The sequence below is a fragment of the Mytilus edulis genome, chromosome 4 (assembly GCF_963676685.1).
Source record: "Mytilus edulis chromosome 4, xbMytEdul2.2, whole genome shotgun sequence".
Classification (NCBI taxonomy): Eukaryota; Metazoa; Mollusca; class Bivalvia; order Mytilida; family Mytilidae; genus Mytilus; species Mytilus edulis.
In genome coordinates this window covers 43,405,230-43,549,408 of record NC_092347.1, presented here as the reverse complement: position 1 = coordinate 43,549,408, position 144,179 = coordinate 43,405,230, and the positions used below count along the sequence as shown (strand labels likewise).

At 31.4% G+C, this 144,179-nt stretch overlaps 6 protein-coding genes and 1 long non-coding RNA gene across 8 annotated transcripts; 3 read left to right on the top strand and 4 right to left on the bottom strand.

Moving 5' to 3' along the window:
* Positions 1-13,154: 13,154 nt before the first annotated feature.
* Positions 13,155-15,914, bottom strand: LOC139518447 (uncharacterized). Its single transcript, XR_011663346.1, has 2 exons — positions 15,486-15,914; positions 13,155-13,987 (listed from the first exon to the last, which is right to left on the bottom strand). It is a non-coding gene; the product is annotated as an uncharacterized lncRNA (long non-coding RNA).
* Positions 15,915-35,168: 19,254 nt separating this feature from the next.
* On the top strand, positions 35,169-40,391 carry LOC139521400 (uncharacterized). Its single transcript, XM_071314878.1, has one exon. It carries the CDS (start codon positions 35,169-35,171, stop codon positions 40,389-40,391), a length of 5,223 nt encoding a protein of 1,740 aa, XP_071170979.1.
* Positions 40,392-63,448: 23,057 nt separating this feature from the next.
* Positions 63,449-75,346, bottom strand: LOC139519737 (cell growth-regulating nucleolar protein-like). Of its 2 annotated transcripts, none has more exons than XM_071311982.1 (8): positions 75,244-75,346; positions 72,948-73,080; positions 72,186-72,306; positions 71,579-71,686; positions 70,727-70,810; positions 65,018-65,369; positions 64,361-64,503; positions 63,449-63,601 (listed from the first exon to the last, which is right to left on the bottom strand). In XM_071311982.1, exons 2-8 carry the CDS (start codon positions 73,070-73,072, stop codon positions 63,464-63,466), a joined length of 1,071 nt encoding a protein of 356 aa, XP_071168083.1. In that variant the 5' UTR covers positions 73,073-73,080; positions 75,244-75,346; the 3' UTR covers positions 63,449-63,463. The 2 variants fall into 2 exon arrangements, with proteins under 2 accessions (XP_071168083.1, XP_071168082.1); XM_071311981.1 differs by having other exon boundaries at positions 75,239-75,337.
* Positions 75,347-75,487: 141 nt separating this feature from the next.
* LOC139519736 (protein-lysine N-trimethyltransferase SMYD5-like) lies at positions 75,488-117,887 on the top strand. The gene is made up of 12 exons (XM_071311979.1): positions 75,488-75,618; positions 78,341-78,589; positions 79,787-79,914; positions 80,441-80,510; positions 83,822-83,926; positions 86,500-86,562; positions 87,455-87,525; positions 108,087-108,193; positions 112,573-112,629; positions 112,926-113,020; positions 116,691-116,761; positions 117,759-117,887. Exons 1-12 carry the CDS (start codon positions 75,562-75,564, stop codon positions 117,865-117,867), a joined length of 1,182 nt encoding a protein of 393 aa, XP_071168080.1. The 5' UTR covers positions 75,488-75,561; the 3' UTR covers positions 117,868-117,887.
* LOC139519735 (uncharacterized) lies at positions 97,716-103,475 on the bottom strand. Its single transcript, XM_071311978.1, has 2 exons — positions 103,377-103,475; positions 97,716-99,993 (listed from the first exon to the last, which is right to left on the bottom strand). Exon 2 carries the CDS (start codon positions 99,971-99,973, stop codon positions 98,012-98,014), a length of 1,962 nt encoding a protein of 653 aa, XP_071168079.1. The 5' UTR covers positions 99,974-99,993; positions 103,377-103,475; the 3' UTR covers positions 97,716-98,011.
* Positions 117,888-121,157: 3,270 nt separating the features above from the next.
* LOC139519719 (golgin subfamily A member 7-like) lies at positions 121,158-131,489 on the bottom strand. Its single transcript, XM_071311947.1, has 5 exons — positions 131,332-131,489; positions 126,632-126,753; positions 125,947-126,099; positions 124,987-125,088; positions 121,158-124,463 (listed from the first exon to the last, which is right to left on the bottom strand). Exons 2-5 carry the CDS (start codon positions 126,749-126,751, stop codon positions 124,425-124,427), a joined length of 414 nt encoding a protein of 137 aa, XP_071168048.1. The 5' UTR covers positions 126,752-126,753; positions 131,332-131,489; the 3' UTR covers positions 121,158-124,424.
* A 257-nt stretch (positions 131,490-131,746) lies between these two features.
* LOC139519718 (ras-related protein Rab-28-like) lies at positions 131,747-142,619 on the top strand. The gene is made up of 6 exons (XM_071311945.1): positions 131,747-131,944; positions 135,234-135,330; positions 136,851-136,939; positions 137,583-137,712; positions 138,197-138,300; positions 138,863-142,619. Exons 1-6 carry the CDS (start codon positions 131,870-131,872, stop codon positions 139,037-139,039), a joined length of 672 nt encoding a protein of 223 aa, XP_071168046.1. The 5' UTR covers positions 131,747-131,869; the 3' UTR covers positions 139,040-142,619.
* The last annotated feature ends 1,560 nt before the right edge of the window (positions 142,620-144,179 follow it).

Sequence of the window (144,179 nt, the reverse complement as noted above, 5' to 3'; positions counted from 1 at the left end):
CCAAGCCGGGCTTACACGAGTATTTTTTAGTATTCATAAAACTCATTACATAGGGGCAATTTGGTGTGCACTTATGAAAAAAATTGTAATAATTCAATGAAAATAAGTAACTTTTGATAATATGTACATTAAGTTGGAACTAGTAATATAAACTTGCATGATTTTGTTGCATTAAAAATTTATAATTTTGTAAATAACTCTCTATCTTTTAAAACTACTTGCTAATTTTTAATGACTGGTATCAGTAATAAAACATTAACATTTCTGAATCATCACTATGAAAAGTTTATTCATGTTTTAAAAAGAAACAATTAACTGTATGACAGATGGTATAGACATGTTGACATGTCAATGCCCCTTATGGTCTAAGTATGTTGTTGTGTTGCTGTCTCATATTAATGATTAACAACACTTTGTTTAAACCGATTTTGCAATAATTAGCTCTAATACCAATTGATTATGAAAATTGGATAAACAATTAAGAAAACTCTACCAGGAAAACACAAGACTGAACAACTGGAAACACATCCAGACCTCGGGCGCTCAAGTAGGGAGTTGAGTCTAGCTGCTCCACTAGATTAACCAATTATATTACCCAGTAACACTCTGGTGATAAGTCACATTCAGTATATCACAACAACAAAAAAGCGAAAAAGGGTTTGCAGCTACCACAAGTGCTACATTCCGTAGACATCTGTGATACATATATTGTACAACACTTAATAATATTCATACATTTTTCATCTTTCAAAATAGATCTTTGTTTATCTTTACATCCCACACATTTGTCAAGATATATCTCTTAGCAGAAACAAAAAAGATAGTAGATACTCTTCCAAGATAATCTCTTTTTTAACATTTGTAAAAAAAAATGAAGAAAAAATGCATTCAATAACTTGTGTTGTTCTACTTTTGATCAATTCTGTATCGGTAGCGATGACAGGAAGTGTCTCCTGAAAGATTAATGACAAGAAAATAAGTAAGTTCGTGTCTTTTTATTGCTTCACACTTTCACTTTTCAGTCCCGAGAACAATAACAAATGTATACCGACGGACTCACTCAACGCAGCACAAATTTTTTCTGATTTTTGTTACCAAATCATTATTGATCATCATAGAACTACTATGCATGCTTACCATACTTATTTCGTTTAGATCCATGACAAAAATGTTTCCCACATACTGTAATTCCAAAGAATCGTCTGCAGAAAACATTTAAAGCTCTAAAGTTTTAACCGCTAAATTGCCAATAAACTCATCATAGATACCAGGATTAAATTTTGTATTTACACCAGACTAGCGTTTCGTCTACAAAAGACTCATCAGTGACGATCGAATCCAAAAAAGTAAAAAAAGACCAAATAAAGTACAAAGTTGAAGAGCATTTAGGACAGAAAATACTAAAAAATTTGCCAAATACAGTTAATGTAAGTCTATTCCGAAGGTAGAAAAGCCTTACTATTTCGAAAATTCAAAAGTTTAGTAAACAGTTAATTTATAAATATGACCATATCAATGATAATTCATGTCAGCACAAGAGTGCTGACTACTGGGCTGGTGATAGCCTCGGGGAATTAAAAGTCCACCAGCAGTGGCATCGACCCAGTGGTTGTAAATAATCTCATCATAGATACCAGGATTAAATTTTGTATTTACGCCAGACGCGCGTTTCGTCTACAACAGACTCATCAGTGACGCTCGAATCCAAATAAAGTACGAAGTTGAAGAGCATTGAGGACCAAAATTCCCAAAAGTTTTGCCAAATACAGCAAAGGTCATCTATTCCTGAGGTAGAAAAGCCTTAGTATTTCAAAAATTCAAAAGTTTAGTAAACAGTTAATCAATAAAGATGACCATATCAATGATAATTCAAAACACACTGTAATGCATATGACAGAGGAAAAAGCACAAGGTACAAAACAGAACTTAAAGCATGCTCAACCACATGATTTATAACATTAGAAATTACGTCATCAATTCAATTTTCGATCTGCAAACTTTTATTTAGACAATAAAGAAATGAATAAAATTGATGTTTATACATTTATTTTACAAAATCCATCAGCATTTATATGACATATGATTCTAATTTCTAATGAAAATTACGTATTAAAATTTTTAATGTTCCATCTTATTTCTTTCCTCTTTATTTCAAAAACATATTTTCAGCAATTAATCAAAATTTAGAAGAAATACAAATATATAAAAATGAAGTATTCACTTTATTTCGAGATGAAAATACATTTCATACATATTTTCATATCTCAAATTTCTTTGACCTAAGTGTTTAACAGCTTTATGTCCATTTCAAAGTTATGAGTTTAGGATAGTTATCAAAGGTACCAGGATTATAATTTAGTACGCCAGACGCGCGTTTCGTCTTTATAATATTCATCAGTGACGCTCATATCAAATATTTATAAAGCCAAACAAGTAAAAAGATGAAGAGCATTGAGGATCCAAAATTCATAATATATTTAGGAAATTAAATATTTGTGATTATTTGTACTACATGAGAATTGGGTAATAAAAGTGCCAGTATATTACGCATTCAATATTATTCAGTTATGCAAATACATTAAAACATATATGTATCAGTGGTCATGATTTAAGGGTCTTTCGATTTTTCTGTCATTTGTCATGCTAATTTAACTGTGGGAATTATATCCAATTTTAGAGCAAGCAAAAACCCTGCACAGTTGCTTTTTTGCGATCATCTATAGTATTTTAATTAAATGCACAAAAAAAAACATTTAAAAAGAAATATTTCGTTCATCAAATTTGCATGGAGTATGATAAAAAGGAAAATGTTTGTGAGTCTTCAATTTGTCAGCAACCTAATGACAAAAATAACTTAAATATATTTTGATACAATTATTATTGGCATTTTTCCAGAACGGACAAAAATGCGAGCTTAATTGTTGCAATTTCGAACAAATGTGCATACATGTCTATGTTTCACTTAGCAGAATATGAGTTCTTATTATTGCGATACTCACCCAGTCGCATTATTCGAATTAATAAAAACCTAGCAATAATATCTGAATTTACAGTATTTGGTCTGTTTAAATATAGTAACTGAAGTCCATTAAGACCATTTAACATCAGGTTCTTTGATTCTCTGCTTTGACACGTACCATCCATTGGTCGCAATATGGAAATACCGCGGGTAATTCTTATCAACAGCATGTATAGTTAATGGGATTATGTATATTCATAGGCGTGTAAGCGATATAATCTGTCAGTAAACAGGAAGCAGTTGAAAATTAGTAATGTACTTAATTGATATAAAATAGTTTATACAAGAAAAGCACTCCGATGAACGAAATGCATTAAGTGTTTGTTACACTCATTATGTATTCAAAATGAATCTGTTGCGTATTACTTAGAAGCATTCTAACTTTTAATTTTTAAACTAGTTTTGAGCAGTTTTCCAAAGAAAATACAATTGTAATGCAGATTCATATCGGTCTCTAGAGGCGATTTAAATAATTAATTTGAAAATAGATTCTTTAAAAATGCCTATAGAGTGGCACCCAATAGCTTTTATAAATTGCGTAAAAAATGACTTGTCTACTAATTTGTTAACCGACTTGAAGCTATCAATAGCTTAAAAGCTATAGAAAAAAACACATAGAAAATAATTTGGAAATGACCCGAACTCAACTCTTCACATAAATGTAAGTTTAATGGGGAAAAAAGGAGAAAAAATGGATATTAAAGATGATTTGTAGTGCCATTTTTTATATTTTATCTTCTACCTTCTAGATACGTAAATTGTGCAAGCATAATAAATTGCAAACTCCGTTTATAAATCATATATTTGAATATATCAAGGAAATATTTTATGCCTATTAAAAATTATGTTAAATTTGAAGATTATTTTATTTTTTCTAGAAAAGGAAGACAGTAAGGTTATATATTTTTTTCTTATCTTAGTTCTATATTTTTCTCAGATAATTATCTAAACTAAACAAAATACTAAAATATGCGATTTTAAACATTGTAAAATACAACGAATTCAAGTGAATTATCTTGATTAATCTCTGCACAGTTAAGGTTGATTGATTGCTGCTTGCTAAGCGCCAAAATAGTAGTATGTCATGCATATATTTAGAACGATAACAAATTAATATCAATATACAAAGGTTAGGCTCTACAAGATGTGTCTGTTGAGATTATTGCTTGGAAAGTAGAACTTATTGGGAAACTGGCCACCCGCAGAGACTGAGCTATAATAGTTATCAAAGGTACCAGGATTATAATTTAGTACGCCAATCGCGCGTTTCGTCTACATAAGACTCATCAGTGACGCTCATATCAAAATATTTATAAAGCCAAACTAGTACAAAGTTGAAGAGCATTTAGGATCCAAAATTCCAAAAAGTTGTGCCAAATACGGCTAAGGTAATCTATGCCTGGGATATGAAAATCCTTAGTTTTTCGAAAATTCAAAGTTTTGTAAACAGGAAATTTTTAAAAATGACCACATTATTGATATTCATGTCAACACCGAAGTGTTGACTACTGGGCTGGTGATACCCTCGGGGACGAAACGTCCACCAGCAGTGGCATCGACCCAGTGGTGTAAATAGTCATCAAAGGTACCAGGATTATAATTTAGTACGCCAAACGCGCGTTTCGTCTACATAAGACTCATCAGTGACGCTCATATCAAAATATTTATAAAGCCAAACTAGTACAAAGTTGAAGAGCATTTAGGATCCAAAATTCCAAAAAGTTGTGCCAAATACGGCTAAGGTAATCTATGCCTGGGATAAGAAAATCCTTAGTTTTTCGAAAATTCAAAGTTTTGTAAACAGGTAATTTATAAAAATGACCACATTATTGATATTCATGTCAACAGTATAACATTGTGAGTACGTGACAATCAACCTACATTAGATTACGCCCCTAACTCAACACGACGTGGCTTCGTATTTACACATTCCACACATCGAAACATACGCCCCATGTATGCAATTGTTTTACCATCGTGTAGGACATGTCCTGGTATGACCATAGTTTGTTTATCCCAGTAGAAATCCTTGGGGTTTCTAATGTACCTTAAAAGGTTGAAATACAAAACAGATAACTGGCTACAAATGTCAAACAGCTTACATTGAAAGTAAAAACCATAAAGAATATTAAAGTCAACACATCTTTAGATGACAGCATGTTGTCCTTTGTGTGATAATTATATTGGTTTAAGGTCGGAAATCAATTTTTGATTTTTTTTACGTTGTATACTGATGTACTATCTTAATATACGTTTGATAGAAGAAAAACTTAATTGAAAGTTAGCTAACAACACCAACTTTAAACATTGCTTAGTAGTTTTCCATTTGGTTACTAACAACTGTGTTCTTGCGTATGGTTTACTGAGTGTTATATACTAAGAATGAAATGTTCTTCTTCGTGGCTTGGATGATTGTTTAATACGATGCAACAATCTCAAAACATTTTGATAAAAATGTATAATTTTGAGAAAGCGTATAATTCCAATAACCATTGCGAACAAAAAATAAACATTTGTGGTTCAACCATTAGGACCTATAAATAATATTTCGGATCAATCATGTTTGTGATGCAAAACTAGTTTATGAAAATCTGTAGAAGTTGAAGGAACTCGATGGTTAAGCGGCTTACAAGTATAGTTCGTCTAAAGTGATCAATAGCCATTCGACACTGGAGTTGTGGCTTCCAAGAGTGTTCGACTTCGATCTCTATTGACTAGGACAGCCAGTTTTGAAGGCTTTAGTTGGTTGTCTCCATCGGGTTCAACGGCTCCCTCAATCACTACAAATTGATCCCCATGAGAAGGTCTAGAGGTACTTCAGTGGAATTTATCACCTACAAACGAACACATATCCAGGTAGATAATAAAAAGGCAAGTAAGCTCTGAAATCACAGACAAAGTCTACATGAGAATTGAATAATAATATGGAAAGTGTTTTGGGCGCACAAAAAATACAAACTGTTATTTTCATTTGGCATATCTTATATTTCCCAACAAAAAGAATTGTATAAAACTGGCAATAAAGCATATTTTAATATAGTTTTCATGTGACGATGTTTCTTTATAGTTCATAGAATAGAACGAAGAACTCTTGTCCTTCCTACCCACTAGAAAAGAATGATTTTTGGATTTAAACGCCACATTCGTTAAAATTGATAAGTTCAGATTTTAACAATTGCAAGTTGTTGAATCTTGTCAATGTGAATAGAGTATAAAGTGTTAAACAAACATATGACATTACCGATAGAAGGAATGCAAAACAGCTTCAATGTCTACACATCATTTTAAGATTTAAATACAGAGCCACGTCAAATGAATATAACCAAACAAAGACTAAATAGTAAAGGTGATATTCAAAAGACAAATAAAAGAATACTATATCATGTAATAAAAATGATAAACACCTTAAATCTTTACTTCAATACCATCAAATGTTATTTGTGAGGTTGATACGGATTATTTATCAACAAGGTCTCTGTACCTTCCAATGAAATTTTAGAAAAAAGGACAAATCGTACGTTCTATGTCCCCTGGTTCATCAACTTTCTACTCAGTCACTGGTGACGTTTTACAAAGTCTGAGTAGCAGCTGGAAGTTCTTGAATACCAAATAAGTCAGGAAATGTATATCCCATCTGCAGGTGAAGTTTAAATCTTTCTACTAAGGTGTGGAAACAGAATATTTCAAAATTAAAATCGTCTCGTTTGTCATATATTCTGGTACAGAGATGACCATGTATGTCAAATTCGAGGCATACGTCTAACAAGCTGTGAAGTTGTTTCTTTAATTTCTATTTCTGGGGGATTTATTCATGGAACCATGTACATCAAAGTATATCATCAATGGATTTTTTTTTTATTTATTAGTAAGTGACTGTTTGACCTTCAGAAATTTTGCGTTGAAAACAAATTATATAGTTTTTGCTCTGTTTAGTTTAATAACTTATTGACTGGAGATAATTAGTAATAGGACGAATGGTATATAAATGTAAAGGATCGTATGTTGACGTCTAAGTATTTTTTGTGTAGTTGTCCCATATGCTTTATTTTTTTCCATAAGTTAAGTGATTGTGAGGTTTTTTTTATTAAACGGTTTTGAATAATGAAAAAATTCTGTTGGTAATTTTAGTAAAAATCATATGTAAAACCAAATGAATGGACTACTTATTTAGTTTGAAAGCTTATTAACATGGTTGTATCATGAAGTTTCGAAAAAGAGGTACACATATGAACGAACCAAACAAACCACAAGAAGAAAAACAGCCAACACTAATACCAAAACAACAAAAAAAGATCAACTTAACAACAATTCAAAATATTCTTACAGAAATTTTAAGAATAAGCATTTCGAACCCAATCCAGAAACAAAGAGACAACGGATACTGTTTCAAGCTAAACTTGAAAAAACGATGAAATATTGCATTCAATAACTTATGCTATGCCAGTTTTGTTTAGTTCTATATTGGCAACAATGACAGGAATACTTGATTAAAATTATGTTTCCAGAAAAACTAAAAATTATACATTAAACTTTGTAATGTTCTATTTTACTTCCTTTTCTTCTCATTTTAACAGATTTTCTGCAGTTGATTACATCTTTAAAACGAATGCATAAATGAAAATGATGTTTGTACTTTATTGCAAGAAAAAAAATACAACAAAACAATTTTTTCTTGACATGCATTTCTTTGACTCGAGCATTTTAATCAATGTATGTTATTTCAACTGTTTGGACTTTATAAACTCTCAGTTTTAGGGAAATAGAAATGATCTATCCGACATGAAATCTAAAGTTACTGCTATTAGATCTGAAAACAATAAAGTGGCCGAAAACATGCAAAAGGTACAGAATAATCTTGATGAACTACAAGAAAAACACCTAGATCTTCAGATTCGTTCGATGCGTGAAAACCTAGTCTTCACAGGAATTTCTATGACGACAGAAAATGAAGAAAGCAATACAACGGAAGGAATTTTGAAATTATTCATGAAAGAAGACATGAAAATGGAAACAGAGATTGATTTCCACAGAGCTCACCGATTCGGACAGCTGAATGAGAGAAAAAATCGAGCCGGAACAACATTTAAAACTAAACCAATTGTATGCAGATTCAAGAGCTTTCAGGACAAAGAAATAGTACGGAAGTCTGCAACTAATCTTAAGGGGACGACCTTTGGTGTTTCAGAACAATTCCCTAAAGAAATCAACGAAAGAAGAAAATTATTGTGGCCTTATTATAAGGAAGCTCGAAAACAAAACAAAAAAGCTCTTATCAAACGAGACAGACTTTTTATCGATGGAAAAGAAATTAAGCCTCTACCATCAGATATAGCCGAAAATACTACACGACGGGAATTTCAATCACAAGGAGCACGTCCAAAAACTAGACGACGAAACAGACGAGATGATATCACTTCGGATGAAACCGCAAGTAACGGAAGATAGGTGAACCATGGAGGGCAAACAAACTCAGTGAACAGTGACAATTCTAACGATTCGGATGACCTTCACGGATCAACTGGCCATACTGTGAACAAGAACTCAGAAATTAAAATATTATCTCTAAATGTATGCGGAGTCAAGCATCGATTATTTTATGCTGAATTCCAATGTTTAATAAATAAATTTGATATTGTTTGTTTTTAAGAAACAAAGCTTGATGATATAGACATTATTGATTGTGAAAACTTTATTTTCAAGTATAAAAATAGAAAGAAAATTTCAAACTACAAATCTGGTGGTATTGCTATAGGTTACAAAAAATATTTAGAACATTACATTACTGTAATAGAATCAGAATGCCCTTTTGTTTTCTGGTTTTCTGTTAAAAAAGAAATTTTTGATTTCCAAGAAAATGTTATATTTGGTATAACTTATATACCCCCAGAAAATACAAATTATGCGTCAGATGAAGCCTTTTCGGAAATTGAATCTGAGTTTCAAAATTTTAGTAAGAATAATGATTACATGTGTTTACTTGGCGATTTCAATAGTCGAACTGCAACACTAAAAGATTTCCATGAAATAGAAGATACTGATGATACTCAATTTAATGATATATCAGATATAAATGTATTTTCAGATATATGTATTCTTGATGATATGAACATATCAAGGTGTAGAAAAAATCCAGACACTATTGTAAATAAGTATGGTAGAAAACTTATTGAATTTTGTAAAAATAATAATATGTTTATCCTAAATGGTAGATTTGGGAAAGATGGTATTGGTAGAATGACTTGTAAAAATAAAAGTGTAGTTGATTATATAATATGTACATGTAATGTTCTCGAGAATATACTCGACTTTGAAGTACAAGAGTTTTGTAGACTTTTTTCAGATGTTCACTCACCTCTCTCACTTACTTTGGGCTGTAAAAATAAGAAGCATTCAGATTTGGCGACAAATAATTTTACACCGAAAATTGGTAAATGGAAATGTGAAAAAACTTTGGATTTTAGAGATAATTTAGATGGAGAAATGATTGAGAAATTATTTTTTAAGATACAATCTTTACATAATGCAAAAGAAAACGCACAAAAACCGGAAGTAGATGAAGTAGTTTTTGATCTTTGTTATATTTTATTGAAATCGGCAGAAACTACTTTCGGTCTCACAAGTAACAAAGCACACAGACATTCAAAAAAGCAATGGTTTGATCTGAAATGTTTGAAAGCAAAAAAAGAATTCAGAAAATCAAAAAGACTGTGTAAAAAATATGGTTCAAATATATTTAAAGAAAGATTAAGGGTGAGTGAACTTTCCTTTAAGAAAACTATGGATAATGCTATTGTGAGATTTAATACAGATTTTCGAAACAAAATGAAAAACATGAGAACAAAAAATCCCAAAGAATTTTGGAAACTTTTTCATGGTAATAGGCAAAGAGATATTTCTAAAATTCCTTTGCAAAATTTGGTTGACTTAAAGATTTAAATACAAACAAAGATCATTCAGACGATTTTGTTATTACAAACGAGATAAATTCAGACGAAGTAAATGAGATGATTAACAAGGAAATAACTGCAGATGAAATAAGAAAAGCAGTAAAAAAAGCGAAAAATAACAAGTCTCCAGGTGATGATTTAATTATTAATGAATACATTTCATCTTCATTGGATTCTATGATTGACATTTATGTTTATTTCTTCAATTTGATTTTTGATACAGGTATTGTACCAGAGTCCTGGCTTTTTGGTAATGTTTTACCTATTTTTAAGAATAAAGGGAGTAAAATGGAACCAAAAAATTATAGACCCATAACACTGTTATCTTGCATTGGGAAGATATTCACATCTATTTTAAATGATAGATTAAGTACATTTTTCGATCATTATAAGATTTTACATGAGAATCAAGCTGGATTCAGATCCGGATATTCTACTAACGACCATATTTTTTCTCTCTATGTATTGTTTCAAGTATTGTTTTTAAAAAGAAAGAAACTTTACTGTGCGTTTGTAGATTTTGAAAAAGCCTTTGATTTTGTACATAGAAACTCTTTATTTTTCAAACTTCTACAGAACCACATAAATGGTAAATTTTTTAGAATTGTAAAAAATATGTATCAAGATACGAAATCCTGTATAGTACATAATAATGAAAAGTCTGACTTCTTTGCTTGTGATATAGGAGTTAGACAAGGGGAGAATCTCTCTCCTATATTGTTTTCTTTATATCTAAATGACTTGCAAGACTTTCTAGAAACTACAAATGTTAAAGGTTTAGAAACTATTAGTAAAGATATAGAAAACGAACTGATGGTTTATTTCAAAATGTTTATTTTACTGTATGCTGACGATACAATTTTGATGTCAGAATCAAATGAAGACTTACAATTGATGCTTAATGAATTTTGTGATTATTGTAAACGATGGAAACTGAAAGTAAATGTGCAGAAAACAAAAGTTATGGTATTCTCAAAAGGTCGACTGTCAAAGAATTTAAAATTTTATATTGAAGATTATGAAATCGAGATAGTAAATGAATATAAATATCTTGGAATTATTTTTTCAAAAAGTGGCTCTTTTTTGAAGACAAGAAAATATTTATATGGAAAAGCTACAAAAGCAATGTATGGATTGTTACAAAAATGTAGAAAGAACAATTTGTCTATTGAATGTCAATTAGATATGTTTGACAAAACTATTTTACCGATACTTTTGTATGGCTGTGAAATTTGGGGGTTTGAAAATTTAGAGTTACTCGAAAAAGTACATTTGCGATTTTGCAAACTTATATTACATTTGAAACAATCGACTCCAAATTTTATGATTTACGGAGAGCTGGGAAGATATCCCATTTCATTTCACGCAAGAGTTCGTATGGTAAAGTTTTGGTGTCGTCTTTTACATGGAGAAGAATGTAAAGTCTCTTCACTTTTATATAAGCTATTGTTCGTCTATTCTAATAATTATGGTTTGGAGAGTAAATGGTTATGTTTTATAAAAAGCACACTAGACAATTGTGGAATGTCAAATATTTGGAATCAGCAGGGTACTTTTTCTGCTCTGTGGATTTCTAAATGTGTAGAACAAAAACTGAAGGACCAATTTATACAGGAATGGTATGAAAATATGAATTCTACCTCAAAAGGTATATGTTATAGAATATTTAAAAAAGAATTTAAATTTGAAGAATATCTATCTATTTTACCATTGAATTGTATGTATATGTTTTGTAAATTTAGATGTGGTAGCCATCGTCTACCAGTTGAGACAGGGAGATGGCACAATCTGTCGAGAAATCATAGATTGTGTCGTATCTGTGGCTCGGCTGAAATTGGTGACGAGTATCATTATATTTTGTCTTGTAAATCTTTCATTAATGAAAGACAAAAATATTTACCGATATTTTGTTGGAAAAATCCAAACACCTTGAAATTATGTAATCTGTTTTCCTCAAATAATATTACTGTTTTAGAAAAATTATGTCGATATATTAAAGCTGTTAATGTGAAAGTCTCTCCTCCTGGTTAATGTATATCATTTTCCTCATACAGGCACTGTATATTATATTGTTGTATATACTTATTGTCTCTATAACTATGTCATTAGTTGATGAGAATAAAATTCATTCATTCACTGTATAATATAAGTAATTAAAATATTTACACTTCTTTTTAGTACGTTAGAGTTTGTGTAAGTAAAATGCCAGTATCTAACGCCCTTAATATGCAAATACAACCAAACATATATATCTGTGTTCATAAAAGAGGGACAAAAGATACCAGAGGGTCAAACTATTACATCGAAAATGAACTGACAACGCCATGGCTAAAAATGAAAAAGACAAAACAGACAAATAACATTACACAATATACAGCATAGAAAACTAAAGACTAAGCAACACGAACCCCACAAAAAACTGGGGTGATCTCAGGTGCTCCGAATCGGTAGGCAGACCCTTCTCTACATGTGGCACCAGTAGTGCTTAACTTGAGTGTAGGCTACTAATTGTTTGCCACTTTTTGCACATCAATTCGTATTTATTGATTTAATTCTAGGAGATATAATGCTTTTCCTATGTAGATATCAAACAACATACTATACAAATCCTTGAGTATTGTAAAAGGGGGAGAAAGGCTTTATATAGTGAGAGCTTTTGTCAATTTTTTTTCATTAAAATAAAGTATGGTACTATACAGGTTTCTATTTTTGTTCTTTAATTTTCATATCGGGTTATGTCAATACACCATTGTCCTATTAGGGTTATTTTACGTTTTTTCCCCTCCATTATACAAGAAAAGATACAACGAAAATCACCAATGCACAACAACGCAACAAGATACACCACATCACTAATCTTGATTCAAGGCAATTAAAAAAGAAACAAAAAAAAACATAATGATGCAAAGGATTTCCCCAAAAGTTTATTACATCACAACCTATTTATAGAATCAGAGACATATTATACAATAGCTTGTATTATATGTCTCTGATTGAATCGAGGCTGAAGTCTTTCTTTTTATTAGGCCTACAGAGATTTTTTTGTGTTGTTGGGTTGCTACCTTACTGACACTGATCAAACTTTTATAAAAAATTTAGAAAGGTCGCATTCATGAACGACGCACGCATGACCTTATCAAATATTTCAAAAACATAGTCTCATCATCTCCTGGTAATTATTTCAAAACTTTATGCTTTAAAATCTTTTATTTTAAATTCATTCCTCTGGTGCTTTTTTTTTCTGGTGACCATGTGTAATAATATATAAAACATGTCTATATAGATAAAAAAAAAAATTAAAAAAAATATGTTAACTCTTTCTGTGTCCGTTTTCCGTTTCCGCCGTTTAGCAACACCTAATCAGCATCAGTATCGTTCTCTTTTTTGGGATTATTTGTAGAATACACATACTTTTAATTGATATAAATCATATCTTAATTTTGATACTGCTCAACATTTGCATTATTTTCTTTTCGTTCTAAAGGTTCAGGTTGAGATTTCACATTATTGTATTGAAGTGCCGCATAAACACACATCGACAATATTGTCATTCCAATAAAAATATAGATGACCGATCCAATATAATGTGTACTATCAGATGGTAGAGTTGCACGACCACCAATGGTACTAAGTAATAAAAATACCATATATACAGCATCAATGTAGCTCACGTGTGTCAAAGACGAATAGATTACGCTTCCCATAAGAATATAAACGATTAAAACCGCCATTGCTATTATAAAAGGAATAATGGACCCCTCATAATCTTGCAACACTGTATTTTCATATGTTTCGGTTTCCATTAACATATTCATTTTATCACCTTTTTGTAAACTGCGTCTTTGTCGTGCAATTAGCTCCTGACATCGATTCCGCATAAGAAGACACACATGTGTGACAAAGGTGGATAGTCTCTTGCCAATGTCGGTAATGATTAGGGCAGTTAGTGGTATGCCTATTGCTGAATAGGTCATAACAAATACTTTTCCTTGTACAGTATGAGGAGTTATATGACCATATCCTACAATTAAAATATGCATATTATTTATAATCTTTGGTACTTGAAATGTTTATAACAAAGACAACTGTTTGATTTAAACAATTTCAAAATAGTGTGGATTGAACTGATACATGTCTTATAATATGATTGGTTAAAAGCAACCGCATGAAGACCGTGTATTTTTCAAACGTTGTTAGTAGGCGCGTGATTTGTTTCAATACACGGTCAGTAGGGGTGTTACGTTATGTCCCTTTGTAAAACAACACAGTGTTGATGAAAATCTGAAAGGTTTCATCAGGTCTGCAAAGATATTCAGTGATGATGAAAGATTGAAATACATAAAATTCATATAACACATTAAAAGCTTACAAGTTGTTTTTGTTGACATTTTCCTTTTGTACAGACCAATGTATAAGTAAAGTAGGGCCAAAACTTGATCACTATGATAAGCCACGTAGTCTCAATATCACATTTTAGATAGTCGGTAAGAGAAATTCGTAACATAGCCCACACTGAGTAACTAATATATTTAGTGCAAATGATCTGACCCTCCGAATATCGAAACATAATTAATGACACATTTATTCACAAATGCTCAACAGAAGCCTTCACAATTGATCGATATGGTATTTCCAATGTAGTGTAGTGTACTAAGTATACGGAAAGGAAACGAGCGCTGTACGGAGATTGATTCTGATTCTGAAACTGGTAAAGATGCCGAAACGAAAGACAGTTACCGACGACTGGTCTCCTGCCTATAAAACATAAACCAACTGGCGGAACAAACTCACAGACTGATTATCAATGTAATCAAAATATAATCACTTGTATAAAATTGAACTTAATTGTACTGCTCAACTTGATTATTTGGCGTCATAATTGACAATAAAACACTTTGTATTTGAATTATAATATTAAATTATAAAGATAGAAAATGTTTAAAGGTTGCCACAGAATTAAGATAACATATATATGAAATAATAAAAATGACAAATTTTACAAACATACAATAAACACTAAATATCTTATATGTACGCTATAAACATTAACAGATTAATTAAAATAATTGAAATGAAATATAGTTGTGAAGCATTCATGAACATAATCCTTTGTAGAGTTTTTCATACAAGTTTTATAAGATTAAAAAGTGACACCAAACAACTAATAAAAAAATGGGAATATAGAATTAAGAGTTATGCGAGTTTATAATAGAAATCAAGGTCATTATTTGTTGTTAATAATATTCAATAATATTAACATTTTACTCGAATTTAAATGATTGTAAATAATAAAATATTTATTTTCGAATTGTTCATGATAATTGCTCTATTTTTCACGAGATTATTTCAAATCGTTGCTTAATGACTACATAAATGTCGATCGGTTCTTATTATGATGGTTCTTATTATGATTGATTGATAGTTGCTTTACACCGCATCAGCGTTAAAAGGCTATAACACACGGCGATATTAACCCAATGTATATTAAATTGAAATATATTGCATATATATATACATACCTATTGTTGTTATCATTGCAACAAAGAAGAAAAGCGTTTCCCAGTAATTCAACGTATTATCGTTCTCACATTGATTTTCGTTGCTATCTCTTTTATGATCTTCAATGTTCATGTAAACAGCAGCACTCGTGAAAGTATACACACATAGTATAAACACAATACCTGGTGGTGACTTGGCCATACTCAGAAGTCGTTTTATATATACGCTGACCTCACACTTCATGGTAAAATACAAGGATTATTTTAAATCTTTCCAACATAAATTGAATGAATCTGTAATGACCGCGCTTACACAATTTGGATAAGTTATCGACAGACACATATGAATAATCCAAGTGTACTTGATAGTCAAATTTATTTTAGTACTAAGCGGACAAAACTGATTAAAGAACTGGTTGAATAAAAGAGTCGTTAAAAATCGTAAACGCACATTACCTAGAGATCAGCTGTCTGGAAAAAATTTAAATTACAACTGTAGCTAACCTATATAGGAAATACCTTTGTTCTAATTATAGTTTCAACCATAAAAGCGGAACGTTTTTAAAAGGTAGAAAAACATAATTATCACATTTTATGCTGTTTGTATACAACGAAAAAAATATTTCATCTAGTTCAATTGTTATCGGTCACAGTCACGGGACCTGTTAAAATAAAACTAAGACAGTAGATAAAGATAAAGAAATGTCTATATACAAGTATTATTGATGATCTTTTGATCATAATGGACACTTAAAAGAGCCTAAACTTGATTTTAAAGCATACTTAGATTATTAAAATATAAAAATCGATAAGGATAAATAATAAAAACCATAAAGTGTTGTATTCTTCCTTAAAAAGTATTTAGTGGAAATCTTTATTTAATTTTCGTAAATTAAATACATTTATGTTAAAAGCATTTTCATTTGAAAAAAAATGTTTTACTAAACAGTCAAGTTTAAAACGAAAATTGTTTTTTTGTGTCAAAATGACCTGACTTTTTTTCTAATTATGCAGAATTTATATCTGTTTCAAATTAAGAAATACTTAGCATGAGCGAAGTTTTATCCTGTCCAGTACTAAAGAAAAAAATTCACATAACATTTCATTGCTTTAACCATCAATGGAAGTTAACCAATCAAATTTCCCCCTTATTTAACCTGTGTACAAGCTTTATTAACCATGTAACCTCAAGTTTCCAAACTATTCTATAGAAACCCTTAATAAAAGAATATAAGGTGCTTTGAAATACTCAAGATATATATTTATGACCAGAAGATATTTGCAATACACGTATGCAAGATAAAGATACATATTTCTTAAACAATGTTATTTTCTCATACTACTATTTTGATATATTCAATAAACCCTTCTAAAGGAAGACAAGTTCATAGGAAAAGAAAGTTTTCAATTTCTATGATATAATCAGGTTAAACTTGACGATAACTCCCCAGAAAAAGAAGACAGTTAGATTAATTCTTTCAACGTATCTAAAATAGTTCTATAAGCTATCATCTAAATTAAATAAAACAATAAAATACAAAGAACTTCTACTAAATAATTATTCATCCTCTAGGTTAGTTATAATTCAATGACCGTATTTCATTTAGTTTTTAGCAATACGACTGACGAGATTGTACATTTGAATAAACTCATCATAGATAACAGGACTAAATTTTATATATACGCCAGACGCGCGTTTCGTCTACAAAAGACTCATCAGTGACGCTCAAAAAAGTTAAAAAGGCCAAAAAAAAGTACGAAGTTGAAATCACCCAGATAACAAAAAAAAATCACAAAAACACTTGATACCGAGGATGATTCAAAACGGAAAGTCCCTAGTCAAATGGCAAAATCAAAAGCCCAAACACATCAAACGAATTGATAACTATCTAGATATCATTTACAAATAAAGTTGATAGTATACAACAGAAAAAATATAATTAATCAGCTCATGCCATTAGTATTGTTTGGTGAAATATCACATTCTCGCTAAATTTGTTTTTAGCAAATAGTTTTTTCACCATTTTCAGATTTTATCCACATAGTAATTTATACAGCATTCAGCCTGTACAATGTATAATCTTTCTTTTAACTTATATTTGAATAATGCTCATGTTAAAACAGTGGATTTTTCGCTAAGCTTTTCCTGTTAATAAAAATCAGCATCATTGTGCTTTTAAAATGTAAGGGTTTTGAGGCGAATTTTAGTTAGTTTTCTTGATTATGTAATGCTACATTATCTGTTCATCTCTGTACAGTTAAAATTGACTGATGCTTGCTTAGCGTCAAATTGTTATAGTTCATGCATATTTTGAACGATATGAAGTTTGGTTTTTTTTACTTTGCTGATCGTTTCGATGCATCAATATCTAAACATTCTGTTTTAAAATGTCTTATTTTGAGCAAGCGTATCATTCCAAATACCTTTGCGAACGAACATAAAACAAATTGTGTTCAACCATTTGAACATATAAAAACATTTTGGATCAATAATGCATATCGATGCAATACTAGTTTATAGAAATCTGTAGACGTTGAAGGAACTCGACGGCTTAGCGGTTTACAAGTATAGTTAGTCTATAGTGACCAATAGCCGTTCGACACTGGTGTTATGGTTCCAAGAGTGTTCGACTTCGAACTCTTTTGACTAGGACAGCCAATTTTTATGACGTTGGTTGGTTGTTTCCATCGGGTACTACGGCTTCCTCAATCAATACAAATTGACCCCATGAGAAGGTCATTATGGACTGAAAGTGGTATTTTCACCTTCAAACGAACAAATATGCAGGTAGTTAATAAAAGGGCAAGTAAGCTTTAAAATCACAGAAAGTGTACAAGAGAATTGAATAATAGTATGAAAAGTGTTTTGGACGCCCCAAAATTACAAAGTGTTCTTTTAATTTGCCATATATAATATTTCCCATCATAAGAATTTGATAAAACTAGCTATAAAGCATATTTTAATATAGTTTCATGTGAAGATGTTTATTTATAGTTCATAGAATATAACGAAGAACTCTTGTCCTTCCTACCCACTTGATAAGAATGATTTTTGGATTTATACTCCAAATTCGTTAAAATTATAAAAAGATCATATTTTAATCATTGCATGTTGTTGAATCTTGTCAATATGAATAGAGTATAAAGTGTTAAAAAAGCAAATGACATAACCGATAGAAGGAATGCAAATTAGCTTCAATGTCTACTCATCATTTTAAGAATTAAGTACAGAGCCACGTCAAATGAATATCCCCAAACAAAGACTAAACAGTAAAGGCAATATTCAAAAAGACAAATAAAAGAATACTGTACCACGTTATTAGAATGATAAACAACGTCAGTACCCCCATAATCTATACTTCAAGACGATCAAGTATTATTGGTGAACTTGATACGGATTATTTATTAATAAGGTCCTGATACCTTCCGATAAAATTTTAGAAAAAAGGACGAATCGTTCTATGACATTCCCCTGGTTCATCAAGTTTATACTCAAAGACTGGTGACGTTTTACAAAATCTGAGTAGCAGCTGCAAGTTTTAAAATACCGAATAAGTCAGAATATGTATATTTCATATGTAGGTGAAGTTCATATATTTTTACTAAGGTGGGGAAAACAGATTATTTCAAAATTAAAATCGTCTCGTTTATCCTAGATTCCGGTACTGAGATGACTGTGTAAGTCAAATTCGAGGTATAAGTCTAACAATGAGGCGGAGGAAGCTGTGAAGTTGTTTCTTTAATTTCTATTTCTGGGGGATTTATTAATGGAACCATATACATTTAAGTATATCATCATTGTTAGTGACTGTTTGACCTTCAGTAATTTTGCGTTGTAAACAAATATTTGATAGTTTTGCTCTGTTAAGTTTAATAACGTATTGAATGGACACAATTTGTAATAGGAAGAATGGTATATATATGTAAACAATCGTATGGTGACGTCTAAATGTCGGTTATGATCTAAGTATAGTTTGCGTTGTTGTCTCATACACTTAATGTACATTTCTTCTTTTTTTCATATCAATTAAATGATTGTGAGGTTTTTTTTATGAAGCGGTTTTAAAATTGAATAAATTCTGTTTAGTAAAAATCATATGTGAAACCGAATGGTTATCGAATGGACTACTTATTCAGTTTGGAAACTTATTTACGTGGTTGTGTCATGTAGTTTGGAAAAAGAGGTAGAAATATCAAAAGATCAATCAAATAAACCACAAGCCGAAAAAACACAGACAGCACTTATACCAACAGAAAAAAAGATCAATTAAAACAACTGTTCAAAAAATACTTACAGAATATTTCAGACTTTAGACTGAGCATTTCGAACCCAATCCATAACTAAGGCGCTCCGGTAGGATGTATTGTAAATATAACGGAATTTGATGAGACTGTCATCAAAGTGAGAGGTTTAGCGCTATAAAACCAGGTTTTATCCACCATTTTCTACATTTGAAAATGCCTATATCAAGTCGGGAATATGACAGTTCTTGTCCATCTGTTTTTGATGTGTTTAGTCATGTGAATTTGCCATGTGATTAAGAATTTTCCTCTGAGTTCAGTATTTTTGAGATTTTATTTTTTTGTATCTTTTTCTCTGATTTACCAATTGTTTAACCTTATAATAATCCGATGATTTGTTACAATAAATGTCGTAAATGAGAAAGTTATGATGGGTTTGCGGTTATCACATGACCACATGCCGTGGACATCTGTGACACATATGTTGAACAACAACTGATTATGTTCGAGCTTTAAACTTTAAAAATAGATTTTTTGTTTATTATTACATCTAACGCATTTGTCAAGATGTATTTCTAGCAGAAACAAAAAGATAACGGATATCTTGTTCCAAGATAAACTTGAAAATAAACGAATAAACATTGCATTGAATATATACTCAGCTATTCCAGGCTTTTTAGTTCTATATTGGCACCAATGATAGGAATATTTGATTAGAATTTAAAATTATGATTCCATGAAAAATTCGTTTATTGTTTCGTCATTTCAGTGGTCAGTATCGAATCCAACTATATGTAATATAAGATTTTAATTTGCAACTAAAAAATTACGCATTTAACTTAAAAGTTCTATTTTCTGACTCTTCACCTCATTTTAAACAGATTTTCTGAAATTGATTACATCTTTAAAACGAATGCATGAACGAAAATGATGTTTGTACTTTATTGCAAGACAAAAATATAATAAATACATTTTTTTCTTAACACATATTTTTTTACTCGAGTGTTTTAATCAATGTATGTTCATTTTAACTGTATAATACAAGTAATTTCGGTATTTATGTTTCTTTGTACTACTTGAGAATTTTGGTAATGAAAGTGCCAGTATTTAACGCCCTCAATATTTTTCACTCGTGCAAATACAACATAAAAGAGGGTCGAAAGATACCAGAGGGAATGTCAAACTCATAGATCGAAAATAAACTGTCAACGCCATGGCTAAAAATGAATAAGACAAACAGACAAATATTAGTATAAAGACACTTTATAGAAAACTTAAGACAGCAACACGAACCCCACCAAAAACTTGGGGTGATCTCAGATCCTATCGAAGGGTAAGCAATCCCTATTCCTCATGTAGCACCCGTCGTGTATAACTTGAGGGTTTTCAACTGTCCTATCATTTTGTCAAGTTATCCTTGTAAGTTTTCTCATTTAGAGCATTCACAAATACTGCCGTTCTGTATTTATCGGTTGTGATCATCTATTATTTTCAACCAAAGTAAAGACAAGTAATACATTTTGTCTGTGAACAGGTAGCAGCTGAAAAGATTCGCCTGTTACTGTAAACTTAATATATATAAAATATAATACCAGTATGTATGCACTTTACAAAAGTGTCTTTTTTATTATTATTGTGTATTCAAAATGGATCGGTTGTCTTATCTATTTCCTTTGTAGTTCGTAATTTTTGATAATTTACTTTTTCCGGTGTACGCATTTTGTAAAGTCAATATAATGAAATTTTATGCGAATGTCATACCAGTGACAGGTTAAGCTACCTATATAATCAGGTTTAATTCACCGTTTTCTACATAAGAAAATGCATGTACCCGTTCAGAAATTTGCCAGTTGTTATCTATTCGTTTGATGTGTTTGAGCTTTTATTTAGCCATTTGTTTAGGAACGTTCTGTTTAGGATTTTACGTCGATTTTTGGCATTTTTCTGATTTTACTGTTTTCTCGTTGTGTATTTAAAAGGACTAGATGCGTCTAGCTTACTTATACATGTTATAAAATAATTCTTACCTTTCAATTGAAATTATAAAATAAAAAATGCAGATTTATTCTTTGTAAATGCATTTTTTATCTTTTACCTTCTAGATACGTAACCAATGCAAGCATAATAAATTGTACACTCCTTTTATTGTCATTTTTTTCTTTCAGCTTTATTATTGCCTGAAAACCTACTGCATGCGTCAGTAAATAATTAGCAGTTAAATCATATGTAAGCATATATCAAACAAAAAAGTCATACCTTTCATTTCTAAAGTTCTTATTTTCTTCAGCAATTTGCGAAAATAAAACATGAATATTTGTAATCAAAAGGAAGATTCTTACCTAAACATTTGAGCAAGTTAATAAAAAAAATAGGCAGTTGTCGAAACTATCTTTAATTTTCAAGCAATAATGTTATTCCTGTCATCTTTATTGTTCTTAGTTTCTTCATTGATCTTTTTAAGTTTAATTAAGGCAAAACTTACGTATAAACGAAAAGAAGAAATTTGTTATTTACGTAAACAAGACAAAAATAAACACTTCTTATACAATGTTATTTTCTCAAGCTACTATTTGGATATTTTTTATAAAACCCAATGAAAGACAAATAAATGAGAAAAGAAATGGGAAAGCTTTTTGTTTCAATTTCTTTGACATAACCTGATAAAATTTTTGGAGAATATTCTTCTTTTCCCCCCTAAAATGGATAAAAACAATTTTGCTTAACAAGATTTTTCTCTAATTAGTACATAAAATAGATAAAAGAATAAAAGATTAGATTTAATTGATTGTTAAATACAAATAACTGATACAAGAAATCTTTACTTGAGAATAATTCCACCTCTAAATAAGTAATCATGCTACGACCGTATATCACATAACCATTTAGTTGCAATACGACTGACTAGAAAGTACATTTGGAATCATGCTCATCACAACAATTTGCACATCTTTTACAAATTTGATATTATTTAATAGTAAAGATACAATGGTAGAGTTTAAGGATGTGTTTAGGTGAAATTTAAAAAATCAAGGTATTAAAATTGATACATTTATCATATGTAATGTCATATATGTTATGTTGCCTCGATTTAACGATATGATATGATTTTTAGTCAATATCAATTTTGACTTATGTACCATTCTAATATACTTAAGGCCAGGGCTACCAGTTTTCTTGACGTTATTCGGTTGTTCACATCGGGCACTACACTTCCTCAACCGTTACACACTGACCGCCATGATGACAGTGAATGTTATATTTAGCACCAGCAAACGAACAAATATGCAGGTAGATAATAAAAGTGTTAGTTACCTCTGGCTCCGAAGTCACTGAAAGGATACATGAGAATTAAACAATAGGTTGAAAATAGCCTAGTTTGATCTTTTGATTTTGCCACTTGATCAGGCACTTTTCATTTTGAATTTTTATCTGAGTTTTGTTATTTTACTTTAAGCGACCACACCAACATTATAAAGGTTGTTTTCATTTGTAATATCTTATGTTTCCCAACTATATGAAGTGGATAAAACTTTTTTCCGTATGATTTGAAATACATTACGAATAAATAAAGGCAACAGTAGTATATGTGGGATTTTGTCTGATGCTTGGTTCGTTTCTGTGTGTGTTACATTGTAGTGTTGTATCGTTGTTTTCCTCTTTTATTTAATGCGCTCACCTCAGTTTTAGTTTGTTACCCCGATTTTGTTTTTTGTCCATGGATTTATGAGTTTGAACAGCGGTATACTACTGTTGCCTTTATATACCGCTGTTCAAAACTCATAAATCCATGGACAAAAAAACTAAATTGGGGTAACAAACTAAAACTGAGGAAAACGCATTAAATATAAGAGGATAACAACGACACACCATTAAAATGTATCACTTTAATAAATCTTTTCCTTCCTACTAACTAGATAAGAAGGATTTGATGGATTTATACTCCACATTTGTTTACATTTAAAAGATCAGATTTTAATTATGACATACTGTTGACTCAATGATATAAAGTGTTAAACAAGCATATGACATAACAAATAAAGGGAATAAAAACAGCTTCACGGTCGACACATCAAACATGTTAAATCTAGAGAGAAATAAAACTGAATAAACACTGTTATATTATAAATCTAAAGAGAAATATATAGAGATTAATACATGGCCTTTTCCATATCAGCCTGGGTATCATCCCGAGACCCCCATATCAGCCCGAGACGGAGTCGAGGTGCTGATATGGGTCGAGGGATGATACCCAGGCTGATATGGAAAAGGCCATGTATTAATCGCTTTATCATATACTTCCGACAATAGTTTTATGTAAGGCAAATGAATAAATGCAATAACTAAAACAGTCAAAAACTTTATAAAGAAGTTAAATTATGAATGAAATATACTATAATTGTTCAACAACAGCAGCACTACCTCCTTATATAATAATAGTAACATTTCCTATAGAGGCATTTTGAAACATTGAAATTTTGGAAGAGTTTTATGATCATTACTACTCGGAGTCTCCATGTTTGTTGTACTATAAAATGATTCATAATTGTCATTGGCATTTTTTAGCAAGTACTAAACTACCCTAAAAAGTTCCCGTAAATTTTGACGTCGTCATAAAAAATATCTGACGTCACAATGGAAAAGTAAACAACCGATACCGGAAACACCGGAAGTAACTTGCACGAGAGGCACTGATATGGGTTTTGTGCACGAGATGCACCTGATATGGGTTATCAGCCCGGGTGGGAAGATATGGCTTGTGCACTTCCGCTCATTACACATATGCAAAAGCTATCATATCAATGCTAAGTATATGATAAAACTGAATAAACACTGTTATATTATAAATCTAAAGAGAAATATAACTGAATAAACACTGTTATATTATTGATGGGAATGGGTTTTCTTTAAATCTAAATAATATGACTTCATTCTACTTTGACATGAATCCAATAAGGCTAATAATTCATGAACAGACAACTAAGCTGAATTCTCCATTTATACCAATATACTTTGATCAATGAATGTTGGACTTACTAGTTAGAGACTGTTTGTCCTAAATAGTTTTGCGTTGAAAATAATACCTAAATAGATTTACTCTATTAAAATTAATCACGTATTGTTTATAGAGACAATAAGTATTATGAGAGAGAGAGAGAGAGAGAGAGATGTTGTACTGTTTCTGTCTCATGTATATAATGTACATTCCTTTTTTTTTCATTTAAGTTCATATAAGTGTTTTAAGCGGTTTTGAAAATCGGATATATTTAAGTAAAAAACGTACGTAAAATAAGACGCATTTAATAACTTATGTTATTTCGTTTTACTTTAATTTTGTATTTGGCAGGGGAGACAGGAAATGTCTACTCAGAAAGTAATGGCATGTAACAATGTAAAGTCGTGTCATATTTTGCCTTGTACTTTCATGGGTCAGTCACGAACATAATTACATATCACATACAATTGCAATTGCATTTGCAAATAAAACTAAAAAATAAAATTACGTATTAAAAACTTTGTAATGTTCTGTGTTTTTTTTCCTTTCTCTTTATTTCAAGAACGCTTTCTGTAACTAATTACAACTTTAAAATGATTACATATGTGAAAGTGAGGTGTGCACTTTATTGCAAGAGGAAAATACAATTAATACTTATTTCAATGCCACGAATATCTTTGACTCAAGTGTTTGATTGCTTTATTTTCATTTTAAGGTGTTATTGTTGCAAGCGCAATGTTTATTAATCTCATTAACAAAAAATGGTTAAGACCTATTTCATATATAATATTATGTATATGCATGAAAGGATGAAAAAGTATATATTAATATATCATATTATCAATCTGTTTCATATATTCAGACATTCCGACATTAAAGAGGAAGATTGTCTAAGAAACACTTCTGAGCTATTCTAACCAACAGATTTTTTTTCAACAAAGTTTAGGTTACGTTGTATTTCAAATATAACATTTATTTCATTTTCTTTTATTTCTCGTTTTGATATAAATCTATCACATTGTAATAAGAAATGTTGTTCATATTCAATTTCCCCATTATTACATGAAGGGCAGTACATTTCTTCTCTTGGAATATTAAGATACTTTCAAAACATTTTTTGGCATATTGCTACTCTATCATTTAAATATTTTTATAAATCAACATTTGACCCATTGTGTGCATTTTACGAAAAATAATCCAAGTTAAGGTGATTCCTGTATGTTTGTATTTTGATTTTGCAAGCATTTGTACTATATGATATATTTCAATTATATTGTATGATATCAATTGATTGCAAATGTAAAGGAGTAAGTTCGGTAAGGGCCACATTTGGCCCCAATTATAAAGTTCATAGTTACAAGACAATAAATGTTTTAAGTTGCCTTAAAGACACGTGAGAAAGTTTAACAGAACTGTTTTTGTGAAAATTTTATTCTAACACGTTGATTTTTACATCCCAAATTGGTCAAAATAAAGGGTTTTGGTGAAATTTGACAAAAACAGCTGGATTTCAACCAATTTAAGGACCAGGAAAGATAGAGCGTAGGCGTCGACAAACTTAATATTCAAATAAAACATGTGAAAATGTCTTCACAAACATTATATTAAAAGATCTTTGTTGTCGACGTATGCGCTCTATGTTTCCTGTTTAATAATCTATGGAAAATTTACCCATTTTCATTGATTTTTTCGTGAAAAATCAATATGAGTACAACTTGTGACGTCATAATGAAACGCAAAAACATAAAATTTTCAACAAAATGGCTTATTTCCTATGTAGTCACTGTATAAGCTATAATTTATTGTGATATTGGTCAATAAATCCGAATTTGAAATTGACGCTAAAAATGGGGGCCATTTTAGGACCTTACCGAACATACTCCTTTATATCTGTTATTGTTCATGTATAATTGTTATCCTCTTGTAGCATCATGCGTGTGTCTAAGTTGTAATAAATTGTCTTGTCTTATCTTCTCTTGTCAAGTTATTCATCGGAATTTTTCTTATTTCATCGGAATTTAGATTATACAAAAACTCCACAGCATTTCGTGGTTTCCCTTATTTGGTGTTTTAGGGCAAAGAAAGTATTAATATCTATGTCATTTTGTTTCTGGTGGAAAGTTGTCTCATTAAAAATAACATTCCTATTTGCATATTAACACATAAAAACAATGTCATTCCGTGAATCAAACTTCTTCGCGCAGAAATATAAGCAGATGTTTAAAAATAAAACAACGTCAAACTGTCAGCAAACGAACGACAAAAACCATCAAAATTTAAGGGCAATAATTGGTAAGTGTCCAAACAACATATCATGCTTTGAATCTCTCGCTTCTAAAAAGTTGAAACTAAATTTTAAAGAAACAATCATAGATCTATCATTAACACTCAATTTTCAAATATCAAAATAACGGGAAACATTTAAGAAATTGACGATGTTTTAGACATGGAAAAGGCACATGAACATAAGGCGGGTACATTTTCATATCACAGCCCTACCTCCTTTTGGAAATTAATCATCAGAATGACAAAACGGAAGCAAATCTTTTTTCTATAAAACTATGTTATAATTGAAAACAAAAATCACAAAGTGAACAGCAAATTAATCTAATGATAATAAATCATGCGTACTATAGAATTACTATTGTTGGTAATTCAATTTGAGAAAGGAAGTTAGGATGCAACGATCACAGATTAGTTGCAATAGACAAGTTGTGTGACTCGTGTTTATATGATTATTGTTTTAATCTATATTTCTTCAATTAACTAGAATTCTACGTTTATTGTTAAGGAACCCTAAAATAGAACAGATCAAAGTGTAAATGTTCACCTAATCAAGACTTCATAAACAGAGTTTTCCTGACATAAAAAGTGTTTAGGATGAAGAAAAAACTTAATTTACAACAATATTAGGTTTCATAACGTGTAAGAATTAGATTTCACTTGCTATCAACTCTAGTTATCTATTTCAATACAATTTCAAAATTCAGTGTATGTAAAGTGCGGATCCTAAAATATCATTTTCACTGTATATGCCAGAAATTTTTTATGTAGAATGGTAAATAAACAGACGACTTTTTTTATTTTTGAAGAAAATGAAGAAAATTAGTTAAAAAGTATATGTTAAGAAACACATAATACTAATAAAACAAAGTAAGAGATGCGAACGTGGTTTTTTCGCGCATAAATCCAAATAGCTGTGAAATATATACCAAAATAGGTGAATATTTAGGACATTTCACGAACAGATTCATGCAGGTGTTTCATAACTAACAGGTAAGATGTTGTTGCAGAAAAAATATTCATTTCAACACAATTATTAAATTTGTATAACGTAGAATAGGTTTTGTCATTCAGTTTCTTCATATTTAACTGAATTCCACTATGATGCTTTCTTTATGCGAGTCATGTTTACTGTCGAATAATGATACTATTCTTTGATTTTCACTGTAGAGCGATTCATTAGTATTGTATATGCGGCGCATTTTCACTGAATGATATATATATTTTTTTTATCTATTACAGATCATTACAGCGTATTTTTTTAAGCATGTAAAGCAAGACTTTAGTTAGCGTGCTTGCTTTGGGGTTTTTTGTACAATCATTATGATAACACCCAATTTAATTCAAATATAATAATTATATAAATACAGGTTAAACTATGCCGATACATATTGTTTAAAGATGTCAATCTTATTTACAAAGTTTGTATAAACAATTATAAAAACTAAGCAATCAAGTCAACCAAAGTTTTGCTTTACATGCATTAGGAAATTAGCTGTAAAGCCTTAATTTAGCCGACTTGCTCAAACAATAGACAAAGTAAGAGACGGATTTGATAAAATTTAACTTACGGAGAAAAGTTTGGTTTTAAAACACTCTAAATAAATTCAATAGAAATAACATTTATTTCAAATGTATTCCATTTTTAAAATTTTTTATGAATCGTATAGGGATCTTTATCCTTGTTTTTTTTTTTTTTTTTTTTTTTTTATCTATTTCCATATCCTTGTTTTTTTTTATCCATTTCCATGACACTTCACCTACGTACATCTTGATAAAGATTAAATCGTTGGTTTTCCCGTTTAAAAGGTTTTACACCGGGCCCTTTATAACTGCTGTTCGGTGTGAGCCAAGACTCCATGTTGAAGACCGTATTTTGACGTATAAAGGTATACTTTTATAAATTGTGACTCGTTTTGAGAGTTGTCTCATTGTCACATATGACATCTTATTTATCTGTGGCTCAACCCGAAACGAGACGGGATAAAAAGGGATAAAAACACACTTTTTTAATATATTTATAATGGGCTTAATATGAGTCAGAAAAGAGTAGGAATAATGGGTCGCGTTGGGGTATAAGCGTGACGCGGAATTGCCGATTTTTTTGTAAGCGTAACACGTGATAGTCAAATGATTGTGTCGTGAAAATGAGAAATAAAGTATAGCGGGACACGGAAAATTTAAAAAAAATGAGAACTGCATAGTATAAGCGGGATACGGGAATCTGATAAAGCAGTAAGCGGGATCAGGGATCAGACCCCCCCCAATGAGACCCCAGAATAAGATATTTTTTTATCTTCATCCTATTGTTACAGTCATGCCTTCAATAACAAATGTATCCCATGTATGCATTTTTATAGACAAAAGACCTTATGGATATTTGGGGTTCTTTGACATGCTGAATCTAACCTTGTATCCAGTTTGGGGATTTTTACCAAGTTACCGAAATAGCCCACATAGAGGTCCAAAGGTTTTAAGATCAACAAACATGAATTGTAGCATGCATGTTGTGTACATTACCCAAATGTGCATTGTTTGACCTCTGTGGTAGTATCCACTCGCGGATCTAGAAATTTTTATAAGTAGGGGTCCAATGACTACCTAAGAGGGGGCCCGCTCCAGTGATTCCATATAAAAGTAACCAAATGTTTTCTCAAAAAGGGGGCAACCCCCTGTCCCCCTTAATCCTCCTCTGGTATCGGGCTGTTCATTACGGATATTTTTTTTTGTATCAAGGGTGCTCTACTTCACGTACCAATGCAAACAAAAAAGTTCGCCCACACCTTACATTTCATGTTTTAATGACTGTGGATAATTTATGTCACATACCGTTTCACCTTATACAGTTAAAATCATGCAAGCAACAATCGAGTCAAGAACATTTGTTCTACCAAAACTGTCTTTTTCAGAATATGGAAATTGAAGCAGTTGAGGGTACAACTGGGGAGAGTTAATCTTTTATAAGCTTTTCTGTCACCATTGCGTTTCAAGATGCATATTTCTCTGTTCGCAAGTGTATTTATTGCGTGGAAGATAACGTCCTCAAATGTACTCGTCTCTATTTTACACAGACTGTACTTAAACTCCGCAATATCAATCTTTGACTTCAAAAAAATACAGAAATATCTTTTAATTTTTTTTTTAAATCAAGGAAAAACGTAATTTGAAGAATACAATATGACATTTTGAGAAGCGTTTTTGTTACAAGTTTGAAAAGCTATATATTTGGTAAAGGATGAATGAGGAGTTTGTATTTCAATTTGAAAATACATTTATTATAAATTCTAAAGTCATCAACTAAGTTTTTTCATTTGTTTCAAGTGCATTTATCACATAATTCTACAATAAAAATTCCTCGCATCTTCGAAAATTCCACATCAGAAATGACTGCACTAACAGTGATAATTCATCGCATCTATAGTTAAAATGGATCGCTTTCAAAAATCGATATGCTATATTATGTTGCTTTTATAACACTTATTTGAACTTTAATGCTATGTTTGTACATAATAAAGACATATCACAATGAAAATATGTAAAAACTTTCCTTCAAATCAATTAATTTGGTATTTTCAAAACGTAAACAAATACAGTTTTCCCATGATCCTTTATTCTACAATAGACTTACCCGCATATGACAGTGAAAATGAACTAGCTGGATTCGCACTTTATATACACTGAAATTGGTCTATTAGTGTTTGTTCATATGATTATTGTTTTAATCTATATTTCTTCAATTAACTAGAATTCTACGTTTATTGTTAAGGAATCCTAAAATAGAACAGATTAAAGTGTACATGTTCACCTAATCCAGACTTCATAAACAGAGTTTTCCTGACATAAAAAGTGTTTAGGATGAAGAAAAAACTTAATTAACAACAATATTAGGTTTCATAACGTGTAAGAATTAGATTTCACTTGCTATCAATTCTAGTTATCTATTTCAATACATTTTCAAAATTGGTCTATTAGTTTTTGTTCATTCAAAATTGGATACAAAGTTTAAACATTAGTAAACACATCTGTCTTTTATTCACCATTGCTACCATCGTATGTTATTGCGATTATAACCGGTACCGTATCGCATTTTTCGCAATAATAAAAAGAAACATTGCAAAATTTCTGAATTTACAGTAGTAATCAAAACTAACATTTAATGTCCTCAATGTTTATTGTTGTTCTGGTAAATAATATAGAACTGTGCTGTAGGTGGATACTCAATACCTGAAAACTGAAATCATACAATAATTTAAAATCGCATTTTGAAATCTTTGATATGAATAAAACAGGATTTTTCTCAATACGTAAAAATTCAAATCGTGTTTTATTTTAAAATGACAAAATCACAATAATTTCTGAATTTACAGTATATAAGGTTTAACAGATTCACATGGCGTTACTAACGAGATTACCCTAGATTGTTCTGACATCTGACAGTCTCTTTTTAGACTTGGTAGAATGATGTGTGATCCCCACAAGTCACAAAAAAAGCCGTCGGACTTCACATTATTCTAGGACTAATGAAGAGGATGCAGAAAAATTAGCATTGCATAAAATTATCTTTTCCCTAACGACTTTGATTTGAGCATCCGGTTGCTTTCCTTGTTAAGTCGATGCTATACTTTCACTTTTACCTAGACATGTCTTTTCCTTATTGATTAATAAGATTTTAACATTTGTAAACTACTGTCGCACAAATATATATCAAGGTAAGAAAGGGAAAATGTAGGAGATAAAAGGGTGCGAGATATATAATAAAAGACTTGTAACATTTTCAGAAAAAGATATTCTAACTTTTGCATGCTCAAATAAATAATGACTTCATCAACAGAGGTGTCCTCTTTAAGCAAAAACTCATAAAACAAAGGTGAAATCCTCGTTAAGCAAGTTTTACGGTCACCTTCACGAATAAATTGACGTATTACGATGTGTATATGTCTCAAGTCAAGAAACATATCTTCACAGTCTGAAAATTATGCTTGCAAATTTATCGACAACATTCTATACCTTATTGTGTTAAGATTCGTATGGCAGGTAATGTACACATAACAGAAGACTCTACCGGTTTCGCTCATCGTAAAAACAAAATAATCCCTAAGTTATAATTTCACATTAGATTTACGAAATTTGATCATCGGTTAACAACGAATGACTGTTATTTGGCACACCGGTACTACTCTCAAATTGTACGTTCATTTCTATTGCAGTTTGGTCGAATGATAAATTGGTAAGGTTTTTTTCTCAAAAATTCTTCTGATAAAGTTTTTTTGTAAGCTATTTTCTTTTCGCAGTTTATCATGTCTTACCCACTCTCCTACACACTTGAACGTTATCAACCCGAATAACAAATTAACATAAAAGTCATTTAATACAAATTTTGATTATTGCACTGAGTAGTATTTTTGGAATTACTGTTCACTTACTTTGTGGAGATTGCTATTATTGTTTGACATCACTGAATAGCATACAGCAAACTTAACACAACACACAACATATCAAGGTACAAACTCTGTGTTCAAATCAGAAATCAATTATTATGGTTGCCGGGTTCTCTAGATTCTCATTTTTACCTGTTTTTATAATCAATAGAAACATAGCCCGTGTTACAATTCTAAAAAGTTTTTTTTAATATATATCTGTCATTCTAGCTTTGAAAACATACAAAGATTACGGCTTCAAAACAGACGTCTTGTGTTTTGCTGAAATATATGATTAATTAATTACCAGATTTCCTAAAATGCTATTTTCTACTTTTAATATCTGACAAAAATATAGAAATAGAGAATGTATACTGTTAGTCTATTTTAAGCATACGCACATTTTGATAGTTTGTTTATGTTTTAATTTGGTGAAAACAGTGCATATATGAAAATACGTACAAAGACATCATATATATTATGCACCTGTTGATATTTCACGACAACCCTATTCATAAGGGTATTACAAATAGTTTGAAAATAAAATAGTAAGAAGTAACATACAAAATAATGCTCAGATTGATCAAAAAACGAGTCTGAACATTTTGCTAAAAACTTAAAATTCATGATTTTTCAATTCATATTTATTAATTACTGTCACGTTATCCTGACGTCTGAATCATGACCATACACACCTTGTTCGACGATAAGAAAGTGCAGGTCATATATTTTTACGTTCTGGCTATAGTAAAAGAGGGACGAAAGATACCAGAGGGACAGTCAAACTTATAAATCGAAAATAAACTGACAACGCCATGGCTAAAAATGAAAAAGACAAACAGACAAACAATAGTACATAACATAGAAAACTAAAGAATAAGCAACACGAACCCCACCAAATACTAGGGGTGATATCAGGTGCTCCAAAAGGGTAAGCAGATCCTGCTCCATATGTGGCACCCGTCGTGTTGCTCATGTTTTATTAAATCCGGTAAATAGTCTAATTCGGTAGGTCACATTCATGAAAGTGAATGGGATTATAGTTACGACGTAAGGAACATATCCGATATCATCTGTGAAACAGATAACAGTTGTTCCAATTATGAATGTCATTTTATATTCGGATAATTATATTGCATGAAAAGAGCATTTCAATTATCAGTACAGATTTTAAAAAAATAAAACCATTAAATATCTTTAAATTGAAAATAGGATATGCTCTCTTCACAAAGCCTGGCAGTATTCTTTCATAGGTATTAGCGTAAAATAGTTCTGGTATTTTAAATCTACGCATTTCGTAAACGATTGAAAACCCTTCCAGTTAGGAAGTAAAATACTCAAAAATACGTTCATTAGAAAATATGTTGTCAGCCAGTAAACAATTAATAGTTGTAACGCAGCAATTTCTGCAAGCTCATAACAAAAGCCATGAACTAATTTTCAACAGTTTGGTGCAATAACATGAAAAAAGTCAAGCACCAATTGTCCACTTTTCGCTATGTAATTACTCATTACAATACTATTATTACTTCCACTTTATAATATGGAATTGAACTGTTGACACTGGTTTTCAAGTGAACTTTCTTTGTGGTGCTACAGAGGTGTAAGATTATGTTTGTTTTGAGTGCCTCTTTGTGACTTTTAGACGAGACGAATAACACAATAAAACTCAAGTGCGTGTGGATATATTAGGCAATGAATTAGAATCATAACATAAACCTTCGTTTCTATTATCAGATTTCAGATTTCAGATTTATTAGAAAACAATCAGACATATTTACATGTGTAACATTAGTAATAGGTATTCCCTCTCACTCTGCTCAGCTCATAAAATTGCCTATCACGGATATGTGACGTCAAATACGTTAACCCAGCCGAAATAACTTTGATGCGGACTTATTACCGACATAATTATAATTGAATCTACGTTGATAAATTTGACCTGGTGAAACGACGAAAAACACTTGTTTCTATCACGCACAATACACAATATACGCTCATTCGACGAAATCTTCATATTTGGACTTAAAGCTGATATTTTGAAATATTCAATATTCAGACCACATGATAATCGTTACTTATCAAAGGCAAATTACAATTATTAGTGAGACGTAACGATCTGCACACTATGTATCAACTATAAAATTCAGGTCGCGTTGTTGTTTTCATAAACACTTCAATGCATATACTAAGGTCTACTAAAGACAACTTATATACAAGAATTTAACAATTATATCCAAAAAGAAAAATGGTAATAACCGTTTATCTAGTTATTTTCATTTTTATAGCACTGGGTTGGTCCCACTGAGTGTGGTCTATTAGTTCCCGAGTTTATCATTGTCTCAGTAGTCCGTTTTCAGAATTGACATGTTTTAAAAGAGAAGCGTTTCCTGAATTGTCCGATTTTAAATTTCGAAATTTTGAAATAAAACTAAGGTTGCACCTTCATCAAGCAAAGCTGAAATTTTGCTATTGTTTTTGGATCCTTTTTTGTCATATAGCGTTTTTCGTTGTTGTGAATTAGTTATAGTTTCAGTTTAGTATTTTATACTCTTTTATTTGCTTAACGTTTTACCGCCATTTTACGTAACAATAAGCCCGCAACGTCGTCACTTGACGACGTCTCTGTGTATATCTTGGACTCTAGTAAAGCATACGAAACATTGAAGACGCTTTTGTGTTTACTCGCCTTTATTATTGATACGTCCAAAACATTGGTGCCGTGACAAAAACAGAAGAATACGAATTTAAAAGATGAGTACCGCGAAGATGAAGACCAGACGAGCTGGACATCGGGGAGTTCTTACAAAGTTACTGAAGAAAGTGGAACCGAGTTCCGAGGAACTTTTGCAGGAATATGACGTTAGTGAACTTTCAACCATTCGAGGACTTATTGTGAAGAAGCAGGAAACGATCGATCAACTGAACGAGAAGATTGTGGAGGAACTATCGGAAGAGGAAGTGAGCGAAGAAATAGAGGAAGCCGACAGATACACATATGACATAGAAATGAGTGTAACTAAACTTTCAAAAATCATTAAGGAATCGGAAATCACAGTCAAACAGTCAAGTAAGTCATTGCTAAACCCAAATGCACACGAGTTTATTAATTACACAAATCATCAAGAAAGTCAGCCACAACCCAGTTTCATGCACGCAAATACATCAGCGTCCGTTTTTTCAAACTCCAGCATGTACCACAAACTTCCCAAATTAAATTTACCAACGTTCGGTGGGAATATGTTAGAATGGCAACCCTTTTGGGATTCGTTTAGTGCTGCCGTACACGATAACCTGTCTTTAAACGATGTACAGAAATTTAATTACTTGAAATCTCAACTGTTCGGAGAAGCCACCCAATGCATAGCAGGTCTACAAATAACTAACACAAATTACGGACAAGCATTACATGTACTGAAACAAAGATTCGGTCAACCACATAAGATAGTACAGACATACATGCAGAGTTTAATCAGCCTTCCTAGTCCAACGTCAAATATTACACATTTGAAAAAATTCTACGACAGTATGGAAAACTACATCCGTGGCCTTGAAAGTATAGGGGAGTCTCACGAGTCGTTCGGAAGCCTTTTAGTGCCCATAATATTAAATAAATTACCTGGGAATATACGAGAAACCATGGTACGTGCCCACGGAGGCGACCACTGGAACTTGCCGTCGTTACGGCAAGCTATTCAACATGAGATAACGATTAAGGAAGCGGGTCAGTCGGTAAACGGTGATGATATAGAGCCAAATTACACACCCACATCAGCATTCTTTACGGGTACAAATCGCAACTACGCAAATCATAAATGGAAAAGAGACATAACCAAGAAGCCGTGCATCTTTTGCCAAGGAGTTCACGCCCCATTAGCTTGTAAAACTGTTACGGAAATTGAAGCTCGAAAACGCATTGTTAAGGAGAAACAGGCATGTTACAATTGCTTAGGAAATCACAGAGTTGCAGATTGCAAATCCGATAAAACTTGTAAAAATTGTAATAAACGACACCATACCAGTATTTGTTCAAAGAATGAATCACACCTGTATACCAAGTCTAAAGATAGCAGTACATCAAAACCAGATACCGATGCCGCAGTCGCAAGTATGCATTCATCCACATCATCAGTTAGATCGCAGGTATTGTTGAAAACCGCGATAGCGCCTATCACGTATGACAAGACACATTTTAACACCGCCAATATACTATTCGACGAAGGAGCCCAGCGAAGCTTTATCACTCAAGAGATGGCCGATTTATTGAACCTGAGACCACATAGGAAAGAAGCGATAACGATATCCGGTTTCGGTGAATCCAACAAGAAGGTTAGAAATTTACAAGTTGCTTCTATTTATATAAAAGGTCTAACGAATACGCTTATCCCTATTGAAGTTCTTATAGTACCACAGATTGCTTATCCAATACATACTTACGCAAGGAACCAGTCGAGCTTTCAGCATTTAAATGGATTGAAGTTAGCCCACCCAGCTTTACAGGACGAGGATTTTGAGATATCAGTCTTAGTTGGCGCCGATTATTATTGGGATATAGTTGGAGACAGAGTAATTAGAGGTTCCGGACCAACCGCTGTACAGTCCAAAGTTGGATACTTGCTATCAGGACCTATACAATTGAACACTAACAGTAATAATCAATCAACGTCATCGATTATGAACATTTTGATCCCACACAGACTAGAAGAATGTGAAATACATAAATTTTGGGAAATCGAATCCATAGGAACAGAAACAGACAGCGAAGTGAAAGCGAAAACGGACTTACAAGAAATGACCACTTACCAAGAGAATAACATTCATTTGAAAGACAATAGGTACATCGCCAAGTTTCCATGGAAACCAGAACATCCGGAGTTGCCTAGCAACGAGATGATCGCCAGAAAGAGAGCATACAACGTGATAAACCGACTTGCTAAAGAACCAGAGATGCTTAAGATATACGGTAACATTATCAACGACCAAGAAAATCGAGGTTTTATAGAGAAGGTTGAGACCCCGGATGAGACTACTAATCGAGTACACTATATTCCGCACCACCCAGTGAAAAAAGATTCATCGACTACACCGATACGTATAGTATATGATTGCAGTTGTCGTCAAGATTCAGAATCACCCAGCTTAAATGATTGCCTTTCTTCTACACCGCCGCAGCTTAATAAGCTAACAGATATACTTACAAGATTCCGCTACGGGAAATACGCCTTAACAACTGATATTGAGAAAGCATTCCTCCAGATTGGACTAGACGAAGAAGACCGCGATTCCACCCGATTTTTCTGGCTTAGAGACCCAAGCAACCCCAAGAGTGAACTTGAGACTTACAGATTCAAGGTAATTTTATTCGGAGCGACATGTTCGCCATTTATTCTAAACGCTACATTATTGAAACATTTGTCAACGGTTACAAGTGCTACAGCTGAGATACTCAAGCGAGATTTGTATGTAGACAACGTACTTACAAGTGTTAATACGGAAGAAGCCGCCTTAAATTTCTTTGAAGAATCTAGAGAACTCATGACAAATGCAGGATTCAATTTGAGAACATGGAAGTCAAATAGCAATCAACTTAGCAACGAAGCTACAAAGGCAAACGTACTTGATAAGGATAGCGAGACGAAAATTCTTGGAATGCGTTGGGATGCGAAGTCAGACATATTGACTTTTGCGAAACTAAATGAAGGTCGTATAGATATTGACAATTCACAAGCGACAAAGAGAGAAATATTGAGTAAATCATCGTCCATTTACGACCCACTCGGAATTCTTGGACCAGTGACTGTAAGAGCTAAGCTACTGGTACAAACATTATGGAAAGAAGGATACGATTGGGACCAGGTGTTACCTAGTAACATAGTTAAATCATGGTGTGAAATTTTAGATGACACCCGAAATGTAACGGTTAATACGAAAATCGCACGACATTATTTCAACGATCAAAATGAGAACGAAAGCAACGAGAAAATAACATTACATGTCTTTGTTGATGCCAGCCAACGCGCTTATGGAGCCAGTGCCTACTTATGTAAAGGAAACACTTCTTCTCTAGTAATTGCAAAAAACCGGATCGCTCCGCTCGCCAAAATGACATTACCAAAGCTAGAATTGATGGCTGCAGTAATAGGAGCTCGAATGGCTAAAAACCTCACGAAAACCCTAAAACCACAACGCACAGTACTATGGAGTGACAGTCAGATCGTTTTGCACTGGATTTCGTCTTTAAAATCATTTGGAAGATTTGTTCAGAATCGTGTGCTTGAAATTAAAGAAACGACACAAAACTACGACTGGAAATACGTACCAACAGAATCAAATCCAGCCGACCTTCAAACTCGAGGAATATCATCAACACAATTCAAGGAGTCGACTTTGTGGATGCAAGGACCGTCATGGATATCGGATGAGAACAGTTGGCCTACATGGACCCCACAAGTTAAACAAGAGACTCTTTTGTTAACGACAACAGATGACAACGAAAAGATGAATCCGTGTGTATTAAATGGAATTTCGAAAATAATCGATATATCAAGATTCTCGTCATTGAAGAAGTTACTACGAGTTACATGCTACGTGTTTAAATTTGTGAATCTATGTAAAAGTAAGCGACCGTATAACTTGAGGAAATATGCTAGACACGGAAAAGATATTACGAAAGATGAAATCGACCACGCAACTCGTACATGGATTATAGATATTCAGAATGAAAAATTCAGTAGTGAAAAGGAGCAACTCACAAACCCGTCACATGACAAGAATCTACCGTTAGTAAGACAATTGCGCTTGTTCATAGATACAGAAGGTGTCATTCGATGCGCCGGGCGCATACACAATTCACAGTTAGACGACTCCGCGAAGTTTCCAGTGTTACTACCGAAGAAAAATCAATTTACGGACTTAATTATATTGAACGCGCACCTGCAGATGTTACATTCAGGAGCTGGACAGACAATAACGCAAATCCGCCAATCATATTGGATACCTTCCATTAGACAGTGCGTAAACCACATCGTACAAAAATGTGTAAAGTGCCGAAAAGTGACAGGAAAAGCGTTTCCACAGCAAATTTCACCTCCGCTTCCGAAAGATAGAGTCACCGATACGATTCCGTTTACGACAACTGGTGTTGATTTCGCTGGACCACTCTTCGTTAAGGAAAATGGACTTATGAAGAAATCGTATATTTGTCTATTCACATGTGCGTGTATTCGTGCCGTACACCTAGAACTAGTTACGGATATGACAATCGAGTCATTCAAATTAGCGTTTAGACGATTTGTTAGTAGGAGAGGAATTCCCAGTACTGTGTATTCCGACAATGCACCAACCTTTGTTTCCGCTTCACATGATATTCCGAAGGAAATGAACATTCAGATTAATTGGAAATTTATTCCGAAAGCAGCACCGTGGTATGGTGGATGGTGGGAGAGACTAGTTGGAATTACGAAAACGACATTGAAAAAAGTGCTCGGGAAATCTCAAGTAAATTCTGACGTATTACGAACAACTTTGATAGAAATTGAACGTGTAATCAACGATCGTCCGATTACATATGTGTCGTCCGACATCCGAGATCCAGAGCCGCTAACGCCGTCACATCTACTGCAGGGAAGAAGATTATCACAAGAGAACAATTCTTATTCAGAGGACAATAATTTAAATTTAGATTTCACAGAAGCAAACAAACGTTTTAATCATAAAGTAACTTTGATTGAACACTTTGCAAAACGATGGAGAATGGAATACCTCACCGGATTAAGAGAATTTCATCGCGTCGCCGGAGACCAAAGCGCACATGTGAAAATCGGTTCCGTCGTACAAATCATGGACAATTCACCGAGAATGATGTGGAAACTAGCAGTAATAGAAGATTTGATCACCGGGAAAGATGGAGCAGTGAGAGCAGTCAAACTTCGTACATCAAATGGACTGATTACAACAAGACCAATTGTGAAACTGGTGCCATTGGAAATATGAACTTTAATTGTTTTTTCAATACCCTTTTTTATGAACAATACATGAACAGTAATTGCATTTTGTGGCCCCCAGAATGTTGTGAATTAGTTATAGTTTCAGTTTAGTATTTTATACTCTTTTATTTGCTTAACGTTTTACCGCCATTTTACGTAACAATAAGCCCGCAACGTCGTCACTTGACGACGTCTCTGTGTATATCTTGGACTCTAGTAAAGCATACGAAACATTGAAGACGCTTTTGTGTTTACTCGCCTTTATTATTGATACGTCCAAAACATTCGTGTTTCAGTTCCTGTACAGCCTTGACCTTCACATATTCAGTGTGTTCCTGGTGACGGTAAATCAAGAAAAATTGCCTCGAACGCTTAAAATCTACAAAGTGTTATTTTCCTTTATTTGCAACTCTCTCAAAGATTGACATTTTGGTTGAGTCGTTTTGAAACTCTATAAATGTTATTCATATTTTGCTACATCGACTCTCGGTACAAATTTTCCCAATGAAGGTTATTCTAGAAATACGAATCAATGGCAATACTTTTACCCTTTTTAAAAATTGAAGAAAAAAAAATGAAAATCAAATTATAGTTGCACCAAATCAATTGCAAACTTTCTGTTTACATTGAATATAAATTCATTTCATTGATATGTAGAGAAAAGTGTCGAACAACTTTAAAGATCTACATAGGTTATTACATAAGTATATTCCAAAAATATCACTAAGTGTTAAAGCTGTGTCGGATTCATTTCGGTAATGTATTTAACTTGCTTAACTTCTGGCCTTGCACTTCCTCGAAGAAGTAAGAGAAATAGTTAATGAATATTATGGTAAGAGAAATACTTCATGTGTCTTATGATAAGAGCAATACTTAAAGAAGTTTGCAAAATTTACACCAATCACATAGTAATCAGAAATTCCAAAGAGTACCATTAATTATGCAATTTTAAGCACGTAAACATTTTTTGAATTCATCTTCTAGTAGTCCTTAGTTTTTGGTTCTGTCTTTCTTTCTAAACTTGTATTAATATAACAACTTATTTGAAAGTACAGTTTATAAATTATGAACTTTTATATAACCTAACACTCCATTGCTCTAATAATAGCTAGTTGGTGATGTTTTTGCTGCTCTTTTTATGTATCTATTTGAATATTTTTCTAATTGTCGAAATAAACAATTTTAGTTTTGAAGTACTGAGGTAGTTGTGATTTTTCAATAGATAACCATATGATACACTCTCCAAATACATTTGTCAAATTTCTCTTATCACGTATCATATCATATATTGGAATACTGGCTGGATCTATTCTTCATAAATTAAATAAAAATGTATTCGAAATAGACTTATTTTATATTGTGTCTTATCTCAAAAGTCTTAAGCAAGTTAATACTCTTCATAATAAAATGAACATGTATTTAATATATATTATGATTAAGGAAGAGCTCAATGGGCTATGTCAGTAAAATATGGAACAAAATATTCGCACGTTGTACTCGGAAAGTAGAAAGAATAATTCATTTGAATGTTACAAATGTTAACATATTATTGAACTTCAGTCCTAAATAAAGTTCAAAATCTGTATAGAATGTACAAACAATGTATTCAAACCTGATTTGTTATTCCAATAGCAAAAATGCAATGGTGTTGGCAGATAAATGTTAGTTCAAATGATGTGAAATGAAAATAGGGTCATCGCCATCGCCTTCGTCTTCTTTTCGTGTGTGTGTGTGGAAAACATCAGTCAAATTGGTAGGTTTTTTTTTAACTGCTAGTAGTCTGTTGTTATTTGTGTATTATTGTCATTTTATTTATGTTCTTTTGTTACATCTTCTGACATCGGACTCGGACTTCTCTTGAACTGAATTTTAATGTGCGTATTGTTATGCGTTTACTTTTCTACATTGGCTAGAGGTATAGGGGGAGGGTTGAATTCTCATAAACATGTTTAACCCCGCCGTAATTTTGCGCCTGTCCCAAGTCAGGAGCCTCTGGCCGTTGTGAGTCTTGTATGATTTTTAATTTTAGTTTCTTGTGTATAATTCGGAGTTTAGTATGACGCCCATTATCACTGTACTAGTATACATATTTTTAAGGGGCCAGCTAAAGGACGCCTACGGTTGCGGGAGTTTCTCGACTGTCGTCTGTTCTATGGTCGGGTTGTTGTCGCTTTGACACATTCCCCATTTCCTTTCTCAATTTTATTTCAAATAACACACAACGTCGAAATGAGTGCAACGTTGTTGTGTTGTACAACAATAATAAAACAGAAAACGACTGGTCGATTAATAAAAAATGATGACACTTTGATTATTTTATATCAATTAAAGAGAAAAGTGTGTTATAAGAACATTTCAATTAAAACAAATGTTATTAAATCAATTAAAGAAACGTTTTCATCAACTGTACACCGATTTTGCAATTCCCTTCCATGGGCTAGCCAATCATCTTGCTTTGTCAAAGTGAACATAAAATAAACAAAACAAAAAGGCATGCATTTGTAACCAATATAAGAGAGAGTATCCAAGGGAATGTAGCCCTTTTTTAATAATCTAGCTGAGACAGATCAATAAATACTAGTTATAAAGAGTTTCTAAAAGATAGAAATAAGCTTTAAGGTAAATATTTCTATTTCAAAAGAAGAATTAATATTGATATACCTTCAATAGAATGATTTAGTTGATTACTATATTATGTATTTGTCTAGATCAGATTGTATTTTATACCCGTGATGTATTAAGCAGGTAATACATTGTCTGCGGCATATCAATTGAAGACAGTTATGCAATAAACTGTGCGTACTTCTTGCATGCTTCCTATACAAGGATTGTTCTTTAAAACATTTGTCCAAAATGCAAATGAAGTCATCATGCAAATAAAAATATTGTCTTTTTATGCGTATTGTTATGCGTGTAATTTTCTACATTGGGTAGAGGTATAGGGGGAGGGTTGAGATCTCATAAACAGTTTAAACCCGCCGCATTTTTGCGCCTGTTCCAAGTCAGGATCCTCTGGGCTTTGTTAGTCTTGTATTATTTTTAATTTTAGTTTCTTGTGTACAGTTTGGAGTTTAGAATGGCGTTCATAATCACTGAACTAGTATATATATTTGTTTAGGGGCCAGCTGAAGGACGCCTCCGGGTGCGGGAATTTCTCGCTGCATTGAAGACATGTTGGTGACCTTCTGTTGTTGTCTGGTCGGGTTGTTGTCTCTTTGATACATTCCCCATTTCCATTCTCAATTTTATCCGTAAATGATGTTATTCAGTTGTATAATGTACAATTTTAAGGTAGCTTAATAATCGCCAAATATTTGTATACCACTGAATGATACATCTACTTTGTGTAACAAACAGGCGCCCTTTTTAATCTACTCAACAAATGTACCTTACATTATTAATTAAGGACCTCGTGATCAATCAAGGTTGTTGTCAGCTTGACATCGTTAATACGAAGGTGGTACTGACCAAAATGGTATGATTAGTAAGACTTTATATCCATTTTATCGGGTAATTGTTATTGTGTCGCACTTTTTTTTAATACAGAAAATATATGTGGGCGATAGCATTATGTAAAATTTAATGATACACCAGGTAAAATAGTATTCAATTACATGTGAATTTTTTACTACCATTTCCAATAGCTTTAATAATATTTTTTAAGTTGTTGCAAACGTTGTTTATCATCTAACAGTGTTCTCGCTGTAGCAGAATCGTTCTTACCTTTGTTATGAAAAGTCTTGACAAAATTCGGACCACGATAAAATTATTTCAGAGTTCCCGATTTTTACAAACAATGCAAAAAGATCATACGTTTCAGCCCAACACTCTGTTTGGTCTTATATTCTAATCTGATTTAGAACATTTTTGCTTATTTTTTCTAAAGCTATGGATTTCAGTCAGAATGGATAACTTTATAACGATAATAATACTTGATCTTTGTAGCGAGGTGAAATTTTCTATATAAGCTGCACAACATCAATCAATATATAAGATTTTTTTGTTTTAAGTTACCATCTATCATATGAGACATGTGTATAGGGCCGACCAATGTTTAAGATACTTGAAACATCTAGCAAATAACTGAATGATTATCCTTATTATATAAAACTCGAGTTCAAGTTTGAATACATGATCATATATTGCTCTGAACATGTTTGACATTGAACTTCACCGTAGTAGTTAAATTTAGTAACAACTGTTGATACGTTGAAAGCTAAATCCCTTGATGTCAATTCTAGTATTATTGGTGGATTTTTTTGTTGCTTGTTTATTGATGTTTGCCCATATTTGTAACACTTTATTGATTATCAAAATGCAAAGCAAAACATCTCATCAAGTGCTTAGACATCACATAAAAATCTAACATCACTTTTGTTAAATGGAAGAAGAGTCACGCTGTAGTTTAAATGGCAAAGCATCGATTGTTAGGCCGGTAATACATTTTGGTCCTTTCATCATCCTTTAACACAAAGGAAGTACCAAACAAACTGACTTCGAGGGATTAAACAATCGAAATCCGGATGACAATATTTAAACGAGACTGATGTTCGAACAAACAATATCCAATTAATATGACTAGCTAACACAAGACAAGGTTCAAGGTCCATCACGAAGACCTGCAGATGTTCATTCCTCAAATAAATTAAGCATGTCCAGTCCTGTATTGCCAAATAGTCGAAGCTGATAATGATTTAAGTACGGTAAAAGTCAAAATTTAGTTGGTTGTCTGTTGTTATAACTAAAAATGTTTAACCAATAAATGTTGGTATTCGTAAACACGATTAGAATACAATATGATAAAATAGAACTATTGTAATTATAATTAATGCTGGTAAAATTACAATATTTTAAGACCTTTTTTGAATGTTAAAATGATAAATTGGTGACAGTTAAGTAAAATCATAAAAATACTGAACTGCGAGGAAAATTCAATTGTAAAATTCCGAATCAAATGGCAAAATCAAATGACAAATCACATCAAACGAATAAACAAAAACTGTCATAACCTATAGGCACTTCTTTGAGCAAGATTGATAACACAATGGACTAAAAGAGATTTAAGGGCATGTGAATTATGCCTTCCACTTTCCTTGTGGTTGTTGTACATGCTGTTTTAATCCATTTTTATAATCTGGAAGCAGCGTGCACACCTTAGATATCGTCACAGATATGACAAGAAATAGACTGTTAGAGTCCCCAGTTTTTCTTTTAATCCTCTACACTAGACATTTAAATTCATCAAATTTCTCTCATGTAGGATGTTCACCTTAGTTTGAGAAAAAAAGTTGTTTTTATGTGAATTATAAAATCAACATCAATTAACGATATTAAAACCTCATAAATCGATTGAGAAGATGCAAACCAATTTTACAAACAAATACAGATTATCGCTTACACAAAAATTATCTGGGAACTTCAGCTGTTAATATAAATTTATGGTTCTATAATGATCATTTCACAGTTACAACAACATTGTGGTATATGTATCTATAGTAATGCAAGTATTGATTAAAGAGCATTAGTTGCACTACAGGACATCAAAATATATGTTTGCGTTAAAAACAAAATTAATTAAACTACCATCTATCATATGAGACATAAGTTAGAACAACTCTGAAGATCTATGGGAATAGGAAAATCAAGTGGAAAGGCATTACTTCAAACCTTATTGTAATCGATATAAAACTCGCATTAAAGTAAATTAAAATACATGAATTATATTGCCAAACATATGTAAATACGACATTGAACCTTACAGAAGAGTGTAAAAGATCTAGGTGCACCTATTGAATGCTGATACGTCGATGTTAACTTTTAGTACGATTGGGCATATTCGTTTATTTTTTTCCATTTGTTTTGGGGGAGTATTATGAGAGTTGGTTGTTTTCTTAACTTTGTCTAATGGTTTTTGCATAAATATCATATTAACATCATAGTTTAAAGTAAAGCACAACAACTGATGCAACATGTGGAATAGAATCTGCTTGCCCTGTCTGAGCACCTGACATTACTCCGGATTTTGTTGGTTTTTCCTGTTGCTCGGTCTTCAGTTTTCTATGTTGTGTAACTGTTTGTTTACTGTTGATAGTCTTTATGTCGTTTCCTTTCTATTGTCATGGTATTGTCAGTTTTTCGCTTTCAACTTATGATTTTGATTATCCCTATTGTATCTTACGCCTCTAAATAATAGCTTAGTCATTACCAATCGAATTTTCTTATATTTCTTATATTGTTAAGTGAGAAACAGTAATCAAGTAAAAGCTCCGATTGATAGGCATTCAGTATTAAACTCAAAAGAAACTAAATATCAAGCGAACTACTTAAAGGGAATTAAAATCAAAATATGCATACAAGAGACAGGAATACAATAAAGAAAAAGACTTCCATACTCCCATCAAAATGAACAATTCTTAACAATTAAGTTTTGAGTATACAGTGTATTTAAAATGCCAATCTAGGTGAGAAGATCAGTGGGAAATCTAGTAAAAACAACAACAAAAACTCATGCACTCTTCTTATGACAAAGTCCATATAATCAATAATAAAATAATGATGGCGGGGTAATTTCTAAAAATGGTATGTAAAGAAATTGATTGTAAAACGTTGTTATTAAAATTATACATGCATATTGTACACGCTGTTTTATGTTCAGTATTTATCGAGATAATTTCATTAGATACTAAGTCTTGTAAAACTGAATCTAAACAAAAAAAATCTTTCCTGCAGGTTGAATCTTGTGAATAAAAACTGTAGAATTCGGCTGGTTTATTTTCGGAGTGTTCCGCATGGTCTTTTCGTGAATATGATAATGTAACTTTAGTCTGTGTGAATAATTGTAAAGTTATATTTAGTCATAACACAATTTTTATCATCTGTTTCAATCACCAAGTAATATCTTAAACCATTGTTTATTGCAACTCATTCAGTTATCTAACATTAAATTATATATCGCTTCAGTCGATAGTATACGTCTATAGATCAGATAATACGTATCTACCAAATAATCTGATAATTATATATATATATATCCTTTCATCTTTTTCTTTTAATAATTTCTAAGAAGGCATCATTAAAGAATAAGTGTATGTCAAATTAACAAAAGACAGATGAAGACTATACACACTCCGGTGTCCAAACTAAACCTCTATACGATATATATATTTCGAAACGTAAAAATTAATCATCCAATTTCCATTACAGTAACAGACGATCAAATAGCAGTGAAAAATTAAGAGTTATTTTTGTTTATTTGTAACTTGTGTCTCGTTAAAAGCACGTTTTACTATTTTGGGAACGATGTCGTTCTTTGTCAATTACAAAATGATTGACAATATACAGCAGAACGATAATCAGAGTTATCCAAATCCAGATTTCTCATCAAATTATCTTTAAACTGCCCACTCTGTGTTTTAAAATGAAGCACGGCGATTGCAATATTATATTTTTTTTGCATTTAAATAATAATATGAATGGTGCAAAACAAAATGGTCATATCATTATGAAGTTCAGGTGTCATTTAAAACATTACAACAGAGGAATATGTCTAGCAACACAGTTTTATGTTTACCAGTATAATAAATTGTGGAAATGTATTAATGATGCTATATATCGACTCCTTAAATGAGTAATTGCCCTTGATTAATGATATTACATTTTCCCCGTGTTTGTTTTTTTTGTAACAGTTTGAAAAATTCTCATTGCATGTTATTAGTTGTATGCAAAAGTAGCCTCAAGTTTTATGCTTACTTTCGCATTCCAAAGTTAATCATTAGTAATTTGATAAAACGTATTCTTGCAGATCTAGATTTCGAAATTAGAATTTCAAGTGCATTAACATGATTTTTATGTTGGTACATTTTACATAAAGAAAGACATTTAAACATTTAAATTAAACCTAAACCTAGTCTTATCAGTATACACTGTGTAAAATTCATTTTATTATTTTACCTACAGTCATAGGGGGGAATATAAAATTTTGAAAGAAAAAGAGCGCACACGCTGATATTTCTCTCATGCTTCGCTAGTCTGATTGAATTTTATTTTGAGTCATTTAGATTAAGTATAAATAGAAAGATATGGTATTAGCGCGAATAAGACTACTCACCATCTAGTCATAGATTACTCTGACGTCCAACGGCTGTTTTGCCAGACAAGCTGGGGCCGTGGGTGATTTTGTTCTAGTTGTCATGATACGTAGACACAAACCTTCTGGCAGTTTACATAACACAATACACAACCATACTTGTATACTGAAGCTCGAACCATGTGTAAGTTTGTTCAAGGTTGAGATAATTTATGATCAATGTTTACCGATTATGTTGATGATAAAGTTCAACCTGTTATACATTGAGGCGTCCATAGCGTTTGGTGTGTTTGAGCCTTTGACTTTGCCATTTGAAAAGGAACTTTCCATGATGAATTTTACTTGGTGTATTTGTTATTTTACTTTTTTCTCAATTTACTAACACTGATGATCAAGCAGTGGAAATAATTGCCACATTTCGGGTTATATAAGCGTTACAATAGCAGTCACAGTCAAACAAGAATATTGTTTTGTATGCAATTTGTCCCTATGTTAACGAATAAAATATGTGTAATCCCTTTCGATAATTTACTGAGTTATAATTCTATGTCACAGCAAAACTTTAGATAAACAAAAATAAAGGAATGAAGACAATTATGCAATACAGTGTGAGCAATTTTGGTTGTGTTTCCCATACAATAGATATAGGAAGATGTAGTATGAGTGCCAATGAGACAACTCTCCATCCAAGTCACAAATTATAAAAGTAAACCATTAAAGGTCAAGGTACAATTTTCAACACGTGGCCTTCGCTCATACCGAACAGCAAGCTATAAAAGGGGGGGGCAACAAATTACTAGTGTAAAACCTTTCAAACGAGAAAACAACGGTCTAATCTATATAATAAACGAGAAACCAGAAACACTTAAGAACCACATCAACAAACGACAGCTACTGAGCATCAGATTTCTGACTTAGGACAGGTGCAAATAGTTGCAGTGGGATTAATCCTTTAAATGCTACCAAATCTTCTTCATTATCTGAAACAATAGTGTAACATCACTTATTGAAAGCCACACTATAAAATATCAATTGGAATTGCTTAACTCAATTAAAAATCGTATTAAAAATGAACATACACTGAACGAATGAATTGTATCTATGATACAGTGTAAATACAAAAAGATGAATGATTAAAGTAAACGTATTATGCCACTGTGAAATGCTAAACAATTTCAGAAAAAACATCAACTTTGAAAAAAAATACGTCATATTTTACACAGGTAACCATGGATTTGTAACGTGCATTGTTTACAAAAATGAGGCGGAGGATACCATAAGGGCATTAAAAATTAATTGTCGAAAAGAAGCGACGAATCCACGGCAAAAAAAAAAGGAAAGACAAACAAAAATACACTCCGCAACCTTACTAAACTATCAAACATCCAATTTACAAACAAAAGTATTGTCATAGACCAAGTGAAAAATACACTCCGTAAAATTGTGGAAATACGTCAAGAAAAGATATTCAAATAAAATGTAGTATTCTAGTATTTAGCCAACAGAAACGTTAACACAATTGAAGTATGTCTCTAAATTACAGAGCCCTGGTTATTTTTCACTTAAGCAAACATATGTTACATAATCAAGTTGGAAGAAATTACAATTGAGCAAGGTTGCCGCTGATGTGACGTGGTTGGTATATGTGCCTGTAACAGTAACATGTTCATCTGTGGTAAGATTGGTAACAAAGACTATTTAGCGAGTCATCATGCTTGTGGCATATCTTATTAACAAATAACAGTTAAGATATATGCATTGTATTTGACAAGATAATCAGTGGTCTAGATAGAAATACCTTACATAAGTGTTACAATGGCGTGCTTACCTATGGAGGGTTGTGATAGGTGAGACCGCGATATAAATTTAACAAATGTGTCAAGTTAAAAATCAGAAGAAAGTTTTTATTTGGCCTTTTTAAGTTTTTTGGATTCGAGCGTCACTGATTTCTGTAGGTGTACCACTAGATTTAAAATACATGTTCGTTAATTAAAAAATCAAATAACTACCATCAACTATATATAAAAACATTAGGTCGAACAACTTGAAAGATCTTTGTTAATAAAAAATAAAAGCAAACATACAAGAACATTGTTGTAAAAGATATACAACTTGCATCAAAGTAAGTATTTCAAACTTAAACTACAAGACATTATATTGTTTGACCTATGTTTTTGGAATCGACCTTAACTGAAATAGTTATATTAAGAAACACCAGGTGAACACTTTTGTACGTTTAAAGCCAAAATTGTTATGTTGATGAAATTGTTTTTCGTAGATTTTTTCACTAATATTCGCCCATAGTGTTCTCATTTAATCACATTTAAAGAGCATCGAAATATATCTATACCAGCAAAAGCTTCGGCATATAAAATTGCTTTTGTGAATCGAGAGAAAAATCACGTTTTAATTATACATTACATGTCAAAGATCCCATTATTAAAGAATAAGAATGTTTCTGATAATTGTTTTCGCTTGCTATATGTATTTACGTGTATAATAGCATTAACAATGTCAACTGTACTGCACCAGATGAGTATTCGACAATAAATGCCTCAGCATTGGGGTGTGCGGCCGAATTATTTCAAAAATCGAAACTTAAAACAGACGTTAAAATGCTCATCAAACATAAAAGGACCACAGGTATAGCCAATTTGGATAAGGAATGAAGATGGCATTGCTGTATCGACTGGAAAGATGAAATGTAAATTATACTCATATGCGGTAAAGCTTAGCGAAAGGTATTGCGATGTAATCAGTCAAACAAACTTTATTAGATTAACTCTTTAAGGAACGATCGTTTTCATTGGTCAATTCAAACCTTCGACCTCACACCTGCGAATATAGAACATGCGTACTATAACGTTGAATGGACTGATTAATATTCACGTAGCTGGTCAAGGTCGTTTAAAGCATCCATTGTCGTATTTGCGTACATGATTGTGTTCTAGATTATGCAGTCACAATTCTAGCTTTTATAAATGTGCATGTGAAATTCATTGGTTTTATAATTTTCTGCAATTGATAGTAGAATTTTAAACTTTAAAATTTTAACAGTTTTCACATCGAAATAATTAATTCAAATGTGTCCTCTGGATCAAGGGACGACATCAAAAGTTAAAAGAAAAATTAAAAAAAAACTCAATCCACATATTTTTTTCATTGACTCCCTCTAGCCCCCCCCCCCCCAGTTGCTCATCCTCATTCTGCCTTTTTTAACTCAATGGACTCGATGAATTAGCGTTGTACTTGAAAAATGAAACCGTACTTTTCTACAAACACTTTTCATATTCTTTGACAAGTTTTAGGTTTTCGACATAGGATGGTGATTTTTTTTCTGATTCCGTTTACTTTAGAGAAAAAAAATCCCCAAATTGTAAGTAAATTCATAACATGTAACCAACCATGCTTTGTTAAAAAAAAACAGAGATGGCAAATCATGGCACAGGGGAATTAAATGTAGTTAATAAACTCCAGCGACATACTTCATGAGGTTTTGCTATTCTCGGTTGAAAAACGAACGTAAATTGTATATTGTAAATATGTACATGTAAATAGAAACAATCAGTTTTTAAAAAAAGTGTTTATTCATGAAATGTTTTGATAAAAAGGTGAGTTTCTTCTTGTACATGCATTTAGTCATCCTTAATTTCTTGATATTTTGTTTATCATTTTATCATACATGTTTCCTTTTGTATTTCATGTTAAATACGAATACATACTACATGTACTTTAGCGAATAGTTCAACAATGTTATGCAGCTCTATTCTTACAGTATAAAATTAAAAATTAAATGTTCATCCATTTAAAATCGAAAACAGTACATTTATATTTAAAAAAGAAGATGTGGTATGTTTGCCCTTCTGATCCCTTCTGTCCGGTGGGCGTCCGTTTTTTCACGGATGTGTTCTTAAAAAGTGACAAATCTTAACTGCGGGATAATACCTAGCTTGTATACTATAAATACATATAAAAAAGAAGATGTTGTATGATTGCCAATGAGACAACTCTCCAAAAGAGACCAAAATAACACAGAAATTAACAACTATAGATCACCGTACGGCTTTCAATAATGAGCAAAGCCCATACCGCAAAGTCAGCCATAAAAGGCCCCGATATGATAATGTAAAACAATTCAAACGAGAATTGTTCCTTATAAACTACGACATTTCTCGCAAGTATTAATTCATTATTTTGTTCAACACATGCAAAAGAAATAATCTTCGCCGATGTAACATTTCAATTTATTACAACAGCATGCCTTCACTGAATTCATTTAGGTGCATAAATAATACGATTAAAGTTGTTTTGTTTCTATTTTGGGGGACAATTTCCTCCGTTTATGGTACGCTTAGCTACTTTGTGTGTTTTATAGCATGAAAATAATAAAAGAGGAATGTCAGTGCAACCCATCATTAATTATTGTAATGGATCAGTATTATGAGATACTTATTATAAGTGACTACGACACTGTTAGGATTATAACCTATCGTCAGTATGAAAGAAATTAAAAGTGGTTCATATATTTATCCGTATAAAAGCGGCACATGCATTTTATTTTATCCTTATATTTCTCATTATGCGGTACACAATAATTGAGTTGCTGCATGCATAAAGAACTTAGAATATTACTTTATACAAAATATCAGTATAATATTTCGACCCCACTATTTGAAGTTAACAAAAAAAGGTTTGTAAACTATACAAAATGAAATCCTTGTTTTTACGTTCGTAGTAACGTAGTACATTCCATTGTCGGTCACCTGTGTCAATTCACGTGCACACTGACTACATTGTTGTTGTATTTGAATCTTTCGGCCAATGAAATGAGATGTTACAAGTTGTTTGTTTATGATACGCCAGAATGTTATCAATGAATTATCAAATGCTAAACTTCACTGCATTTCAGTATAGTTGTAACTTATATTAATCCTATTAAGACAGTACATCATCTATATACATTTTAAAATCTTAAGATAATTTCTGCTTCATAAAATAAACAAATGAGGCGTTGCACAATAAGTGTCCATCAAACATTCAATCGTCCTTTTCAAAAGTATGTCAATTGTAACTAACCCTAATAAAGATTTTATCAAGTAATAACTATAACGATACTCAGTATTTTTGTTTGAATCTATGTGATTTTTGATAAACAAATGGTTTCGCCTACCTTGATCCATTTGATATATCTATATTAATTGTCAGAAACATTCCAACAAAGGTTTCGAGACAAGGAAATAATATTTTCAACTTAAAAAGTGTTAAAAAAATAATTGTCATCATAAAAATAATCAAATTATGGAATAAATAACATGGCCAGTTTCTACTCTAATACCATTGCTGACAGATACCCTAGAACGCCAAATATATATAAAGATAAAAGTGTTTAATGAATTTTCAAAATCTGTTTGAACCACTTCTTCAAAGAAAGTATTTTGGAAAATCATAAATATAACAGCATTAAAACATACATGTTATCTGTTTGTGATTTACAATAATGTAAATTAAATTCATGTAAGATGCCAACAATTTCTATTTAGCATTAACAAAACTATCTAAGTAGTATCTTTCAACTAGAAATGTCTAAAATATTTTTTCGTTGCAACTCAATCAGTTACATGCCATAAAATGTTTGATTGTTAAATTGTTTTGTTATATCTCTATGGATGAGATATGTATAAATTAATAGTTATCAAAGGTACCAGGATTATAACTAACATATCTTCTAGTCCTTTCCCCCTTCCAGCTATCGTTTTATAGAATACTTATTAATAAAATGGGCAAATGTATGACACAATGACAATGCAAAGCGACAATTACATAGAGGGTACTTGAACTTTCTACTTTGACATGACAATTGAGAAAATGGTTACATCTAATCCAGATTAAGATGCAACACTGATTTGATTTTTACTCTCACATTTCAATCTTTAAAATGTTATCATGATCAAAGTACTTAATTGTTGTTGGTATATATATTTGAAGATAAATTATTATTTGACGATTCATTTAAAAAGAAAAAAATAATAATTTTATGCTCAACTGTTTAAAACAATTTACATATAAGCGTTAACTTCTGTGAATTTGAACAAACAAGAAACAATAGTTGTTACTAATGTTCAAAAGAGGCCATTTCAAGGCATTTGAGTAAACAAATTTACCGCATAAAAACGGACATCCCACTTAACAGTTACAAATTGCCGGACGAAAGAATTTCAGGAATATTATACCATATTTCTATACCCGAATCAACCATAAAGGTATTTAAGCCTTTAAGCTACTGAACGAAGTTAATGGTTAGAAAATTTGATATATATACGATACTGACTTTTTTTGTCTTTCTTGACTTTTCACCTGAAATCGCTATAGAAAATGGATGAAATCCATATATGGAGCAGGAACTACTTAAATAAGTACATTTTTTATATCAGTGTGTGTGTGTGTGTGTGTCTGATCTATGTTAATACATTCATCCTAGATATCAGGATTGAAGTTTTGTACTCTCCCACAGACGCGCGTTTCGTCTACTAAAGACTCATCAGTGACACTCGAATAAAAAAGTTTAAAAAGCCAATATAGTACATAGTTGAAGAACATTGAGGACCAAAATTCCTAAAAGTTTTACCAAATACAGCTCAGGTCATCTTTTCCTCAGGTAAAAAAAAAAGCCTCAGTATTTCAAAAATTCAAAGTATCGTCAACAGTATATTTTGTTTACAATGTGAAATTGTTGGGTTTTTTTATTTCATCATTGTGCTGTCTTTCTAAACATTTTCCCTAGCTTCCCATTGTTATCATTATCTATAAGGAATAGTTACTGTAGTTGACTTTCCAGGTAATTATTTGTCTGTTTGTCTTTTTCTTTTTTAGCCATGGCGTTGTCAGTTTATTTTCGATCTATTAGTTTGAATGTCTCTCTGGTATCTTTAGCCCCTCTTTGACTGTCTTCCCTACCAGTCCGTCGGGTTAAGGTTGGCATATCAATAGTTATAATATCCATTTTCCCTAACTTATTAATTCCAACAGCAGCTGCATACGGGGTATATATCTCCCAATTGATACGATATTCTAGTGCTTGCATTTCATATCATGATTTTCTTGATAGAGGGTTGCTGCTCACAAGGAAGCTATTAAACCAAGAGTTCCAAATGGTGAAGTTGAAATCATCCCTTCGTAAGTTTTACGGACGCCATCACGAGTTAGTTGACCGTTATGGAATAACCGTTTCACAAATGATATCGGATATGTTCCTTACGTCGTAACTACAATCCCCTTCCCTTTTATGAATGTGACCTCCCGAATCAGACTATTACCGGATTTGTTATCACATAAGCAACACGACGGGTGCCACATGTGGAGCAGGATCTGCTTATCCTTCCGGAGCCCCTGAGATCACCCCTCGTTTTTGGTGGGGTTCGTGTTGTTTATTCTTTAGTTTTCTATGTTATGTCATATGTACTATTGTTTGTCTGTTTGTCTTTTCCATTTTTAGCCATGGCGTTGTCAGTTTTTTGTCGATTTATAAGTTTGACTGTCCCTCTGGTATCTTTCGTCCCTCTTTTAACAAACGTTGTAAATGTTAGTAGAATTTGTCCTGGTTAAAGCAGGACAACTCACTTTCATTCACTGTCAAGTAATCAAATACAAATGAATAAGTATTATGTGAATGTGTATGGCAAACGTATTAAATTAGAGTTTGGTTGAATTGGTACTTCCGGATTTTTTAATAAAAGGTAATTGATGATATGGTCTATACTATATGAAATAAATTTTCTTTTGAGACCGTTGACTATTAGTGACAAAAGGAATTTCATTTGTCATGCATGGTTTGCTTTTGATTTTAATCTGGTGCATTTTTGCATGAATTAAGTACTGTTCCACATAAGAATCAGGCAGATATTGAATGATAACTGATACATGACATTTTTTCAAAAATGTTATATTTTTAATTTTCATGAAGTATTTGTGCTATCTTTAATGTTTTCGGAATTTCTATAAATACAGTTTTCTTGTTTACATTTACATTCCAAAATGTTTCAGAAAAATCTAAACATAAATATTTTGATAATGCATCTATTAATACAAGTTCTTGCAGTTTTCTCAAGACCTACCGACCATTACGAAATACGTTATTCTTTTTTTATGTGCATGTATCTATTTTATGTTGATATGTTAAAGATAAAGAAAGATATTAAAACGCCTACGAACTTGACCTTGCAAACTTAAATGAACTGAATACTCTGTAATAAAACACTTTATTATTTACATTTTCAATGTTCTCTAATCTCGCAGTAGAAAATATAGTTAAATTTTTAGACGGAAATGCCACATTATATAAAATCTGTCTACAAATCTCTTGTAATTTCTTGAAACAATGTTACCTTTGATAACTATTTACATCACTCGGTCGCTGCCACTGCTGATGGACGTTTCAGTAGTCAGCACTTCGGTGTTGACATGAATATCAATTATATTGTCATTTTTATAAAGGAGTAAGGGCCGATTTTGGCCTTAAATTTCAGGTTCATCTAACGAATTGGAAACTTTTTAAACACGAAAGTGTCTATTTCAATTGATTCGATTAGTTTATATGAAAGATTTTAACTGATTTAGTCATTAAAAACGCTCTGATTCAAGCTTAAATATGAAAAATCTATCAAATATGCCAAAAAACGTCACTTTTCAGATGGTTTTTGTCCAAAATGAAAGTGGCCGCATCCGTGTTCATCCTCAACCTTTATGTATGTTTTGTTTTATCAACAAATACAACTTACATTTCAATATTATGAACATGATGAATGAACACGAATGCGGCCACTTTCATTTTAGACGGAAACCGTCTAAAAATTAACCAAAATGCTAAAGTTTTGAAGATTTCAATAATTTAGCATGACTTAATGATGCTAGTACGCAATATTTGTGCATTGTATTGTCAAAAAAAGTTCATATTTATGTAGCAGGAGCATTTTTCTTTCCAAAACATAGCTTAAAGATTACAATTTCACAATTTTCTAAAACTCCTATATTTTTGGGCCGAAAAGGGGTCTTACTGAACCTACTCCTTTCCTATTACAAAACTTTGATTTTTTCGAAAAACGAAGGATTTTCGTATCCCAGGAATAGTTTTCCTTAGTTGTATTTGGCACATTTTTGGGGAATTTTGGGTCTTGAATGGTCTTTAACTTGTTACTTGTTTGGCTTTATTACTATTTTGATCTGAGCTTCACTGATGAGTCTTATGTAGACAAACGCGCGTCTGGTGTATTAAATTAAAATCCTGGTACCTTTGATAACTATTTACACCACTGGGTCGATGCCACTGCTGGTGGACGTTTCGTCCTCGAGGGTATCACCAGCCCAGTAGTCAGCACTTCGGTGTTGACATGAATATCAATTTATATCATATATTGTCATTTTTATAAATTTCCTGTTACAAAACTTAGATTTTTTTGAAAAACTAAGGATTTTCTTATCCTAGGAATATATTACATTAACCGTATAATTATCGTCCATGTCTCGCATTTTGTAAAATCCGTCCAAGGAGAAGCAAAAATTCAATTTAAAATTTTCGAAAACTCAAGAAAACCAGTCACACACAATTTTAAACATTTTACCCATGCATAAAAGCTGATTTGCAAAATAAACATTGTTTTTACAGAGAAACTGACTAATCACTTATGTTTAATCTTATGAACATTTTGATTTAGGTTGCCACTAAATTCATTCAGCAGGCAGAGGATAAAGTAGCCTCTTCTGGAAGAATAGTTTAATTCAGAAATAGCTCGTAGATAAAGAAATGAGAATAACCACAACAGGGGCTCGTTTCACAAAATATCTTGACATGAATTGATCAGAAGTTATACTGTAGTGTTCATGACCTAACCTATCAAGAGTATTTTTCTTGTAACATGTTTTGTGATATTTGTCAGACTTTCATGAAGAGGCAATGACACTTGGTCCTCTTGTTAAAATATTAGTTAAAGAACAATGGTACTCAGATATTAAAATAAACCAGTCAGAAAATATGTGTGATTGGTGGATGCATTGACATTGTCACCTATTATGGCTGTTTGATTTGTTCACACATCGTTGTCATGTTAATGGAATTGTATGCTACTGTCATACAAGTGAAATGTAAAGTGTAAAGGTAAAACCAGATTGTATCCACCATATCATCTACATAAGCAAATGCATGTACCAAGTCAGGAATTTGACAGTTGTTATCCATTTGTTTGATATGTTTGAGCTTTTGATGTTGACATTTGATTAAGGACTTCCCGATTCCAATTTTCCTCGGATTTCGGTATTTTTATCCTCACATTAACTCTCTTTAGTAACATGGTGGAGGGGGATATGACCTTTATCGGGACTCGGGGATCTGGTGTTTTTAAGCTCGGGATTTCAGGATTGACCCTTTCGGAATCCGGGAATTGTTTTTTTTTTTCGAATTTCGGGATGTCGGAATTTAATTTTTTTAAATTCGGAACCTCGGAATTTCGTGTTTTTAAGCCCGGGATTTCGGGATAAGGACCCCTCCTATCCCCCCTCATGGTGAGCAAGATCAACAAAAAAGCATATCGTCTCGTGACAAGTTGTATCTTGAAAGAGAAAAATATGCACTCTCTAGATTCTTATCATCAGTAAGAAATTATTTCCTTCAGGAAGAAAAACAGAAAGCCTTCGAGTGTTTTATATATATAAATCTCGTCTATTCAAGTTTTCAATAGATTTGTGCTTTTTTAATGATCTTATTCTACATTCTTTAATGAAGCTTTTGTTGATGAACTTGGTGTATGTGATCAAAGTTAATTGCTATACAAATCCATAAATAAAGGCAACAGTAGTATACCGCTGTTCAAAACTCATAAATCCAGGGACAAAAAAACAAAATCGGGGTAACAAACTAAAACCGAGGGAAACGCATTAAATATAAGAGGAGAACAACGACATAACACCGAAACGTAACACACACAGAAACGGACCAAGCATCAGACAAAACACCACGAGAATAACAAATATAACAAGAAAACCAAATACATGAATTTGGGATAGACAAGTACCATGCCACGTCTGATCTCAATATCTAAAAAATAAGAGAAAACACAAACGACTCAACGTTACAATGCAACACACACAGAAACGAACAATAATATAACAATGGCCATCTTCCTGACTTGGTACAGGACACTTTTAAAGGGGAATAAAAGTGGTGGGTTGAACCTGGTTTTGTGGCATGCCAAACCTCGCACTTTAATGGCAAAGTTAAATATAACATTGAAATGACAACATAATATTACAGGACTACAATACAAATAAATAGGAGAACATATTAGACAAAGAAAAACATGATTAATAGATAACAAAAAGCATCAGGTTTAAAATTCAATACGCCAAAAACGCGCCTTGTCCACACAGGACTTACAAGTGACGCCCAGATATAAAACCATGCTTTATAGAATAAAACGTATCAACCATAATAATAACTTATTAAGAACCACAAAAGGAACATATCTGTATTATTTGGTTGAATGAGTAGGATTTTTTTTGTACTTCTTAAGTTCTTCTGCTTAATATATACAGTATTCCAATGAAATAGATTTACTCAGTAACTTCTCTCTATTTCTACTTTCTTCACAAATATACATTTCATAAAACTGAAACCATTTGATGATTTTGGATTCATTCTGTTATTGTAATGTTGGTGCCGTTAACGTATACCCCACAAATTTGTGCATTTCTTAGACTACTGACAACAAAGTATAGGAAAATATTCCAAAAGAGGACTGCTAGAAATCCTGTTCAAAAGCATTAAATTCATTTAAATTGCGCAACTTTAAAACAATTGACAATTATACTAAAAGGGGATATTAAATGACCTTGAATACCAATAACCGTCTTGCACAGTTGGTCAATTATAGGTCTTTGACCATTACGTATATGTCTTCGACCTTCAATAATATGTCTTTGACCATTAATCATATGTCTTTGACCATTAATCATATGTCTTCGACCTTCAATTATATGTCTTTGACCATTATTTTGTATTCAGAGCATCTGCAGTCAACATAAACAGTCTGCTAACATAATAGACATGCATTGTAACCTAGATACCTGAAGGAGGGTTGTGTTCAAACTTAGCTTAAACTGGCATAGAAGTCGTGCAGTTTGGTCTCTTTGCATCATTGAAAATGCAAAAAAATCGTTTCATTCAATTCTTTTTCCTATTCTTCCCGGTGTTTTACTATCCTTCATAAAACATTTTGCACCGTATAAAGAAGGAAAGACAAACAATAGATCGTCAGGTTTAAAAAAAGATATCACTTAAAGGTTACAATTATTTTGTACATAGGCTGCTAGTTTTCTTGTTTGAATTGTTATACTAGTACATTTGTTATTTTGGGCCTTTTATAGCTGAATATGCTGTATGGGCTTAGCTCATTGTTGAAGACCTTATGATAACCTATAGTTTTTAATTTCTGAGTCATTCGGTCTAGTGTGGGGAGTCTCATTGACAATCATATCACATCTTCTTTTCATATAACAATGACATTGAAACAAGGAAATGTGATGACAATAACCCAAATAGGCCAAGGGGTTAAAAGTACGAGTTTTAATAACCTTATTGAAATATTCATAAGTTTTGATGTATAACAAATCAAACAATGAAATACTGTTCCATAAACAGAAATATCTTTCTGGTATTACAGCTAATACATTAATGCTAGCAAGACAAATCTTTGTTTGGCTTGCTTGCTTTGCTTGTATCAATGTTTGCTCAAGCATGGTAATTAAGATAGGCGGGGCTTCAGCTTGTATACGTCGTACTTAAATTTTATTGGACGGTTATGTTTGAAGTTAAGGACACTAAATTTTAAACATCACAGGATGACAAATATAAAGCGCAATCGTAGAAATGGAAGCCAAAAAATGTATTTGTTTTTTCTCGAAGATATGCATTTTCATCATCCAACTGAAAAGACTGTGGTCAAGTACTTTTAGAAAAGCAAAATAACTATTCGAACACACCTACTCTGATTTAGTGATTCATTACATAGGTATTTCATTTGACCCATATATTTCATCTTTTAGTACTGTGATTTTTTTTTATGTTATAAAGTCAACCTGTAGCTTTGCTATATAAAAATGATAGAATCTGAAGCGAGATGATGTATCAAATGTTCTTCCTTTGTGCGTTTTTTAGACAAATTATTCATCTCAAACACACCCTAACATAAGGAGGTTCGCTCGATTTCCTCTTTTTGATACAATTGTTTCCAATTTTTTTATTTTTTTTATTGAGTCACGTAATGGAAGGACAGACACGGAAAGAAGTAAACTTATAGATTGATATGTTCTCCGTCTGTATTAATTAAAAAAAAAAAGGGAAGAATTTTCTTCATCCAACTTGATAGATAACCATGTCGTCGACTTGATATCTAACTGTTCTACTTAACTATGTAATAGATAAATTAAATACATATACAAATGGTTGTTTTTTACAATTAAACACTCGTATTTGAGAAGAAAGTTGTTATTTTATTTGTTTCTATTCACTTTAAAAAAATTTCTTACTAAAGACATAACAGAAAGCATTTATCGCCTTCTCTATAAACAAAGAATAATCAGTTTGAAGGTTTACAAGCAAAAATTAATCCAAATTGCGCAATATTCAATAACAATAGACATAATAAATAAAAGAATTAAGTCATCCCCCCTAATTAATTTATCCCTTTTATTAGAAAATCAAGTGCACCTTCTTATGTTAGGGTGTGTTTGAGATGAATATTTTGTGTTGAAAACGTACAAAGAAAGAATATTTGATACATCATCTCGCTTCAGATTCTATCATTTTTATATAGCAAAGCTACAGGTTGACGTTATAACATAAAAAAAAATCACAGTACTAAAAGATGAAATGAATGGGTCAAATGAAATACCTATGTAATGAATCACTCGAAATCAGAGTAGGTGTGTTCGAATAGCTTTTTTGTTTTACAAAAAGTACTTGACGACAGCCTTTTAAGTTGGATGATAAAAATGCATATCATCGAGAAAAAAAACTACAATTTTTTGGCTTCCATTTCTGCGATTGCGCTTTATATTTGTCATCCTGTGATGTTTTAAAATTTAGTGTCCTTAACCTCAAACATAACGGCCAATAAAATTTAAGTATTATGTAAACAAGCTGAAGCCCCGCCTATCTTAATTGCCATGCTTGAGCAAACATTGATACAAGCAAAGCAAGCAAGCCAAACAAAGATTTGTCTTGCTAGCATTAATGTAAAAGCTGTAATGCCATTAACTATTATAATATCAGATAAAGCAAAAAACTTGAAACAAATCTTCAGATAACTTCAATTGAAAACATTGGATATGTCCCACAAAATTTAAATTTTTAGCATGTTGATAGTTTAGAAGCAATACAGCCATATATATGCAGAAAACCTACCTAATTTCCTTTTCCCTATGAAAGAATAGGTTTCATCCATCTATTTATAGAAGAATCAGATTTTAAAATGTTTTCTAAATGTTTATGAAAAGTTTATCTACATGCCTTTAAAATGTCCATGCTCAATTCTTTTTAAATTGATTAAAAATTCTTCAATACTGTAGTTAAAGTCAACCTGTTTAAAAGTTGCTAAATGTTTTCATGTAAAATCATCCAAGACTTTAACCATGATACTGATATGTAATTTCTGCTTGGTTTTAAAGCAAATTATCTATCCTGACAAGATGAAGACAAATATACTCTTCTCTGTAAACCCTGACAATCTATTTTGTTTCATTTGACAACATGCAGTTCTTGTTTTTGTTTTTCCTGTGCTTAACTGGGGTTTTCTGTTTATCATATACTTTCATTGTCTTATATTAACATGTCTGCACCAAATAAGGAAGAAAAGACAAACAAAAGATTCCTAAATAGAAGTGTTGATTGTCACTTGATTGTCAGAATTTTTTTCAACAAATAAATATAACAATGCAATTATAGTACTTTATTTAGAATTTTTCAATTTTACTCTTTCTTTTTTTATAACAAAGTTTGGATTTTTACTAATTTTCTTATTCAGTTTAGCAAAAATTCTTTCATCTGACTTGGAGGAACCAACTTGAGCTTGATACTCACACAAAACCTGAAAAATGAAATTGTAATCAATGTTTATTCATACATTTTACAGAAGAATGCATTGAGTGTGTAGGTAGAGGTAATATCTTTGGTTAGCTTGAACCATGAAGTCTAGGCTAGGTAAACTACAGTAATTCAGTGGTTTATGTGTTACATATTTGTTTCTCATTCATTCTTTGTACATAAATTAGGCCATTAGTTTTAACGTTTTGAATTGTTTTACATTGTCATTTCAGGGCCTATTATAGTTGACTATGCGGTGTGGGCTTTGCTCATTGTTAAAGTCATACAGTGACCTATAGTTGTTAATTTCTGTGTCATTTTTGTCTCTTGTGGAGAGTTGTGGGATTGGCAATCATACCACATCTTCTTTTTTATATACCCTCCTTTAAGAGTAGAGTAAGACTAGTGTTTTCAATTACCTACAGAAACATAAAAAAAAATATCATTCTGATAAGATATACTGTGTGACATTTTTTTTCAGATCTTTCCCTTATCTTTTTTCTGCTGGCATCATACATTGATGTTTTTCATATTTTGAATTTTACAACTGTACATGTCCTATTTTTTATATGGAGCACAGGTAAAATTGTTAATCAGTTGAATAAATATTCAGAAGAATTAAAACTCTTTTATACATCAAAAGGTACGTATCTTTTCCATGCAACATTAATGTTCTTTTCCTCCAAAGTATTCTAGTTATATTCATTACTTATTAATAATGTGAAGGGAGTTAATCAACATTCATAATATGTCTTTTTCATACCTTCTTTTTCAGTTTTTTCAATGATAATTCTCCTTTACTTTTCAACACTTCTGTTATTGTTTGTTCCCAGTTAAACTTTTTCTTTGGACTATCATCTTCCACTTCATCATCATTTTCCTCTGTGGTTGAATTTAATGTTTTATCTGTAATCAAAATTCAGAAATAGATAATGCATAACTATCATGAGATCTCCATATTTACAGATTTTCATTCATTTTTAAAACCTGAAATAGGAGTTGTGTTTGTTGTTCTATATTGTTATATTGAAGTGCAATGGACTACATAAACTATATTTTCAATGCTTTTCATGTTGATGTAGAAGTCATTTTTTTGTTAAAAGCAGTTTTTCAAGTTTTTACCTATATTGGTATGGTGAAGATGTTAATGCAGAATTATATCCCCATGCAGAAAATCAAAGTATGCAAATGTATATACTACATTAAACTATAAAAAAATCTTCTCATCATAATAACTGCACATATGTAGATTTTAAACTAGCCATCACACTTCATAAATATAGACCATGTCACATCAGGGAACACATCCCACTTCAGTGTGACCCAACATAGATGTTTAAATGTATTCAATTCTTGTCCAGCACATGACTATAATTATTTTTCTTTTAACTTTGCAAACATTTTTTTTTTAAATGCTTACCTCCCTCTTCTATGTGAGGTTTTTTAACTTCCAATTCTTCAATTTCTTCTTCTGTGTCTTTTCTTTTTCTTTTCTTTGATTTCTTTTTATTAGATTTTTCATCATTTTCAGTAGAACTGTCAGTTTTATTTTCAGAACATTTTTTGTTTTTACTATCAGATTTTTTTGCTTTCACAGTATTTTCCTCTACTTCATCTTTATTTTTTACTCTTTTTCTTTCTGCTTTTCTCTCTTTTTTTGACAGTTCTTTAAGTTCTTCATTATTTGTAGCATTCCCGTTCACATTGTTTTCTTTTTGAGACCCATTTTCGGCACATTTGTCTTCTTCTGCCTTTGGGGGCTCTGGTTTTGGCTAAAAAAAACCAACCTTTTACTGTATTCATTAAATCAAAACAAGAGTGCACACACTGAAATGTCTCACCCTTTTTATTGGTTATGTTTGAATATTATATGTTTATCTTCTTAACAACATAAGATTTTACTACAGGGGTGACATAAAACTTGTGTATTAAACTGAGGTCAAGATCAAGTGAAACTGCAAGATGTACATGTACACTTAACACTCATTCCATACACCAATATAGTTGATCTATTGTTTATAGTATATGATATAGGACTTACCTACATAATCATTGACCATATTGATTTTGCAAGCTATCACTGAACAATGAAAATGGGGTCAAATGCAATGGATACAGGCCTAAGGCCATTACAGTGCAATGTAATGCAGTACATTACAATTACTTTGTGATTCTTCCATTACAATTACAATTACATTTTTTCTCACATGTAATGCATTACATTACAATTACTTTGCCTGTGTAATGCATTACATTACACATTACTTTTTCAATATAAAAACAAAAAGCATTTCAAAAACAGAGGTATATGTACATATGTATACAGTGTTAGGGACATATACTTCAAATACTGGTTAATTAATATGTCCATTGCACTTTATCATCATAAGTGGTTTAAATGTGATGCCATTAAGAGAACAGCGATCAGTTCTGTACACCTTTCCGGCAATATTAAAAGCCTTTCTACAGGAGCTTATGTGTGGGAAATGGCTAAATACTTGATAGCTGTATTAGCCAAAGAAGAAAGGCACACTGAATTTGACTTCCATTATTCCAGTGCATTGATTGAAATTTCTTCACATGGCTCAGACAAGTAGATGTCAACATCATTTACTCCACCATATGTATGTACTCGAGATTCCGCCAATTTAGACGCACCCCTTGATTGACTGCAAGGGTACAGCAGATCCATGTACACTCCCTAAGGATTAATGGAGATGTGTCCTTTACAATATTATCCCACCACCAGAACAATCCCCACCCAACACCGCCCAAGGGAGTGTGTAGGACACCGAGAAGTCTGTTATTATGGTGGAGGAAGCCGAAGTACTCGGAGAGAACCACCGGGCCACTCGGTGGAAACAGACAAACCAGAGAGATATCAGAAGATTGATCTCCAGGTCAAAGTAGGGGACAACTTTGACCAACCGAGGCCCCCAAAGTACCCATTCTAGTTTAAACTCCGGTGTGGGTACCAGAGATGTGTGTGAGAGGGTGAAAATTACCCTTCTGATGTACTGATATTTATAGCACCCCGAGTGAGAATCGAACTCGGGACCTTCAGCACCGGTCTTAACCACTAGACCACAAACTCACATACCTGTGTCTATACCCTTTGATTGAGTAGTAGGAGGCATGAAACTGAAAAAGTCACTTTTAAGTTTCTTAGGTGGTGGAAAAAAATAAATAAATTATCATATAATTTTGTTTCTAACATTGATTACTTAATCATTAAGACATCATTAAGGATTTCAAAGGGATATAATAAATGTGTCATTAAAGAAAGGGCTATCTTGTGAAATGCCTAAGGGTTCTGTGAGGACAAACATAAGTTGAGAAGATTTGATTGCAATAAAAACATTGTGATATTAATTAGGTGAAATAACAACACAGACAGTACCCAAACCACAGTTTGGTTTAAAAATGTTGTTTGATATATTCAATATTTCATTGAAATTCATGTAAGGTGTGTATAGAATTATGAAATTTTCATCTTCATATTTTTTTCATTGATCTATATAGTTTTGTTTGATAACTTTTTTTATAAGATTTTTCATAGACCACCAAACACCAAAATATTCCCATATCATATTAAACAAATATTAGAAACCAAGATCAAAGACTTGATATTTTTACCATTTTATATTTCTTACCTTAATGTGTGTTTTAAAGATTGGTGTAATTTATTTAATACAGTAATTAAATGTGACAAAAATTTTATTCCATACTTTCTTTTGTTTTTGTTAATATTTTATTTTTATTATACAATATTCTTCAATTTTATCTATTTTACCAATTTGTAATGAAAAGTAATGTACTGTAATGGACGCATTACATCAATTTTTAACTAAAGTAATCATTACATTACATGTAATTGTAATGCAGAAAATGTGCATTACTAATTACTTTGCATTACATCCAAAAAATGTAATATTACAATGCATTACAATTACAAATTACCATTACCCCAGGCCTGAATGGATATATGCCAGATGGAAACTTCTTAATATAATGCACCTGTATACAAGATTTTCAGTATTCAGGTCTTCTGCCTTCTGAGGTATACAGCCTTATGCAAATATTTAAAGCTGCCACCATCATCAGATAATCATTCAATTTCATATGTCTTGCATTCTTTGACTTTGTCACATTTAGCCAAAATGGTATCAAAAAAGAACCTACACTTTTTTCTTTTTATAATTGTAGATGCATAGTGTGTCCTTATAATTACCAGTTTAATACACTGTCTTTATTTAAAACTTTGAGACAGTTTTCGCCATGATGTCACTTCTATTGTTGAAGATTGTATAGTACTGTTCTAATTTGATTGTTTTGTTTTTTTGTTCTGAATAATTGAATATCAATTCACTACTGTACACACAATTTTATTTTCTAATAGTCCCCTACCAGTGAAGTCTGTTAGACAGATGCTCACACTAAAGTTTTCCATACTTTTTCTGCGATGCTTTAATCTATTGATTAGAAATTTGGTGTAAAGTCATATAATGAGAAGTTACAGATTTATTGAAGAAATGTTTCAATCTCAACAGTTGTTTTTGTTGGACAAAAAAACTAGAGGCTCTAAAGAGCCTGTGTCGCTCACCTTGGTCTATGTGAATATTAAACAAAGGAAGCAGATGGATTCATGACAAAATTGTGTTTTGGTGATGGTGATGTATTTGTAGATCTTACTTAACTAAACAGTCTTGCTGCTTACAGTTATCTCTATCTATAATGAACTTGGCCCAGTAGTTTCAGTGGAAAATGTTAATAAAAATTTACAAATTTTATGAAAATTGTTAAAAATTGACTATAAAGGACAATAACTCCTTAGGGGGGTCAATTGACCATTTCGGTCATGTAAACTTATTTGTAAATCTTACTTTGCTGATCATTATTGCTGTTTATAGTTTATCTCTATCTATAATAATATTCGAGATAATAACCAAAAACAGCAAAATTTCCTTAAAATTACCGATTCAGGGGCAGCAAATCAACAACAACGGGTAGTCCCGATTCATCTGAAAATTTCAGCGCAGATAGATCTTGACCTGATAAACAATTTTACCCCCATGTCAGATTTGCTCTAAATGCTTTGGTTTTTGAGTTATAAGCCAAAAACTGCATTTTACCCCTATGTCCTTTTTTTAGCCGTGGCAGCCATCTTGATTTGATGGCCGGGTCACCAGAAAGATTTTTTAACTAGATACCCCAAAGATGATTGTGGCCAAGTTTGGATTAATTTGGCCCAGTAGTTTTAGAGGAGAAGATTTTTGTAAAAGATAACTAAATAAAGGCAACAGTAGTATACCGCTGTTCAAAACTCATAAATCCATGGACAAAAAACAAAATCGGGATAACAAACTAAAACCGAGGGAAACGCATTAAATATAAGAGGAGAACAACGACATAACACTAAAATGTAACACATATAGACAAAATCCCACGAGAATAACAAATATAACATATATATATAACATCAAAACCAAATACATGAATTTGGGATAGACAAGTACCGTGACACGTCTTATCGCAATGTGAATTTACACTCAAAAATAAGAGAAAACAAACGACACAACGTTATAATGTAATACACACAGAAACGAACTATAATATAACAATGACCATATTCCTGACTTGGTACAGGGCATTTTTAAAGGAAAAAATGGTGGGTTGAACCTGGTTTTGTGGCATGCCAAACCTCGCACTTTTATGGCCATGTGAAATATAACATCAAAATGACAACACAGGACTACAATATAAATAAATTGGAGAACACAATTGACAAAGAATCACACGAACAACAGCCAACAAAAGGCAACAAGTTCAAAATTTTAATACGCCAGAAGTGTATATTGTCCACACAAGACCTATGTGTGACGCACAGATACAAAAGTTTGAAAGCCGAAACGAGCACAAAGTTGAACAGCATCGAGGACCAAAAGATCAAAAAGGTTGTGCCAAAAACGGCAAGGGTTTTCTGTTAAGTTACCAGAAAATCCCTATAATTTAGAGTAATTTATACTTTTGCAAACAGTAAATTTAATAAAATGAATATTCAAAAGATGTACATGATAAAGCTGAAGTATTAACTAACTACAGGAAACAACTGAAATACATTTACATAACCAGACATTTGAAACACAAAAGTAGACACATCCGAATACGTTTAAACCTCTACGCCAAGTGACGTCCTATTTGAAACTGAAAAATGACGAAAAAATGACGTCATTTGAATTAGTAGAACAGAGCATCAAAAAATGAAAAATGACGTCACATAAGAATGAATAAGATAGAATTAGGATTAATTTAAGATTATATATTTGAACTAAATACTGATATTGCATTTAATAACAAAGCACATTTTAATTCTTATTAATATAAAACTGAAGTAGCAATTAACTATATTATAAAAAAAACTATGTCGGGTTTGTTATGAATCTAACTTCAAACATAAAATATCGTACTGATTACTTTGAACGAAATCAAATCTGATAAATGAAGGGGGTGATTAATTTTCTTTACCATAACACATAAAGATTTACGAAAAATGGTTAAAAATTGACTGTAAAGGGCAATAACTCCTAAAGGGGTCAACTGACCATTTCGGTCACTTTGGGTTATTTGTAAATCTTACTTTGCTGAACATTACTGCTGTTTATAGTTTATCTCTATCTATAATAATATTCAAGAAAATAACCAAAAACAGCAAAATTTCCTTAAAATTACCAATTCAGGGGCAGCAACCCAACAACTGGTTGTCCGATTCATCTGAAAATTTTAGGGCAGATAGATCTTGACTTCATAAATAATTCAACCTTGTCAGATTTGCTCTAAATGCTTTGGTTTCAGAGTTATAAGCCAAAATCTACATTTTACCCCTATGTTCTATTTTTAGCCATGGCGACCATCTTGGTTGGTTGGCCAGGTCACTGGACACATTTTTAAACTAGATACTAGATATAATGAACTACCATCGGCTGTCGTCACAGCTTACCACAATGGCTTTTAACCAGATTTGTGTACATAGTTTGTTGGAAGGATGATTCGTTTGGGCATGTGTAAATAGTCTTTTGCGATAATACACCAGAGGTGGTATGCAAATTATTGGAAGAAGAAGAAGAAATACCTGTTCTGTATTGGCTAATAGTAAATCCCAAACTTCACCAACCAATCGTCTATCTCTGACGTTCATACTGTTACTAACAAAATTCTGGAAATATCAAGAGTAATTCAGACTGTTAGCTAAGAAGACACCTGCTCTCAATGTACTTTTAGTTCAATATATAATAGCTGATGCCTTAATTTGGCAATCAAGCAATATCATTTGATGACTGCAGTTACACAGTACAACATGGAATTCAAATATATGCAAGAAATGACAAACTTGTATTCATATAAGTAAGCAGAATTTCTCCAAACCAAGAAATCAAGAATTCATGAAAACACAATTTAAAAAGATATTTTGTAACAAGATATTTTGCAACAAGATTATTCTGATTTTTTATCAGAAGATGTTAATATGAGCATGATGAGTAAGTCAAATATCTCACATAAGGCTGGTGTTCTTTTTTATGAATCTTTTAAACAAAATTCACCATTGTCAAATATTTAAAATTGTGTTTCTTTATGATGCCACAGTGACATAACAAATGACATGTCTGCACTAAAATTACCAGCCTATATATCAAACCGGTATTGAGATTTCTTAAAAAAACTTACATTTTTTTTTTTTTTTAAATTCACAAGGATTTCACTTTTTTTTCAATTTTATGGTATCATCTTATTCATTTCCTAATTTGATGTACAATGTACAAACATTTTAATTGATAAAATTTCAAACCATTTTCAACTTTTTGGCCCAAAGATGTTTTGTTTTTTTGTCATGTCCATGGTATCACTCTTTCTAAGTTTTTTGTTTAATCTTCATAAATTTATTTACATTTAAACATATTATATATCACAAATTATCCATACATACTTCAAACTTTGCTTTTTTCCTTGGAATATTAGGGTAATCTTTCATCCTTTCCAACACTCCTTTCAATCTTGGATTGGTGATACATTTGTCAATAGCCACCTGGACTTTCTGAAATCAGGACATCATCAACTAATTTAACTTTTGATATAACCCCTGGGTAATTATATAAAATGTTCTATCAATTCTTATAAGTCTGTATACAAACATTAAAATCTGCATTATTTTACTTGTACAAAAGTTTTTAAAAAACCTTCATATTTACAGTTATCATGTTTGTACCCTATGATGGCCTATCCTCCCTATTACAGGTGTTAGATAGCTGATTTAATTGTTTTTTAAATACAATAAAAGAACAAAAATAAATTTTGTTTATATTTACCCCAAGAAAATTGTGCATTTGATGACATGCTCAAATATTTGAGAAATTTCAATATATATAAAAGCTTATGTCTTTGGTATGACTAGTACTGTTGCTAACATATCTATGGAGTTTTTATGAAGGTAGTTCAAATAAACAAAATATTTACAAAAGAAAATCCTTTCATAATATTTACCCACACAATTATAAGTTTTTTCCTTAATTTTCCCTTCATTTTGGACTACATACCTCTAGCCACTGTTCTTGTTTGACTTCTCCTTTATTGGCATTAGCTTTTGGTTTATAATTCTTCCCTGAATACTTTTCTTCCTCACTAATACATTTTATGTGTTCTGCATAAGAATCTCCCCTGAAAGTAATAAAATAGGAATAAGGATTATTTTACACAGTATCATAATCATGATAATAGGCATTTGTAATTTTGAGAAAATCTCAATGATACCATAATCAAATTTCATTTTCCCTTCTGATCCAAAAAATGAATCAGGATCTTTCCATAATTTTGATATACCGATAGTTCACATGAATTTTTTTATTGGTACATTGTACTGCCAAATAAATTCTTCTGTAAGGAAGGTAGTGCAGTTTTAGGGGAGATAAGTGTTAATTTGATATCTAATTTCAATGTTCTTACCTCTGTTTTCATTTTGATAAGAAAGTTATTTCTTAATATAATCACAGAAATTATTAATATAATATAATGAAGAATGACATGTATGCCTTAATTTGTAATTTATGGCTCATTATTGAAGGAGATTGTTCACCTATAGTGGCAAACTTTTGAGTCATTTGATCCCTGGTGGAGAGTTGTCTCATTGCAAAACATACCCCAAATTCATGAACTTCTTATTTTTGATTGAGGTAAATTTATTTATAAAATAAATATAAATTAGCTACATTACATAGATAAGTCCCCTTTCTAGAATTTTTGACAAGGGAGACAACTCTAAACAAAAAATAAACCTATGCAAATGTATATAATATACCAACCAGAAATCTTTTCCACAGTCAACACATGATATCATATTGCAGTTACGACATCTTGTCTGAAAATGTTTTTCTACTTGATTCTTCTTCAGTGATTCGTTACACTGGCTGCAAGTAAACACCACCATCTCAACCTCTGAAAGTACATGTATGAATGATTTTTATGGTGATTAAGATAATAACACAATGTTGACTGCTGTACCCCAATTTTTTACCTTTTTTACCTTTTATGTCTGTCTTTTTTGTTCACACATCATTGTCAATATAACAGATTCCTATACAACTGTCATACAAGTGTGATGTTTAGCTAGCTTTAAAACCAGATTTAATCCACCATTTACTACTTAAAGCCTGTTCCAAGTCAAGAATGTGACAGTTGTTTGAGTTTAAGCTTTTGATTATACCATCAATAAGGGACTTTCTGTTTTGAATTTTCCTTGGAGTTGAGTATTTTTGTTATTTGACATTTGATTACATATCCACATGTTTATTATCATTACATCATGCATATGAGGCCCTAATACATTTTGTAAAAGAGTAAAAATGTATTACAGTACCATTCAAACGGAACGATTCAATATCCTTTTTTTTCCGATTTCCGTGTTTTTCGGAGCTACCAAGTACCGCGGATTTCACTCCCAAATTCCTCCAAAGATTCTCTCCCAACACTGCGTGGCTGTTAATTGGTTTATTGCCAATCGGATGTACTAAACATTTACGACGCGTGACAACATAATCAGGTCTTTTTTTTGTAACTCGATCGTCTAATCTATTCATCGGTTCAACAAGTAAAACTCAATTTATTGAAGCAATGTAAAATACTATGTTTCACCACCTCGGTACATTTATACAGACTTCAATAATCTAAATTACGAAAAGAAACTGTAAAGTGACAACTCTGTTGAACAAAGGGAATAACTTCAAGTGATTTTGCTACGAAACGGTTTTCAAATTGATGAAAGTATTTAATATCAATTTCGTCATTTAAATTTGGAAAGTGTAAAAATATTTTAGCATTAAATTACTATGATTTTACCTGTCTTCATGTTTTTGACAAGTTTATGACGCGCAGCCATTTAACGTTTACAAAAGATGTTAAAAGTTGTGATGATAAGTAATCCGCTTATCGCCATTCAATAGGTCACTAATCCTTTAATTATTATTAAACCTCAATTGCCCATCATAATATTCTATTCCAGTTAAATCAGTCAGCATTTCATTTTTGAACATTTCTTAATCGCCCAAAATTGGCAGTTCTTTATTGTATTTTTGTCTTTTGAACACAATTGATCCCTGGACAATTTCCATCATAATTTCAATATTTCATCAACCATAAATTTATATTATTGACCATGGACGTATAACTAGTGTTAATTTGTTCACATTTAGAAGAATTTCATTATTTTAAATTGCTTCGCCGACATATTTTCAGTATGCATAGTGACCTGAGCGTAACCCTCCTCGTAAAAATCTGGTGGTCACAATAAGCATGGATCTGTCATTAAAATAAACAATTATCTGATTGTTCATGTTAAACACGTGCTCAATAACTATGCTTTTTGTTATTTGTTTACTATAAGGTGACAATCGGTAAACTTCGGCTTCAAAACACGGCATTTAATGAGTAGCCATATTTGTTAAATCATAACAGACAGAGAGAAAAAAAAAATTGACGATTAAACATTATATATGCGTAAAATGAGAAATTTGTGCACAGAGGACTAAGTTTATGATATATACATGCATTGGTTCAAGAATTGGATAAACGTTATTTTTAACCACTTACTCGTTTCATATGACTTTAAGCCTATTACCCTATCAGTCGTGTGTCGGTATAGATCAAAGTAGGATAAGAGCAAATAATAGGGGAGTGAGCTCGCTATCACAATAAACATTTACCTGATTTTGGAAGAGATTATTCCCAAATTCCTCCCAACATTTTGGGAGGAATATCAGAGTTTTTCGGAGTAACTCGGACATTTTCCTTGGTGTAGGGTGTGGGAGAGTTGGTCCTTTTGAATGGTACTGTAAATAAATCTTATGTTATAGGCCAGCAGTGTATGACCGAATTCATGAAGGCAAGAAGGAAAACATATACACAAATCAGTTAATTACAACAAGGATTTTTCATGTTTGTAAAGTAATATTATCAATAATTATACAAATTCGTATGTATGAAGAAAAGCAAACAGAATGCTATCTAGATTTTTTATCAAAATCAAGCACTCTGAGTTTGTCATGTTATAATTTCATAACCTAAAGTTATAGGATGAAGGGTTTAATATCATACACACCTTACCAAGTAATTCAAAACAAGGAAATGCTTGTTTTTCTTATATCAAAATTAAAAATAAAATAAATGAACATGTGGCGGAAGTTGTCAATGGGATTCTAAACAAAAACTTAAATCGGATTAGATGCAATTCCGCGTTTAATTGTATTTACAAACGGTCGTTCTTTAAAGATTTGAACAAAAGAACAAGAATAAATTTCTTCATTTTGGTCAATTAGATATGATTTATCTTTTTGGTGACATTTCATTATTATTTAAAAGAAAAATGAACATAAAATTTATTTTCGTATAAGTTCCATACCGTCTTCGGTTCATCAAATAGAAATGGAGTTGAAAAACAGCACAGAAAATGTAGAAATACAACTTATTGATGAACTAAAAGTAATGAGGGAAACAAATAATCAGATGAATATAATAATTTAGTCACAAGTTTACTCCTCAATCCTCAAGACCTATCCCACCTCACCTGTCATTCATTTAGTCATTACTTCAACAACCCTAATTTGGTACATCACTACATGTATATGTAAAGGGTAAAAATGCACCTTTATTGTTAGGCGTTAAACAGTAGTTTTCGGCTAATGTTTGCATGAAATTGATTAAAATTTATTAATCTCATGTTAAGTTATGTCATGCTTATATACATTGTATATGATCAGGATTGGTCAGAGTTATTTCCAGGAGTCGAAACTGGCGCTGGTCCTGCGGTCATAGACCAGAAGAATTTGCGTCGGATCAGTAGATTTTGTCTGCTGGTGGTCTGGTGGACCAGTAGAAATTTGTTGATAAAACTCACTGATTGCATCGCAATATCAGTTTGTTTGCAAACAAATTAACTTGCGAAATCATTTACCCGGTACTGAAGCATGTCAAAGAGGATAATTGTATTCATTGAAAATAAAATATTATTTCCTGTTAACTTGAAGAAATTAATATAAAATATTGTTTCATGAAATTGTTTTTAGTGTTTGTCAAATGAATGTCATTTTTGCAGAACCAGTTAAGATTTGCAGCTGAGGGAGGGTAGGAGGGGTCCTGATCCAGAAATCCCGAGCTTAAAAACACGAAATCACGTAATCCCGGGCTTAAAAAAAACGAAATCCCGAGGTCCTGAAATTTAAAAAAAGAATTCCCGGATCCCGAAAGGGTCAATCCAGAAATCCTGAGCTTAAAAACACCTGATCCCGGAGTCCCGATAAAGGTCCTATCCCCCCTCGCAGCTGGACCAGTAGATTTTTTATTCCACTGTTCCAGCTTGCCAGTATACAAAAAGCTTAAATTCGACCCCTAGTTATTTTTGAGTTCTGAAATAATTATCGTTACCATTTTCAAGGAATTTTAGGTGGTTCGTCAAAATCGGTAGATTTTTTTCATAAAGCCCACGAAATATTACCGTTAACATATCATTTGGCAAGATTTTTTACCTTTATTCATCATGAAGGTACCCCCTTTTATTACCCTCATTTATCATGTTTATAAACCAGTTTTTAAAATACATCTTCATGTATGTGTTAAATGAGTCATCAGCTTCATTTCCCTCATCTTGGTATTACTATATATATATATATATATATATATAGCTACTAGAGTTTAGAAATCTGGTAAAAAAAATAAAGAGTTTTACAGTGTTCAAGTGTTTAAAGATAATAATCAAGTTCATGTTTCCTATCTTATACACTTCTGTCAAAAAAAAATTTGCCCTGAGTCATCAAAAAAAAATACAAAAATTGTAGGTTGATGCTTGATGTACAATGTATAAGTCAATTGTAGCAAGAATTTGTGTCCTTATAATTAAGATTTAGTTGAGATAGTTTATGTTACATACATGTATTCTTTCCAAAGCTGACACATGCATAAAGATTAAAGTTTTAAGTATTTTTGACTTTTTATCAAGTTTTTACTTCAATTAATAGTAGAAACAACCATGAAAATTTCAATTGACCAGTATTTGCCAGTATTGACCACTTGGGGAGTATTGTCCAGGGCGGAAAATACCGGTAAATACCACTGGTAAAATACCGGGGGTGGTATTTACCGCCCAACCTTGTTACATAGTCCTGCCAAAAATGTTATTGGTAAAGGCAAGTTAGTAAACCTATGTTAATAAACATTGTTGAATAAAACCAATGCAAGCAACAGACAAATATTGAAAGATAGAGGCAAACCTGCAATTTTTTTTTATTGAGTATCCTCTACGTATTCTAAATAATGAGCTGCATGATCAAGTCCTCTTAGTTAGCTATAAAGATAGAACTGTAACTACCGCTGGGTATAGATGAGGAAATAATACTGTCTCTCTTAGAGTCATTTGCATAACTAAAAATTAACTTAAATTATGCACTTATCCTACTTAGGGTAGATGGGAGTCTAAATTAAAATCCATAAAATATTTTGATTATTTGTCTAAACATGCTAAATGTAGTTTATGTCATACTGTTTTTCAAAAATATAATAAAACGTATGGGTCACTGGGCTTTTGTGGCTACAGGTTGTGCACATTTGTCAGATTTTCATTTTGTATAGATTATGAACATGATGCATGGAAATCCCTATTTTTGTGTGATAAAAAGAAAACAAAACCATATAATTTAAAGATTAGATACATGTATGAGGAGATAGCTCATATATATTATATGCTTTCATGCAGATACAAAAAAGAAAAAATGAGATCATCAAACTCATTTTCTTCCTAAATAATAAAATAAGTAAATTTACACAACACATTATGATATAAAGATTTCTTTATCTGAGTTATCTACCCTTACATGGAAAAGTTTGGAAAAAAATTGATAAAACAAAAAAATCACTTTTATTTGTAATATACAGGCGTAATCATGGTAATTATGATGAAACACATAATTTTCAATATTAACATGAAAAGTCTTACACATGAAATACATACTACTCTTGAAATTTGCTCATTTCATTAAAGATCTAGACTGAATCGATTGTTTTCTGCTAATTCAAAATCCAAGATGGAGGAAGACACCCAAGCTACCTTAAGTATGTAACCATGGTAAAAGTTATTATAAAATTAAAATGTTTCTTGCAAACGATCATTGTTTAGGATTGGCATTTTATGACATACATATATTTTTTCCAGGGAAAAGGCTTGTTTGCAAAGAAAAACATAAACAAAGGTGATGTTATTTTTGAAGAGACACCAATTGTTTCCACACAGTTTCTATGGAATGAGTTGTACAAATACAAAGCATGTGAATACTGTATGAAATCTTTAGAAACAGCAGAAGAACAAGCTCGTAGATTATCAACAAATCCACATTTAAGTCTCCCACATCCGGAATGTGATATTACTGATCAGTCACCATATGTGGATTGTCCTGGTTGTCAGGTAACCAAATTATTCAGAGAATACATGAATTAATTTAGTAATTAATGATTAATGTTCAGTGGCAATTATTTCATGCATATTCAGTATGAGAAATTATTAATAATTTTAAAATAGGTAGGTACAGTACACACAGAGAGGATGTATTTTCATTAACCTTTTTTTTTTTATAGCTTTCAGAAATTAAACTAAATAGGAAATGATTGAAATAGGAAGAAGTGAGAGAATAGTTGACATTTGATTATATGTCACTGTCAGACTATGCAGTCATGCTTTGTTGATTTTTATTACTTTTACCTGCAATCAACAGGTCATAAAACCCTCCCAGATGGGAGTAATTCCTTGGTGTTTTTTGGGAGGGAAATCTGTCTTTCACAGTGTGACACTGTGTTACACCAGAATCAGTGTTGGGAGTATGAGATTACATCCTCTCTGTGTGTACTGTATGGAGCAGGACATAAAGGGCAGGAAATTTGTACTACTCCTGGAAAACAATAGAATGTTCAGTCACTCAGGATAGGGTTGAAACTTTTCTATGCAACAAGCCACAGATGTGTCAAAAAGTGGTTGCAAGCTAAAGGGTTCGTTCAAGTGCAGAGCAAAGTCTTCTGTATAAATTGTTGTATGTCATTGTATGTATGAAGGATTCATTTTTTTTCATGAAAGAAAGTAAAATAGTTTTTTCTTTGATGATTGATAGCATGGTCTTGCCAAAAACTTCATATAAAGCCTTTGGAACTTGTGACAGTGTATTGCATTTAACAGTTTAACTTGTGGTTTGAACATAATACCAAGGAAAAGTAGTATCTGAATAAAATACAGATTAAGGTCTGCTAACAAGGATCTGCAAACAGTCCTTTCTACTTTATGTTTAAAGACCTTTCCGGATACCCTTGATATTGTTGGACAAATACACACTATCAAAAGTTTAAGCATTGAAATTTCCAAATTTTTGAGTGCATTCCTAATTTTAGCACCCTTCACTATAGCGAAAAAAGTGAGAAAAATTCTAATCAATCCAATATTATATCGTAAATGTCAATCATTGTTTATTTACTTCAATGGCTTCATACATATGAGAAAAAATCCTGGTGAATGATATTTTATTCACCTTGAGTCCCTTATCATAGCACATTATTATTATTAAAAGCAAAAACTCACTGCTAAATTCAGTCAATATAACTGGTTTTTTTTATACAGGTGACATATTGCTGCGAATTATGTAGAAAAACAGCTTTGGATGAATATCATCAAGTCTTGTGTATGGGTCCTAGTAGACTAAGTGAAGACAATGATCATCCTTTAGCTAGGCTTCAGGAAACTTGGAGGTGAATAATTATACAAGTTATAATAACGCTGGATGTTATTAACAAATTGATATCTCACTCTTCAGTTACATTGTTTAATTTAGTGAGCTATAATTTTTTTTTTTGGGGGGGGGGGAATAACTCAACAATATAGGACCAAAATGTATGGAGAAACAACCGACAATTTGTGTTTGAAGTGATGAGCAAATTTACAAATAATGCATTTTAGTGAAAAATCACTTTTGATAATGTGAAAAACTAGTTAGTTGTTGTTAAACAAGATTATACATGGACATTGGAAATTATTTCTAATTTACCAAAAATTCATATATTACATGTATTATGTATGTAAACAAGAGAGATATTTTAGAGTGAATCACTGACGATTGCAAACATTCATTGGAAAATTAACCACCAAGAATTAGTTTTAACTCAATGAGCTTATGTACTATATTTTGCTACGAAAACAAAGTCATTTTCTATCATGTTTTAGATGATGTTATGAAGTAAGTCAGGCTCATTTTATTTAATTTATTGTCTTTTTCAGAAATATTCATTATCCACCGGAGACCTCCAGCATAATGCTTATAGTGAAGATGGTAGCTCTAGTCAAACAGGTTATTATTTTGCTAGGTGACCCCTCTTCACTGTATCTCAGATAATAAGTGATAATTTTGTTAATTGGGGCATACATTTTAATTGCAAATTCAAATGTTTTATTAACCGGATTTTTGTGACAAAATGTCGGTTATTGATTTGGGGATGTACGGCGGGCGGCAATCAAATGTTGTCCGTGCATTAACTCATGAACCGTTCAACCAAAGCTTTTAAAATTTTAATATGTTATTACTGACAACTATACGAAGGTCAAGTTCAATAATGGCGATTTTGAAATTTACCGTTCAGGAGTTATAGTTCTTGAAAGGCGGCAATCAAATGTTGTCCGTGCATTAACTCATGAACCGTTCAACCAAAGCTTTTAAAATTTTAATATGTTATTACTGACAACTACAGTGTTCCAGCTAGGCCGTTTTCAGAGGGCGCGGCGCCCGCCCTTTTCCGAGTGGCGCCCTGTGCCCTTTTTACAGATTCCAGGGCGCCCTGCCTTTTTTGAAGATCGATTGCATATTAATTTGCATATTGATATGATACGCTAATTACTAAATTTTACCTGGGGAAAAGATTATGACTTTGTTTACCACCCCAAGCTAATCAATGGTTACAACTGGTGTCATAATCTGTTGTTATAGGTAATCCGTTTATCGGATGGGTCATTAATGATCATCAACATTAATTCGTTCAAATAGAATCGGTCAGTCAGCAATTATCTTTGAAGAAATGTGCATACAACAACTTGGGCACAATTTGCGATGTTTACCGTAGTTTCATGGAAGAAACGTAATGACAGAAAGTTGGAAAACCATTATAAACTCGTTGAAGACATTGTTTTACTTGTTTTCTGTAAAATAAACAGAAAATTCAGACGTATTTGTTGTCATTGACTGCCTTCATTTTTGATACGAAAATAACAAAATCAGCCGCCATATTGTGATCATATTTACATCATATTTACGTACTGTTTATAATCCTCCAAAGAAGGAGCACACCCGAATAAAGAAAGATAACTCAATCTGATTTTTTTCCTAGCATTGAGTAACCCATTTACATATTCTAAAATGTGTCTCCATACTTCTTGCTTAAGAATATATATGTTTAGGTATTTATTTTGAGTTATGGGAAAAGTTAAAGAGGGTCTTAGTAGCAGTGTTGGTAGGGTGCCTTGGTCATCTTTTTCTGTATTTTTTATTTTTGATACCATTTTTCACTGTTGCTTTATATCCTAAAATTGTGAATTTACTGAGCACAGCTGTTTTGTGCTGTATTGCCATCAAGCACAGCAGGGGTAGAAAGGTGAAACAGGTAAAATGTGGTAGACCATAGAAACAGTATGAAACAGATCTCCTTTCAAAACATACTGCATATAAAGTTCAACTGTGCCAAGCAATGATAAAAAAACTTGTGTGACAAGCTGCTTGACAAGTTTTTCAGCGTTAAAAGTAGAAAGATAGAGTTCTATATGGGCTAAAGATGTTGTTTGATTAACATCTTTTATTAAAATATGCCCTTTTCATATTATCATATCGCGCGTTAAATGCCCTTTTTCAGGATTGGCACCCTGCCCTTTTGAAAACCTAGCTGGAACACTGAACTATATGGAGGTCAAGTTCAATAATGGCGATTTTGACTTTTACTGTTCAGGAGTTATGGTTCTTGAAAGATTGAAAAATGGAGTTTCCAGTCGTGTCCGTGCATTTATGCATGAACTGTTCTACCAAAGCTTCCGAAATTTTAATATGCTGTTACTGATGACAAAATGGAGGTCAAGTTCAATAATGATGATTTTGACTTTTACTGTTCAGGAGTTATGGTTCTTGAAAGATTGAAAAATGGTGTTTCCCGTTGTGTCCGTGCATTTTCTCATGAACCATTCAACCAAAGCTTTTGAAATTTTAATATGTTGTTACTGATGACAAAATAGAGGTCAAGTTCCATAATGACGATTTTGACTTTTACTGTTCAGGAGTTATGGTTCTTGAAAGATCGTAAAATGGTGTTTCCATTCACGTTGTTGCATTTACTCATGAACCATTCAATCTAAGCTTTTCAAATATTATTATTTCAAAATGTTGATACTGATGACAAAATGGAGGTCAAATTTGATATTGATGATTTTCACTTTCACCATTCATCAGTAATGGTTCTTGTGATATTGCCAGGACACAAATAAATGTAAATAAATCCGGTTTGCTGTCGTTGTGACAGCCTCTTGTTTAAAATCATTTAATTTGAAACATTCTCTTTTACTCTTATAGTTAATTCATCAGCAGTTGTTGTAAATTAGAGTATTTTGTTTCAATGAATTAATTGTACAATTATACTATTTATCCCTTCTGAAACTCATTGAATGCAAACAATATTTCCAACAATGGTCCTTGGTGCTCTGCTCCTCTGCATTTAAGCAGCCATGTTGATGGTCGTTTTGCATCACCTACTCTTTCTTTTGTTCATGTGTGACCCAAACTTAAACAGAATAATTTAATTACACAGTTTCTATTTCAATATCATGTCACAGAATAAACTTTTGAAATTATTAAAAAAAAACACTTTCCAATGATGTCTCCATAACATTTCCTACCATAGAGTGATAATATGTCATAAAACAGTACACAATGTTAAATTAGCTAGCATAGTATTGATTATATTTTACTATGCATATTTTTATTTGCAAGCACAGTTTTTATCAATCTCCCTCAATCTCATATATGGGGTTATTTAATTTCCTGTCTGTGTATTTTCCTGTATTTGTTAGTCACAGTAGTTGGTTATTCAAAATCATATACATTTAACATATTATACATGTATAGGAATTGAAGAAATCTTAATTGGATAACATCATACCATTGGGATAATCGTTAAAATAGAAATTGAAACTTAATTTGACTGGATCATTTAGTACCCCATGTATATAGTTGTGCACCTCTTACTTTTTATGCCTCAGAAATGGAACATTAAGGTTTTTTTGATGATTTCTTCGACGATTAGAAAAAAATAATCTGATAGGTCTTTGTACACACCTGCCAACATTTCAAAATGCCAATGAGTTTTTTATGTGCAGTATGGCTCTTATAGTCCTATAAAACCTTTAAAGGACCCTTCAAATTGATGTATATGTTGTTTTTTCACTGCTTCCTACTTGTACAAATCTTTAGCCATGTTGAATTGATTGTTTTGTTTTGAATTGTGGACAAAATTGTTCTTTCCAAATTTCCATTTGGGAGCTTTCATGGGGGAAATTCAACGCAAATAGTGACAGTTGGCAGGTATGTTTGTAACTTAGACATAATTTAATCTGTTCTGATTTTGATAGGCAAAAGACAAGTCAACAGTTTTACAGAAATTTTCACAATTTGTGAAAAACACAGTAAATGAGGAAGATGAAATTGTGCACAAACTTCTTGGTAAACAGTTCCAGGTAATTACATAAACTTCTTGATAAACAGTTCCAGGTAAATTGTACGTAAACTTCTTGTTGAACAGTTCCAGGTAAATTGTACACAAACTTCTTGTCGAACAGTTCCATGTTAATTGTACACAAACTTCTTGTTGAACAGTTCCAGGTAAATTGTACACAAACTTCTTGTTGAACAGTTCCAGGTAAATTGTACACAAACTTATTGATAAACAGTTCCAGGTAAATTGTACACAAACTTATTGTTGAACAGTTCCAGGTAAATTGTACACACACTTTTTGTTGAACAGTTCCAGGTAAATTGTACACAAACTTATTGGTAAACAGTTCCAGGTAAATTGTACACAAACTTCTTGTTGAACAGTTCCATGTAAATAACATTGAGTTCATCATTTTAATTTCAATTAATCAAAGTTGTTATGTCATAATTTGAAAGAATTGTTAGTCAAGAAAATTGGTTTTTATACGCCTGTCAAAATTTTGACGGGACGTATTATGATATACAAATGTCCGGCGTCCGTCTGTCCGGCGTAAACATGGCACCGTAATTTGAGAACAACTTATCCAAATTTCATGAAACTTAACTTAGTTGTTTCTTATGATGATTAAAACTTTTTGAGTTACGGGACTTTGTAATTAAAACAGGGGTGTGTTTTTTTCACATGTCGCGCTGTATTTCAAAAACAATTTATGATTATCGCTTAAAACTTTACACACTTCTTAGTTATATTAATCTTAAGATCTGTATACTTTTTGGTGATGATTCAAAATTTCATTTTAGAGTTATTGAGTTTTTTGTAAAAAAAAAAGGGGGGGTTCACATGTCACAAGTATTTCAAAAAAGATTTATGATTATTGCTTAAAACTTAACACACTTCTGAGTTATATTAATCTAAAGATCTGTATACTTTTTGGTGATGATTCAAAATTTTGTTTTAAAGTTATTGAGTTTTTTGTATAAAAAAAGGGGGGGGTTTCACATGTCGCGCCGTATCTCAGTCTCAGAAACTATTTATGATAATTGCATAAAACTTCACACACAAAGACGACGGGCGTATCATGCGCTCGTGGCGCAGCTGTTTATTACTTGATTTAATATTAATAATAAGAATGACAGGAGGTGTTGGGTATATGTCTGTGAGACAGCAATTGATAAAAAACAAATGTGCCAACAAATATAGACAGCAATAGATTGCCATTTGGCCTTCAACTAAGACAAGCGTTCAAACTATATGACACACTCTCAAATGTCCAAATTCAGCAGACATGAATAAACACTGGTGTTAAACTGATCATGGTAATTGCAGGTACCACAATCCCATAATGATTGATCCAAAAACATGTAAAATCATCTTCTTCTAATTTCTTCGTATGCATGCGTTGTTTTCAAGAATTACTCAGCCGCTAGGTTGATATGTACAGTATTGTTGAGTGTTGGTGTTCTTAATATCATATGTGGCCTTGTTATGGAAATAATAGCCATCGAAAGTTTTACGGAAGATCATCATAACTCAAAGAATTTTGTTTGATATGATAATCGTATATTGATTATTATATAGTCGTAACTTGGACATGATATTAGTAACTTATGAGTGATAATCGTAACTTTCTTTATATATGCTGATGGGAATGGCTACTATATATAAATCGTGTTTGAATGTTTGATAGGTCAAGGTATCTTATTCTCCTTTGAACTATTAATCTCGTTCCCTTTTGTACAAGTTTCACTTAAATAAAAATTGCAAGCTTACCTTATTTTAAAAAAGTATTTTTAGCCTGAATGTTGTTACGCCTTTGTTATATATTATCTTTAAATAATCTTTTTTTAAGCCCCTGTCGCTATGGCGGGGGCATTAAGTTTTACAATTGTCAGTCTTTACATCCGTCCGTACGTACGTCCCAAAGTTGGTTTCCGTTCTATAACTTTAGTTTGCCTCAACCAAATGTTTTAAACTTATACACAATGCTTATTACCACATAATTTAGGTAGTATCACTTTTACTGTTTTTTATTTATGTTCCTTTATTTACGTTTTATGCAAGCGGGGGCATCCTCTGTGTCCCATGGACACATTCCCCATTTATTATTAAATATTCTGTTAGCAGAGGGTACTGATAAAATCAGTTACTATGATCATAGACATATTTTATACAGTTACAATTATCTTCAAGTTATTTGTCCACAAGTTACGATTATCTTCTTTTGGAGTTACGATGATCTTCCATAAATTTTCTATGGCTATTATTTCAGTAACAAGGCCACATATGATACTAACACACACGCAACAATACCGTAAATATCAACCTAGCAGCTGATCTTATGAGTAATTCTTGAAAACAACGTGTGTACACAGAGAAATTAGAAGAAGACAATTTTACTTGTTTTTGGCTCTGCCATTTTGGGATCGTTGTAACTGCAATTACCATGATCAGTTTAACACCAGTGAATAAAGATATGGCATCAACAACATATTCGTGTAGTTTTCATAAAACATGAAATTAAAACAAATAAAAATATAAGTAGTTTTTTATACTCTGAAATTTGAAAAGATTATTTAAATTCTTGTCTTTTTTTAGGAACAACTTGAATTACTTAGACAGATGACTGCTGATTTTATCTTTGAAGAAAATGTTTCCCAGGTATAAATCTGTAAAAATGTATTATGTACTGTGGATTTATTATTATTTGTGGGGTACTTATGTTTGTAGATTAGGTAGTGAAGGTGAACCACTTATTCTAATACTCAACAAAATAAAGATTTACTGTAGGCTAGTTTGCAGCATTTTTCTAACCCACAAAATTAATTATCCATCAAAAATACAAGTTTTCCTCAGTCCACAAAGATTGGTACCCAATTATGAAACTTCGATGTTATTGACAAACTTAAGGGATACAGTATTTAATTACTTTATTACAAAATGCTGTCAACATATTATTACTCATGGTATTGTGTTGATCTCTAACATTAATGATACTCCTAAATATGACCTTCAGATTCTATATGATACAGATACCTTATCAGCTGACCATAATTGATAGGTTGATTGTTATTTGTTTAATGTTCAGTGACATATTTAGGGACAGGAACAAATAAACAATAAATACAATAGATATGTTCTGCAAAACTAGTTTTACCAGGATGACCAGCACATATTAAAATTGAAATGCAACTGGAAAAGAGGTATGTTCCAAAAGGAACTGATGTCTTGCCTTGTAACAGTTAACTTATTAACCCTTCAAAGAGTATTTGCAATTAATACATCAAAATGCCTTTAAAGTAGATGGGAAAACTTGGAAATAATGATGACAAGTTTTGATTATGATTGTCTCAATTTTGTAGTCATCATTGTCAATTATAAATTTTGTGGGAGGATAATACTGGCTTTGAAACAAACAAAAAAACTTAAAAACATTTGTTGTTGTGCTTTAGTCAAATAAGATGATTATCTTATGTGCCATCTATTTATTAAATAAAGGAAAATCTTGACCCTGTATTGTCCACATTTTATACATTTTTTTTTTCTTTTTCAGTGGTTTACTCCTGAAGGATTCAGATCCTTGTTTGCATTGATTGGTACAAATGGACAAGGAATAGGGTCTAGGTATGGTTGTCTAAACAATTTAATTAAAAATTGAAGAATAATTAAATTTTATGCATTTAAGTCTTTTGCTTAATGTCCATTTTCAATTATTTCATCAAAATTCATAATGAGAACAAATTAAACAATTTAAATTTAAGCTTAAGAATTTAAAATTGAATAGTTATGTTAGGTAAGATTTGTAAAGCAGGTTAACCAGAAGAAGATGCAGGATTAGTTTAAAAAGTTGCATCCTGGTAAGGTCAGATATTTTATATTAATTCATAATACTTACGTAATTGGAAATTACATTAGGATTATCTCCCCTAATTAGTATTCACACCGCCGATTGCGCATTAAAATATCAATAAAGGGCTCAGGTATATCGACTCCCACCACGCATGCATGATTCCCCAGTCTTCTTCTTCAGCGAAAAGTGTTCACAAACTTGATTTTTTTCCTCTCGGAAAATGTTACTTTTTAGCTCACCTGGCCTAAAAGGCCATGTGAGCTTTTCTCATCACTTGGCGTCCGTCGTCGTCGTCGTCGTCGTCTGTCGTCGTTAACAATTTTTCAAACATCTTCTCCTCTGAAACTACTGAATGGATTTGAATGAAACTTAGCATGATTGTTCCTTAGATTATCCTTCACAAAGTGTGTGCTTCGATTTTTGATCCGTCAAAAAACATGGCCGCCGTTACTTAAAATAGAACATAGGGGTCAAATGCAGTTTTTTGGTTTTATCTCAAAAACGAAAGCATTTAGAGCAAATCTGACATGAGGTAAACATGTTCATTAGGTCAAGAGCTATCAGCCCTGAAATTTTCAGATGAATCAAACAAACCATTGTTGGGTTGCTGCCACTTAATTGGTAATTTTAAGGAAATTTTGCAGTTTTTGGTCATTATCTTGAATATTATTATAGATAAAGATAAACTGTAAACAGCAAAAATGATCAGCAAAGTAAGATCTACAAATAAGTTAATAAGACCAAAATTGTCAATTGACCCCTTAAGGGGTTATTGTCCTTTAATGACAATTTTTCACAATTTGTTCATCATATTTGCTAACTTTAAAAAATCTTCTCCTCTAAAACTACTAAACCAAATTCAACCAAACTTCAACTGAATGATCAGTAGGGTGTATAAAATAAAGTTTGTGCTTTATTTTTTATTTCGTCAAAAAACATGGCCGTCATGGCTAAAAATAGAACACAGGGTAAAATGCAGTTTTTGGCTTATATCTCAAAAACTCCAGCATTTAGAGCAAATAAGACAAGAAGTTAAAGTATTTATTAGGTCAAGGTCTACCTGTCCTGAAATTTTCAGCCGAATTGGGTAACTGGTTTTTCAGGTATAATGCCCCTGAATTGATGATTTTAAAGAAATTTTGCAGTTTTTGGTTATTATCTTGAATATTATTATAGATACAGATAAACTGTTAATAGCAAAAATGTTAAGCAAAGTAAGATCTACAAATAAGTCAATTTGACCAAAATTGTCAATTGACCCCTTAAGGAGTTATTGCCCTTTAAAGACTTTTTTCACAATTTGTTCATCATGTTGACTTACTTTAAAAAATCTTCTCCTTTGAAACTGCTGTATCAATTTCAGCCAAACTTAGGCTAAATGAGTTTCAGAGTATCTAGTATAAATTTTATATTTCATTTCCTTGTATGTCAGAAACATAGCTCCTATGGCTAAAATAGAACATCTGTGAGTAAATGATTTTTTTTTTGCTTTTGAAGAAAATAGGACGATTCAAAGAACATTTAAATAAATTGAAAAGCCAAAATAATCATTGATGAGAGATTTAACCAAAAAAATTAAGGTGAGCGATTCAGGCTCTTCAGAGCCTCTTGTTTTATTTATATATCGTGTATTTTCATAGTTTAATATTAAGTTTTTGAGATAGACGCTTTTCATTGTCAACATGGCAGACGCTTTTATTATGGCCATAAATTGGGCAAGTGAAGAAGCAAATTCTCCTAAAGCTACTCCGTCTCGCTCTGATAATAAAAACGAGAAATCATCAATCAAACAGACCGGAAGTCGTAAAAAGACGACAAGTAAGTCTCGTAAATCTGCTAGCAACACGTGTGCTAAAGAAGTATCAGAGGAACCTGAGACAATATCAACAACAGGTTTGTCTGTAAATGTAGAAAATAAATTGAGAGCAGAAATTTCTAGTGTCAAAGAGACCGTTAATTCGGTGAATTCTCGAATGGATATTTTTCTTCCCCTTTAGACAAGTTGTTTCTCAAACTGTCACTTCAGGTGGACATCAAGAAACGGACAGAGAAATTGCCACTTCAGGTGGGCAGAATATTTCTCAGGACTCTAGGGACATTGCCACGTCAGGTGGGCAGAATTCTCTCAGACATGCTAGTGTTGCAAATCATGACAATGACATTGATGCAATTTCCCTTCAACCAGATAGAGACGAAAGAAGGGGTCTTGATTTAGATATAGATTCTGACAATGAATCCCAACAATCTTCTGTAAAAAACAGTACACATAACCGTTTTCAGAGATATTCTGTAGTTGATAAGGACTCTCTTGATACTGAAAATGTCAGTAGAGATATCCTTGGTGATATTTTTGGTGAAGATGCCAAAACTAAACCAGACAAATCTGAAGCTGGTATTGTTCTAGATCAAAGTCAGATTTTGGAAAAACTGAATGATTCTGAACCAAATATTGATTTACTTGTCCAAATGGTCAAAGACATTTTTGCCATGTCAGTGAAATCTATGGATCAAACAGCTAGAACAGGTGCGTTTCATCATTTGATCCGTAGGAAAGCTACCTTGTTAGATACAGGTCTAGAGGACATAACTGAGCTTAATGATAAATTGTTATCCCTTAAATTGTCAAGTGATGGTGTTCTTGGGAAAGATTTTGAAGAGAAACTGAAAAATCGTTCAGAGACAAACAAACAAATTAAAGATTTACTGCCAGAATTAACACGTAAATCAGCTACTTCAACTTTAAGTTTTAAAAGGAAGAGTGCTGTCATTCATACTAGCCAAGACACTAATGATCCTAAACTGGCTAAAAATGACTTTTCCAATTTTCGCATTCCTAAGGTAGCAGCTAAGCCTAGTGAAAACAAAGGTGGATTTAAGCCTTATTTCAGACGCTTTGGTTCTGGTAGAAAAGAGGCTGATGGTGAAAAGAAAGGTTCTTTTCGTGGCAATTGTAGATCAAAATGACTACAAAAAGCAGGTAAATATTTTATGTCAGAACCCAGAGATACCTGTAAAAGGTCGTTTAAAACTTATTCGGCAAAATTGGGCAAAAATAACAAACGACAGTTGGGTTTTAAAAATAATAAAAGAGGGTTACAAATTGGAATTTTCGGGGAAAATCCCACAAACAGGAATAAAGAAAACAAATGTTCCTGCAAAAGATTTACCTATTCTGCTAACAGAAATAGATCAATTTTTTGGAAAAAATGCTATAGAAAATGTACCTGTTAAAGAAAAAAACTACGGTTTTCACAGTACGTTTTTTCTAGTACCAAAAAAGACAGACGATTTGAGACCTGTCATAAATTTAAAACCTCTGAACAAATGTCTCCAGAAAAAACACTTCAAAATGGATTCTCTAAACAGTGTCTTAAACTTAGTACAAAAAGGAGATTGGGCAATTTCTCTCTCCATCTAAAAGATGCTTATTTCCACATACCAATTCACGAAACACACAAAAAGTATCTTAAGATTTTGTGTCAACAATCAGTGTTACCAATTTCTGGTGCTGTGCTTTGGTCCAACATCAGCACCTGGAATTTTCACAAAAGTGTATTCTGTAGTGGCAGCTCATTTACGAGCCCAAAATATTCGTCTAGCAACTTATCTAGACGATTGTTTTGAAAAATCAGACCAAAAAAATGCTGATTTCAGATCGAGAGAAAACACTAAACCTCCTAACAAATTTAGGGTTTGTAGTAAATCTAGAAAAGTCAAGCCTAATTCCAACACAATCAATAACATACATAGGAGCAGTGTTTTCTCTAAAAGAAGGAATAGTTTGTCCTACATCAGAAGGGGTGTCAGAACTCCTTTCTGTAGTAGAACTTATCTTAAACAAGCAAAATCAAGTAACAGCAAGAGATTTTCTACAATTATTAGGTATTATGGCTTCATGCATAGAATTAATTCCAAATGCAAGACTCTTTATGAGACCAATTCAGTTACACCTCCTTTATCATTGGAAACCAGTTTGTCAAAATCTAGGAATAAAAATTCCTTTTTCAAAACATCTAAAAGGTCACCTCAGATGGTGGTTAAAAATAGAAAATTTGGTTATAGGCAGATCAATAACACCTTGGGAAACGTCAATAACAGTAACAACAGACGCATCAAATTCAGGGTACGGAGGTCACATCAACAACAGTCTCATAGTTCAGGATACATGGTCAGTAGAAGAAAAACTTCTCCACATAAATTCTTTAGAAATGGAGGCAGTTTTTCTAACTGTAAAACATTTTCTCCCAAAATTGATAAACAAAAATGTTCTTATTCGTTCAGACAATGCAACGGTTGTTCGTTATATAAACAAACAAGGAGGCACTCGTTCTCCCCAGCTGTGTATGAGAACTTGGAAACTTTGGCAATTAGCACTAGAAAATCAATTTTTTCTGAAAACTGCACACATTGCAGGAAAAAAAAGAACATTCTAGCAGACCATTTAAGCAGAGTAAAAATTCAACCAACGGAATGGTCATTGAACAAAGAGATAACACATGCAATGTTTCAGATTTGGGAGACACCTCACATAGATCTTTTCGCCTCTGCGAAAAATTGACAAACACAGATCTATTGCTCCTGGAACCCAGACCCTCAGGCTTATGCAATAGATGCTGTAACAATTCCTTGGAACAACATGTATGCATATGCATACCCTCCAATTTGTCTAATACCAAAAATACTGCAACACATGACAAGGTACAATTGTCATTTAATTCTAATAGCCCCACATTGGCCACGCAGACATTGGTACCAAATCTTCTGAAGTACATATTAGATTATCCAAGGAGCCTGCCAGTCAGGGAGGATCTATTACACCAGCCAAAAACAAACATATTTCATCCAAATCCAGCAGTATACAATCTGACTGCATGGTTTTTATCGAGAAACAGTTTAAAGAGAAAGGTTTTTCTAAAGAAACTAGAAAATTACTCAGAGCCTCATGGCGCTCTGGGACTCAGAAAGATTACTCTGTCAAATTTTGAAAATTCAATAGCTGGTGTAGAAGATGGGAAATTGATCCCTATAATGCCTCTTTCACAGAGGCGGCTGAGTTTTTGACATATTTATACTCAGAAGGTCTTCAGTATAGAACCATAGCTGGTTATAGATCTATGTTATTCTCATTTCTAGCTCCAATTGGGAAAATTCCAGTAGGACAACATCCTTACATAACTCGTCTTATAAAGGGTGTTTTTAACTCGAGACCTCCAAAAGTAGTGCTTCTACCTGAATGGGAATTACAATCTTTGTGTATTGGAGAAGAGTCGATTGTTGTGCAGAAGAAAGGGGTGACTTTTGTTTGTCATGGACTATCAAAACAGGATAGACCAAAACATTTTGGCAGCAAGATTTTTATTCCGTCTTATCAATCAGATAAATTATTAGATCCGGAGCGGTCTATTTATTATTATTTGAAGAAAACTGCACCTTTTATAAACTCTGACAGTGAGTTTGAGAACAAGTTGTTTTTATCTTTTATTGAACCGCATAAACCGGTTACATCACAGACTATTTTGTCTTGGATTGTTAATGCAATTAAATGTGCTTACAATGAAAAAGACAAAAAATTTTGTGCTCATTCTACAAGAGCCTTGGGCCCATCTTGGGCACTTTTTAACGGCGCATCTGTGAAGTCTATTATGGACACAGCAGACTGGACAAAGGAATCAACCTTTACTCGTTTTTATTTACGTCAAATAGACGTTGAAGTTTTAAATTCTGTGTAAATAAGAATTTTGTAGATATGGAAGAAAATTCTGAAAAAAAGAAGAAGAAAAAGGAGAAAAATTTATAGAAAATGGAAGAAAAAATGTTAACTGTATAGTGTTGTGTTATTTATATCTGAACTGATGTGAAGAAAATACAGTATACAAAGTACAGAAAGATTCTTCAGCTGTGGATAGCTTAGAAATCTCCTAATGTAATTTCCAATTACATAAGTATTATGAATTAATATAAAATTGGGAAATTTGTTCTCAAATTTTAATTTTATAATAGAATAATACTTACGTAATTGGCTCCCACCCACCTCCCCTTTTGAATCTTTTTTGATGAACACTTTTCACCAAAAGAGACTGGGGAATCACGCATGTGTGGTGGGAGTCGATATACCTGAGCGCTTTATTGATATTTTAAAGCGCGATCGGCGGTGTGAATACTAATTAGGGGGAGATAATCCTAATGTAATTTCCAATTCCGTAAGTATTATTGTATCATAAAATTAAAATTTGAGAACAAATTTCCCAATTTTGCTTAATGAAGGTCACTTTGGAACCTTTGACTTGCTATGCAAGACTTCTGTCCTGTGCAAAGAATTTATCACTCTTAAATAGGTAACTTAAATAAAACAACTAAAGAAGATTGCTATGGTCTTTATTGTTGCAAGGATTAAAAGATTAATAAACACATTTGCAATTAAATTTATGATGTATTAATTAATTAAACATTACTGAAAACCTAATGAACCAATTGATAATGAAAATGCACAAAAAATTGTACCTTGGACATTCACTAAGCTTTTTATTCCTTGCTTTATACAGGCACAGAGTTTAATTTTGCTAAATTTACTTTACATGATCAACTATGAATTTTGTTATTTAAAGGTCTATTGTAAATATTAATTGACAACAAATGATATATTCTTGTACAGAAAATAGGTAATATAGTAATGGTGTACTGACATAAGACGTCTCTAAACACATTAGCTCCAAATTGATCTTTCGTTAGTAGAAGCCATATTAATTATGTGTATCAGCGGGGGGAAATGTGAAAGCTTAAAAATATAGTATATGCCAAACACATAATTAACAGCACCTGGTGATGTTTCATAGCCTGACTGGTTTCTGTCCATAAGGGACCTTCATCAGAGGCAGAATGATGGATTAATGTTAAATAATTATTGCACCCTATTTGTTTTGGCATATATTATATTTTTATTCTTGTACAAAAAATACTCAAGTAATATCCAATAATATAAAGTTTACCTGCATACACGATAAATAATAATGAGAGAAAGAATAGTATTTATTTGAGGTCACCACACTCTAGGCTAAGGTCATAGTTTCTAAAAATAGACCAAAAGGAGTAAGTTCGGTAAGGGCCATATTTGGCCCCAATTATAAAGTTCATAGTTACAAGACAATAAATGTTTTATGTTGCCTTAAAGACACGTGAGAAAGTTTAACAGAACTGTTTTTGTCAAAATTTTATTTTAACACGTTGATTTTTACATCCCAAATAGGTCAAAATAAAGGGTTTTGGTGAAATTTGACAAAAACAGTTGGATTTCAACCAATTTAAGGACCAGGAAAGATAGAGCGCAGGCGTCGACAAACTTAAAATTCAAATAAAACATGTGAAATGTCTTCACAAACATTATATTAAAAGATCTTTGTTGTCGACGTATGCGCTCTATGTTTCCTGTCTAATAATCTATGGAAAATTTACCCATTTTCATTGATTTTTTCGTGAAAAATCAATATGAGTACAACTTGTGACGTCATAATGAAACGCAAAAACGTAAAATTTTCAACAAAATGGCTTATTTCCTATCTAGTCACTGTATAAGCTATAATTTATTGTGATATTGGTCAATAAATCCGAATTTGAAATTGACGCTAAAAATGGGGGCCATTTTAGGACCTTACCGAACATACTCCTTTGAGCAGAAAAGTGATTTCCAGATGTTCAATCGAAAAGTAGATATAGGGTTGCCTCTATACTTAGAGTCTAACATAATGAGAGAAAGCTCCATATTTGTTTTAAGGTTAATATCTCAAAGGTCAGGGTCAAAGTTACTATGATAGATTGCAATTGATTTTGAGGTCCCTTTGACTATGTCAAGGTCATAGTTTCAAAAAATACCAGTTGAGATTAGAATGATGAAAAGTGGTTTACAGATACTTAATCAAATACAATGTACTTCATACGGAATTACTACCTGCCTCTGATATGTGGGTCACATATGATGAGAGGAAGATACCTATTATAAGGTATATGGTTTGATACTGCCACCCTACAGATTAATAGAGGGTTAGTAAAATCCATAGAGGTGTGCCAAGTTTTGTATAAAAATAAAAATGAAATACCATCACAAAAATATTAGAAGCAACATCATGATACCGCTATGAAATCTTCTGACCGGGGGCCCCTTTGAATCCAAAGGGGGTTATCATGTGATTTCCTTAAACCAATTGTCTGTATGTCTGTCTGTCTGTGTCTGTCTGTCTGTCTGTCCGTCTGTCTGTCTCAGTTTTCCACACCTTTTTTTCTTTGTGCTTGAAGATATTGATTTGATATTTGGTTGTTTGATTTGATATTTTGTATATTGTTTTATCATGACAGAGTTACTGATCAAGTTTTAATTTTGCTCCGGTCTGACAATTTTGTGCAGAGTTATGGCCCTTGAACTTAGAAAATTCACTCAAATAACAAGTTTTCCTCTCTTTTTGTTCATATGTGTAGAAATTGATTTGATAATTGGTATATAGTTTAATCATGACAAATATAAAGATCAAGCTCAAATTTTGGTCTGGTCTGGTCTGATGATTTTGTGCAGAGATATGATCCCTGGACTAAGAAAATTTACTCAAATAATCAATTTTCCACATTTTTTGTTGTCATGCTTTAAGATATTGACTTGATATTTGTTATATAGTTTAAACCATGACAGGTTATAGATCAAGTTAGCATTTTGTTCCAGTTCAATGAATTTTTAATCAGTAGGGGACTATGTATTGCCAGGCAATACTCACAGTATGCTTGTTAAGAATGAAAATTTAAATTGTGTTATTTGTTTGCTATTTCCTGGGCCATTATCTTTCATTTCTCTGACAAGCTATTACAAAAACCAAATTGCTGTCCATTAATGATCTCTAGATGATATCTGCTCATCACAATGACAGAACAAACATCTTATTGAATCTTGTAGAAAACTAGTAAAAAATGCAGATTTCTTTTCAGTTTGCAATTTGTTGTTGGATTGTTGTCTCATTTATACATAAAACATAGATCTTTTAAAATATAGCTATAGGTTAATGTTGCACTTCTATAAATGTAGACAAGCAGTTTCCCATAGGAACTCCTTGTAAGGCTAAAATTGTGTTTATTTACTAAGAGGTTTCGTAAAAAATTATATCCTTGAATGGAAAGTACACATGCAGTACTATTTTTCAAAAGTCTAAACATACGTCTGTGAGACATATTTTCATCTTTTATATCCCTCAAACATCTAAGAGTTTAAACTTATACTAAAGTTCTGTACTATCCCTCCTTTCACTTTGGGTCTTCCTCAGAATTCAATTTGGCTGCTATCCATGTGTATTTATTATGGAAAAATCCCCTAGTTGTGTCTTTATGAGATGAAAGATATATCTCAGTATATATCAGATCATATCTGGAAACCAGTAGGCATAGGCGGATCCAGGGGGGGGGGCCCCCTTTTCGTGGGAAAAATTTGGTTGATTATTTAGGGAATCATTGAAGCATGACTAAAGCGGGCCCCCTTAGGAAAAGTTCTGGATCCGTCACTGAGTAGGTAAACATGCAGTTAATTTCTGTGTAATTTGGTCTCTTGTGGACAGTTTTCACATTGGAAATCATACCACAAATTCTTTTTTATATGACAAAATATCTGTGAATATTAAATATCTCCCCAAAAAAGGTGTGGTCTGTGAAACAGCTGCATTTACAAAGTGCAACCTAGCCTCACTGTGACTTTGAGATGTAAACGGCAAAGAAAGCTCTCTTTTATCTGCTTAAGATTCTTTTAAATGTTTGTAGGGATTTGGATAGTGAATTCTCTTTCCATTCCATTGTAGGGGGAAATATGGATGGTCCAAATTAAGGTTCTATCATAATTGCAAATGTTACATGATTGGATAACTTTTTGCCTTTGCATTATTAAATAAATAAATGAATTATCTACAATTTTAAACTACAAAAAGTATAACAGAACTTTGTATGAAGTAAAACATATTTTATTAATAAATATGTAAACGACAGTTACAAAGACATAAAAAAAAAGATAAGGAAATCAATTCATGTCGTGTATATCATTTCACTTAAACTAATATGTTTTTATCCTTTAAACATTTTCATAGAATTAATACCTGTTTAGTGGATGGCATTTATTATTTTGTGTAGATTGCCTTTATTATATTTGAAGAAGTTCAAGATTATTGCAGCACAGTCTTTTGTATTTCTATGATAACATATAAAAACATTAGAAACTTAAAATTTGAAACGACATTGATTATTTTAATAATAATGACTGAGGGAAGACAATCTTGCTTCTGCTCTTGTAATTTGTAAAATATCTGAATTAGCAGCAATCTGGAACCAACCTCTTGCATTGATTATATCGCCCATCATCTGAAGACCGATACCGAGACATATAATTGAATGTAAGACAGATTCAATATTCCTTTTACCTTTCATTTGTTCAATAAATGTCCGGCTTATCTGACGTAGAGACTGCATACAGGATGTATTGTCATGTAGATGATAGTTACACAGAAAAGCGAGGAAATGTGCAAATTGTAAGGGAATGATTTTTATTTCTTGATTTATATTATCCATGTGTAGTTCTGGTGGAATGAATGACGACTTTACATCAAAGTAAAGATCCTTGATTGTTATACTTTTTAATACTGTATGAAGTTTTTCTTCTTTCATTAAATTTATCATAGATTCCTTGTTCTGAATTAAACAAGTTGGAGTGTACAAAAATAATTGTTTATCTGTAAATTTCCTTAAGACAAAATCTATGATACTTAATGGTGCAGAGTAGTTTTTATGAACATAGTAAAAAGAAGCCAACATCAGCCATCCAGATACTGCATCTGAATGTGTTCCTATCAACAGTTGACTCAGGTCGTGTTTGTACTTATAGTATTGATGTTTGTTATTGGGTCTTCGTTGAATTTTTGCAGCCTGTTTTTCAAACTGGTGAGCGTGTGACAAAAATAAGGTAAAGATGCCTTTTGATAAAACGGTTCTACAATGATGTAGCAAGCTGTTAAGCAGAAGTAGGGGTTGTAAACGACTTATCCTGGATCTTATAGTTTCTATAATTGAAATTTGTTTTGTTAGTGGGGCATTTATTCCACAAGGGAGTCTTGTAAACTCATGCAAAGTCTCTGAATTTGCAAAACAGTGTATTCCTTGTTTATATAAATTCTGTAGGATATTGGTCATTTTTTCTTTGTTTTCAGTATTAAATCGTAAATAAAACATGTTATTGTTGGGAATAAAATAATGTAATAGTGTTGAATATTCTACACAGTACATCAATCTTTGTAAGCAAGACATGAAACATGGTATGATATTGTCTTTAGTCCATTTTGATGAATCCGATTCTTCTGATATCCAAAATATCAAAGTTTTCAGAAAATAAGAACATACTAAATCTTTCATATTTTCATCTTTGTTTACAATTTCTTTAAATAATATTTTCAATAGAGCATAACATAGTAACTGGGTATGGTTGAATGAAAATATAAGAATTTTTTCTGCTACAGAAAATGATATTCTCCATTGAAGGTTTTCCTTCAAGGACCCTTTGCAGCCAATCGGAACTAATAGCACACCACAGGATGTTATTTTAGTTATGAGTTCTGGTGCAGGCCAAGTTGAACGTGGTCTACTGACCCATGATTGTGCATGAGATATCCATTTATCACATTTAAGACAAAATGCAAGATCAAATAGTTCATATGCATCTGATATACACGGACCATGTACTTTAAATAAATTACCGAACTCTGATTTAATGAGAGGCATTTTCAAAATAAAACACTGTTTGTATTGTTCATTTGAGAACTTTATCATCGGACCTGACTTCTCAAACATTTGTTTAAATTCTGGTTTTATTTTGTAGTCATTGAGAAAATCTAGGTGAAGAAGTAGATGTGTAAAACATGGTTGTGTATCCTCTGTATTCATAACCAGAGGAATCTTGTTGGATCGGATGGATTGGAGAACAGCATCTCTCTCTGATTCATGCACTGTAAATCTAGTATCAAGAATCATTGAATCTAAGTCACTGCCTTTTAATTCTAGCCCTTCACCTTTACTTCCGCTAGTGATTTGTGTTGTGTCTGCCTGTCCAATGTCATCTGTTATATAAGTTAACCTCCGAACTTTCACCTCTTCTGGAGATCCAACCTTTTGACACAGATACTGATAAAAATTAACTGATAGACTTTTATCTGTGGACATTTTCGCTGATGTCTGTCAGTCTGTAAAATAATCATATTTGATAGTTTTGGTAAATTTATTTTACATGTAATTCTATTTTTCAAATATAATCGCTGTAAATTCAGAATTTAAAATGTTCATTTATTACAACAATCAAAAGTAATTCAAGATTGATTGATATGATTCATGAACATGCTATAGTAGAATAATACTTATATATTACTTGAACATAAGCATTTATTATTGAGATGTTCATATGATTTTTTTTTTTTCATTGATAAAAATGTTGCATACGTTTTTTTAAATTAAATAATTTGGTCAGGTTTCCCGTTTCTGTTCTCCATTCTAAATTGTATAATTCTTCTAGCCTTCATTTAAGAAAAATATTAGGAGAAAACATTTTGCAGAGCTTCAGCATGGCAAACAGTTTCACAATTCACGCAAACAAACCTGTATATATAGGAAGTAGAGACAGCCATACACTGACAGTTATGTTTGAGCTTATGCTCTATATATACGGCACTGTGACTTTAAGATGAAGAGCAAGCATTAAAGAGTTGCCCCTATGGTTTGAGTTATATTGAATGTACAAGTGGATTTTGTGTCAAGTATAAATACTGTAAATTTAGAAATTATTGCGAGGTTTTTATACGACCGCAAAAATTGAAAACTTATATTGGTATCACGTTGTCGTCGTCTGAATTCTTTTAGTTTTCGCACTATAACTTTAGTAAAAGTGAATAGAAATCTATGAAATTTTAACACAAGGCCTAAATTAAAATATTGTTTGTTTCCCCAATCCCGACCCTGCCAAGCCAGGTGTGGGTAGGTAGGTAGGGAAATAATTTTATTTTTCCAAAAAGCTTGACATTATCGGACGATCCAGCAAGCCTGAAAATCCAAAATGAATAAAATAATATTTCACTTAGTTTTGACAATAAAATTTTATGAGTAGCACCAATTTTGCAGGGTCGGTCGGGATTGGGGAAACAAACAATATTTTATTTTAGGCCCAAGGTTTATGACCACAAAAGGAAGGTTGGGATTGATTTTGGGAGTTTTGGTCCCAACATTTTAGGAATTAGGGGCCAAAAAGGGCCCAAATAAGCATTTTCTTGGTTTTCGCACTATAACTTTAGTTTAAGCAAATAGAAATCTATGAAATTTTGACACAAGGTTTATGACCACAAAAGGAAGGTTGGGATTGATTTTGGGAGTTTTGGTTGCAACAGTTTAGGAATTAGGGCCAAAAAAGGGCCCAAATAAGCATTATTCTTGGTTTTCGCACAATATATTTAGTATAAGTAAACAGAAATCAATGAAATTTAAACACAATTAAGGTTTATGACCACAAAAGGAAGGTTGGGATTGATTTTGTGAGTTGAGGTCCCAACAGTTTAGGAATTAGGGGCCAAAAAGGGGCCCAAATAAGCATTATTCTTGGTTTTCGCACCATAACTTTAGTATAAGTAAATAGAAATCTATGAAATTTAAACACAAGGTTTATGACCATAAAAGGAAGGTTGGGTTTGATTTTGGGAGTTTTGGTCCCAACAGTTTAGTAATAAGGGCCCAAAGGGTCCAAAATTGAACTTTGTTTGATTTCATCAAAAATTGAATAATTGGGGTTCTTTGATATCTTTGATATGCACTTAGATTTTTGATTATTGGCCCAGTTTTCAAGTTGGTCTAAATCGGGGTCCAAAATTAAACTTTGTTTGATTTCATCAAAAATTGAATAATGGGGTTCTTTGATATGCCGAATCTAACTGTGTATGTAGATTCTTAATTTTTGGTCCTGTTTTCAAACTGGTCTACATTAAGGTCCAAAGGGTCCAAAATTAAACTTAGTTTGATTTTAATAAAAATTGAATCCTTGGGGTTCTTTGATATGCTGAATCTAAAAATGCACTTAGATTTTAGATTATTGGCCCAGTTTTCAAGTTGGTCGAAATTGGGGTCCAAAATTTAACTTTGTTTGATTTCATCAAAAATTGAATAATTGGGGTTCTTTGATATGCCAAATCTAACTGTGTATGTAGATTCTTAATTTTTGGTCCCGTTTTCAAATTGGTCTACTTTAAAGTCCAAAGGATCCAAAATTAAACTAAGTTTGATTTTAATAAAAATTGAATTCTTGGGCTTTTTCGATATGCTGAATCTAAACATGTACTTAGATTTTTTTATTATGGGCCCACTTTTCAAGTTGGTTCAAATCAGGATCCAAAATTATTATATTAAGTATTGTGCAATAGCAAGAAATTTTCAATTGCACAGTATTCAGCAATAGCAAGAAATCTTCAATTGCACAGTATTGTGCAATAGCAAGAAATTTTCAATTGCACAGTATTGCACAATAGCAAGAAATCTTCAATTGCACAGTATTGTGCAATAGCAAATATTTTCAATAGCAAGAAATAACTAATTGCACAATATTGTGCAATAGCAAGAAATTTTCAATTGGAGTTATCTTTCTTTGTCCAGAATAGTAGTTGAATCAACTTAAATCATTGTTTTATACAATATACAATGTATATTCACTTTTACATTCTAATATTTTATGATGTATTTAAATGAGTAGTTATTGTTGCAAACTCCATTAGAAATTTGAATTGAGATCAGTTTTGGAAAAAAGGAAAGGGGGATGTGAAAAAAAAATGGGGGGGGGGGGTAAATTTTTCTCAATTCAGATTCATAAATAAAAAGAAAATTTCTTCAACATTTTTTTGAGAGGATTAATATTCAACAGCATAGTGAATTGCTCAAAGGCAAAAAAAATATTTTAAGTCTCATTAGACCACATTCATTCTGTGTCAGAAACCTATGCTGTGTCAACTATTTAATCACAATCCAAATTTATAGCTGAATCCAGCTTGAATGTTGTGTCAATACTTGCCCCAACCGTTCAGGGTTCAACCTCTGCGGTCATATAAAGCTGCGCCCTGCGGATCATCTGGTTATTAATGGGAATAATGCATCTGCATGAGTATTGCAATAATAAAAACACCCATTCTTAAATTCATGTATGCAGATTTTCCTAAAATTGCAATAATTAATCTTGCATTTTAGTCTATTCTACAGCATTTGCAATGATTTCTGTACTCCATATCCTTACTTTTCCCTTTTAGTTTATAAAAACAACTGATGTAAATACATTGTACAAATGATTTTTTTCAAAGATATACGTATAGTTACATAGATGTAATAAAAAAAAATGTTACATCCAAACCAGGTGAACTTTCAACTCATTATTATGCAAATGATCCATATGAATTAACAGCTATTTTAAACATTTGTTTGAAATTTATTTTGTTCAAATGACCTTTTTTTATGTCAATTTGACAGTTTCAGATATATTAAAATATTCTAGTTCATGTATATGAAACATATTTGACCTAGATTGATAAAATATAAGAATCCTTACCGTTAGATTTCTTTTTTTAATTTTCCCTCGTTCCTTAAATCTGCTGAAGTTTTATTGTATGTTAGAGGATTTACTTTTCAGAAAGTCCTACTGCTAGAAATTTCTGGAAATTATGATTAATTCTGCACAAAGGAAAGTATAAGTAAGATTGTTTAAATATAAAGTGCAGGGGAATTTAAATATAATTTTCCGCATCTTTTTTTCAATCAGAAGGCTTTGTATCAGTTAACAATATCTTAAGAGACACAAGTGAAAATGAGGATCTGCAAAGGGAGTAAAAAGAAGTCAATTTCAGAAGAACACATATTTATAACAGATATTATGATAATAGATGAAAATACATGTTTTAACTAAACTAAAAAAAAAATGCATGTGATGTTGTATTAATATTCAATATCAATAATATACTTTTTTTTATGCCCCACCTACGATAGTAGAGGGGCATTATGTTTTCTGGTCTGTGCGTTCGTTTGTCCGTTCATTTGACCATCCGTCCCCCCGTCTGTCCAGCTTTAGGTTAAAGTTTTTGGTCAAAGGTAGTTTTTAATGAAATTGAAGTCCAATCAACTTGAAACTTAGTACACATGTTCCCTCTGATATGATCTTTCTAATTTTAATGCCAAATTAGAGTTTTGTACCCCAATTTCACGGTCCACTGAACATAGAAAATGATAGTGCAAGTGGGGCATCTGTGTACTATGGACACATTCTTGTTTCGATCATTTCAAAACAAACACTGATTTATAAAAAGTTTATTTCTGACAAAAATTTCAACATTGTTCCTATTGAAATTTGTTTTTTTGTGTGTTTGACAAATCAAAACTGGAAAATGACGATGTTTAAATTAAGGCCTTCTTAAAGGGGCACTAGCTGTCAAATTCGTGTTTACTGACCCAAATTCTCATATTTGATTAACAACATAATAAAACGTATATCCATTTTATAGAAAGACTAAAATAAACAATTTACATTGCATAGGCTTGATAATATGTATCAACATTTCATGTGTATTTTAGATTAAAAACATATGTTAATCATCGTTTCTACCTGTATAAGAATGAGTTTTTGTGGATCAAATCAGTTAATAAAATGGTTTACCCATGTTTCGCTTTCAATGTTGACATTCTTTTCCTTTTGATAACTGAACATGCCTAATTCATGCGTAACCCATGTCTAGCTAAGGAGTTAAATTGAAGTTCACATAAATTCGGATTCAAAGACTTGCAAGTGAATAATTTATCAGGGATGTTTCTTAGCTTATTTTGACAAATTTGAACCAAACTAGCTTCTAAAAGCAAATTATTATTTCACTATTTCACTTTCATTAATGATTGAACAAAAAAAAAAATCACATTTTAATTTTTTTTATCTCGTAGCTAATGCCCCTTTAAATGTATTCTGTAAATAAGCAAAAACAAAACAAAAATGCAAATTTCAATAGAAACAATGCTAAAAGTTTTGTCAGAAATCAACTTTTTATGATTAGATCAGTGTTTATAATATAAACTTTATTTTGAACAGATTGAAAATATATTATTGATATTGAATAAATACAACATCACATGCATATTTTTAAGTTGAAATATGTAGTTTCGTCTATTTAGAAGATGATTTTTTTACTCAGGTAAATCAAGGATTTGTATAGTACTATACAAATCCTTGGGTAAATTAATCAATGTGAGATAGATTTCTCTTAAAAGAAATTTGAAGGTCCCCGTGAATAAAGAGGCCCTTTGCATTTGCGCCGATCTGCATTTCACTTGCAACATTTTTTTTCTTTCATTTGCGCTGATTGTGTACAGGTAAATTACAGGTGAATGTTATTTTGTATTTATCATTATAAACCTCTTTCGTTAGCCAGTTGTACATATGTTATGAATTGTCAATTATAAAATGTAACTATATAAGGATTGTCCCCTGCTGCCTGCATTTTCTTGATGACATCCATAAAGACATGTATGTTAGTGTGGTGCGAATAGAACTGTTACCGACCGTGCAAGGGCTGTATAGCCAGTCAAGGTCGTTAAAAACTTCCATTTGTTGTAGAACTGTTGATTGTTATGCGAATGAAATGATTATAGTTTTCAACGGGTGCAGCTGCCCAGAAATGAGTTGAATAATGTGAATTTAGGCATATATAAGTACTTAAATTTAGTACGTAGTCTAATAATGCATGACATTTGTCATCAGAAGGAAAGTCAGACATAATGTCAAACGTGAAGCAGTCCTCGATTTCATATGGGGGAATGAATGGAAACCCGAAAAATTGCAATAGCCATTTACCAGTGTCACTTGATTTGTCTTTATACTCTGTGCTTAGCCCAACAGACTGGATTTCCTCGACCAGTTCTGAGCCAGATGAAAACGACAACAATCTATTCTACACTGTGGAAAAGTATTCATAATTGCATATGCAAATAGGAGCAAATATAGAATCTAATATATATTAATCTAAATATAGGTGCTAATGAAAGAACCTAATCGGCGCAAATGAAAGATTGAAAAAAAATTTAATCGGCGCAAATGTCATACGCCCCAATGAAGTACACAGAGAACAATAGCTATTGTATTTATTGAATGGGACAATAGAACTGACAAAAGTTTAAATAGATTGAACAATAAGAGATGAATCTGTGGAAAAGTTTCATTTGGTTCTCAATAATATCACAAAATACATTTGGGATAGAATTAATTCAACAGTGTTGTGCTCTTAGCCATGCTGAACAGGAATTAATACAAGTAATTTACACTAAGGAAACTACTGAGATTGTTTTAATAAATGGGAAATGAAAAATAAATAATTCCTCATCTATTTTGAAATAAGTATTTTCTGTATCAGTTTTTAAAATCTTAAGAGACACAAGTGTAATTGAGGACCTGCAAAAGGAGAACATGTACATAGTTTCTATGTGCATGAATATTTATGGCAGATTAATATTATTTAAAATAGTAAATAAAATATAAGCATCGGGTATGTACCACATAAAGAAAGTTTGGGGGATATGGTAAACAACTTCTTTTCTGTCACCAAATATGAGTAAAACAAACAGAAATTTTTACTGTTGAAAACATAACCACCAAACAAAATATTACTGTGACTTGACTGTAAGTGTTGCTATTCACCTATTGCAATTTATTCAAAATTCTTACCAAATTGCAATATGCTTTATAAAACCAAACTGGTCAACCGGTCAGAAATTTTAACAAACTGTGGTAGAAAACCACAGTCAAGTCGTGACAGTGCAAGGTGATAAAATAAAGCATACTTACAATCCTATAAGACTTTAATTCCACTAACAATGGTATTAGGAAAAATCTTTTATACAAATTTTATTGTAAAAGGGAAGCAAAAGATACCAGAGGGACATTCAAACTCATAAGTTGAAAATAAACAGACAACGCCATGGCTAAAAAAGAAAAAGACCAACAGACAAACAATAGTACACAAAATACAACATAGAAAACGAAAGACTGAGCAACAGGATCCCCACCAAAAACTGGGGTTGATCTCAGGTGCTCCAAAAGGGTATTAAGCAGATCCTGCTCCACATGTAATTGTCATGCTAAAGGTCATAGGTAGAAATTTGAATTGCTAGAAAAAAGGTAGAAATTTGAATTGCTAGAAATATGTCCTTACTAAGCTCCCATAAAAAATTTTCTTTCCAAAAGTTTTCTATATTTATAAGGATCAGACATTATTTGAATCAAAACATCTTATATGTAGTAAAATATATTTGAAATTACAATATGTTGTTAATAAGTTTCCATGGGAGATAAGCTAACATCATTGTTCTTTTGACTATAGAAGACTTTGTGAAAGAAAAATTGATTATCTCCCATGGAAACTTCCTAACAACGTAATGTAATTTCACATATATTTTACTTATTACATCGGAAAAGTTTGCGTTGTTTATCACTGATCATAATTTGTCATTTTCAGTTGCAAATAATTGTTTAGAAATATTTTTTTGGTTTTTGTGCACCTGTTATTATGGAATTGTTTGAGGATTTTTTTTTTCTCATTTTCCAGACTTCGGAACTTAGTCATTTTTCAACTATTCAAATGTTCAGTGTAGAGCATGTTTCATTGGTACCAAACATTCTGTGCAACCATGCCATTTGAGTCTGATCTATTTTTTTCATTTTTTGCAGAAACTATTGCAGATAGATCAGAATATTTAAATAGTAAAAATGATTTGCAAAATAAGTTCTATGAAAAAGTCCCCACATGGCTGAAATTGTCAGTCATTTCCTTATAAGAGACATTGCCCTTGAATGACAATTTTAGTCATTTTTTGTGTGTTTTTCGCTATAATCTTAAAAGCTATAATAGAAAGAGAAATATTTTGACTACCAATTATGAACAGCCTGACAAGATTACAATTTACTCAACATGGGCCAAACCATTAGTGGACCCTATAGGAGTGATTGCTGTTGAATTACTTTTTTAGGGGAAAGGATTTCATTTGGCAATGCAATCAAACCCTTTTCCCATTGGGTAAATAAATATATCTTCCAGGCCTTATCTCTTCCTTTTTGAGAGTTAAAACAAAATAGTGCTGTGAGGTGAACATGCTTTGGATCCTATCCACACCATGTCATGCAATTTATTTACATGGCGTTGTCAGTTCTTTTCAACTTATCTTTTTAACCCTTTATACATTGCTACTAAAAGGATTGGAGAATAATTGAAACAAATTGTTATTACAGTTCTATAAGTGTGTGGGTGAAGAATTGTGAGGATTTAGCCATACCAGATGAAGAGAAAGAACAACTGGATGCTTTTATTGATCAACTGTATGAAGATATGGATAAAGGTATTGTGAAGTTAAAAATATAATTAAAGGAAAAGATATTTTTTAACAAATTTTATTTTGGATCAATTGTAATCAATGATATCCGTTAGTAAGAAGATCAAATCTTGTGTCATTAAATCAAAAGAAATTTCTTACAAAGAATCAACAATTTATGGCTGTCAGTATATCAAATACAGTTCTAAATATATTCAGTTGATCTCTCTGGTAGTATTTAAGAAAACAACTCTTAACTCAGACCTGTTAAATGTGGTCCATGTTGTTGCATTGTATTGTTTTCAATATTGTTAAAAGAAGCTTCAATTGGTTTAACAATTTTTTTACTTAAAAATGTTGAGCCAGAAGTATGAGATTTGATTGAGAATATAAAAGAGGTTCTCTGTTGTTATTTTACTTCATCATGGCAGAATCATGTGATTTGATTATTTTAATATGTTCGTAACTATTTGAATTTATAATCATTTAAGTTCATATTATGTTATTCACATTCCTACTTTTTTGGAAATCACATCGGCATCATTTACATGTATTTTCACTGATACCAATTTGTGTGGATTTAGAAAAAACATGTATATTCACAAATACAATATGTAAGATTTTGTAAATCTGTCAAAGTCAGCATTCAATATAAAAAAGAAGATGTGGTATGATTGCCAATGATACAACTCTTCACAAGAGACCAAATGACACAGAAATTAACAACTATAGGTCACCGTACAGCCTTCAACAATGAGCAAATCCCATACTGCATAGTCAGCTATAAAAGGCCCCGTAATGACAAATGTAAAACAATTCAAACGAGAAAAATAACAGCCTGATTTATGTACAAAAAAATGAACGAAAAACAATTATGTAACAGCAACAAACGACAACCACTGAATTACAGGCTCCTGACTTGGGTCAGGCACAAGCATGTGGAATGTGGCTGGGTTAAACATGTAAGCGGGATCCCAACACTCTCTCTAACCTGGGACAGTGGTGTAACAGTACAACATAAGAACAAACTAAAAAATCAGTTGAAAAAGGCTTAACTCATCAGATGGGTACAAATAGAAATACATCTAACAAAAAACACAGAGTGGACGTGGCTGGGTACTTGTACATCCCAACAACAAAAAGACACTAAGTACAGATCTGAGAGTATTCGCAGTTACTGACAGCTAGTTCAAAGCCAATAACAACTTATAAAAAAATCATGCCTATAAGACTAAATTATCAATTAGTACACATCCAACGTCCAATGGATTAAGTGTAAAGACGTCATAAACAGTCAGAGAAAAACATGACCTTGTGCAATGCTAAGATACAGGTATCGACAGATTGTAGATCCGTGAATGTGCATATGTATATAACAATAATTTTTCAGTTTGCTTTTAATTTACTGATAACAAAATCTTAAAGTAAAGATAAGTGTACAAAGACTGTTTCTAAATTTCCAGGCACGGTAAACAACATCTCCATAAAAATGAGGATGTGCTATCCAGTTTGAAATAAATTTTCTACAGGTTCAAACAAACTTCGAAACCAAATATTTATATCTATTGAAGAATTTAGTAAAGGTTTTAAGTAATTTGTGGTAACAAGCCTATAGAAAGTTTATTCTTTGAACTTTTAAATTCAAGCCACGAAATTAACACACAGTGTTCTCCCCAGAAGTTTTAAATAGCACCATGGAAATTAAAATAGCACTGGATTTCCCAAAAATATAGCACCATGGCCCCTATAGGCTATACATTCTATTATAAAATCATCCAAGATAGCACCAGGGTACCATGGTGCTTTAAGGCCCCGGGGAGAACACTGCCAAGGAACAATAATCCACAGTAAGAACATTTACTTAAATTTGTGACATAACCAATTTTAACATGAATATGGCTTTTTTTTTTGCTTTCTTGAAATACAGGAACACTACTTCTAAATGGAAGTAACACTTTATAAATTTTGTATGTTCGAAGGGCTTTTTTAGATTAATCTTCATCAGGAATGCTCAAACCAAAACATTTAAAAACAAGGAAATGTATAAATAAATTGAAACGTTAAGACCTACATGAACAAATGGGACTAAAAAAAAGATTAGCCAAATTCATCATAGGTCAACTTTGCTTAAGGGATAGGAGACTAGCTTAGTTTCTTGGTAATTTCTTAAACTATCCAAGATGTTGTTTAATGACTTAGATTGAAATTATAATTTAAACAAAGTGGAACAAAAAGTTGTTCAATCATTAAAGATTACAATGAATCGAACAGGTGATGATTTTTATACGACCGCAAAATTTGAAAAATTTTTCGTCGTATATTGCTATCACGTTGGCGTCGTCGTCGTCGTCCGAATACTTTTAGTTTTCGCACTCTAACTTTAGTAAAAGTGAATGGAAATCTATGAAATTTTAACACAAGGTTTATGACCACAAAAGGAAGGTTGGTATCGATTTTGGGAGTTTTGGTCCCAACATTTTAGGAATTAGGGGCCAAAAAGGGCCCAAATAAGCATTTTCTTGGTTTTTTCGCACTATAACTATAGTTTAAGTTAATAGAAATCTATGAAATTTTGACACAAGGTTTATGACCACAAAAGAACGGTTGGGATTGATTTTGGGAGTTTTGGTTTCAACAGTTAAGGAATTAGGGGCCAAAAAAGGGCCCATATAAGCATTATTCTTGGTTTTCGCCCAATAACTTTAGTTTAAGTAAATAGAAATCAATGAAATTTAAACACAATGTTAATGACTACAAAAAGAAGGTTGGTATTGATTTTGGGAGTTTAGGTCCCAACAGTTTAGGAATAAGGGGCCAAAAAGGGACCCAAATAAGCATTTTTCTTGGTTTTCGCACCATAACGTTAGTATAAGTAAATAGAAATCTATGATATTTAAACACAAGGTTTATGACCATAAAAGGAAGGTTGGTATTGATTTTGGGTGTTTTGGTCCCAACAGAATAAGGGGCCCAAAGGGTCCAAAATTAAACTTTGTTTGATTTTATCAAAATTGAATAATTGGGTTCTTTGATATGCCGAATCTAACTGTGTATGTAGATTCTTAACTTTTGGTCCCGTTTTCAAATTGGTCTACATTAAGGTCCAAAGGGTCCAAAATTAAACTTCGTTTGATTTTGACAAAAAATGAATCAGTTAGGTTCTTTGATATGCTGAATCTAAAAATGTACTTAGATTCTTGATTATTGGCCCAGTTTTCAAGTTGGTCCAAATCGGGGTCCAAAATTAAACTTTGTTTGATTTCATCAAAAATTGAATAAATGGGGTTCTTTGATATACCAAATCTAACTGTGTATGTAGATTCTTCATTTTTGGCTGTGTATGTAGATTCTTCATTTTTGGTCCTGTTTTCAAATTGGTCTACACTAAAGTCCAAAGGGTCCAAAATTAAACTTAGTCTGATTTTAACAAAAATTGAAATCTTGGGGTTCTTTGATATGCTGAATCCAAAAATGTACTTAGATTTTTTATTATGGGCCCAGTTTTCAAGTTGGTCCAAATCAGGATCTAAAATTATTATATTAAGTATTGTGCAATAGCAAGTCTTTTCAATTGCACAGTATTGCGCAATGGCAAGAAATATCTAATTGCACAATATTGTGAAATAGCAAATTTTTTTTTAATTAGAGTCATCTTTCTTTGTCCAGAATAGTAAGCAAGAAATATCTAATTGCAAAATATTGTGCAATAGCAAGATTTTTTTTTAATTGGAGTTATCTTTCTTTGTCCAGAATCAACTTAAATCTTTGTTATATACAATATACAATGTATATTCACTTTTTACTACCAACTGATAAATTAAAATAATCTTTACCATTCAGTGATAACAAGCAGTTTTTTTACATCTTAATATTTTATGATGTATTTAAATGAGTAGTTATTGTTGCAAACTCCATTAGAAATTTTAATTGAGATTAGTTTTGGAATAAGGGAAAGGGGATGTGATTAAAAAAATTGGGTTCAATTTTTCTCATTTGAAATTTCATAAATAAAAAAGAAAATTTCTTCAAACATTTTTTTGAGAGGATTAATATTCAACAGCATAGTGAATTGCTCTAAGAGAAAACAAAAATTTTAAGTTTATTAGAACACATTCATTCTGTGTCAGAAACCTATGCTGTGTCAACTGTTTAATCACAATCCAAATTTAGAGCTGAATCCAGCTTGAATGTTGTGTCCATACTTGCCCCAACCGTTCAGGGTTCAACCTCTGCGGTCGTATAAAGCTACGCCCTGCGGAGCATCTGGTTACATATGCAGGAGGTGGCTGCATCATCATGATCATGCATTCTTGGTGTAGCTAGTGCTTCAGTACTAATACTTTAAAAAAAATTCTATTTGTGATGTACAAGATGTTTTTGTAATGTTGATAGAATTATGATTTCAGTATCTGGAACATTCTTAGACTGTGAAGGTTCTGGCTTATATCTACTTCAAAGTACATGTAAGTATTAAAATATATGACAATTTGTAAAAATCATACCAATGTTGATTCAAAGAACTTTATAAATTATTTTGTTTACAGAATTCAAAAATCATGAAATTATATCAATTCAATTGCAAATGTATGGTAAAAATGTAACCTTTGTGAGGATTGTTTAAAAATTATCTCTATATAATATTCAATACACTAAAACTTGCTTAAAATTATAAATCATACACAGAACTTATTTTAATTTTATTGAAACAATAACATAATAAAAGTTTGATAATTTTATGATCTATACATTTTTTTTTCAGGTAACCACAGTTGCATACCAAATGCAGAAATAACTTTTCCAAACAACAACCACAAGTTAGTCCTGGTGGCTAAGGAAAATATCAGTCAAGGGGAGGTAAGTCTTCAAAACTGCATTCCCTCTTATATATGTGTTTTGTTGCTTATTGTAGTAAAACATGTATCAAAAGTGTAGGAAAAAAGAAAATTGTTCTTTTAATAAAGTGGACTTTTTACTTCTGGTTGAAAAATAAGCACACAAAGGAGATTGCAAATAAATTAATATTAAGTTTAATCCCTTAATTAAACTGTTATAGTGAGTTGCTTGTAGGTGTTATGGTAAAATTTTACCTATAGCTCAACCTGTTTTTAAAATTGTCAACACAATAGGGACATTTAAATTGACCAGTTGGTATTGTTAGATTTAAATATACCTTGATTCTACCTGTACAGATTTTTATTCACCTAACCCAAAGTTTCAGCATGCTTTTTTCCTGAACTTTTTCTTACCTAGGATTATTCTATTAAAAAATGATAGGGAAGAAAATAATTTGGTTTTCATTGTTTTAAATCCCTGATATATTTGATTTATCTATTTTTTACCTAAAATTCTAAATCAGTAAAAGATTAAAATAAATATGTATTACTATGTTTGAAAATTTAAACTGTTTTTACACCAAAATGCTTCTTTAAAATTCGAACCCTTATACATAGTATTGTCCAGCTGCCAGTGAAACAAGAAATAGCTGTTCAGGGTGTTTACAGTTTAAATTTTCAGAGGGATATGTTGTTTTTTTCTTCACATGACCCTTCAAGATTCTCATTTTGGATTATTATTTGCAATGTTTTAAATCTTTTGGTGTCATTGTGCATACAATATTGGATTTATTTTATTTGAATTCACTACTCAGACTTTTTATAGCAATTTTGCTTCTTAAAATGTGATGTGTTTCTTTCAAGATTTTATTGTCATGAAGGACATCAAGGAGGAAATAATTCATTCAAACCGTTTTGTGGGGCTTACATATGATGTTGTACATATAAAATTCGAAATAATTTTGGAGTATACCTTGCTGTGTTTTTTCTTTGAAATCTATTATAATATTAGTGGGAGTTTTGTGCATAAAATGCTGTGTTCACTAAAGGAATTCAATTTTTCATACGATGGGATTTAGTTATGTCAAAGATTTAAAGATTTCAAAACTGGAATTCAAGTAGGAGATATAGTGTGAGTTCATCCAACATGTTTCTGTGGCTTTAAATGTGATTTTTGAAATATTCATTATTAATTTTGGGATCTATTACAAATTTAAGATGATTCCCTATTTAAATGGGATCTTGGAAATGAAATAAAATGTTAAAGTAATGCAGTGGATATAGTCTAATCTAGTGATAAAGTGAAAAATAAGTGTAAAATATTCTAAAATATTCCTAACGTGAGGAAATGTTTTTTAAAAGTGAATGTGAAATTGGAAATAGTCATTATAAAATTCTGAATCAAATATTGTTTGATTTGGAAATTATTATAGGAAATAAAATAAAATGTTGAAGTAATGCAGTGGATATAGTCTAATCTAGTGATAAAGTGAAAAATGAAAGTAAAATATTCTAAAATATTCCTAACATGAGGAAATGTTTTAAGTGAATGTGAAATTGGAAATAGTCATTATAAAATTCTGAATCAAATATTGTTTGATTTGGAAATTTATTATAGGAAATGAAATAAAATGTTTACTGTCGATAAATTAAAATCAGGTGATATATAGTAAAAATATAAATAAAATATTACAAAATATAAGTGAGGATAACTATTTGGAATATAGTAATGGAAATGATTCTGAATTATGTATAGATTCTGCACCTGTTAAATTAGGATGTATATAATTGGAAGTTAATCAGAATTTATACTATGGATTTAGAAAAAAATCTAGTGAAGTAGTGAAAAATGAATAAAATTGGGAATTATTTAAAATCATTGGAATTCTGGATGAGATGTCAAATATTAGTGTAAATAAATTAATGAAATTGTCTATTCAAATATGATTTTGAGGTTTCATTAAAGTGAGTGAAATATTACGACTGGATTATTTAGGGTATTAAACACTGCTAGTAGTGGCTATGCAAACATTTAGATGAAATGTAGTGCATTTTAGGTCATGCAATTTTAAATTACATGTAACTGCAAGAAAATAAAATATATGATATAGTCATTCTTGTTTGGCTTGATCACTCATAAGATTTTGAATGACAGTAAAATAAAAATCTCTCAATAGAATAATCCTAGGTTAAAAAAAAGTTCAGGAAAAAAGCATGCTGAAACTTTTGGTTAGGTGAATAAATTTTTTTACAGGTAGCATCAAGGTAGATTTAAATCTAACAATACCAACTGGTCAATTTAAATGTCCCTATTGTGTTGACAATTTTAAAAACAGGTTGAGCTATAGGTAAAATTTTACAATAACACCTACAAGCAACTCACTGTAAGTGATAAATATTTTTCTCTTGTTTTACCCGATTTATACTTTTCCTGACTTTTTTTTTGTAAATCAACATGAGGTTTGTTTGATCACAGCTCTTCATTGGTCAGAATTCAATTATGCTGTCAAATTTGCTTTCCTCTGAATTATCCGAAAAAGTGCACAGCAAGTCTTGCATTTTAGATTTGAAAATTAAACTAACTTGAGTGTAGTCATTTCATACTCAATCAAGGGGTAGAATATATATTTATATATTAGATTTGTACTACCACATACTTATATCAAAGTCCAGAATTGAATTATCATAAATAAAGATATTTCAATTTCCAATAACATTAAAGCACAAAGAAGGATAAGGCCAATATTAGCTTTAAAAAAAAATCAAAATGAAAATATTTTAACAGGAATTTTGTGATACAATAGGCAAGTGATTATACTTTTTACAAAACATAATCGTGCAATTGTTTCATAAAATTTGCATTGATAAAGTAACCTATATATTAAAGGAATTTTTTTTAAAAAGTGCATAAACATATACGAAGCACAAATAGTGTTAATAGTAAGTATGAATGGACATATGTCCAACAAAAATTTTTTGTGAACATATTAGTATAATGCTTTTCTAAATTTTTTACAACTTTATGACCCTATATTGCATTAGATAATGGCTATTAAAGGGATTTGTCCGAAATTGACCCCATGAAAATTTATTAGAGAAAAATGTCCTAAATACTCCAAAGAAATTAGTATGTGTGCAATTGCCAACTGTTGCAACCTAATACTTGTCTACCAAAATATAAAAGGGTTACTAACCACAAAAAAAAACCAACTATGAGTTCTTGTTGTTACTTTTCTTTGTTGCTATGAATGTCTATTTTTTTGGTCGTAATCAGGTGTTGGGAAATTGTTTTAAAATACTTTCAACAAATTTGGATTGTAAATAATATCCTTGTTTCCAAGGACATTTATCTATAACATCTTTTCAATGTTTGAAAAAAGAAATGTCAGCCATGTAGTTTAGAGGAATAATAAATAACTGAAGAAGGCCAATGGCCGAAACGTCTGAACAATTGGTTTATTTATACAATTGTAAATAATAACTAGGAGAGTCATCAGTGTTTGAGTTTTCCATTTTAAAATCTAGCTTTGAGTTAGTATACTTTACTATTTATTCCATAATGTACTTCAGTACCACTGTAATTTGTGAAATTACTTGACTTTTAATTAAATTTGAAATTACTTTACTTTTAATTAAAATTGAAATTACTTTACTTTTAATTAAAATTCATTATTTTAATTTCATTGTTATAGGAAATTTGCACCTGCTACTTGAGTGAATGTGATGTTTCCAGAAGTAGACATAGTAGACAGAAATTTTTAAAGTAAGTTTTAATTTTGTAAAATATATTTCGCCCATATTTTTAAGCTTGATTGATAGATGGATGTTTGACGTCATGCTGGTATATTTTAGCCTGAACATTGAATAGAACTAAAAATACAGGCTGAACTTGGTTTTCAATGTCCTAACTTAGAACAAAATAGAATATCAAAATCATGTGCATTCAGAACAAAAAAACTTCAAAAATCATGAGGCGACATTTGGGAATTTTACTGAAAATCGAAGGCAAAACTTCTTTTTGATGCGACCTTAGATTAATGTCTGGAATTCAAGGGCAATAATCTCGCTCTCTTTTGCCTGGTGTTGTGAGACCTTAACAGTTAGCAGGGAGACAAATACTCCAGTCAAACGTGACTGAGCTACTTGTGTCTACTTCTGTAAATAAATTAGAAAATAACTGTGTGTTCCTGTTACTTCAGAAAGTGTTTTGGTGACTGTTAAAAACGTATCTGCAACTATTTTTGAGTTCAGATGTATTGGAGATAATTTTAAAAAAGTGTACTTTCAAATTACTAGTTTAAATAAAATTTGAAAATAACTGTGTTCCAGTTACTTCAGAAATTGTTTTTGATGACTGTTAAAAACATATCTGGAATTTTTTTTTAAGTTCAGAAGTATTGTAGATATTTTTAAAAAAGTGTACTTTAAATTTTTTGAGACAGCTTGCACTTGTGTGGTTATGCGAACGAAGTTTGTGGTGAATTTTTTGTTTGATCATTCCTTTCTCAAAGACTCTTATTTTATGAGGGAAAATTGCAATTGAAAATCTTAGCATTGTTGATAGTACATTATGTCATAAATATTATTTTCCAAGTAATGAGGGACACACAGAAAATGTATTTTAGAAATTTTACGGAATCTTAATCAGTCTTCATCTATGTCAGTATGTAATTTTGAGTGGGAACTTCTCTTTAGTATTGTATACATTTCTTGATATCATTTAAAAGTTCAAATTCTCTATCGAATTATATCTTCTTCAGAGAGAATTACCTTTTTACCTGTGGATGTGTGAAGTGTTTGTCCGAAGCAGATCAAGCAGATGTCACATCAGAGGAAGAAGAAGAGGATGAAGAAAATGATATGGAATAATAAAAAAAAAATTTTACTTATGTTTTTGTTGTTGATCCTTCACATTAATGTGAACATGGAGGTATACTGTATAGATAACTTGGCCTGATATAATATGCTGGTGTTCACATTTGTTTTATTGTCACATGGCAAATTGACCTATGGGAATAATCTGTCGGGTTTTTTTCCCGTTTTTTTTTTGGGAATAGTCACAGGGCACATCAAGATATTTGTTAAGATTACGATAGGAAAGAATTGGCTAGTATATACTTCTTGATTTCACAGGGCACATTAGATATGAAATTCAAAAGCTGGCTTTACCTTTTGAGTGATTTTCTCAGGGCAATTAGTTAGCTTGGCATGTATTTGCTGGTATTTGCCTTTTGGTGATCGTCATCTGGTACTTCAAAATACTATGTACTTGTTAAATAAGTGATACTTTTAGAGAACCAAATGTCATAGTTTATTGTATACCAGTATTGTTTTTCTCAACCTGTTTTGACAAGTGTTGTTTGTCTGTTACTCTATTTTGATCTATTTTCCTTTGAGCATCGTATTCAAATTAGAAGATGCTTGCCTTTGAGACAACTCTCCACAAGTGACCAAATTACAAAGAAATGAACAACTATAGGTCACCATACGGCCTACAACAAGTAAAACTCATATCGCTTAGTCAGCTATATATGGCCACAAATTAACAAATGTAAAACAAGAAAACAAATGGCCTGATTTGTTTACAAAACTATGAATGAAATAAAATTGCTATACAGCAACAAATGACAACCACTGAATTAAAGTGTCCTGACTTGGGATAAGCACATACAGAGTGTGGTGGGGTTAAACTATTTTGAAGGTGTGACACTCTCCCATAACCTGTGACAGTGATAACAGTAAGAACATGGTGTTTGTTTTTGTTATCCTATAAACTTTTGAAATTCCCTTTAGTATCTATTCAAGGATATCAAAAACTGGTACAGCCTGTGTGGGGATTGTCACATGTTGCATAAACAAATTTGTTCTTTTTTAAATTGTTTCAGAGCACATCGAGATTTATGTTCGACAACTTTACAGAAAATATAAAGCACTGATATTTAATTCCTTATATTAACCAGTTGATTTTTTATCTCATTTGGCCCGAAGGGCCAAGTGAGCTTTTCCCAACACTTGGCCTCCTACGTCCGGCTTGGTCCGGCGTTAACTTTTACAAAAATCTTCTCCTTTGAAACTACTTGGCCAAATTTAACCAAACTTGGCCACAATCATCATTGGGGTATCTAGTTTAAAAAATGTGTCCGGTGACCCTGTCAACCAACCAAGATGGCCACCATGGCTAAAAATAGAACATAGGGGTAAAATGTTGTTTTTGGCTTATAACTCAAAAACCAAAGCATTTAGAGCAAATCTGACATGATGTTAATTTGTTTATCAGATCAAGATCTATCTGCCCGGAAATTTTCAGATGAATCGGACAACCTGTTGTTGGGTTGCTGCCCCTGAATTGGTAATTTTAAGGAAATTTGGCTGTTTTTGGTTTTTATCTTGAATATTATTATAGATAGAGATAAACTGTAAACAGCAATAATGTTCAGCAAAGTAAGATTTACAAATAAGTCAACATGACTGAAATGGTCAGTTGACACCTTTAGGAGTAATTGCCCTTTATAGTCAATTTTTAACCATTTTTCGTAAATCTTAGTAATCTTTTACAAAAATCTTCTCCTCTTAAACTGCTGGGCCAAATTAAACCAAACTTAGCCACAATCATCATTGGGGTATGTAGTTTTGAAAGTGTGTGGCGTGACCTGGTCAACCAACCAAGAAGGCCGCCACAGCTAAAAATAGAACATAGGGGTAAAATTCAGTTTTTGGCTTATAACTCAAAAACCAAAGCATTTAGATCAAATCTAACTGGAGTAAAAATGTTTATCATGTCAAGATCTATCTGTTCTTAAATTTTCAGATGAATCGGACAACCAGTTGTTGGGTTGCTGCCCCTGAATTGGTAATTTTAAGGAAATTTTACTGTTTTTGGTTATTATCTTGAATATTATTATAGATAGAGATAAACTGTAAACAGCAATAATGTTCAGCAAAGTAAGATTTACAAATAAGTCAACATGACCAAAATGGTCAGTTGACCCCTTTAGGAGTTCTTGCCCTTTATAGTCAATTTTTAACCATTTTTCGTAAATCTTAGTAATCTTTTACAAAATTCTTCTCCTCTAACACTACTGGGCCAAATTAATCCAAACTTGGAAACAATCATCTGTGGGGTATCTAGTTTTAAAAATGTGTCCGGTGACTTGGCCGTCCAACCAAGATGGCTGCCACAGCAAAAAAATAGAACATAGGGGAAAAATGCAGTTTTTAGCTTATAACTCAAAAACCAAAGCATTTAGAGCCAATCTGACATGGGGTAAAATTGTTAATCAGGTCAAGATCTATCTGCCCTGAAATTTTCAGATGAATTTGACAACCCATTGTTGGGTTGCTGCCCCTGAATTGGTAATTTTAAGGAAATTTTGCTGTTTTTGGTTATCTTGAATATTATTATAGATAGAGATAAACTGTAAACAATAATAATGTTCAGCAAAGTAAGATTTACAAATAAGTCAACATGATTGAAATGGTCAATTGACTCCCTAAGGAGTTATTGTCCTTTATAGTCAATTTTTAACAATTTTCATAAACTTTGTAAATTTTACTAACATTCTCCACTGAACCTACTGGGCCAATCATTATAGATAGAGATAATTGTAAGCAGCAAGAATGTTCAGTAAAGTAAGATCTACAAACACATCGCCATCACCAAAACACAATTTTGTCATGAATCCATCTGTGTCCTTTGTTGAATATTCACATAGACCAAGGTGAGCAATACAGGCTCTTTAGAGCCTCTAGTTTTGTTTATTTGTGTTGATGATCAACAAGTGAACCAGTAAATGCATGCAATACTATCCAAACTAAAAAATAAACAAAACACTGTCTTTTTTTACCAGACTTTAATGATGATATCAAAACAAAATTGCACTGATTACATATTACAATGCTGATTCTAAAGATACTGAAGCATAAACAAGCTTATTGATGTCTGTGATTCAGAGATCATCAGACATGTATTGGAATAAGAAATTATTTTAACACAATTTTTTTTTAAACTCTTACAAATAACAATGTTTGGTTGTACTTGCATTAAACTGTTTTTGACAATCATGATATCGATATTAAATTTTGTTTTTAAAAAAAAACAGGAAAAAATATCTTCAATTACACAAAGATAATTTCTAATATTTTTTTTAATTATTTCCTTCTTTAGTATTCTAGCAAATGTAACCACAAAACTCATATATTATTTTAAAGTACTTAAAGGTGAAACCAGGCAATGTAAAATAAACATAATTAATAAATATTTGATTTTGGAAAAACATTATGTTCACATATAATATTGCAACGTAAATGGGTTTTCGTGTGTAAACATATTTTTCTTTCATAATCTGTCTCATGACGTTATACCCCGCTAGCTCTGCCGTTTACATTACTGGTAGAGAGGGTTCGGCCTGTGCTTTTGCTCCAGGACAGCATACTGACAATACAACGAAACAGTAAATTCATAAAAATAATAACAAGACTCGTATCTTTTATTCTCGAAATCATGAATGATGAACTATAATTAGATATTTTCTTTTGATTACTTATAAGGTGAGTTATTTTCTATCAAAATATTACTAGTATTGTATTATTTGTATAGTTATGTTAGGGAATTGGCTTTTGCTTCTATAAATAGACCAGGAACAAAACTTTTTAAAAAGAGAAGTTTTAAAGTTAATTTGAATTCAATAATCACATTAAATTTAGATGTGAGCAAGCTGGAAGAACACATTTTGACAGGGTGTATTTAAAGGCTTTCATTGTATTTCATTACATTCAAAGATTTTTGACAAAAACAAATCTTCCTTTATCGTAAGTGTAATGACTTCATTTCCGACATTTTTGAAATTTAAAAAAAAAAAAGAGAGTGCACATTCTGCGTATTTTTCTAAAAATTTAATTTTAATGTAATGATACAATTTTATTAAATGAGCAGTTTTATGGGTTGAAAATAGTAAAGCAAAAGGAAAGTTAAAATGAAAATCTAATCATAATATTTGACTTTGTAATTGTACTAACACTTATAATCAAGTCATATAGGTTCACAACATACTGAAACAAATCATACCATAGCTTTCACAAATGAATCCTGAATTTAATAAATGAGAAAAAAATGCACCAAGTAAATACTGGAAGGAGTAATGGTATTACAACAATTATGAATCAGATTTATTCAATACAACAATATCTAACAATTAGGGGTGAGGATAGGTGTATCATGGTAAATGGGAGCTTTTCTCATTAACATAAGTCTGAAGAGCTAAATAAAAAATATAAGATTTTTCTATGTACATAGAAAATAATGATGATGGAAAACACATTCATTTCACATTACAAACAAAAAAAATTGTGACCTGATGGAAATTAAGGAAGGATTTTGGACATAAGCCCTCATACAGTTCAGTTATGCTACATAATTTTTTTTGATAATCTAGTCAGGGATCTTCAGGATTACACAATAATTGCCTCAGATAAATGATACAGCCACAAAATGACAACACTCATGAAGTGTTATTTAAAAACAAACTGTGGGGTAGTTGCCTTATAGCCCATACACTTTTTGAAACTGTAGTACCATAATTATGAAGTGTGTTGCTACATTCATTACAGCTTTATAATCATGTGGAAACTAAAGACAAAATATACATGGAAATTAGAAGAAAACTAGAAATCATATGAATCATGTAAAAATATGATTTAAATACCGCTCTGGTTCTTTTAAATTCTAATTATTATGATCACTATGTCTATGACTAAATTCTTTACTAATTAAGTATTTAAAGATATTTTCTATTTCTATGCAAGTATTGGAGCTCAGTATTTTGGAAGAAAACAATAACTCATCACTCTTCAGACTATTATGAAAAATTCATCTATATATATATACATGGGGAGATATATTTTTAAATAGGGCTTTCACTTTATCAAAGATATAATTTCTGAAAAACAATAGAATAAACTCATCCAGTATAAAGACGAGGAGAATTTACTGACCAGAGGGGACATTTTCTCAAACATCTACAAAGAAGAAGATGTGGTATGATCTGCTCTTTTGTGATCTAGAATGTATAAAAAAATCTTAGTTATAGCAAAGAGTAAGATGACTGATTGAAATACAACATGAATGCACCTGTATTTGGAAGAATAAAACATACACAAACAATGTACAAAAAAAATAATAATTGGTATATGGCATCTCCCTGTTTTCCATCCTTCACAAACCTCAAGCTTATATCACAGTCAAATTATGTCTCAGAATGTCACAACTATAAACTAAATAAAATATTTTACAATAAAACACATGAAAACATACAAATATGAATATATGATTGACGACCTGTGTAAACATGATTTTGATATAAGTCACATGTCAACCTCTTTGTTTCAATATGGAAAGATAAATAAAGTCTGAATTTATATACATCTATCACTTCTGGAAGTACTTTCCAAAAACTACAATTTCATCCAGAAAAGTTATCTACATTGTAGTGTATATCATACATAGTATATATATGAAAAATAAATAGATACATCATAATGAAATGTCTGTGATACATTGTATATCATTTGAAAAACAAGGATGTGTCCATAGTACATGGATACTCACACTATCATTTTCTATGTTCAGTGGAATTGGGTTCAAAAATCTAATGTGACAATGAAATATTAAAAATCGTATCATAGGAAAGATGTGAATTAAGTTTCAGGTTGATTGGACCAGAAAACATTATGCCCATAAATTGGGCAAAAAAACTGGCGAAAAATTAGAAAATGGAAATTTTGATCTAATGTACATCCATTTCTACGACAGGATAGTAATCACTTAAAGGATCTCATTAATGATACACTGAGAATACAACAAATGATGATGGCTATGTCTTTAAAAAAATTTGTTAAAAATGTATGAATTATGAAATATTCAATTCTCACTAAATAAGTTAAATTAGTTCAACCCTTAATAACACCTAGTTATATCAGAAACAAGTTCCATAATGCAACATAATTTTTGAATTAATCAGTTGATTGACATTAGCATTACACATATTTTGAATGTTTTCATATAATCATGTATGTATAGTTATTAGACTTACCAAATTAAGTAAAATTAAATTAATTTTTTTTTTTAAACATGAGATCAATTGTACGTTATATACATGTACATGAATTTAATAGTTTTTTTCTATAAAATTGGTAAAAGAAAACAGGTAATAAAATGAAAAAGGCTGTAAAAGTTTAAAAGTATGGAAACCTGATTCTGAGTTCAAGTTTAGAAGCAGTACATTAATATCTAACAATATTTTAACATAAATTTAAAGATTTTATAATCTGACAATTTGCACTAAGTATATCATTCAATGAAATGATAGCTGTTCTGAAGAAAAAACTATTCACAGATAGAAGACAATGAATAAAGTTCTGATATCTTTTCCTCATCTTCCATTGTTTTCAGTCAATAAACATATCTCAAGCTGAAAATTAGTTAAGGAAAAGTTAACATAATGTATGATAAATGGACTTGCTGGGAAATGTACACAAGACAACTCAAGAAAACAAAAACATTGCAAAGGTTTCTGCAGAACATTATTCCAATACAGTACATTTGCCAATTACTTAATTAACTTATTTAATTGCGTTATTACACACTTTCAAACAAATTACTTCCCTTTGTCAATCTTACACTTGTTCTAGACCAGACAAACTTGGCCCTTCTCATGTATGTCCAAATTAAAGCATGATAAGTTGAAAGTGATATATCAGATTTTTTTCAATGTTTATTGAAAATACCTTCTCGTGTCAAAAGTATTTTAATAGCTTCTAACAACAAATTAAATGTCATTAAAATAGATTTGAAATAAATTAATTTTCTTTTTAATTATTCAAAGCCATGTCACATAAAGATTCTTCAAAAATTGAATAAATTGATGAATGTCTAGTTAATGATGGCAATAGCCAAGACTGGCCCTTCAGCCAGAAGAGGAAATAAAAGGATACAGTTCTTAGTCCTCTTTCTACTGGATCAACCAACATCAGTCCTCTGGGTACATAGTAATCTTGGTTTTGTTCTGCGATGAATTTGGTTATTTTCTTTAACATCTACAAAATTAAATTAAAGACATGTTTCCTTGTGTGCAAGATTTGTAATTGTGAAAGTAGACATTAAACTATTTATATCAATATGAACTTTTTTAGTTCCCATGGTCAAGAAATAAATAGTTTTTTTTTAGTTTCTCAATTGGGTTTTATTTTTCAGAAAAAATTTATTGCTACATTATAATTTGTTTTTATGTCTCGATTTTCCATATATATCAAAATTACATTTGGTGCACATAAAAGATTTTCCAATTGTTTACAAGTGTCTTTAATCCAACACTTAATTTTATGCCAATGTTACTACAAAATAACAAAATTAACACTCAATTCAGTAATTTAGCACAAGTTAAATGTCCTCAAACATAAAATTGCAGCAGCAGCTTTTTAAGGTGGTACACAACACCTTCACTAAAATTAATTTGGCTCGTTTAATTTTCATAAAATTTTGACAAAGTATTTACTTTGACCCTTTAACAAAAATATAAAAAATTCAACAAAAATGAACCAACCAATTCATCAGAAAAATTACACTGGTTATATAGCAGTTTGACAAACACTAATTTTGATCATTGAGAAGTTTAATATTCCTGTAACAACACAATGTAATTAAAACGTTTAGCTGATTTTATAGAGTTATCTCCCTGTAGTGTTAGGTACAACTTTAAGGGAAAGTAATACAAGTATTTACACATATTGCTTTTTATATTGCTTTCTCTTAATTACAAAGTTTTTCAGAGCTAACGATTAATTTGTGGCTTCCTTCTGAAATTTACAAATCAAAATTTGTAATTCTATATACTGTACACATGTACATATGTTATAACAACTACAACCATTAAGGGCTTAATAAATGAACTTTACCTTTTCATAATGTGTATCAAAACATATATAACTTGTATAAGCTGTTAGACACGCCAAACAGCTTTCACAATAATTTCTCCCTCCTAAGGTTTCTGCTTCACTGAACATGCTATTCAGTTGAGTAATAGTTCTCACAAATACATCAGTCTCCAGCTGTAAAAATAGCAACAAGATTTTAAATGTTAAGTTTGTTTTGAAATACAGTGAAACCTGTTTTAAGAGACCATTTAAGGGAAAGCAAAAAAGTGATCTCTTAAGACAGGAGGTCTTTTATTAATACAGGTTCAATTTATATGAAATGTACTACAGAGGGATCTTAAATTGGTGCTCATTTAACACTGGTTTTTGCTTAATACAGGTGGTCTCTTAAGCAGGTTTGACTGTATATACAATTAGTTTGTATTGGTTTTTCGTAGAAATAAATGTAATTGGAGGCTCTAAAGAGTCTGTGTCACTGCATTGACTCACATAGATGACAAGTCTATGCTTAGAAGTCACCTAAATTAATCAATTTATTTGACAACACATGTACATTGCATATAGTTTTCTGAAAGTTCAACTAACAGATCTAGGTCAACATGCATTACTATTTTAGGAGCTGTCCTATTAACAAGACGGTGAAGTGTAAGCATATGAAGATAATATTGCAAACTGTGTAAATGGGAGACAATCCATTTCAAATTACCTTTCCATTGAGCTCTGCTGGAAATTTAGTAAGAAATTTGACTGATGTGCCTTCTGAGAAATCTCTTTGTATAAAGACCTTCTGACAATTATTGGGTGGTATACCACTTATGTCATCCATATCTACAAAATAAATAGAAATTAAAACTAACTACATGTGTACCAAAAGTATAATAAATCTACTACATTTACATGTAAATATGTTTTTTTCTGTAAAAGTACTTTTATTTGTAGGTATCTATTTTCGTGGTTTTATGAAAAACAAGATGTAACGTTAGTGGATTCTTAAATTTGTAGATTTTAGTTTTCAGGAAAAGTTTGAAGCCATCATGAAGAAGATTCTTGAAAATGATCATAAGTTGTTTTATAATGATTTGTGGTACATAGCAAATAATGTGTTCAATTTCACTCACTTGTCTTAAATTTAGAAATAAGTCAACTATCTTTGTATACAAATTGTCTCTATTGATGGAAATTGCAAAGTAAACATTTTATATTGTTGCACATCATGTGTATTCAGAAATGATGACACTTATTATACAGAGACAGGGTTGGCAAAGTATTAAAAAGGCAAACCCAATATGAAATCATTTTTCTTTTAGTATGTCATGTATGAGAATAATGAAGAAATAAAAAGATCATTTCATCATTGCATATCATCATTGCATATCATCAATGGAATTCCGTCTTTCAAAGACTAGTTATAAGCATTTTATAGCTGACTACCAGTATGTGATATGGGTTTGCTCATCATTGAAGGCTGTACAGTGACTGACCTATAGTAATTATTAGACAATAGTTGCTTAGTTCTGTGGCATTTGAGAAGAGTTGTCTCATTGGCAATCAAACCCCATCTCCATATTTTTATGTAATTTGCTACATATCAATGTCTTATGGTTATGTCTAATTATTTGTGTATTACTTATAATACAGTACTACCTGTGACTTTATCTTATTAATGGTGGCCATAAAAAATATGTTCACCATGGTGGCCCTATATGTTCATCATCATACCCCCTGTTGCTTTTTTAATACACAAGGTATTACTCAAAAACTAGTCAAGGATAAAGGGAAATCTTGAATGCATTGAAGTGTTAAAATTATATAACTTACAGGTCAGGTGTCTCAGGTAAAATATACATGTATGTGTTTGTCAAATTTAATAACTGTGATTATAATGACAAGAAATTCAAAAATAAAATGAAACAATAAAACTAGTTGAACAAACAGCTTAATTAAAAAATAATTGTGTCCTGACTATTAGTTTTGATATTATACCTTTTAAATAATTTTTGATCAATTTAAGTTATTTTTTATATTAAGTCTATTTTTTGGTAGTGAAGAATAAATGAATCTCATTTTCAAATATACTGCAAACATTTAAATTTACAATGCCTGCCTTTTTCTATTGACAAGGTGTTTCTCAAATTAATTTTCTAAAATCAAAATGGTTTATTTTTGTAGATAGACTGATCTTAACATATGATTAAGATTGTCTTTAGGACTTACGCTAAATAAAATTTAGGCAATTCATTATTTCTTTATTGAATAAAATATTTATAAGTATTAGAAATATTCAGTACAGCAAAATTTAATAATATTTTTATTGTCATATGATATTTTAAACGTGATCCATGTTTTAGAGGTTAAGCATTTCTTTTACTTTTTGTTCTTGGGTTAGAGACATTTTAATGAGAAGGTAAATAATTTTCAAATAGATTTATATCTCAAAGTTGTTTTGTTAATTTTACAATCAAGGAATAGGTGTTCTTCATTGACCTACAAGAGGCACAGTTTGCACATTCTATCCTTTCTAGGAATTTTATATTGTCCACTATTTTATGACCAAAAATTCTCTACCTTAATTGACACAATCAAGTTAACTTTACAGTTTTTATCATAAGTTATTATTTTTAGATTTTTCTTTAAATTCATTTTTTATTAAGGACTTTAAAAGTCTTAATTCATTCAAGTCCCTGCAATTATTAACTTTATCTAAAAGGCCTAGGTTGATTGAAATATTCTTTGTAAATGTATACCAAGAATATGTATCATGCCAGTCCAGCACTATCGACAATATAATACACTGAAAAAAAATGATTTAATTAATAGACCATTAAAAAGTCACCATCTTTAGAAGTGCACTTTATTTTTTCTGGAGAGTCCGACAAATTTTGAAAGAAATTAACCAAACTGAAGATAACATATTTAATAAGTTTCAAGACAATTTCTTTAAATAATTTCTTTTCATAAGATTCACTTGATTCAGATATATATTATAAGAACATTTTTCATTATGATTAGCATTTTTAATGAACATTTTTCATTATGATTAGCATTTTTAATGAACATTTATCAAAATTTTATGATAACTAGGTGGACATTTGGAAAATAAGTCTTTTCGGTGATTGTTTGTGCACAACTCTTGTTTTGAGATTTGAAGAAAATTTAGATAAACAAAATTAGTTTTGACTCAAGATTCTTACTAAGAAGAAATTAAAAGAATAAGAAACAAAACAAACAAAAATAAAAAAAAAAAACAATTAAAAAATAAAAAATTTAAATAACATTAAAGACAAAAAATAATAATAAATTAACAGAGTAAAACAATACTTTATTCTACATTTTCAAAAAAAGGTTAAATGTCAATTTTAAAAGAAACCCAAGTTACCTGTACAGGTAAATTTTAATGAAACATACCAGCTGAAAACTTCAACCCTGATTGATTTTAACAGGTAACATAATTAGATAAAAGATCTGCCCATGATTTATGACCCCCAATAAATGGCCAACATCTCAAGATTGAATACCCCAATAAATGTTCACCATTGGATGTTGACCATGCAAGAGGGTGGACATAACTAAGAGGAAGTCACAGGCTGTACTGTATTGTGTATTTCACTAATGTTTATATATAAATCATTGTATGATGTTGTTGTATCTTGCCCGACAAGGGCCCATGATTGGTTTTAATAAATAATGTCTAATGTCTATGGTAATTTGTACATATCCTTTTTAAAAAAATTCATGAGTACATTTGTATTTATTGAAGAAATGAATTTTTATCTAGTAATAAGGAATGTTATTTTGCACTCGATAATATCCGCTTTTTTATATGGGTCAAAGTTCCTTATAACAACTTAATAACAGTTATAACTCAGACCCTCTTTATCTTTTCACATAACTTAAAAGACATAAACATATAAATTCTAAAGCCGATGCAAATAGACATATATAAGAATATCTTTTATAATAGTAGGTAACTCAATGCTAGGAGAAAATAAGATTGAGTTATATTTCTTAATTCGGCTGTACTCCTTCTTTGGGGGATTATAAACAGTATGTAGAAGATGGTAAATGTGATCAAAAATAGGGACAGTCAAAGACAATTTTTTATGTCAAACAACATCCCTCTGACGGACTTCTGCATTGAATGCAAGACTTTTGTCAGACCACGTCAAGAGGCTCTTCAATGTTACGTATGTACCAGATGGCAGCATTGTACATGCCACAGGGATGCATACAGAAAAGCGGTCAAAGCAAAGGCCGATATCGATTGGAGTTGTTCTAACTACATTATTGTAGACCAACCCTAACCAACTGAGCAACAACCTAGACCACTAAGTTTTGTAGCATACAGTGATTCCGAATCAGATCATGATTTAGTCTCACAGAGACCGGCCACACCTGTAGCCAATTTCAACAACTCAGACACAGGTCTGATGTCAATCTCACCAGATATAATAGTTGGCAGACCTAACATTTTCAGTGACAGTGACTCCGATACAGGTCAGGTGTTAAGCTCACCAGATATACTTTTTGGCAGACCAAACCTTTTCAGTGACAGTCACTCAGATTCATAGGTCATGTGCCTTTAATCAACTTAATCACTTTACACCTACTATAATTACTTTTTATTACCTGTCATTACATACATGTAGTTTTCATAAAACTATTAAAGCTGTCACAGAGCGTAATAATCAATTAGCCATTTCAATAAAAGATTTAAGAAAGTTTTAAACTAATAACGTTACAATATTGTTATTATTAGATGAACAATTTGATCATTTATAAATAATGACTTTAACTGTTTCATTTAAACTAATTAATTTAAACTGACACTTTATAACCATATATACATGTAATTACACCAGGTATGACCTCTCAGTTACAAATCAACATAGTTACAAATTGACCAGGTTACGAAACAACATGCATTCGTTAAAATATGTTTGAATTAAAAAAAAATCATACATGCTGACTGTGCCCCTTTCACAGATAATGGCTATTAATGCCAATGCCTTCCTCATATACATGTACACCTGATTGCTTTTTGGAAATCTGTCCCGCTTGAAATTTTACAACAGAAAACTATTACTTTTATAATGTGGCTTCAGATATTTTCTATTACAATTTAAGGGAATTTTTGTGATGTACAGAGATGGCAGACAAATACTGAAATAGCAATAAGGTGTATAAGTTAATTATACGAAATGTGGTTGGTTATCTGTTGCAACTTAACACCAGTATGATCATCAAATGTTAATAGTTCTGCCGTTTCGTCTATGGTCGAAATGGTGTTGTGGCCGAAACGTCTCGAACTCGAAGGCACAAAAATCCTGTCAGTGTTAAATTTATCCAAAAAAAAAGAGGTTTTTGGCTAACAACTTCGACTAGAAATATAGCCTGATATGAATTTACCTATGGATGACCTCTTTTCCTTGGTCTATAATTGAAAGCTGTAGGTATTTTGTAAACAGAATTAAAGCCTGTCTAAATACAAAGCATTTTCATAATAATAAATGTCAATGTTGTGACGATACGGGCACTTCCTGTTAAGTCACGTGGTACAATGTAATAATAATTTAGGACATAATCCGGATAATTTAATTCCGGAAGATTGAAAAGCCTTTTATAGAGTATAAAATGTGAAATATTTCGTTCTTTCGTATTTATCTTTTAAAATTGCAATAGATAATATGTGCAAGCATAACTTATTTGAAGCATTTCTATGCAGGCGTTTCTTTTCAAATCCCCTGTAGGGTGCCCTTAATTATATTCGGTACATTCCTGTCAACACAACGCTTGTTAGAAGCAGGAATACAAGGTAAAAGTTCAAGCATTAATCTGACATAAAGACCTGGGTGACCTGACCGTAGATGTAAATAGAGGAGTAAAACATGATTAAATAGAAATATTCCCAGTTTTGATAGTCTAAATTGTTTGATTTTTGTTCAAAATGTCGGACTCAGAAGATGAAGCACCAGACAAACAGCTCAAAATTGTTATTATGGGAGATGGTGCTTCAGGAAAGGTAAAACATTCCATCAGTGTTGTGTTTAGCAACCGAGAAAACATAAAACGTGTCAAGGAATATAGGGCGTTTATATATCTGTTTAACAGGCAATAATGAAAAGTTAGTTTTTGTGATTGTAAAACTGAATAAAGCATATTCCATAAAATATTTGTTGTAACCCACGTTTATCACTTCCTTGAAGAGTTGAACAGTTAAACAGATGAAAACAAAATCAGATCATAGAAAATATAAATCTGATGACTCAATATCTTCTTCTGATAGCTCAGAACAACACTTCATCACACAAAAAAGTAAACAAAGTAACAACTCAAATATTAATCTTTAGCTTCAATTTATTTTTTCCAAGGCTGTCATAGCACACATTTGATAAAGGTCAAATAACTGTCATTAGCTTAAAATTTTGTAAATATGATTTTGCACAAAATTTTGACATGCAGGGGCGTAGCTGAGTTTAAATAAAGTGCAAGCATATATTGCCGAGCAGAGCGAGGTGAAATTTTTTTGAGCCGAGCGAAGGGAGGCGAAATTTTTTTTGGACCATTTTATGATGAAAATGATAAATACCCTATCTGTTTCTTACTATACCATATTTCAAGAAACGATAGTAACATCCTAGTGGGTTTCGTAATTTGGAAACCCGGGAACAGATAAGACACAAAATGACAAGCAAAAACTTTCAACATTGAAAACTAACTACAGATGAAAAACACGGACCCCGAAAAAATGTGGCGACTCTGGTGCTCCGAAGGTAAGCAGGTCCTGCTTCTTGCAAGACACCCGTGGTGTTTCTCACGAGGGTCATTTTAAAATCAAATGAGAGGTTTCTACGACAACGGTAGAAGGTCATTTGTAACACAGATACCCTAGGTGAATCAATAGTCTTTTGGACGAAATGACAATGGAAATACGAAATCGAACGGCTACTTTTAAGTCTGGCTCCCATTTTTGCTGCAGTAGGTAACGGGTTGACTTTTGTTTCATGTTTTGACAACTCATCATTTGTTAGGCTAGACATATCAGGATAAGGGGGGTCAAACAATGTTATTTTCTTTGCAGTAACGTCTTGTAAAAACGATGTACATTGTACATGGCTCATTTACATCTTTGCTGGGCGAATTAGATAAAACGTTTTGGCTTTCGTTATCCGCTGCCTTCTTGCTAAAATAAAAATCTAGCTTCTTCATTTTTATTTTTATTTCTACCGGGGTTAAACTTTGTGTCGTGATTGTAGTTGCAAGTACAGACACCGCCAGACACGATAATCCGGAAAGACTAAAGACTATCCGAAATTCAATTTCAGGATTTTTTTTTTTTTTGTTTGTGAAAAACATGTGCAAGCAAATGATTTTTTGCGTAAAGGCAGCTACGCGCCTGACATGTTTCGAATTCATGTTTTACATGATCTTTAAGTACACTAAAATCCAGTTTGTCTGCAATTGAAAATCTGTTTCCTGTTTCATTCAGCGTCAAAAACAGAACATCTTGGACATGACAGCCTAAGATATAATGTTTTGCAAACAGGATTAAGTTAATATCTGAATAATTCCAGATCTCCAGACTGTATTACATTTATACTATTAAAAAAAAATTGTATTTATTTCTTTTTTTTTTACATAAAAAATGATTGATTGCTGTTCCATTTAAGTACATTGTATAGTCACTACATTCCTTTTTATTCTTTTCAAGGGGAGTTTGACTCCACTCTTAATTTACTAGAACATGTAGCATGTACAAGGATTGCCTGTTTTCATGTCAAGGGTATTATTTTTTTAACGGGTATGGGCAATAAATGCAGAGGCCTTGATACTACAAATTAAAATTGGCTGCAATGAATAACAAAAGAGCACTGAAAGTGACACTATACAATAATAATGAATCAACCAATCCAAACATACATTGATGAATAAAGAAAGAAAAAACTGCTTATTTTGTGATTACGATGTCACTTTAATCTAGCCATGGGAACATCTTTTTATTTTACTGTATTTTTTTGTTGTTCATCAAGCCCTTATACATTTTTTACATGTACATGTAAGGCAAACAATCAATTATTTTTTTGAAGACAAAAATAAAAGTTTTACAGTAAAACTTCAGATGTGACTTCTTATACATTGAACATATATGTATTTTAAATTACTGTAAATTAATGCGAGGTTTTTTATTATTGCGAAAAATGCGACAGAGTTGTATACACAATAATCTAAACTCGCATTTTGAAATATTTTATATGAATTCAACAGAATAATCGTAAAATTAAAATCGCATTTAAGTCTAAAATGACAGAATCGCAATAATTTCTGAATTTACAGTAACCAGTACCAATTTATCATTTTGTACATTTGTATATGGATATTTTAAACATACTACAACTTGAAGCGAACAGCAAAAAAATGTTAAACTTTTTTTAAAGTATTGATTAATTTGTAAAATCTAATAAATAAGTCAATATGCAGATCTTTATAACTTTATAAAGAGAACTGCAAACAATCATTAAACTTTACAGTAATGAAGTATTAACTAATTTGTAAAAAACTGAATTGATTTTTGAAATAAAAAAGAATCAATAATGTTAAATTTGATAAAACATATATTAACAAGGAAAGGCAAACAAAATGGTCAGAAGAATACATATGGATCACAATCAATAAAGAAGTAGACAATTTTATAAATAATCAATTGTCCTTTAAATTAACTAATTTAAATATGTTAAAGATACCGCATGCCTTGAGTTGTATTGTCTAAATGTACACCAGAAGATTAGCTTAAATGATTATGTATACAAATAAAAAGTCCTTCTTTACAATTTACATAGACATTTATTTTATTTTGATCTCTCCTAAGACAAAGTCTTGGAAGTAAAAAGCAGATGTGAAATTTCTAGCATCTGTCATAGTGATACATGTATGTATGTGATGCAACAATTGAGTTTGTTATTAAGTCAGTTAAACAGGAAACACTAATGCTAAGTTAATGATACATGTATTTGATATGCAGTTTTAGTACATGTAGCATTGTCACCATAGGTGGATCCGGGCCCCCCTTTCGTGGGAAAAATTTGGTTGATTATATAGGGAATCATTGAAGCATGACTGGAGCGGCCCCCCTTAGGAAAAGTTCTGGATCCGTCACAGGCACATCTCATCTCTATAGAAATAATATTATTATTAAGCCCTTTTCATGTAATCATGGCATACTCATTGACTTTGATACTTTTGTGCAGCTAATACATTTTGAAATTTGCTTTTTTGAGTAATAACTGATGAAATAATTTTCTTTTACATTACAGACATCACTTGCTACTAGATATGCACAAGAACAGTTTGGAAGGCAGTATAAACAGACAGTTGGAATTGACTTTTTCCTGAAAAGAATTGTTTTACCAGGTATTTGTTGAATTAGGTTGCTAAAAAGTTGCCAAATAAATTGAAAGGGTTTTAATGCGTGAAATTTGGTGTCTAATACAAAAGCATTTCATGTAAATACTTTATATTAAATTAGCCGTTTTACCAGTATTAATGTGGAAATAAATGCAGTGTCAAAAAAAATCACAGGAAGAATATTGCAATAATTCAACTTTCCATTTTGATTTTCTCTAATGGATGTCTACCTGATGTAGTAATATTAATGTAAGATATAATTACTTGTCATCACTAATTTCAAATTATTGATAGTTATTGCAATTATGTGGGTAATGGGGGAGCGGTTCCTTGTACAGTTATATTTGGAAGAAATACCAAATTCTGCCTAGGTGATTACATGCAGGGGTGGAAATTAGCGCTGGTCCTGTGGTCTGGGACCAGTAGAATTTGTGTTGGACCAGTATATTTTGTCACCTGGTGGTCCGTCGGACCAGTAGAAATTTTTCAATAAAATCCCTGAATGAATTGCAATTTCGTTTTTTTTTTAAACAATTTACCTGTGAAATCAATTACATGGTACTGGAGGTACTAAGTATTACAATTGATTAAGTTTTTATTAATATCGAGGTTGAACGTCCTTCACAACAACACAAAATGTGGAAATTTTTGAAATTTTGGAAGATCTGGATAAAGTTTATGAAATTGACAAAAAGAAATGTAAATATCAAAAATCATAGGTAAAAAAACGCTAATGGTTAAATCATATAGTTGATTGCAATGTAATGGATTGTATTATGTATATCATGTGAACAATTTGCAGTGACAGACCTAGATAAGAAATGTATTTTTGTAACGAGATCTTCAAATTTTAAGTAAGATTCTGTACTTGCTAATGAACAATCAGAACAGCACTAAAAAACTACGAGAAGAAAAGAGTAGAAACAAAGGAAGGGAAAATCATGAATAAAATGTAAACATCTCTCATTTATATTAGTGTTTGTCAAATGCATTTCATTTGTGCAGGACAAGTAGATTTGGAGCTGGACCAGTAAATTTTCAGTCCACTGGTCGGGCTTGCCAGTACACAAAAAAGCTTAAATTTGACCCCTGATTACATGTATTGTTGCATACAGAATGGTAACTTCTAACTATTTTATCTCTTGTTTTACAGACAGAAATATAATTACACAACATATAAACTCAACTTTTTTTTTATCACAGACCCAAATTGATGGATACACCCATGCATTATGATTCAATTTCTGAATTTACATTATAATTTTGTCCTTATAAAATGCATGTATGAATGGAATTTTATAAAAACATAAACATTTAAATTACTTTTCACTGAAGAATTAAGAAATTGATTCATCCCTCAACTGGTATTCTTTATTTAAAAGAGTCACATATTCTCTTATTGCATTTATAATCTATTTTTTGCCATATAAGTTGTAGGTTAAATTCCTAACTTAAGTTTTACTTTTATTTATTTATACAAAAATGTATGTATGAAAATTTATAAATGAATTGTATTTGTGTTTTAGGAAATGTTCATGTAGCTTTACAAGTATGGGATATAGGTGGACAGACATTAGGTGGTAAAATGTTAGAAAACTACATATTTGGATCACACGTAAGTTTAAATGAACATACATATAATGTATACATGTATTTTAACTTTTAAGGGAGCAAAGTTTGCTTAAATTAATACTAATCTTTAAAGATATTTAAAAATAACTTCCTTTATTTCGTGGTTAGTACTTTCTTGTTGAATATCCTTGGATTCATTTTGCAATTTTCTGACTTTGTTTGTTTATCTATATAAGAGATGATTCAAGTGACAAATATTCCTATGATTTAAAATTGCTGGTTGCAAAAATAGGGTGGTTTACAGGTTTTTTAAGATTAAAGGGGAGATAATTTCTTTGTTTGTCATCTTTATTCCTTCTTTTGCCTCTCTTTTTGATCTACTTAAGTCAAAGATGAAAGCTTGGAGTTCGGCATTAAAGTACTTTTACACATATGTACATATGTAATTTCTCAGATTTAGGTGTCTATTTCCAAACAGAATTACAAGGGGAAGTACAGTGTAAGACAGATTGTGCAGTATTTGTCAGATTATTAAAAAAATAAAAAAACATGACAACTGAAAACATCATTAGCATCCTAGGTAGTAGAATTCTCCTGGTCACAAGGGAAGTAACTTGTCTTTCCATATATTATATTGTGAATTTTTTGTGAAAATAAATAAAAAGCCGTTTTTTTCTGTATTTCAGGGTATCGTGTTAGTTTATGATATTACAAGTTATGCAAGCTTTGAAAATTTAGATGATTGGTATTCATCACTAAAAAAAGTATTTGGGAAAGAAACTAAATTGCCTCATGTAGCTTTAGTTGGAAATAAAAGTAAGTAAACAGCTCTTTGTAGCTTAACTCTATAAAGATTAAACAAGATTTTAAGTAAAATCAGTTAGAAAATAGCCCAACAACATATGATAAGAATGATAAAAGTCATTACAGGTCATATTACAAACTTAAATAAATTGACAAATAAAGATTTGGCATCTACAACTCCAAATTTTGAATAAATCAAAGCAGATAAGTATTACTGAGTAGTCTCTAAATTTTGAATGAGCACATAAACATGTAGTGGAAAAAAAAAACGATATGATTAACCGCACAAACTTTTTGATGCAATATACATACTTGCTAAGGAAATGCTGGATATGAAAAGTCTCTGCATATCTTACTTTTGTTTTAAATACATAGCTGTAATATAGATTTCTACATTGTGTTTTATACTTTTATGAAATTTATGCAAAAGAAAATTATTTAGTCGGTAGTAAAAACTTATAAAAACATAAGTTTACATAACTATTTTTTTCTACAGTTGATTTAGAACACATGAGAACTGTGAAAATAGATAAGCATCAAAAGTTTGCTCAGGAAAAAGGAATGTCAAGTCATTTTGTCTCAGCTAAAACTGGTGATTCTGTAAGTATTTATTACAGGTTTGTAGATTAGCATGTCTATGTCCAAACAGCCTATAAAAAAAGATATGACATGAACTGTGGGTTTTTTTTCAAATGTATAATAGATTGTAGTAATTTAGAAAAATGTAAAACATTAACAGGGCACAAATGAAAAAAAAGCCATAGACCATACACATTAAATTAAAAACATGATTTATGAATTTTTACAGCAGTTTGAGAGAGAACAACACAGCAAAAATACTTTCCTTGTATTAATAGAAACACTTAAAGTAATTCCCAACAGATGAGATAACTGGCCATTTCACTTTTCCATAGTGAAATGTGACTATCATGATTTCACTAAATAACAAGAATAAAGAATGTTATATAGATGTTTTTTCCCTGCAGCACAACACACTTTAGAGATATACAGATAATTCAAAAGATTTTTTTTCCAAAGGTGAATCCAGACTTTATTACTAGATTTTTTACGACTTTACTGTATATATTTTTTATTTAATCGAGTAGAATTTATGATACAAGTCATGTTAAAGAATATGTAAGAAAATAAGATATAATTCCAGGTGTCACTATGTTTCCAACGAGTAGCAGCAGACATTCTTGGTATAAAACTGACTAAGCCTGAAGTGGAACAACATCAGAAAGTGATCAAGGCAGAAATTGTACAATATAAGAACGAAGCTTCGGCTAAACCTGTCACAAATAAACCGCAGAAAAGTTCTCTATGTTCGCTACAATAATGTTATGATGATTCATCTCTGCTGGTTCGGAGATTTGGAACAGTGCATTTGGTTTTTTTCTTTTTCTTCATGGTTTGGGGGAAGAATTGAAATTTTAGACAAAATGTTTGTCATTTTAAAATTTGTGTTGGTGTAATTAGTGGAAATTTAATATTTTCAATTTTATCGATCCATAATAAAGTTATGTTTTTATTTCACCACTAAAAATAATACCTATTTATTTAAACACAAAGTAAAAGATCTTTCCTTTAACTTTATAAGCAAAGTTAAATTTTTAAGATTTAGACTAATTTTTTTTCGTCCTATTTTGAACTCTAAATCATTTAAAGAAAATGTACTTGATTTTAAGAAATTTTAATTTAAGAACTTGATGAAGGATTTTCAGTTATAAGTCACATACATTATAATCAGTATAAAATGTAAAAAGATCTGCTACTGAATAATAATTTTAGTTATTTTTTGTTTTTTCCCTTTTTTATGTTATAATTTGAAATCAAAATTGAAGTAATGGAGTTAGTTATATGGTTTTTTGTGAGAAGTAATCTGAATCAGTGTTCTGTTTCAATGAGGATATTTATCTTTGGAACAGACCTGTAAACTTATTATTATTTCCCTGCATGATAGTTGTTACATTAGTCAAGCTAATAAAAGACAATCCTATCTTCTTCATAAAAGTGTACCTGTTCAAGTACAGATACCCAAGATTTATGAATTCTAATATTTTTTTACATAAGGTGGTACCAAACACCTTGACAGAATTAATTTAACTTGTTAATTTTAATAAAACTTTGATCCAGTGACTAAAATATGAAAATTTCAAAAAAATTGAACCAACCACTTTCTGGTAAAAGTTTCATTTGATATATAGTAGTTTGACAAACACTGATTTTGATCATTGAGAAGCTTATATTTCCTTAATTATACAATGTGATTAAAACATCTAGCTGATTTCTACAGAGTTATCTCCCTGTAGTGTTAGATACCATCTTAATATGCATTTATTAGGACATACACTTCAATTCAAATTAACTTTTTTTTATGCTAAAAGTTAATCTGGACCTGATCAGATGGTTGGTTTTGAGGAGTAAATTTCATTTATTCTACACCAAAGTTTGGCTGATCAGTGACCATAGGATTCATTCAGAAAAATAGTACTCAGTACTCTTTGCTTCTATTCTTATAAACTAGGTAGTGGTTGTTCAGGGGATTGCATGAGATTTTCTCTTAATCACTTTAAAAGGATGGAATGCCTATAACAAAATGGCAAGGAGTTTATCTACTTGAAGATATGCTATGATTTTCATTTTTGTTTTATTATATTGCATTAATTTCAAATATGTGTGAATAACTGAATTGTGAAAGAAGCTCCTAATTAAGGAATGTTGTAATTTTCATTATTTTTTTGAGAATTTACAATAAATTGTATCAATGAAATCACCACATCCCACCATACTCATTTAATCATTAAAAAGTACCGGTAGATTAAAGTTTAAAAAAAAAGTTTTTATAATTATTTTTTATACTGAAATTGGTAGATTTGGCATTTGAAAAATTGATTCATAAACAGTATTTGAAAGCAGCAACTTATTACATAACATACATGTAGCAATGTTTGAATAAGGTTTTTGATTGATAGATATGTGTTTACAATATGTTCATAAACAGGTCATATTCAACATTTGTCTTTCAGTATGCACTCAGCTTTTCCTAAATGTAAACAATTGTTTATTTATTTTTGTTTTTATGAAGGTTGTATCTGTCATACTTGTGTAATGTAGCAACACCATCACTTATTTACTGTTAATTTATTCCAGAAAAAGTTCTCTCACAAGTCTAATACTTTGAATAGTTAGGTCAACTTAAATTTGTAATAATTGAAGATGAAGATAAGTGCTAATAAAATCAAAAATAACACATTTTCAATTAGTAAGATTTTTTTTACCTCTATAGAATTGAATAATTGATGGAATTAGTTACAAATGTATATTTTTTTTAAGTTTCCTCTTGTTTTTTTAGTTTTTTTTAATTCACTTGTATACAGAAAAAGGAGATTGGCAAGTCTTAGGTAGCTTTACAGTTATTCCTGTAGAAAGTGTGTAATCTCAGAACTGTTTCTGGAATGGACAAGAAGTGTTGATCTGTGTATTGGTAGACTTTCAGTCATTGTTGTATTTTTATTTGTTGTTTGTTTATTTATGATAAGTTCCCTCTCATTTTGTTGTCACATATCAAATGCAATATATTTATTTTATTTTGTGTACAGAATGATTGATTTGGTAAATTGACATTTTTATTTTTTGAAAATTTAACAGTATCGATCTTATGCAGTAGAGTTGTGTAATGACCTCAGTTGATTTAAGCTGGCAATATGTATTCAGGTGGAATTTACTGGTGAAATTATCTTTGCATTTATTTGGATAAGGTTGTTTTGTTGATTCTTTTTTTTTCTTTTTTTAATATTTTGGTCTTTTTAAGACAGCCGAAGATGATTTCTTATGTTTCATTGCAAAAAAACTGACATGGCTTTAAAATTTTAAAAGATATTTAATTGACATAGAGTAGCAAGTTGACAAAGTAATGTTAGGAAAATTCAATAATATAGAAATAATTTTATAAAATGATTTAAATAAATGATTTTGATATATTACACTTATTTCAACAAAACAAGTATTAGGTTGGGGTTTCTGTTCTTGAAAAAGAAAATTAAAAGATTAAAAGATGATAGGCAATAATATATAGGAAAGGGGGGTATTAAATATTCAACACATAATTTCAAGATTTAATATAAACATTTACTATTTTAATTTCTACAAGTCCAACAGTAAATACATATACTGTTTATTTGATAGTTTAATAATAAATTAACACATGATGAATCAGGGCACCATACAATATAATTTTCATAATAAAATTATGCAGATAAAATTTTAAAAACATTGATGTTGATAAGGATTTACTTGATTGGATTGATTAATGCATGTCAGTTTCATATAGAATATCATATGAGGTCACATTGAATTAAGTTTTATATTCTTGCCTTCCCCTATCTTTTCTTTAATTTTATATATTTTTACGCTATATTTTAATAGCATTATTACATGAAATTAGTTTTATGTTGCAATGATACAAACAATTTCAGGAAGTCCATAGAGATGCTATAAGAAAATAATGAAATGAATACAGTTGTGCCTCTCTATTTTTAAAGATCCCTGCCACCAAAACCTAAGGCATATAAAATAAAGTACAGAACTTGTATCATTTATGTAAATTGGGACTTAAGTATGATGACAATTCTATTTATAGTCTAGAAATTTGCTACCTATTGCTAGCCAAAAGAAAAAGGACAAACTGTATTCCTATCACCTGTTATTCTAGATAACAGATTTGGTCGATCATAATCAATTTTTTGACATAATTATTGTTCCATCCATATTTTTGTGCATGTATTTTGTAAAATATTTGGATGGATTTTCTATTGAATGAATCTAAATTGGCATGATGCCAGATGTTTTGTTGTTATTGAGATCAGTATTATCTGATGTTTCACTGAATTTACTGATTAAATCTATACACAAAATCAGATATTGTTTTTGTTATTTATATATAAGAAAATGGCTTTCTAATTCTTTATTTCGATAATGTATTGAATCATTGGTTTACATGCTTGCTTTGATTTTAAATGTTACTAAAATCTTGCTGTCAGAAGATTTGAAATAGAATTACTCTGAATGCAACCAACTTATACACACGATGACACAGGTTGGGTGGTATACTGCTTTCACTAAGTCTGTTTGTATGTACAAACATCCAACAAACATCCAGGTGTCCATAAATTCATAACTTGGATTATATATATCTCAACATCTGTATTATTGAAAGATTTGAAATATAGTTTGGAACTTTTGAGTTGTAACATGTCTGCTTGGCAGTCACTCCTTGTTTGATGATAATTTAAATTTGAATTCATAGATATTGATAGCAGCTACGTAGCGGCTACGTAGCTGCTACCATATTGAACTTTATTTTAGTTTACTATGATCAATTTTCAACAATTGCATCTCCAAAGACATAATTTCATTACACATACATTGAACAGAAACTACTAACATCTTTAATACGGGTATTACTAAAATGGAAAGAGAAACAGAAAGGAAAACAGAAAGAAATATTTCTATGGACGCAGTATAAGGGGGGAAATTGAAAGAACTACGAAAACCAATAACGACTGAATTAACAAAATCACACAACAAATATGTTGACATTTCATCTAGGTCTGTGTGCATCTAAACAATGGGAACTCTCCAACATTATAGACTTGAATAAACCATGACAAAAATCACTCTATCTTTACTTTTTAACCCAAAACACAAGAGATGATAAAAAAAGTCGTCTAAGTCTACTTACTTTGATGAAACTTTGACTTGTATATAGATCTTATCTTGCTGTTCATTTTTGTTTTGAAAGGTTTAAGCAATCTTTTATAAGGTTTTGCAAGATAATTGGCAAAAAAAAAAACAGTCATCAATACCGGATTAATACCTGAGCTGATATTTGTGCATTTGCGCTAAGTATCTCGCACATGCATTACCTGAAAGATGCTTTAACATAAAGTATGATCCAACGTAATGCGTAACCAGATAGATTATTATAATATCATTAATGCTTTTCCTAAATATCCCAGTTGCAATAATTTGCTGTCATTAATGATTGCGCCAAAACATCAATAAGGACACATTACAGACACATTAATGTTATGTTTTGAAAAAGCTTCATATAAACTGAAATTAAACAGTTACAGGAAACCACACAATGTTGGATTTACTCATTCCTATGCTTCCGCAAGCAAAGAGTTGTGGTAAGGACCTGTTCTGGGTCAGGTGTTTTAAGTAAATGATATCAGTTTTATCTTGAATATTAATAGGTCAGTAAAAACATACAAACATTCAGATGTGTAGTGTAAATTAAAGTATTATTTCCGTCAAAAGAAAGAACAGAGAAGAATGGGTTTTCTGTTGTCTTGACATAGCATCCACATCTTTAAAAAGTACCAATATAAATAAAAGTAAATTTCAAATTTCAACTTTCCTCTAGTGTGAATGAATATGAATTTATGCCTATGTTGACAGGTGTCACATGTGAA

Bases quoted from the DNA above. Each gene is read 5' to 3' on its own strand.
- LOC139521400 (XM_071314878.1), top strand. From the start codon at position 35,169: ATGAAGACCAGACGAGCTGGACATCGGGGAGTTCTTACAAAGTTACTG.
- LOC139519737 (XM_071311982.1), bottom strand. From the start codon at position 73,072: ATGGTGGTGTTTACTTGCAGCCAGTGTAACGAATCACTGAAGAAGAAT. The intron at 70,811-71,578 runs GTATGTATGGAT...TGATATTTCCAG, and splicing joins GGAAAAAAGCAAAGTTTGAA to AATTTTGTTAGTAACAGTAT. The intron at 63,602-64,360 runs GTATGAAAAAGA...TTCATTTTTCAG, and splicing joins TGAAAAAACTGAAAAAGAAG to GTTTTGTGTGAGTATCAAGC.
- LOC139519736 (XM_071311979.1), top strand. From the start codon at position 75,562: ATGGAGTTGAAAAACAGCACAGAAAATGTAGAAATACAACTTATTGAT. The intron at 80,511-83,821 runs GTTATTATTTTG...TGATTTTGATAG, and splicing joins TGGTAGCTCTAGTCAAACAG to GCAAAAGACAAGTCAACAGT. The intron at 112,630-112,925 runs GTAAGTATTAAA...TTTTTTTTTCAG, and splicing joins ATATCTACTTCAAAGTACAT to GTAACCACAGTTGCATACCA.
- LOC139519735 (XM_071311978.1), bottom strand. From the start codon at position 99,973: ATGTCCACAGATAAAAGTCTATCAGTTAATTTTTATCAGTATCTGTGT.
- LOC139519719 (XM_071311947.1), bottom strand. From the start codon at position 126,751: ATGGATGACATAAGTGGTATACCACCCAATAATTGTCAGAAGGTCTTT. The intron at 126,100-126,631 runs GTAATTTGAAAT...CTATTTTTACAG, and splicing joins CAGCAGAGCTCAATGGAAAG to CTGGAGACTGATGTATTTGT. The intron at 124,464-124,986 runs GTATCCTTTTAT...ACTAATTTTCAG, and splicing joins TAGAAAGAGGACTAAGAACT to CTTGAGATATGTTTATTGAC.
- LOC139519718 (XM_071311945.1), top strand. From the start codon at position 131,870: ATGTCGGACTCAGAAGATGAAGCACCAGACAAACAGCTCAAAATTGTT. The intron at 136,940-137,582 runs GTAAGTTTAAAT...TCTGTATTTCAG, and splicing joins ACTACATATTTGGATCACAC to GGTATCGTGTTAGTTTATGA. The intron at 138,301-138,862 runs GTAAGTATTTAT...ATATAATTCCAG, and splicing joins CAGCTAAAACTGGTGATTCT to GTGTCACTATGTTTCCAACG.